The sequence below is a fragment of the Protopterus annectens genome, chromosome 2.part2 (genome assembly GCF_019279795.1).
Source record: "Protopterus annectens isolate FY-2018-M chromosome 2.part2, PAN1.0, whole genome shotgun sequence".
Classification (NCBI taxonomy): domain Eukaryota; kingdom Metazoa; phylum Chordata; order Ceratodontiformes; family Protopteridae; genus Protopterus; species Protopterus annectens.
Window position 1 is genome coordinate 589,131,903 of NC_056730.1, and position 144,179 is coordinate 589,276,081.

Sequence of the window (144,179 nt, forward strand, 5' to 3'; positions counted from 1 at the left end):
GTATTAAAACTGTAATATGAAAGCAACTTTATATAACAATGCATCAAGAAAAATACATGCATAGCCCCATTAGAATGGATTGGCTTTAAGAAAACTCATGTAGCAATAAAGGACTCTCATTTCAGTTAGAAAAGAAGACAGCAGCATGCCATGAATTTCAGTGGAGTGCAGTACAGGTCTGTGATTAATAAAAATGTGGATAAATTGCACTCGGCAGCACTAGACTAATTATATATGCAACAATGAAGTGTATTACCCTGTCAAGCAATCATTGCAGCTCCATTGTAATATAGTCACCAGCGCTTCAACCAGTATATGATACTGAGCACTGGTCCTTTCATAGTACTGAAAACTGTAACACGAAGTAGTCAGAAATAACTGCTGTATAGAAGCATGTCTAATACATCAGCTCCCATTCTACTTCATAGTAATGTGACAAAGCCTAAGATAGGAACTATACCCTGCAGAGCAGAGGGTATCATTGCTGTATTTAGTAGCATACTTTGTAGCAAAACAGCTCAAAGTGTCATGGAAAAGCTCACCTGAAGTATGGCATTTAGCACTGGGTGGACCAGATATATGGCCACCCTTATCAGCAACAAAATAGGGTAGAAAAGAGGATTATATGACAATAGGATTGGGAGAGGATGATAAGCAGAGGGAAACACATGAGGAGAACATATAAGAAAATGCAAGGGAGCCGGCAGGGTGGTAAGATTATATTTTGGTGGGAATAGAGTCATTTTTTCACAAAGAGTGAAGGGATGAGAGATATGGGATGCAAGAGAAAGGAAAATAAGTATGGGCTGAGGGTATAAGAGAGTAAAAGACAAACAGACGTGCATGTAACAGTAGAGGAAAACAGGGGTGTTTGTGCACATGCAAGTTTAGAGTGACAAGAGATGGACTTATACATACACATTGTGGGCAAATGGTAATTGGAATGGCTGGACAAAGCACAAGGTATGAGGCATGACACACTACAAAGGGGAGGGGAACACCAGGAATAGAAAAGATAGGATGAGGCAGCAGGGATAGTGCCAGCCCAGCCCTGAGGGAAACCCACACAGAACTATTAGCAGTTAATGGCATCATTAGGTTGATGGAATGGGCTGGGTACTCTCTGGTGACCCAATGGATGGAGTCTTCTGGATGAGTAAATAGGTGATCTGCTCCATGAATTATTCAGTACAGCCAAGGAAGTTATCCAGATGTCTCTCCATTACTGCTTCTTCCAACTGCTGCAGCTGCACTTGGACCACTACAGGAGATGTGGCAGGACTGCTTGCCTGAGTTTGAATATTACTTCTTTCTGGTGAGTTAGAGCTATTGCCACCACCGGAACTAGAATGTCTGCTATTTAGTGAGCTGACATGGAGGTGTCTGGGTATCAACTTCCACTTCCTCTGGACATACAGAATGGCAAACCAAAGGGAAGGATAACATAAATATAATACAGTATAAAATATAATTTATATACTATTATGTTATAAATCATACACCAGTCTTATTTACCCCCTGTATCATCAGTCTTTGCTGCTTCCTGCATCACCTCACCCAGTTTAGCCTCCTCTCATCACAGATGCACTCCTCAGTACAACCATTGTCAGTAACTATATGACCGACAGGTATGCAGTCATGATGAAAAATTTTGCAAAAATAAGTACTTACAGTGTATCCCAGGGTGATGTTGTTGAAGCTCTTCTCCCCACTGGGGCAAGATTTCAGGGTAGAAATAGCTGAGGTAATCATAATGAGGTTTGCACTACTTTGTAGATGACTTAAGGATACATGTATTCCTTGATAGCCTGTCCCAGGGCATACCAGGCATCAGCATTTATAAATGGGCCTTTGTGCATGCATAACAATCTGTCTCTCTGGTTCGTCAGGAAGAAATAATGGAAAATGTGTGTTTCCTTCATGCACCTCATCATAGGAGCCCTTATTCTTAATTCAGCCATGCCTCATGACTTGAAACAATTTAGTGTCACAGTCTAAGGACTGTGGCAAGATGGCTGACACTGGTATATATCACTATATGTGCTTTTGTATCAAAAATAACACAGCTTTGCATAAGGCTAGTGTGTGACACATGGCCATGTAGAAGCCACATAGTTAATTTGTAGTGTGTCACCAGTTCACATCTGCCTTGTGCACAAGCTGCATATTAAAACTCTTGTGCATTAGACCACAATTAGGTGATTTACAGTCATGGGACATGCATGTATTTGGTTGTGTGATGCACAAAAGGGAATAAACATGTAATATTTGTGAACACATCACCACCATTTCTCTCACAGTTTAGCAGGAAAAACATGCAGCCCAATGAACTTTGGAAAGCTGCTTTCTGTTTTGCTTACATCTTAATTTGGCTGGTAAGTTGTATATTTCTCATGTTGACAATTTTCCTTACACATCAGAGGACTGAAAGAACAATATGTTGTTCATGCAAGTACTTTATATGAGGCATAACTGAATGCATTCTAGGTTAGTCTAATTATCACTAGTTGCTGAAGGAAGACTGTTACGACTAACAATGAATGTACTTTAAACATTACCAGTTTTGAAAACAGAGACAAGTTATGACAGGTAGCTCTTACATACTGTATGGGAAGCAGGTGCTCTTTTTTCCAAGAATTCACAAGTGCTTTTTTGTTAGGTGTATAGCATTTTGAACATGGTCTCTCCAGTGGCTATCTTACACAGACATTTAGCCTTGACTGCCATATGGGTAGAAGTACCTTTGGCAGTGTTCTGGACAGCTGTTAATCTGGCTAATAATCTTATTATTGTCTAATAGCTCTGGCATTCACATTCTATCATGTGTCAGTCATATGCAACCTATTTTGCTTAGCCATTTTCAAGGCCAGCTTGCATAAAAAAAACAAATACAGTATGTGAGAGATATAATTACACTATGAAACTGGAATCAATCCTCTCACATAACAACAAACAGGACACCAAACAGGTTGTCAGCACACACACTTCACCTCTCACACATGGCAAAACACCTCAAAACCCAAATGTCTTAGTGATAGGTGACTCAGCAGTGAGACACTCATAGATGTCTACCTCACCAGACTGTAAAAGGTGGATGTCATGGTCAGCTGCCTGTAAAGTGCCAGGATCTGTCAAATCATGCATGCACTTAAGTCACTCAACAACAAGTACTGTTATGACTGTCATAGTCCATGTTGGGTTGAATGACTTGAGACATACCTCTCTGGACTATACGAAGAGAGACATGACTGAACTCTCAGATTATGTGTCCCAGGCAGGTATGTCCCTTGCCCTAAGCAGCATTCTACCTTTACCCAGGATGATACCACAATATAGACAAAAAGTGATAGACTGTAGCAATTGGCTTAGCTTCAGGTGTCAATCCAGGAGGATCAAGTATCTGTCAGCCTGGGTGGACATGGTCGACAGACCACTCTGCTTTGCCAGAGATGGTCTGCAACTATCTCCTCCAGGCTTTTGGATACTGGTAAAGGCTCTTGCTTCCCCCATAGTGCCTTTTTTAGGCAATATCAAAACAACACATTTTCCAAAGTAACAAATTCCACTCAAGACAAACTCAGGGTTATGCTGCTTAATGCTAAGAGCCTAAACTGGAAACTGCACTCCATGGAAGCAATTCTCACCTTGGAAGATGCTGATATTTGTGCAGTCACTGAGACATGGTTCAAGACCACAAAGAGCACCCCAGATGTGCAAGGCTACAATGCCTTCCACACATTCAGACCTAAAACAAGTATGACAAAAACAAAGGTGGAGGTGTATCCATCTTCATTAAATCTAAGTAAACCTTGAGACTGGTTAAACATTATGACTCTATTGAGCTACTCCAGGTCCAACTAACTATAGGCAAAATACTCTACATTATTTTTAAATATAGGTCCCCTAGCACGAGCCAAGAGAAACAGCACCTACCTGGAGTTACTGCAGCTATCATACAGCCAAACACCTTGGTCATGGGAGATTTCAACTATCCTTCCATCAATTGGGTGACATACATGAGCACAAACATGATCACCCAGAGGTTCCTGGACTTTGCCAATACAAATGTCCTGGAACAGATTATGTGCACTCCCACAAGGGGTTCAAATGTCCTAGACTTACTACTCACCAGCATGGGGAGTTACTTCACCCCCCCCCCCATGTGATGCCCAACCTGGTAAATTCGGACCATAAATTAGTCTTGCCTTTAGTCACCATTGGACCTGACATCCCCACAGGAGCAATAAAACTAAAAAACTTTTCCAAAGCTATCTACAGCCTACTAAGTGAGGGTATAAAAACTTTCAAACCCCCTGCAAATACAGTTAACGATGAGTCCTATGCAGAGGTGTACAAAAATGCTCTGTATAAACACCTAAACAATTGTATAGACTCAGCTGTACCTGAATGGATCAAAATCAGTTTCTCCCCAAAAAAAACAAGCCACCTTAGTGGACCTCAAGTATAAATACATTATATAACAAGAGGAAGAAACTGATGTCTAAGAACAAGACAGAGGAGACTCAGCAGTGGAAGAATTCCCTCCACAGCTTGAACAAGCAAATCATGTATCTTGTAAAGTCCTCTAAAGCTAATTTTTTAAGCTACAATATCATCCTAGTTAAGGATAACATAAGGCAATCTTTAGCTATGTCAGAAATCTAAAAGGGAATGCCCAGGTATGTGCCGAACTAGTGCAGGATGGTACTACTCATACTGTACCTCTGGAAATTGCCAACCTGCTAGCTGACAGATTTGGCACAAACTTCACTCCCCTGTCCCCCAGCCCTACCCCAAAGCATCCCTAACACTAGTCTCCTCCCCAACATCTGCAGACAGCAGGTCATATCTGCACTCTTCAAGACAAAGAACACCACCTCAATGGGACCAGATACGATTCCAGGCTGCTTATTTAGCAATCTAAAACAAAGACCTATTGGAACCACTTGCCTCTTTCTTTAACCATAGCCTGAGAAATGGCTTTGTTCCAGCAGACTGGAGAGCAGCAACAGTAATCCCCCTGCACAAAGGGGGCCCATAAACTGACACTGGGAACTACAGACCCATTAGTCTAACCAGCCTGATTTGCAGGGCCATGGAAAGAATCATCATTGAACTTATCAACAAGGACATAAGCGACCTTCAAACTCTTGACCCAACCGAGTTTAGCTTCATTAAGGGTAGATCATGCTTGTCAAACCTGGTAGACTTCTTTGAGAATGTCATCAAAGCCCTGCATGAAGGTAAGGCAGTGAAAACTGACTATCTTGACCTAGCCAAGGCTTTTGACATAATTCCCTACTCAGGTATCATTGAAAAACTCTCTTAGCTAGGGATAAACCCTTACATCACCAGATGGGCACCCAGTTGGCTCACCAACAAAACACACAATGTCAAGGTTGGGGACTCCACCTCTACTAGCAGACCAGTTACCAGTGGCATACCACAAGGATCTTTGTTGGGTCCTTTACTGCTTAGAATCTATTTTTCGGAAGTCCAGGCTAAGGTAGATGGTCTGTGCCTTACCAACTTCACTGCTGATTGCAAATTGGGCACAATCATTAAGTCCCCCCTATAATGTTAACATATTACAGAATGGGCTAACAAAGACAAATGATTGTTACCAAAGCCATGAACTAAAACCAAATGTAAAAAAGTGTGTTATTATCCCCTTTGGCAAAGAGGAATTCCCTGCTAATTACAATATTGACAGCACCACTCCCAAGCACAATCCAGTGGTGTGAGATTTGGGAACTCAGGTTAATAGCAATCTAAACTTCAATCACCATATTTACACAGTTGTAAGGAAAGCCTTCTACATTATGCATCTCATAAGTAAGGGCATCACATCCAGTTCTAAGGATGTTATAACTCTACTGTACTCAACCCTTATTAGACCACTAATGGAGTACAATGCCCCCTTTTACATGTACCTCACCAGACACCTGCAGCAGCTGTAGAGACCACAGAGGTTTCTCACCAGGAAAATTCAAGACCTTCAATCCATGTCTTACGTGGCTAGACTGAAAGCCCTGTCACTGTACTCTGTATCTTATAGGCTGCTGAGAGACAGCTTGTGCCTAGCCTACAGGGGAGTGTCCAACCCTGCCCTAATGGAAATGTTGCACATTTGCAAATCAAATGGGACAAGAGTCACTCACTCTAGGGATCTTAACCTAGCCTGTGACATTAACAGAACATTGACACAAATGTTCTCCAGGAGTGGCTGACACAGACAAACAACTGATTTCAGAGCCATGGACTAAAACTAAATGCCAAGAAATGCATAATAGTATTCTTTGGGAAGTCATCCATCCCTGGTAACTATCATATTGACAACACACCCTTAGAGTTGACCCAGTAGTCAGGGACTTAGGGACACACATAGATAGTAATCTAGCCTTTGATCATCATGTGTCTACAGTGATGAGGAGATCATTCTATGTTGCACAACTTATAAACAAAGGTATGGCATCTAAGTTCAAGGAAGTTATTGTTCTGCTGTATTCTGCATTCATCAGACCTATCATTGAGTAGAATGCCCCCTTTGGTATGTACCTAACCAGACATATCCAACAACTGGAATGTCCAAAGAGGTTCCTCACTAAAAGAATACAGGGCGTAAGTAATATGTCCTATGCAGACTGCCTCAAGGCCCTATCCCCATATTCTGTCTTCTACAGGCTTTTGAGGAGAGTTCAGATGCCACTCTGATGGACCTCCTACATATCTACAAAACAGACAGCATCAGAATTACTCATTCTAAAGACTTAAACCTTGTCTGTGATATAAATAGGACCTGCTTGAGAGATAGAGACTACCCTGTCTGTGGAACAGGCTCCCCATCCATTGTGAAGCAGAGTTCCTCCCTAACCCAATTCAAGTGCAACTTGGACAATTGGATGGGAAACCGGAAATTCGTCCTTGGTTTGGCACCTATGTCTCTAATAGACAGAGGTAACCTGTAAATGGTTCATCTCCCAGGCCCATGTTTACACTTATCAAGGGTATCAGAACTTGTCAGAGATTTGGGATACATTGCTAGGCTTAAAAAGGTCCTTGTGGTCATTAGCCTAATAAACATCTATGAGCCTATGAACACGCTGGAGAGACAGATATATCTCCCAGAGATTGCCGTTCCTTTGGAATAGACTCCCAGTTCACATAAAGCAGAGTGCCTCACCAACCCTATTCAAGTGTAACCTAGACAACTGGATGAGAAACCACAAATTCACCCCAGGGGTGGTGCCCATGTCCCTTATGGACAGGGTTAGCTGGTGCTGATCTTAGACTTGCTCTGCAAGGTCACTTAGAGTAACTTGGGTATAACATGGCTAGGATAATAATGGTAACTCAGGTATAAATGGTTAGGCTTGTAAGGGCTCTAGGGCCATTAGCCTAGTAACCTACTATGAAGCTATGAACATACAAGGATTGCTAGGGCCTACATAGCTCTAAAATGTCCCTGATTTTGGAGAATGCCCCTGATTATAACTAAAATTTTTGCCCAGTTCCTCATGAGTTTTGTCTGATAAATCACTGAATGTTATAGTCAGTAAATAATGCCAGACAGTTTCATACTTATTGTTGCTCAGAAAAATAGATGTTTATACAAAACTTTTTGTTCTATTAACTTTCTAAGTGAATTAGAGTCTTCTTCTTTCGTTTTTTTCCTGGTTAGGGGTCACCACAGTGGATCACCTGTCTGCTCATGATTAGCAGTGGAGTTTTACGGTGTCGAGTTGCCAGCCTGGCACCCAACCTTCCACAGAAGGCACTTACACACATACAGTCACACCTAGGGCCAATTTAAAGTGTCCAATCCACCTACAGCATGTCTTTGGGAGGAAACCGGAGCACCCGAAGGAAACCCACACGACCACAGAGAGGACATGCAGACTCCACACAGAAGGCACCCCAGCCGAGAATCAAACCAGAGAACCTCTTGCTGTGAGGCAGCAACGCTAACCACTGCACCACTGTGGCCGCCCTTCTAAGTGAATTAAAGTAATACTTACAATTCATTCCAGATTTTGGACCTTTGTCTCCCTATTATTTTTAGCTTAATTCTTAAGCAAAAAATTGAGAGCTATACCTGCATAGTGCATAAGGCTGGATCCTGCACAAGGTGACCTAAGCAGCTGTCTAGATCCTAGAGTTAAACGAGGGCCTCATAAACATGAAAAAGTTAAAAAAAATCTCCTACCTACTTTTGTCACCCCTGATAACCTGGGTCAGCTTAGATGTTCCTTTTAACTTATGAAAATTCTAATTTCTGCTATATTATTGGCTTGAATGTAGGGCCAATGCGAAAGAGACTTCCTGTTTCTTGTCACACTCAAAACAGACTAGTTTCAGACAAGCTTGCAGTAGTACATTCTTTTTGGGAAAGTCAGTTATGTTCTGAAAATGCCATGTTTTCTGTGGCTGTGGTAAATAATTGCACTGTGATTGTAAATTGACTCCTATGCCCTCTAGCCAATAAGCAACCACATTTTCCTGATGTGCTTCTCAGCTAAGAGAGGCCAGGTAAATACCTTCTGTCACAAGATGACCGATCCTTGAATTTCTTAATGTAAAAGCACCGCAAATGCAGCTCTCAAGTGCAGACTAAACAATAAACAACTACTAAACAACTAAGTCCCTGGCTAATTCCCCCTTCTGCAAGGAGAATTTGAGGCACACAGAACTACTGTTCAGAAAATGCAAGTGGATGCAGAATTTGCTGTTCTGTTAATCTTTTAAGTGAATTAGCTGCAGTCTACCTCTGTTTCTGATTTTGCCTCACATTTATGCACTATCCCTCTATAACATGTTTTCTGTTAAATCAATGAGGATTACGGTCAGTCAATAGTGCTAGCCATTAGAGTTTCATAGCGTTTCTTGTTCCGAAAATTCATGCTCATGCAATACTTGTTCTGAGTTGTCTGGCACATAAGGCTCGGAGTGGTTAATGAACTGTTTCTTGTGGTTAGAAGTACAAGGCTTCAATCCTTCCCCTCCCGTATCCTACTTTTTGCAAGTCACTTAACCAGACATTGCTCCTGGGTAACCCCTAAAAAGGGAAACTTTGTCCACTTGGTTTACCTGGTTCACAAATACATAAAATAAGAATTAAAAATGTTTAAAATGTATCCCTAGTTTGCCTTTGTATTGAGCAAAGTATTTGAGAGGTATTTTTGTCCATTTATTATTAAATTTGTGGCTTTCTAGCAATTGTTTTTTAACACCTTTATTGAATTATCACTTAAGACATAGGCAATATACATTTATAGTAAAAAAAAATCATATTAACACATTCCCAGTTGCAAACATACATCACATATATTCTTTTGTATAATTATCATCAATCTTAAATTACATAAACTGATAAATTCCTGCCTTCCCTTAAACCTTACTCCTCCTGCAAAACATTATTATGCGTGTATTATTCCCAATTTTTCCAATTTTTCTGTGTAATCTGTTCCTACCCCTTTCTAAAGATCCCACTTTCAGTTCTATTATCTGTTACAGTATTCAATACTTCAAATACAGTTGGTTTAGACTTCGATTTCCATTTTCTAGTAGTAGTTATGCTAAACATAACAAGGACTTACTATATCAAGACAATGCAGATCCTGTACCCCAACTCAAAAAAATAATTTCCTTAGTTGCACCCTTTAGCTCACCCAGTATTTCTGACAGATATTCTGTATGCAATGTTTAAAGTCTGCCAACTGACTACATTCCCAAAATATATGTTCCCCATCATTTTTTCTCCATCTCACCTCCAATATTTGGCATCTACTAGAGGAAACATTATTTGAAGTCTGCTTGGGGTATAAAATGCCTGTACAAACACTTCCAAGCAAACATCTTAAATCTTCTAGACTGTGTTGCTTTTTTTTTTGGTGGGGGAGCCATACATATGACCTCCTGTTATTTCCTTGTGAGTTGCTTACCAGTTTCTCTTCCCAATCTCTTCTTAAACTCCTCTGATTGGTTCTCATAGTTAATTGTGCAATATTTTATATGCCCTTCTAATTATCCCTATTAAAAGCGCATCTGTTCTTGATTCACCTAAAAACTTCACCAGAACAGGACTTTCACTTAGAATTCCCCTAGCTCTTTCACTTTGCCAATATTCTGATATAAATTCCTGGTAGGGAAGGCAGTCTTCAGCCTACAGTTCAAATGTCTTCTTTACCTCTTCCCATTTTATTACCTTTCATTCTCTAGTTATTTACTCCCAATACCTTGGTTACTTGCCAGTTTTCTCCAGTAAATCTCAGCCCTTAATTGCAGTCATCATATTGGCAAAATCTTTCTCCATTCTCATGTTAGCTTAGTTCTTAGAATACTTTTTGCTACTTTATGAATATAATATTATCTCTCCCGCTTTTTAGTTTCTCTAAGTCTTTTTGGTTTCTAATACCATGACAGGAATGGACCCCATTCCTACATCAAAGTACTATTAATGTTCTTGAAATTAGTATTGTTTCAATCTTTGATGTCACCCAGAAGTGCTCTTCGTAGCACTCGCAATGTGTCCAGTAATGACTCCTTCTGCAATTCGTATGGAGTTATATGTATTAGCAACATGTCTAAATACAACTGTAGATTCCTTTTTATAAGACCCATTGCTCCAACTACTATTGGAACTGTCTGGGTATCTTTCCTCCACATTGCTCTCATTTATGCCTGCAAATCCTGATATTTTATGACTTTGTGTCTCTCTGTACGCAAGACACTGTAGTCACTGGGTGTAGCGATTTCAATGATTGATGCTACTTTTGTCTTCTTTTTGTGGACCACTATATCTGGTTTTCTAGAATCTATCTTTTGAACTGTTGGCAAAGGGTGATCTCATGTGATGTAGACTTCATCATTTTCTATGATGCTTTGTGGCTCATGTTTTCAGCATTTTTTCAGCCACTTCAATATCATAATGTGTGCACAATCCCCAGTGCAACAGTCTTGCCACATTATTATGCCTTTCAGTATACAGTCCTTCTGCCATTAGTATGTCACAACCAGCAAACAGGTGTGCAACTGTTTCCAATTCGGTTTTACAGAACCTATATTTGTCTGTTTCTCCCACATGTTCAATGGACTTTGCAAACCAGCATGTACATAGCACACTATCCTGGGCCGCCAATATTAATCTTTAATCTCTTGGTTTGAATTTGCCTCTTCTCAACTATTCCTGTATTCGTTCCTGATCGACATGAGGTTCTTTCAGAAGTTTTCTGTACTTGCAACTATATTTATGCATTTTCCACATTTCATGCCTTCTCATCTGATCCTTCACCTTATATTCTTTCTTTTGTTTTTTGGCACATTAATTTGCTGCCTGATTTTTATCTACTTCTGGTTTAATTTCCATTGCTGCTTGACACTGATATGCTTCTGCTAGAGTAAGTAGAAAAGTAATCTTAGATTTATTCTCCTCATGTTTCAAAACCTTTACTATATTTGGGTCTTATGAGGTCAGCAGATATGCGTGGACTCTCATGACTGCAGATCTATACAAGTAATCAGTTTCAAGGAGGCCCACCCCTCCTTCGGAACAGGGAATATATAATCTTGGTATACACTGATTTTTATAAATCATTTGGTGAGCATGAAGCATCCTTCTTATTTTCCTATCTAATCTATCCAACACGTTTTGGGGCCAGTCAATCACTCGAAAACTGTAAGTTAGGGCAGGAAGAGCAAATTGGTTTATAGCTTGAATTTTGTTTCTAGATGTCAACACTGTTTTCAGGATTAAAGTCTTCTAAAGTGTTCCTTACTTAGTTTTATTCACATTTGTTCCATGTTTTATTGTTGATCCTTCATCAGTTCCCAAATATTTATACACTCCCTCTTGCTCAAGTTTTTTATATCACGTTCTTGTCCCAAACTGATGTTTTCTTGATGCTGCAGTTTTCCTGCTTTAAAGGTTGCTTTTGCACATTTATCAAGACCAAATTACATCCTTATATCATCTGAAAAAAGTTTTGACAACTTGCAGTTGTGCTTTCAGTTCCTCATCTGATGAGCTATATAGTTTTAAATCATCAACAAACAAAAGATAACAAGTCTTTACACTTTGTTGTTTTCTAGGAGCCAAGTTATAACCATGGCCTAAGCTGTTAAATAGACAGCTTAAAGGGTTAAGGGCAAGACAGAATCCCAGCAGTGACAGAGAGTCACCCTGGAATATCCCCCTTTGAATTTTTATCCCTGGAATAATAATCTGTCTTTTATCATGGCTTAATTGCAAAGTTGTCTTCCACTGTTTCATGGTCACTGTAATGTAGTCGATCAGTGTAGGTTATCGTATATATTTTAAGCACTCTTTTATCCATGAATGTGGGATACTATCAAATGCTTTTTTATAGTCAATCCATGCCATACTTAAATTCTTTCCCTTTTTACAGTTCTCCACTATGACTTTATTCAACAACAAATGAACTTTGTTCCATATGACTTTCTTTTATTGCCCTTTTCTTCTACTGCCATAATTGAGTTTTCTTCTAAATGATTTTAAACTCTCTCAGCATCAATTCATGTGTATAGTTTATACATCATCAGAGGGTAAGTTATTGGTCTATAATTTTTAGAGTAACTTGCAGGTTCACTCTTAAGTAGGAGCATTCTTTTCCTGTTGTTAGCCAGGTTTGTGTCTGTTCAGGGTGCGCATATAATAGTTCTTACTCATGGCTAAATCTTCATGTAAAGATGTTAATACGTTTAGCCAAAAGTTAAGTACTGCACCTGGGCCTGGGGTTTTTCAATTAGAGGCTTTTCTTAACTTTGTTTCAATTTCTCTGGCTGTTATTTCATCCCATTTTATATCCTGCACCTTAAAACTTCTTGTTCTTTCTTTTACTTCTATCCATTTAGCATCTTTGTTATGTTCCACAGGATCTTCATAGATGCTTCTCCAAAATGTATCTATTTCTTCTTTTTTTGGCGGTCTTTCAATTCCTTTTACCTTATTTCCCAGTTCTCTATAAAACTTTTTTTGGTCATCAATAAATTGCCCATTTTGTACTTATATATATATATATATATATATATATATATATATATATATATATATATATATATATATATATTTATATATTTTCTGCATATCTTCTTAGTTTTTCCGCCTGTGCTTAGATTTTTAGTTTATTTGTGATAGTGCATGACAGATGATCTATTCTAATACTGTGCATTGCTTATATCACGTCTATCTTTCTTAGTATTTTTGTTGATCTGTTCCCTCTTCTATATTCCTTTAACAGTGACACTTCTTGGCTTAATTGCGTTATAGTTTTCTCTATTCGATACTTCCATGACGGTGTTCGATTTCTCCCCTTCTTTTCCCTCACTATCCTGTGTTCTTGTTGTAGAACTTCATCAGTTATTAATTTAGCTGCACAGTAATATATCCTGTTTACTTCTGTTATATGGATCTATATGGACAGTCCTAATTGCTGTGTTCATTTGTTTTATCAAACTTCTGACTTTTGTAGTTTTATTGACCTTCTGCAGTCTATTTATTTCCTTGATCTTAATATGTCGATCTATGTCTATTAAATCAAGGAACTCTTCTCTTTAACTCATTTTCTTCTAAACTGAGGGCACATTTTTGATTTTCCATTTCCTGTGGATATTCTTTATAAGGTTCTGTAGCATCTTCCTGTGGCACATTCTCTTCAATTTCATCCTGTGCCATCCATTGCTCTACCTTAATGGAACTCACTGGCCTGTCACTCCTCAACATTGACTGCATCAGAGTTTCCACATATTCCTGTTCCTTCCCCCTGCTGTCCAGCTTCAAGTGAACATTTATACTAGTTTCCTGTGGAAGGCTCAAAAATATTTTCATATGGCACCTGACCAATTGCTTCCCATTCCATTGGTTTCCCCTTAATTTTGATATCCATTGCTCTATCCTGTTGTGGTACTTTCTGAATTAGATTTTCTACACTGAATCCTTCACTTTGAAGGTACTCCATAACTCAGTTTCTATTTCTTTAACTTCTCCATTATGAATATCCTTTTCTACGTTTCCTCTTTGTCTTCTTATTTTTTGTATTGTAAAGTTTTCCATGTCAGAATTTCTTTAGCTGTATTTCTCTTCAAATATCTTTGGTGCTGCTCTTTTTGTATTGGTTCATAGGTTCATAGGTTGGTACTAGGCTATCAGCCCTAGGGTCTATACAAGCCTAGCCATAACAATTCCCTGGCTATTTCTTCCCACACTATTTACTTCCCTGGACCCCTGTCTAGCAGGGTGACTGATGTGATCCCTGGGGTGAATTTCCTTTCTCCCATCCAATCATCAAGGTTTCTTTTGAAGAGGGCCAAATTGGTGCTCTGCTTGACATGTATGGGCAGTCTGTTCCAGTGTCTGGGTAGTCTCTGGGTCAAAAACATATCCCTCCAGCATGTTTTGTTTATTTTGATGACAAGGTTTAGATCCCTGGAGTATGTGGCTCTGAGGGAATGGGATTTCTTTAAGTGTAGCATGTCCAACAGCTCTGGGTTTGACATGACGATAGGCGACAGAGTATAGCTGGAGTTTTTTAAGGCGGTCAGCATAGGGCATCTGCTTTAGGCCTGTGATTCTTTTAGTGAGGTATTTCTGTGGCCTTTCCAGTTGTTGCAGATGTCTTGAGAGGTACATACCAAATGGGGTGTTGTATTCTATAATGGGTCTAATGAGGGATGAGTACAGTGGGACAATGACCTCCTTTTTTCTGGATGAAAAGTCCTTAGTGATGAGGTGTGCCACATAGAAGGATTTCCTGACTGTTGTGGTGACGTGTTTATTGAAGGTGAGACTACTGTCCACCTGTGTCCCTAAGTCTCTTATCACACTTTCGGTGTTTAGTGTACTGCCACCTATGTGGTAATTCATGGGTACATGTTTTTTCCCAAAGAGGATAACTATACATTTCTTGGCATTGAGCTTGAGCCCATGGCTCTGGCACCAAGCATCTGTTTCTGTAAGGCCCTTTTGTAGAGTATTGACACCATTCAATAACGGCTCCCAGTTTGCAGTCATCTGCGAACTTTATTAGCCAGAGTCCCTTAGTGTTGGCCTGTACTTCAGAGAAGTAGATGCCAAACAAGAGAGGTCCCAGGACTGAACCCTGAGGTACTCCACTTGCCATTTGTCTGGAGCTGGATTTGGAGTCAGCTACTTTTACAGTGTGGGTTCTGTCAGTAAGCCAGTTGGCAACCCATCGAGTGACGTAGGGATTAATGCCCAGCTTAGTAAGTTTATCTATGATTCCAGAGTGGGGGATGGTGTCAAAGGCATTTGGCAAGGTCCAGATAGGCTGTGTGGACTGCCTTACCCTTGTCCATGGCTCTGGAGACTGATTCGAAGAAGTCAGTCAAGTTCAGGAGACAAGATCGGCCCTTCACAAACCCAAACTGGGTGGGGTCCAGTGTTTTAAGGTTGCCAATGTCTTTGTTTATAAGTTCCATGATAATACGATCCATGGCCTTGCAGATCAGGCTCGTCAGACTGATGGGGTGGTAGTTCCCAGGATCCAAGGTGGATCCCCCCTTGTGGAGTGGGATAACTGTAGCTGTGCACCATTCAGTGGGAATGAAGCCTGAGGGGAGGGTATGATTAAACATGACACTTAGGTGAGGTGCCAGTTCATTTTGTAGTTCATGTAGTACACAGCCTGGGATGTCATCTGGTCCCATGGATGCTGTATTCTTGGCTTTGGAGAGTGCATTTTTTACCTGTGTGGCCATTATTACCGGAATTTGGCAATCTTCCGGTATTGAGATGGGTCATTTAGGGGGTGAGAGGGGGTGAAGTTAGCATTGAATCGATCTGCCAGGATATTGGCAATATCCTTGGGATCACTATATTTAATGCCATTCTGTTGTAGCTCAGAGCAGATCTGAGCATTGCCATTTAGATTTTTGACGTTGATATAGAATGCCTTGTGGTTGTCTTTGGAATCTTTGGCAATTTTATTTTCATAACTAGCTTTGGAGGATTTTATGAGGGATCTCAGCTTCTTACTGAGGCTGGTAAGGGAGTTTTTTGCATCCTGGGATTTTCCTCTTTTCTGCAACAGTTTCTTCCTTTTGTTGTAAAGTTTGTTTATGGCAGGGGACCACCAGATTGGCTTCCTTTTTTTGGAGGAGAGCATCATGTGGTACAATGGGCGCCCATATTTGTGATGACTAAATCCAATATGTTGTCCCCTCTAGTGGGAGAACATACCAGTTGCTCAAGGGCATTTGAATTTATAAATTCTATGAACCGCTGGGCATAGGAGTTAGAACTTTGGTAGTTCGCCCAGTCTATACCAGGGTAGTTGAAATCACCCAAAATTATGGTGTTGGGTAGGACCTTTATATCTTCCAATGCCTCAAGGAATGCTGAGTGAGCATCTTGGGACATGGTGGGCGATCCATAACAGGCTACAACTTGAAATGTGATTTTGCCTGCTGATAGTTGCGCATGGATGATCTCTGGGGCATCATGCTGCGCCACAAACCTGGAGATGTGGGTATCCTTGATGAATATGGATACACCTCCACCCTTTGTACTTTGATTCGGTAACTGAGGCCAGAAGGTATGATATGAATTGTAACCCGGTAGTGCTGGGGTGCTCTCTGGAGCCTTGAACCAGGTTCCCATCACTGCACAAACATCGATTTTCTCCATACTGAGTAGTGCCTTGAGTTTGTGCATTTTGAGGTTGAGACTTCTGGCATTGAGTAGCATTACTGGTAACCAGAAACGATAAGAGCAGGAAGCAGGTGAAACACTTTTATTCGTAAGCGCTTTCGGCTCAGTATTACCAAGCCTTCCTCAGACAAACAGTGATTCAAAGGCTCTCTGCCTTAATATACAATAATGGTTAATATCAATTAAGTAATTAATCAAAATTTAAAAAGACATTTCAATGAATTCATTTAAACTAGTTCTCAACCTAAATTATAATAGTCTTTTATTGAGAAACATAAAGTTATTAAAACATACAAAAATCTTCTCTCAGAAAGTAAAACAAATATTGTAGTGAATTAAATAAAAGTTAATTTACCACTCCTATGTATAATGAAATACATAATAATAGTTAAAATTATTATTGTTATTATTGTTATTAGGTCTCATATTTAAGGGTTCATACATTAAAAATTTGAAGTGCACAATTGATGTTAGTGTAAAAATAAATATAAATATAAAAATATAAAAATATATAAACCTAAATAATAAAACTCAAACAAATTCAGCTACTGTAAGTATAAATTGAATCAATACTCATTACTGATGTTAAATAGACTTCCATTCAAAAATTGTGTTATTACTAATGAATATTTAATGATTAATTATCTATTAAGTGATAATAGCTTTAGTACACACTTAATAGACAAGAATTCATTTAATCCTGGAAACATGTGAGCATTAGTAATAATTTGCCATCTAAGTTCATCAAGCTCTAATTTTAAATGCCAAGGACCTCCTCGAGTACCGATGGTTCTCTGCTGTAGTACCATAAATTTAAATATGTGTGTAGGATTATGTATAATATGCTTGGCAAGAGCATTGTTTGTGTCTTTAGTGTTGATGGCGTAGTAATGCTCGTAAATACGTTGTTTTAGTTTTCTCTCTGTCTTCCCGATGTAGAAAACATTACAGGACTGACAGAGAGCAACGTATATTACTGCCTTAGATTCACAGTTAAACTTAGAATTGAGGTAATATGTGTGACCATTAATAATACAAGAGCGACTAACAAGGATGTGCCTACATTGGGTGCAATGACCACACTTAAACATACCCTTTATATTTGAATGTGTAGTACATATGTCGTTCTTTCTTTCTATTATACTTTTTAAATTGAAACCCTTTCTGTATGTCATTTTGGGTTTGTTTCCTAAAGAGTTTAACAGCTGTTCGTTACTACTAATTAGGAGCCAGTTTTTAAACAAAATCTTCATAATTCCATAGGAGTCAAGGGAATAAGTGTTAATAAAACTGATCTGGTACACCTCGTTATCAGGAACGTCAGAAGGGTTAGCATTATTATAGTTCATGTTAGATGAACGTTCATGACTTAGATTCACATTAAACAAAGGGTTATCTTCGTTGTTAAAAAATTGTATATCTTGGCCCCTATTCAATAATGGTTGAAAAAGACCTTGCTCTCTTTTGTGTTGAACTTCAGTTCTCAACAATGTTACCAAATTTAAGGGATAGCCTCTATTCAAAAACATATTCTCCAATAAGTTACACTCTTGATCAAAGTCACAATCATCAGTAGTCATTCGCGCGGCTCTAACTAATTGTCCCTTAACTACAGCCCGCTTTTGATGTTGGGGATGATTGCTGGTGTAATGTAAGAAAGTGTTTGAATATGTTGGCTTACGATAAATTTTACTTTTAAATTGATGTTTTTCTAAGTCTTTTTCTAACCTAATGTCCAAAAAAATTGATGAAATTTGTTCCTATGTCGTGGGTGAATTGCAAAAAAGTGGTGGACATGGTTATGTTTGTAATAAATTCGGCAATCTCTTCTACGTTCCCTACCCACATACAGAACATGTCGTCCTGATAATGTGTGTACCAAGTAACATTTTTCCTAAAACTTTGGTTGGAATAAAGACAGGAGTACTTCCATTGGGCCATAACTGCGTTTGCAAAACTGCCTCCGCAGGGAGAGCCCATAGCCACTCCTGTCTTTTGTAAATAAAAATGGTCATTAAAAGTCATGTAGTTATTTGTTAAAATGAGGTCTAATAGCGTAACAACTAAATAAATTGTATTGGCATCTGCTTTTGTCCGGACGAGAAATTCAGAAATCATTTCTATGCCCACATTGTGTGGTATGACCGTATAAAGGTCTTTAACGTTTATGGTTAAAAATATACTATCAGGAATAAATTCAAGTTTGTTGATTGCGTCTAGAAAGGCCCACGAGTCACGACAAATTTGTGGCTCTGTTTCTAAAAACGGCTTAAGAACATGGTCAACAAATTTTGCACAACCGTAAGTAATGGAACCCCTTCCGTCAACAATAATCCGAAAGGGTGGATCATCCAAGGATTTATGAATCTTGGGTGTTCCAAAAATGGCGGGGGTAATTGGTGCTAACATGGTCAATCGCAGGGCAATATAAAGAAATGTCAGAGGTTCACAAAGGACTGCTGTTATTACTACAGAGGTATCTGACAGTAATTCCTAAATACAGGGTCAAGGGTGACAGTCAGTAAAAACAATGCCACTGGCTCTCTCACTCCTGGGTGAAGAATTGCTCGGACACTGTGCTTGTACAGGGTGGGTTCTCCACAGCCACAAAGTAGGAGAGATTTCCTGTGAATGATGCCCTCATACATGTTTTTTTCTGTGTTAGAACAGATAGATTCATAAGTGTGCACTGCTTCTGATTTTGTCATACCTACCACAGACCTGCAACTCAGGGATATATAATGATGTCACAGATCACATTTGGCCCTAAGATGCAGGGAATACTAAATATAAATCAATAAATGTTCAAAAATATCCTCCAGGTACAGTCTGCACCAGATCTGGTAAGCTTGTTGTGTGGTATTTGTAAGGATGCTGTCCTGCACAATAGTGACCTCTCTGTGAACACTGAGTAAAGACATCAGCAAATAATGGGTATAGTGAGGGATTTGGTGATACATATCTTTGCAGTGACCATCTCTTAGCACAGAATTGCCAGCCAGTTGTCTGGATACGATAGTTACCTGTGGTTGATATGTACCAGTGCCTTTGCATCCTACACATACAGTAGCACTGTCAGGAGCTAATAGATGTTCTGGTAACCCTCACTGTGGATATGCATGAGGATCTCCATCCAGTTCATGCACTGGCTTCCCATCTCTGTCACAGAATGTCATGAACCCTAGCAGCTCTCAACAGCACAATGGACCCAGGTCCAGATCACATTGTGGCACCCCATCCTTGTCACAGAAGGTCAGAAGACTTGCTACCCCTTATAGTTGAAAAATTTAGGCCACCGCAATCCACACCCTCATGCCTTGTGATGTTTGCCACACCCCAGTAATGCGTGTCCCATGTCTCAGCCATTTTAAGCAATCTTTTGTTATTGTTTCCTACAGTCATTTGTCTAGGTGATGATGTGACCCACAACACCTTCCACCCTGTGTTGTATTCAGATGTTACCTGATGAACAGTGTGAAGATAGTTAAAGGCTGCCAGCCTAGCCAGATATAATTCTGTAGATAATTCTGTCATTTGTAAATATTAATGTAAGCCACAGACTTGTTCTCTTAAATGTGAAAAGACTGCATTGGATATTGAACTGCAAAAATGTAACAACAGTGCACTCTGTTGTAAGAAAGCTAAGTCAAGCATTTTATGACTGTCTTTGATGTCAAAATTTGAAGCCGATATGTCTAGAAGGAGGCATCCTGCCTATTGTTTTAAGACCAGAATTAATGGCTAGAATTTGCATGTATAAATGTCCTTTATTGTTCTGGTTTCTGACGAGGTGTAAAGAATGTAAATGTAGTGTCTGTTAGCCTGGGAACACCAGAGAAGTGTGAAGAATGATGTCATGTGAAGCAGCTCTGTGTTATCAATTTAAAGAGAGAGAATCAGAGCATTTGTCTTAAGAACATCCAACTCAGCACTGCCTGTGTCTAGATGTAAGTAGGATTTTAGAACTGTGTTTTCTCTTAGAAATAGCTAGGAATTAGGAAGATTAGACAAAGTGTTTTTCTGTGATGTCAGAACTTTTCTATGGTATTATTTTAAGTATTTCTCTGTGATCTCTGAACTCTTGACTAGCACTGTGTAGTAAGAAGTATTGTCCTGTGTTTTTATTATTTATTATTAAATATTTTTAAACCTTTCAACTGTGGCTGTTTTGTGTAGAGATAATTTAAGCTCTAGACTATATTGCATATATATAGCGATACTATACCAAGTCAGTCCAAATAAGTCTTGACTGTTTGGTTACACTTACCATTTGGATAATAATATTGCACAGTAATTATTGGGCACCCTTTAATAAGGGTCTTTGAGTATCTGATAAATATTAGCTGGGTGGTTGCAGTGATTTCTATCATATAGTCTGGGTAAAAGGGGCACAGCTGGAGAACCTGTGCCAGCCTTCCCCAGGAGTGTCTGTGTGGTTGTATAAACTCTTATCTCAAAGCGTGTGTGTGTCAGCTACTTGGGCAGGGACATAAAGCACTGGTTGAACAGAGAGGGTTCTGGAGGTTTTAGCTTGCCCACTAGGCTAAGATCTGGACCCTATAGCTGTGCCAGTGGAGAGTCTTACTGGGGACCTGGAGAGAAAGGGAGAAACCAGCCTCAGATTGACTGTAATCTCTGTGTGCTCTTAAGGGAAATTGTACTTTACTGCGTGTGTATTTATTATCCTTTCCCAATATGGATGCCCCTCACTAGTGTTAGTGGTGAGGATTGAGGATCCTTGCTTGCTGGGCCAGTGTATGTTTGTCACAAACAGTATGAGCAGATCGTGCACCAACCTGCATATCCTGATGGTAATACTGCATCTATCATGTTTAACCTGCATAACGCTGTGACTTTATGGTTGTCGTGGCCTGTAGTTGTTGACCAGATGTTGTCACTTTGTCAGCATCACCAAGTACTGTATCCATTTCTGCCTATGTGGAATCTGTCTGCATGTGTATCATCCTCTTCCACCTTCTTGTTCTTTCTTGCTGCTTTCGCTGTTGCTGTCACTGCTGCTGTATTCTCTGGAACTGATCCTAAAGGTTCCATGTTATCGGGCTGGCCTACGTGGTTCCATATGATTATGTTATGTAGCATGGACAAAGAATAACCTACTTGCTTGCTATGTCAGGGGAGAATTTCATTACCAAACTGTATTTATCAATGCAGTGAATCTCACCATGAGTAGCATTGTATGGCGTTTTATACAGTTTTTGGGATTACATGCAGAAAGCATAATCTAGGGTTCCAGGTGGTATTCAGTATAAGTTCGTAGGTAAGTACTAGAGTAGCTGCCCTTCCAGGCCATTTTACGCCTAGCCAATACTCAAAGGTGATATTCAAACCATGTACTTTGCGTCTGTGACTTAAACAGCTTAACCATTATGCCAACCCTCCCCTAGTATCATCTACTGCACACAAAATATTCTGCGGGGTTAGTGATTACATGTACATCTTCTCTACCAGTAAACATCTATTTTCAATAATGTCCATGTGCTCACCAAACAGATGGCCTTGTGGGAAATCCCTTTGCTGGAAGTGGCAATACAGCTGAGGTGTTTGCCAAATATAGGAATAATGGAAACTGTCAGGGTGCTGCATACACAGTGGAGATAAATAATCTGCTCTGCATGAGTGGAACAGTTTCCTGATGATAAAATGAGTCCTTGGTACTGGAAACTGCTGGATAAGAAATGGATAACCAAATAGTAACACATCAAACACTGCTTTCCATGGTGAAGAAATACATTTGACATACCCAAGAAGGGCAAATGTTCTAGATTTTTCTGCAGCATTACACTACTGAGAATTTCCAGATAAGCCCCTCAGGCCAGACAAGAATGTATGAAAGAATGATGTTGGTTATCCATTTGCTCTGCATGAGTGAGACAAATGCTCCTGATTATACTGGAACAATCACAGAGCACTTGAGCCTGACAAGCGACAGGGAGCTGATAGTACCTAATCACAAGCTGATTTCAGTCAGGAAGCAAAATCTTTGCTGGTTAAAGATAAGACAAAGCGTCTTGATTTACACTGTAACTTTTTAGAATTGCAGGTAAGACAGTGGCTGGAGGGGACACATAGTATTACATCAAATGGTGTTTCCATAATGAAGAATCACATTTTTTGTAAATGAGAGGGAAATGTTCTTGATTATTATGTGATAAGACAAAGTGCTAGTATTACCACACGTACACTGAGGTCTGACTGTTGCACATCAAATTTTGACTTTGCCTGAGAGAAAGCATATGTATGTTTCTGTGTGAGTGGGTTAAAGGTTTCTTCTTTTAAAGAAAACTACACAAAGAAAAAATTCTAACAAGCACCGGGAATCACCTAAAGAACACTGGTTGAAGACTATAGCATAACAAATATTTTTCATGTAAGTGATGAAGTAATGGTAATATTCTTAAGACCTTCTAGTACAGACTACTATGCTACATATCAATGTGCACACACGCGTGTATATATATATACACACACACACACACACACACACACACACACACACACACACAAGCTCACTAACATGCATGCAAACACACAAGCTCATGCACATGCATGCAAGCAGATTGAAGCACAAACAGACATAAAGAAGCAGTACAGTGATTTGTTTGCTTATCTGATTCCATTGTAAAGGAAGCTAGTTTGGTAGCTAGATGACTGGATAGATATATAGACAGCTAAATATAAATATAACTATAACTATAGACTAGATATGAATAGACAGATATGCCAGATATGCATGTGTGTGTGTGTGTGTGTGTGTGTGTGTGTGTGTGTGTGTGTGTGTGTGTGTGTGTGTGTGTGTGTGTGTGTGTGTGTGTGTGTGTGTGTGTGTGCGCGCGTGTGTGTGCGTGTATGCGTGTGCGTGTGTGTGTGTGTGTGTGTGTGTGTGTGTGTGTGTGTGTGCACATGCGTGCATGTATGTATGTACTCTCACGCACAAGTGTGTGTGGAAACACTGAGTGGGACAATGCTTCCTACTCTTACAGGGAATATATACACTGCATGAAGAACACTGAATGCATACTGCAATACATCACACATTGATTTGTCCCAGGAGAGAAATAACATAGTTTTGTTTGTGAGTAGAACCAAAGCTTCCAACTTATAAACATTAACACAGTACAAGGGAACATTTGTTGTGTAAAAGTTAACTTTCTGACTTTTTCCTGTGGAGGAATATGGATAATTGTTTTTGTGTTTACTGAAACAATATGACACAGGTGTCCTCATTATTGTACTAAATGTTGCATAGTGCTGGATATTGCCTAACAAGGCAATGGGAAGGAGTCTGGAAAATATTTAAATGCAGTTCTCCTAGGATTGGAATGCGGTATTTGATATTGGATCAATGCAGCACACAACACTGCATTAAATATATAGAATACTGGGAAATAGATGACAAAGTACTGAGGACTGTAATTTTTATCACTGGGACAATACAAACTTAATTTATTTATGGTTTCTTGATTTATTATTATTACTTCTTTAAATGCACAATTTTCTGACAGGAGCTAAAATGTCCCTGAAGAAATGTACTGTTACCACTGCCCATTGTACTGTTACTACTGTCCTGTGTACTGTTACCACTGCCCTGTGTTCTGTTACCACTGCCCTGTGTACTGTTAACACTGCCGTGGAGGAAATATATGCAGACAGTAGATCTTGTGAAGCTATAGGTATTGTGAGCTACTGGCTGCATCACCTGATATCAACAATATACAAAATGTGGGGCACACAAGTGACAGTCAAATGAATTGTGAAAAACCTGCTGCTCTGCCCCATATTACTAAAGCTATTGCAGTGTCAGAGTTATTGCACCATTAAATAGGGTAAATGGGCTTATAACAGGGTAAGACAACCTCATGTTAGGGCAGGTGCATGGACAGCAGCATTTTCTGAATGCTTCATATGAAACCAGGGCACCTACAGAACATGACGTTCCCTTGTGTTTTAGCTACAGGTTATAGGTAGTAGTTACACAACCCATATGATATAGAAGATATTGGTATAGAAACAGATGGACTAAGGCACTGAACTGCTAATGAGCTGCTTTCTGTACTTAAAGGTACTGGATTGGCTTCCTTTAACCTTCATTTTCCTGTTGAGTGACTCTTGAGTATGTCACTCAACAAGACAATTATCCCAGATCCCTCTGACAAGTGGGACTTTTGTCCAGTTGGCTTACTCAGTTAACAAATGAATACAAAAGTGGAGAGAGCTCAAGAATACTGAAACAGTTTCCTTACGTAGGAATGGTTCATTACATACCAAACCTGAAGTCGCACAGAACATTCTTCAGCCGATACTGACAGCTAGTTAGAATCCTTTTTACTCACAGGTAACTTTGTTATTAATTTCAGATTCTGTCACCACTGAAATGTTTGAGGATCATTTGATAGGGATGGAGTGGATGTAGTGAAATCATTAAAATCATTAATCTGTGCTGCTAGTTGTTCTTCATATGAGATCAGCAGTGAAAACTCATCAGTAGCTAAGTATTTAACTTAAAATTTTCCAATTTACTTATCTTAGCATTCACAGTCAAACATGCTTTTCATATAGATTCTGACACAGCCTGCACTTTTGGTCAGTGGGTCATCCAGTCTTCTGAACGGCGACCACTACATCTGAGTATGTAGCAGCACATTGTGAATTGGGGCTTCAGTATTTTATCCGTTTATATCCAAAAGGTGTCTGGAGATCCATGGAAGTCAAATAATTATTGTGTAATGAAATAAACTTCTGGGGGTTACAAAAGCTGTTTTTTTTTTTCTTTAGGAGAGGGAGATCAGGATTCACCCAAACCCTTTGGCAAATCTAATGTTTATTATCTAGGTCTTCTGACATCCGCGGTGGTGGTGCTGCAATAGTGTTGTCGCCTCACAGTAAGACGCTGTCTGGTTCGATTCTCAGCTAGAGTGTCTTCTGTGTGGAGACATGTGTGAATGGGCATACCTTCGTTGAAGGTTGTGTGTCAGGGCTGGCAACTCGGCACGTAAAAATCAACTGCCAATCATTAGCGGACCGGAGTTCCGCTGTGGTAACCCCTAACCAGGCAAAGCCGAAAGACACAACAACATTATTTAGGTCTTCTGACAGTCACAGCTTGTCTGTTCTAGCATGGGATTGTTATTAAACTTTAAAATACTATTCAGTTTACTAAAGTTGATATAGAATTTAACACTTCAACAGTTTTAGGAATTAGAACTATTACATTTCTGCATTCACTCAGTGAATCATCTATTACACTTAATTTGAGCAGCTTTTCATCCTCTTAATAATTGTTTCTGTGACTCTCGCACTCTGTAAGGTCTCAATCTAACCATTACACCAGTTGGTTTAGTTCTCCAGGCATTCATGAGAGAATTCCTTTTTTTTCTTAATAGGAATTATCTTATTTCCTTTTGTATACATTTAACAAGGCTTCCTGTAACTGTACTTGAGGTAAAGATTCTCTGGTCTCTCTTGTAGGAATTTCAGCTTGCAGTCTAACTACAGAACTTTCTACTTCTCTCCATAGCTTTAGTACTTCAACATGAGGGATTTACTCTCTTTCTCTTTCCTGGTTGCCTAACCTATTAGTTTATTGCATTTAGCGTTTCAGTCACCCAGAGGTTAGTAATGCAAATACTTGGTCCTGTGGGTTAAAATTCTCTGTGTGGGGCATTCTTAATATACACTCATTGTTACATCTCCTGGACTTTCTGTGTACACTCATTTACTATGGGCAGGAACTACTGTAAACTTACATAATGTTCTATCAGGATTTTAAATGGCCTATCTTTGCTCTTCTCAATATCAAAAAGGCTCCTGGGATGCCTGCCATATAACAGTTGACATGGAGTAAACCCAGCAGAATTTAGTAGTCCCGCCTTTTTTGCAAACAGCAAGTAGGGTAACATACTGGTTCCATTTCTTACCATCTGCATCAATTACTTTTAGTACCACAGACTTTAAGTGTTATTGAACCTTCCTACTAAACCATCAGTCTACAGATAATATACTGATATTTTAATTGTTTAACTTTAAAGCACTGACACAGCTGACATATTACCCTTGCCATAAAAGACATGCTTTAGTCAGTAAGCATCTCTTTAGGAACTCAAACAGACTGTAACAATACCAGTTGTCCGGCAATACCCATTGCAGCAGCCTTGCATAGAGTATAGCTTATGGAAATTTTGTAGCATGGTCTCTTATAATGTATGGACACCTACTACTAGATTTTGCAAGTGGCCCCACAATGTCCATAGCAAAGCACTCAAATGGTGCTTCTATTACATGCATTAGGATAAATGGACTCTTAAATCCAGGATGGGGTGCAGTTTTATAACATTCTAAACAAAAGCAAAGAATGCTCTATTTTTTCATTATAATTGGTTAATAAAATCTGGCAAACATTCCTGTCTCTTAGATTTCTCTATATCCATGTGACTGCCTAACATGTGACTGTGGGCTAATTTCATTACTATTGTCCATTAAGGATTTGGCACTAACAACCGATATCATATTCCCTCTGTCTTTACTTACTCTGTACAAGAGATCATTTGTAACTCAAAACAGAGGTAAGAAGTAATAAGAATGTATTGTTCCCCTCTCTTCCCCAATAACCTTAATTACAATTTCAAATGCTCTATTGTTTTCCCACTGTGCTTTTTTCCAAGTTTATGTAGCTGTAAGTTAATTAGTTCAGGGTTACTTTCTTCACTAGGCGGTCTTGTGGTTAAATATATAGCTTCATCTCCTAAACAGACTGGCACTGGAACTTTGCCTATGTAATCATCTATGGAACATCTTGATAAAATTCTGCATCAAATGTAGTTTTTCTGTACAAACCATTTGAGGGGTCCCTTTTTCTTTAGCTTTCTGTTCTGCTAAGATAGAGATGAGTTTAAAACCCTTTACCTTCCTATCTACCTCACCTTTAGTACTTACTGCTATTTTTTTTTTTTTTTGCTCCAGGGTCCTCAGTTAGATGTTCTTTTTCTTTTATTTTTGCCCTCTTTGCTTCTGTACTAACACTTATTGTAAATCTCTGTGTATACATAGGTCTTGCACTGATTTTTACTTTAGAGTTTCTATCAGTTCATCTTTAATTCCTGCGCTGACATCTCTTACAGTGCTGGGATTCTTTCATTCCTTTGTTGATCACCTCTCATCCCAATTCTTATGCTGGATAGCTAAATCAAGCTATTGCTTTATCTGTTTTATATCAGCCTATCACACTGTGCCTGTGGATGCTTCATCCTCCCACATATTCCACAATGCCTTAAAATGTAAGAAAACATTTCCTATTATGATATCATGAGCCACATCAAGCCAGGAACCACAGCTACAGGATGCAAAAGTTTCCTAGACCTGTCTGGATTTCTACATGTGTGAGGGGATATTCCTTTGTATCTCCCCATAAGCATATATCACCTCTACCTTTTGCTTGTTATTAATCTTATACTTACACAAACACACACATAGGAATGCTTAAACTTTTCTCCCTTCCCAGAATATATTACTTTTCACTAGCTTTGTTATTATTCAGTGGCATTGTACTGACTCAATAATCCTAACATCAGTCATATCACATCCCATATGAACATTTCATTTAAAGCATGGCTATCAGTTTTTACATGTTTAATACTGATGTTTGCAAATTTAGTGGAACCAAATCTGATTATAGAACCCTTCGCTCCAGAACTGAAACAATTAAATTAATGAATTGTTCCTTTTTGTTTCACAGAAGAATGTTGATTACTTTATTGCAACTTTAGATTTAGAAGCAGACAGATCAGTTTTAAATAATGTGTCATTGGGTAATAAGCCTTCAACTAAAGTTACTAACTCATCAGAGATCTTGGATCACTTTGCAACATCTTGTTTCTCATACAAATAGGTAATGTTCTTTTAAACCTGTCCACTACTAGAATTGCCCTTGTACTATTACTATGAAGATCTCACAACAGCTTTATAATATGCTTTAAATCATGCATCTATGCCATTACTGGTTTTTCAGCATTAACAATATAGCTGTAAACTTTTGTTGCTTGCACTTCAGAAGTCATCACAGCCCTAACTAATTTCATAATCTTTTCCCTCAATGCCCTCCATAAAAGTTTCCAAAGCTTCCCCTATCAGACGATAAGAGGGAATTTTAGTTAACTTTGACTTGTCCCAGCTCTCCTGCATGTCATGACTTTCAAAGGTCAAAAAGTATGACTCTATGTCATTCTCCTTACTTATTTTTTTAATAGAAGGTACATTTCTAGAGGTAGCAATTAAAATGAACAGTCTCACTAACAGTTGCTGCAAGTGCACCAGCTTCTGATTGGTCTCCACCTTAGACTTTACTAAGGCTTTTAGTAAATCTTCCATTGTTGTGAGCAAATAGCAATACATCAGGAAGGTAAGGTCAGTAAGTACATGCCAAACAACATCACCAAAACATCTCTGGCTTAGAAAACCTTCATGAAAATTCTGTTCAAATAATCCATGCACTTGGCAGCAGAAGCATAGTGAGGAATAGTATTTTGGCAGGCCCTTAGCAAAACTGCCTACATTCTCCATCAGTGTATGTCCTTTAAATATACTGAAGGCCAAAATATATCAAAGCTGGGGGTTGTTTGTAGAATAACATGAATACATAAATTGAAAGTATAGTTCTTTTGGCTTTTTTTCAACCAATTCCACAAGTTATTTACAATACATACAGTATATTTTATGTACAGCCACAATCCTTAGAGGCATTTCCCCATAGAGGTTCACTCCCACACAGTTCTTTCAGAAACAGGAGGTCAAAAAATTATACCAGCTCTAGGCCTTTTGGCCTTCCTTTCATCTCTACCAAAAAACATCTTCACCAGAACCTGTATTGGGCCACATGCATGAAAGGTCCCAACCGGACCATCCACCACTAGAAAACCCAAATCTTTAGTAAGATGCCCTGTTCTGACCCAAGATTAACCTCCATATCCTCCTATTTGGCTACTTCTTTAACTTTTCACATGCAAGATTTCACGCTTGTTGAAAAATTCTTTACTTTACCATCAGACAAATTGAGTTGGTCTCCTTAATAAAAAAACCCAGTCATAAATTATCTCTAAAGACAAAAAAACATTTCACTGGGTGCACAGCAAAGGGATGAGTACCCTTAAATGAGTTACTTCTCTAACTAAAAATCAGACTCAATTTCACTCACTGTATGCCAGTGAAAAGAAGTTGATTAAGCATACTGACCTATGAAATATGGGAAATGCAGACAATAACAGGACTGGTGGATATGTCTGGTTCATTAGTGTCTATGTGGGAAAGTGTAGTACAATGGACATAATAGCACAAAGAATGCCTTTTTGCCTGGACACTGACACACACAATAGCCCAGAACATGAATAACCTATTTTAAGTCTAATCACAATGGAACATTTAATCCATTTGCTGGCTTTTTTTTCTTGGAAGGATGATGTGGCATTTACAACTTATTTCTACTACATCTGCAAAATTGTACTCCATCTACAGAACTTAATTTTGTTCTGGGAAGCACCAAACCTGGTGAGCATCTCTGAACTCCTTTGCTCAAGAATTCTTGTCTTGGCCAAGTTATAAGAAGTGGCATAATCCCAAAGATGATTCAAATCCTGAACCAGATGTTGTTGTCTACTGCAACACTAAAATGAATGAGGGCGATAAAGGTAAACAAGCATAAACTTAAAACCTTTTACCATATCCAAAGGTAAAGAAGAGATACTAACTTACTTTTGCATCTGATAGATAAAGCTGTGCTCAAATAATTACTGTTCTATGCAATAAATATGAACATACTGTCACTGACAATACATAGTGAAGTTGGTTGAGCAGACAGCAGAACTTTAGCAGTGCAGATGGATTTCAAGGATTCAGTGTAGACAGAAACCTTTGATTTTTGTGAATATTAGCAAAGCTCAGACCAATAGTTAAGGGAGAGAACCCAACAAAACGTTGTTATGGTTTGTCTGTCAAGGCTCATGTGTATCAGTCAGGAGAGGCTCATGTAGGAAAAGTAGTAAGGAAACAGAATGAATGTGAAAATCTCTGCTACTGCCAAGATTCCACTGCAATCCTGTGGACTGAGACATCAAACCATGAATATTACATTTTCCACTCTGGAATAAATGAATGACTGAATATGTGTATGAATGTGTAAAGTGTATGCATACACGTTATTATGTTCCTGATCAATGGGTGTGAGAAATAAGGATATCTGGTACAAGCTATCAGTAATTTCATTCACTTTAACCTTATGTTCATCATCAAACCACCCCAAGCAATCAAAACCCCTGCTCTAACACTGTACCTTGATCCTTTTAAAAATGCGCACACATACACACACACACAAACACACACACACACACACACACACACACACACACACACACACACACACACACACACACACACACACACACACACACACACACAAAACACTCCATGAACTGTATGTGGCAAAAATAATTACTAGTTGGTGTGGTTTGGTCACGAGGCCGAAGCCCGAGTGGCTAAACAAAGACAACTGTGGGTAGATCCAGCATTACCCACACCCAGAAGTGGGTTATTGCTATTATACAATGACATTATTTAAGAAAAAAAATAATCACTTTTCTTAAATGATGGCATTGTATAATGCCTCCTTGCTGCCCTTCTGCACCTGTCTGCTATTCTGAGGCAGTTCTGATGTACTGCGCATGCATATGCTTACGCAGTACATCAGAGCTGTGGGCAAAAGCAACGGAGAAAGCAAGATCTCCTTTGCTTTTTACAAACTGTCTCACTATGTTAAAGGGGTTTAACATAGCAAGACAGCTTTAAAAAAGCAACGGAGAATCTCTGTTGCTTATTTTAAAGCTATCTCGCTATGTTAAACCCATTTAACATAGCGAGACACCTGTAAAAAAAGTAACGGAGATAGGAAGATCTCCGTTACTTCTTTTTAACATAGCGAGACAGTATGTAAAAAGCAACGGAGATCTTGTGTTCTCCATTGCTGTAAAAAGAGTTATACTAATGGAAAAAGTCCGGGCGACTAGACCTTTTTCCATTACTATAACTCTGATTTACAATGTGCATGCTGACCAATCAGCGTGCACATTTTGGAATATTAATGGGGGGGTTGTTGTATAATATATGATAAGACATACTGAGTGAGTCTCGGTGGCAGGAAGTCCTGTACAGTGGTTAGTTTGGGTTAAAAGAGACAATGTGTTCTGAACTGGTTTATTAGATGAAGACTCTACACTTTGTAGAGATATTTGATGCTACATTTAACTGAAGAAGAGCCTAATGTGTTTTGGTGGCAGTGTTTGCAACTCAGTGATATATTTACCCAGGAAGTGCTATTTCAAAAGGCTCAATGGTCTATCGATAGTATGTAGTTGAGTCAGGAGGGTATCCAGCTTAGACAAAAGCTAAGGAACACTAAGATGTCAGTGCAGACAGAGTGTACAAAATTCCACTGCCCTTTTTCAGTTTCTGAAAAACAAACAGAAATATTTGCACGCTATCCAATATTAGAATACAGTTGGTATTTTATTTCCACATAATATCAGAACGTCCCCTGATTAAGGCCTCCTGGACTGAGATGTTTCATAATATTGCCTGAGTGTCTAGACAATATATTCCAATGATACATACTGCTGCATATTGGATATTATAAGACAAAGCACAAGAAAATAAAGTTAATGAGCACTGCATCAGACCAGCAGTGACATAGCCTTTGCAAATATATATATATATATTTTTTACATTCAGGAACTATTTCCTGAAGGCTGGACATATTACTAATGGCTATCAAGGAAAGGTGCACTGCTTTTCTCAGACTTGAATATAACATTCCTTTTATTCCAACAGACATCCCAAAATATCTTCCTTACAATTCACTGATAATAATATTTTCAGAATTATTACTTTTTCTCCCCAAAGAGAGAGCATCATCCCTCTATGCTTCTAGAGTAAAATTGTTCACTATAAAGCAAAGTGTCACTTTACTGCTGGCCATTCTTATCTATAAAGTAATCAGTTTAAACTCATTCCATTATTTGCTGGCAGAATAACTAAGTGCATTCCCACGTACAATTATACATCTTAACCTGCACCCCTTCCTTGCAGAATATACATAATAAATTACATCACGCAGACCTTCACTTATACCTTTACAATCATGACAACCCCTTGGAAAATGTGAGATTCATCTCCTTCTAACATAAATTCAGACTCACCCTCAAGGGACTCACCCAGGGAATTGTTATGGCTGGGCTTCTATAGGCCCTAGGGTCGATAGCCTAGTACCAACCTATGAACCTATTTAAGAAAAGTTTCTATAAATGCTTTCTCAAAGCATCATCACCCCAGCATATATGTAATTAATCCTCTGTTTCTAACAATATGTATTATTCCTTGCATACGCCTCTGCAGGTCTCGTCACTACTCAAAACATTATACCAACCCCTCTCCATTACTTCTCCTCACAGAAATAATTTATTATAAACCCAGTACCCAGATTCCCAATCCCCTCTCTTCTGCATCTCACTCACTCTCTTCCCTATCAACTTCTTTAACTTCCCCTCTTTCACCATTTACATGTTCAATCCAGCCTCATATTCATATTTTATTATTTTACTCCTTCTCCCAACCACATGAAGAATGAGTAATCTAGACTGCTCTTAATCTTGATAATCATGTTTTGATAACAAAATTTTGCTGTTTGGGACTTAGTTCGTGTTTATTTATGTTTTGATAACAATATCATGTTCTGACTGAGTGTGCTTCTCAGCTGATAAGTATATTTTTGGCACTTTTTAACTGTTCAGAGTTGAATAAAACAATAACTGAATTCAGTTCAGAATACAGTTTGAATAAAATTGCATTTATTTAAACTGTATTTGCTCTAATATTGCTATACACGTAAGTGTTCTAGCTTGCATTGCACTTGAATTATTTTTAGTGCTGTTTTAGCTGCCTTTCTGTAAAAAAAAATTCTAACTTTGTTTCCTGCCTTTCCTGTGACTAGTCTAGTCCAGATACAGATTTGCTGTAATCCAGGACTTTGTAAGCTTCTGAGCCCCCCCCCCCAAGCCTTTCTCTGTTGGAGGGAAGCCTTCTAGCTTATCAGTGGGAGCGGTAAGCACTAGGTAGCCTATCTACCACAAAAGGAGTGGTTTCTGGCCCAGAAATTGTAGTTATTGGCCGTTTGGGCAGTTTTTCCATCTCTCTCAACTTTTCTGGTTTAAAAGCCCACATCTGAGCTTGTTTCCCATTTTTCCTGCAACTAGTCAGGTCCAGATACAGATTTGCTGTATCCAAGACTGTTTGCAAGCTTCTGAGCCCCCAAGCCTTTCTGTGTTGGAGGGAAGCCTTCTAGCTTATCAATGAGAGTGGTAAGCACAAGGTAGCCTATCTACCACAAGAGCAGTAGTTTCTGGCCCAGAAATTGTAGTTTACTGGCTGTGTGGACAGTTTTTTCCATCTCTTTCAACTTTCTGATTTAAAAGCCCGCATTTGCACTTGTTTCCCCCCTTTCCTGTAACTAGTCTAGTCCAGATACAGATTTGCTGTATCCAGGACTGTTTGTAAGCTTTTGAGCCCGCCAAGCCTTTCTGTGTTGGAGGGAAGCCTTCTAGCTTATCGGTGAGAGTGGTAAGCACTAGGTACCCTATCTACCACAAGGAGTGGTTTCCGACCCAGAAATTGTGGTTTATTGACAGTTTGGGCAGTTTTTTCCATCTCTTTCAACTTTCTGGTTTAAAAGCCTGAGTTTGTGCTTGTTTTCTGCCTTTCCTGTAACTAGTCTAGTTCAGATAAAGGTTTGCTGTATCCTGGACTGTATGTAAGCTTCTGAGCTCCCAAGCCTTTCTGTATTGGAAGGAAGCTTTCAAGCTTATCAGTGGGAGTGGTTTGCACTAGGTAGCCTATCTACCATAAGAGGAGTGGTTTCTGGCCCAGAAATTGTAGTTTATTGGTCCTTTGGGCAGTTTTTTTATCTCTCTCAACTTTCTGGTTTAAAAGCCTGCATTTGCACTTGTTTCCCACCTTTCCTTTAACTAGTCTAGTCCAGATACAGGGTTGCTGTATCCAGGACTGTTTTTAAGCATCTGAGCAGTGCCAAAGTCTGCTTTTCAATATTTCCCTTAGACCTACTAGTTTTCTCCTCTCCTACACTTTTACTAGCTTATTAATCTAGCACTTTACCAAACTTCTTGTAGCAATTATTTGTAGCACACAAAAGTGCTACCAACACTAAATGTTCTACAAGGAAACAGATCCAGTACTTATTATTAATGCCCACCCCTCCAGGCATGTCTAAAGGTCAGTTCCCTGTGCTTTCTCCTATTAACCTGGTGATCTTTGGCATCCTGAGGCAATGTAGCAACTGCCTCATGTACACCGACAACCCTCTCATCTTACCTCCCAACACTTAGACTTGTGAGATATGTACTTATATATCCAAATTGGAAGCCACGCACTCTAAAGCCAAGACTAGAATAGCTGGTCAAGAGGAGAAGGTCAACACTTGCACCACACCAGCACTGCCTTCACATAAATACACAAATCACACACCCACGTTCGCGGAGGCTCTCAATAAAAATCTACCCAAACAACAGAGACCTCCAAGGCAGAATCCCACTCGACCACCACAACACAACACTAATCATGAGACACATAACTCTCCTAAACAGTGTGCCACTCAAACAAAGCCCCTAAGGCAAAACAGCATGCCCAACACACTAGTCATAGGTGACTCAATAGTGAGGCACATTGATGTCCCATTCACTAGGTTGAATAAGGAGAAAGTAACAGTCAGCTGCCTGTCTGGTGCCAGGATCCACCACATAACGCATGCACTCAGATCCCTCAACAACAGGTACAAATATGACTCAGTCATTGTAAATGTTGGTGTGAATGACCTGAGACATACCTCCTTGGACTACATGAAAAGAGACATGGAGGAGGTCTTGAATTATGTAGCCCAGGTGGGTATGACTCTAGCCCTGAGCAGCATCCTACCATCACCCAGAATGATACCACAGTACAAGCAGAAATTGAATGATTTCAACAATTTATTCTATTTATTTATTTATTTGAAGTTTGTTTGCCAGGATGGTTCATTGGACCAAAAGAGCCCATTTTCAATGGAGTCCTAGGGAGAAAAGTTCCATAGATACAATGTATAAAATAACAGGTTGTTACAGTAAAAGAAGATTAGATGAAAACAAAGTATTTGATGATACAATCTAGAAGATGAAAAACAGAAATTATATAACCATTAGTAAAAGTTTACAAATATATAGTCCCTATCATTGCTAAAATGGATGTTGTCTATTACAACAATAAGTAGGTATTTACAAGTCAAGTACAGCTATAATGAGCTATTTACAAATCTATATGTTTCCGCAGAGGAAATATGAAAAGTGGGGGATATACAGGTTAAATGAGGTAAGGGAGAGATGAGTTAGGAGAAGAAGAGAGAAACAGGAAATGGGGAAGTAGATAGTTGAGTTAGGATAAAAGGAGAAAGGGAGAGGGGGTGGGGAGTAAGGTAGCTACTGGGGACGTTATGCAGGATGGGAACATGAACATTCCCAGAGAGATGTTAGGTGTGAGTGGAGCAGAGTATTAAAGGTGGAGGGGCTGCTAGTGAGACAGATGTGAGGCGGGAGTGAGTTCCAGAGATGTGCTAAAAAAGAAAGTAGAAGTTTGCTGCTGTATGGGCAGGTTTGTGAAGTTCAGTCAGATTCTGGGTTTTGGTTCTTAGGAGTCTGTTGGGTAGGTGCTTTGTAGAGGTTGAGGCAAGGGAGGGGCAGAGAGAGGGACTGAAGATGAGTTTGTGAGCATGAATTAGTTGAGTGTAGATAAAATGGTTGCCAGCTCTAGCCAATTTAGTTTGTGGAGGGCAATACAGTGATGAGTGGAAGATCTGTGGCCAGTGGTGAATTTGGCGATTTTGTTGTAGCAGGAAGAGAGTTTTGTTGTGATAGAAGATTGTAGGTTGGTTAGGAGTGGAGAACCATAAAGGAGAGAAGGGAAGAGATATGTGGTAGAGAGAAGGAATCTAGTAGAGGGAGTGAGGTAGCGAGTGTGGAGGTAGAACATACCAAGTTTTTAGTGTGTTTTTTTAATATTTGTATGTGGGTATCAGATTTAAGCTGATCGTCAATGAGGACTCCTAACAGTTTTGCATTGGATACTATTTTGAGGGGAGTGTTATTCTGACTGGTGATGGAGAATTAATTTTTTGTCGATAATTGTGGTTTTAGAAGGGGTGAATATCATGAGTTAGTTTTTTGATGCATTGAGTGCCAGGTGGTTATCTAACATCCATTGTTCAGTGGATGAGAAGGCATCCTGTGTTAATTTTATGAGGGTGGAAGTGGAGTTAGCAGAACAGATAATTGTTGAATCTTCTGGGTATTGGATGATTTTTGCATTAGGGATGGTGCGGTGGAAGTTGTTTATGAAAATATAAACAATAGGGGATCTAATATGGAACCCTGGGGTACACCAGTGGGGGTGTTCAGGAATGGGGAAATGGCTTTCTTCCATTTGACTGCTTATTGCCTATTTGAAAGGTAACTGGTAACTAGTTGATAGAAGAGGGGAATAGATTTAGATTAGAGAGTTTGGTTAGGAGAAGGTTATGAGAGATGGTATCAAAGGCCTTAGAAAGGTCTAGAAGGAGGGTAGATATAATACAGCCCGAGTCACGGGCTTTGTTCACAGTTTCAAGGAAGGAGAGTAGCGCAGTAGTAGTGCTGTGACCAGGCCTGAATCCATGTTGTGTGGAGGTTAGCAGGTGGTTGTCAATAAGGTAGGGTAAGAGTTGTAGGTGGATACACTTTTCAAGTAGTTTAGAGATGGGAGATAAAATGGCAATAGGCCTGAAATTGGGGATGTTATTGTTGTTTTCCCTTTTGTGGAGGGGAATAATAAAGGCTTTTTTTCCAGAGCTGGGGTCCATGACCTTCTTGGATTGACCAGTTTATAAGAATACAGATGGGGAAGGTAATGACTTCTGCAGCTGTCTTTAAAAAGCTGGAAGGAATACTGTCAGGGCATTGGAGCATGGTTTTAAGTTCTGAAGGAGTTTTTTATAGTTGATACAGGGATGGGTTTCAGAGAGAAAAGAGAAAGCTGGGAGGTGGAAGTACTCAAGAAGGAGGAGATAGTGGAAGGTGTAGCTGAGTAAGTAGGGTTATTTGTGAAGGATGATGCTAGTTTGGTTATAGAGTCAATCAAGAAGCTGTTAAATTGGGAGGCAAAATCGATATCTGAAGCATTATGATCGGGGCAAGGATTTTCCTTTCTACCTGGGTTAAAGAGGGTGGTGATACTATCCCAGAATTTTTTAGGGTTAGTCTCATGGTTGTTTTGGAGTGTGGTATAATAGGATTTACGATCTGAAGTGATGACCTTTTTAACTCTGTTGCGGAGTATTTTGTATTCATTTAGGGTGGGTAGGGTTTTATTTTTATGGTGACGTTTCAAGGCTTTATCACGAAGATGCATGACAGCTAAGGTATCTTTACTTAACCAGGGAATAGTGTTGCTTTTAGTTCAAGTTTTCAAGGGGACAAAGGTATCTAAAAGGTTTAGAAATGTATTAAAGTAGGTGACGGCATCTTATAGGGGGGAGAGTTTTTAGAGGGCTCCAGTTGAATTGTTTCAGTAAGTCAGAGAAGGTGTTGGGGTTGAAGTGTGTTAAGGAGTGTATAGAGATGGTGGTATGAGACAGATGTAGGGAGAAAGAGTGACGATGAGAGAAAATGGGAAAATGATCATTAAGGGAGTCAGGGAGGGTACCACTACTGGAGATCAGATGTGGGTGAGATACCAGAATACAAGCCAAGGGTGCTTCCAGAAGAGTAGTCCTTGGATAATCTGGTTGTGGAGTTCATAAGCTGATGGAAGTTGTAGACGTTTATGTTTAGGGAGATAGTGAGGGATTGAATAGAGGTCCAGTTAATATTCATGTCACCTAAGATTATAGTCTCATTGGTTATGTTGGTAGTGAACCAAGAGAGAATATCCTCAAGGACAGGGGTATTGTCGCCAGAAGGGATATAGAGGGAGGCTATGCATATGAATTTATGCCTGTTTAACTGGAGTAGGGCCAGAATTAATTCAGCATTGGTGAACTGAGGGATGGGCTTAGTGTATGGAGTAACTGAAAGGGAGGAAGAATACAGGAGAGCAACGCCACCACCTTTTTTATGGGTTCTGTCTTTTCTAATGATACTGTAGTTGGGGGATTTTATTTCACAGTCTTTTTATGGAGGGTTTTAACTATGTTTCAGAGATGGACAATATGTCAGTGAAAAAATTACATGGAGCTTACTTGCTTACTGCTTGGTGTGATGGATTTGAAGTGTTCTTAAGACACTCAGTCTTGCTGGCTGGATTCTGCTAAAATTCAAAGTCTGGTTATATTTGCATTCACAGTCTGTTGCATACAGAAACTTGCAGAATATACACTGATGAGAGAATATACTTTGCAGCACTTGTCTTTAAGAGCAGTAACCAATAACTTTTATAATAAATCAAACTGGACAAACGTTGCAGCTTAAAATACTGTTCCAACTTTACTTCTCATATAGTACAGATAATGTGAGAGATATAACATTTACCTTAGGACAAATGAGTCCCTACCATACCTCTAACACAACTGGATTTATACAGCTCTTTATATACAGTTTTAGTCCTTGGTATTCTATTTTGGAGAATTGCTTATCCTGTAGAAACAATAACAATGTCTTGTAAGAGACCAGCTTTTCTGACAGTGTGAATATCCTGTAACAGTGTCCTGATGTCCATGTAGAAAAACATATTTTTGAGGAAACACATTGTCCTGTATTCTGTTTGGATCTGTGTATAGGAACATATGTTTTTGTGCCAGTACTGATAAGCATGTCCTGTTTTCCATGCAGAAAAACATATTTTTGAGAAAACACATTGTCAGAGATCAGCTTTTCTGACAGTGTGAACATCCTGTATTTTATCTGGATCTTTGTATAAAAACATCTGTTCTTGTGCCATATCCTGTTTTTCATGCAGAAAAACATATTTATGAGAAAACACATTGTCACAGTGTCATAAACATATCCTGTTGTTTTAGGAAACATATTGTGTCCATCCTGTTATTTTAGGAAACATATTGTGTCCATTTTTTTATATGCAGAAAAGCATGTCAGTGTTCTTTAAAAGCAGATTTTGCATTTTTGCTCTTGCATACATCCTGTTTTTAAGTCTGTAAGGGAAAAATATCCATTCAGCAGATTCCTTTTCCAAGCCATGGTCATTTAGTATGACTTCTGATCACATATTACTAAACTCTGTTTCTGCGTTTAAGCAAGCCTTTTCTTTCAGCATATTTACAACATAATTAATTTCAGACTAATATTAATAAAATCTAACAATTCCCTCTGTTTTTAAACATACTCAAAACATTTTATATAGAAAACACAAGAAACAAACCTTTAGTTTGATACAACAAATCAAAATGCAATTTTACATAGTTAATACAATGATATTAAAGTATTACTACCAAAACTGAATGTATTTAACAACTTTTTCTTTTGCAGACCATTCTGTGAAAATATTTTATCAGTTATGAGCTGTGTCTGCTTTAGTTTAACTTGATCAATTTATTCTTTGCAATCATAGAATTTCATTTATGACTTAGAACTGTTTCATTAACTCTTTGCAACTGTTGAATTAACTATAAGAGATTAGAACCATGTGCTTCTGCAAGCATTTATACACTTCTGAAAATATACAATTTCAATGTCATTTTAACCATAACATTGTGGTCATGTCTTTGAACTGCCCATTAACATCTTGGTAAAGTACTGAACTGGGCTTAGATAATAAATATTTGAAAGCAATTATTTTACTGGAGTAAAACCAGTGATATTACAACTTGACAAATTACTTTTGAACTTATTACAATGTATCCTGTACAGTATGTATTTACACAGACTGTTTGCTATTTATGCATTTCAATTTACTAGGTATACTGGACCCACTTTTTTAAAACATGTTTTTTCACACATATTTATTACTAGACATTCATTTAATTTGTACTGAATTCTTCTGCATTTGTACATACAAAGACTATCATTTGTACTGAATTCTTCTGCATTTGTACATACAATGACTATAAAGTACATTTAGTCTAATCTTACAAATTTAATAACATTAATATTAAGCAAAATCTTGGAAAATGTTTGTTTCTTTAGAAATATCTAGTGGAACTGATACCAAATCCATATGTCCTGTTATTTTAAACTACATACTCAGCAATTAAAAATATTAATGCATTTTTATACCAACATTGTTTTGCCAAAAACATATTAAAAATAGTGACCAATCTTGTTTTAGAAACATTTATGTATTTTGCATATCTTTATTCTCTCTTGTATAGCTGTAATCAATTTTAAGCCATGTCTTGTTTTTTAAACCATCTCTTATATAGCTTTACAGTTTAACAGGTTGTAAATACAATTTAATACTAAACAATACAATGATAACCATTATGATAGCTATTAACAACTTGTAAAATATCTTATCCTGTCAGGTTTAATCCAGTTTACCAGTATTTCTAATACACTAATACCTGTTTTTCCCCATAAAAGAGTATTGTCAAGAAGGAATGAGATATTTTTTTCCGCTAGCTTTATTTTAAACCCTTGTTGTTTATTTTTTCTGTAGCTTTATTTCAGACCCTTGTTGTTTATTTTTTCTGTAGCTTTATTTCAGACCCTTGTTGTTTATTTTTTCTGTAGCTTTATTTCAGACCCTTGTGCAGTACTGCTTATACAGTCAGTGTAAAACTGAGAAAGTGCCCCTCCCCCTGTAGTACTTCAGCACTGTTTACCTGCCCTATGCTGTGAGAATAGAATGTATGTCAGTCCAACACTTTGGTTATACATTTATTTTATTAGGTTACTAAATAAAGCTTTCACTGTATATTACCTCTAGTAGGTATTTACACCCTCCTGCACAATTGATTTGAACTGTATGTATACTATAGCCCATTTGCTGGCTGTACTTGATGCAACTGGGTTTTTTTTGTCCTTTTAACATTTACTTGCAAACAGATTATAAGTGACATCTATGCACAATTGTGACATTTTATGACAATTATTAAATAGTGTTGCTTGTAAACATTTTAACAAGTATGTTTTAATAACAATGATGCTTTAGAAAAACTCAAGCTACTTGCCTGGCAATCAGTCTTGTTGTTTATCTTATCTTTCCAGCATTTCCTGTAACTATTCATTCAGTCTAGGAAGGTCTGAGCTCACATTTCATACTCTATAAACTATAGTTAATTCTTTTAGCATTTTTCCTTTAATGTGATTGTGATTTGCATAACTATGCATTTATACTACATTACAATTAGCGTACATGGATTTCAGTATTTTTTTATTTTTTTATTTAACTATTTAACTGTCCCGCCATTAATTTTACAAAAACTGTTTGAATAATACCATCTGTGATTTTATTTATTTTTAAAATTCAGAACTTTAACTGTTTGGTGTTACTATACAATTATAACATATGTTTATTTATATTTGCTGTTGTCTACCTTTTGCTTTTGTGCATTGTAAACAAATGTACTCTAGATGAAAAGAACACACATGCATGTCTGTCTTGTATATGTATATCTTTATACAAGCATGTCATGTCTTGTGACTTTGAATTTTTACTCATCTATTTTTATTTAATTTTATACACTAGAACAGTTTTGTTTACCTTTTGACTATGCTAATGAATGGCATTCATATGCTTTACTTTACTGTAGTACTGATTGCTTTAACTGAATGAAAGTAAAACATTCAAAAATGATTTGTCCATGTTATGATAAACCTATAGTACTAATATGTGTATATGCCCCTAATGTTAATCAGCATCATTTCATAGCTTCAATCTATTCCATTTTACAGTCATACAATAATTGCTGTATAGTGTTGGGAGGTGACTGGAACTCTTATCAAGATCCTAAATTAGACAAGTTGGGTGCTTCTTCAGCGTTCAATAAACAGGCAATGGTATCATTGAAAGAATTGAAAATGGATTTCAAACTCTATGACCCTTTTAAACACATACACTCACAAGGGAAAGCAGAGAATTTTACTTATTATTCAACCTGCCATAAAATGTGGTCGAGAATTGACTTTTTCTTAATTTCAGAGGTGTTGATCTCAGCTGACCCTAGTGTTTCTAATCAAGTCAGACACCTCTCAGACCATTCAAAGATAACTTTAACCTTAAACAGTAGTAATATGGATACTAAGAGGCTTCGAGGGTATAATTGGTCCTTGAACCCATATTTACTAACCAAGGAAGATATATTAATGGAAGTCAAGGAGATACTTAAACAGTCATTAAATAATATTTCCCAAAATAGACACCCAATAGATATAGAATGGGCTACAACTAAAACGCAGCTAAGAGGACTATTTATACAAAAAGCTACATATTATAAAAAATTACAAAAGAAGACTCAATTGGATTTAGAAACTAAAATTCAATTACTGGACCAAGATTTGATGAGGAACTATAATGAACAGACAGAAACTGAGCTATTAAGATGTCAACAAGAACTATTTTTACTTCATAATAGAAATTTGTCACTTTATGAACAAAGAAATTTAGTTAAATATGCAAATCATATTCAAACCCCCTCGAAAGCATTAGCTCATTATTAACCAGATGAAATCAACACGATTAATTACTGAAATACACTATAACAATACTACATATACTGACAAGGCAGATATCATGAAGACCTTTGAAAAAATTTTTAATCAGATTTATGGTGAGAAGCAGACACTCTTGCAAGATAAAGACAGAAAAGATTTTTTACAGAGAATCACTTTCCCTAATATTGACAAGGAATTTCATAGAGATTTAATCAAACCAATTACAGTTGAGGAGGTGTCCGTAACAATCAAGAAACTGAAGCCTCACAAAGCCCCAGGCCCAGATGGTTTGACCTCAGAATTCTACAAATCTTTTAGTGAGATTTTGAGCAGTGTATTGTCACAGACTTTTAATTATATCACTCTAAATAGAATTAATGATCCTCATTTTAATGCCTCAAGGACAGTTCTGATATTAAAAGAGAAAGGTGATTCCAAAAATCCTGATAATTACAGGCCTATATCACTTTTGAATATGGACATGAAAATCATGACATCCATTCTGGCAGTAGGCTGAAAAAGGTAATAAACCCAATAATATCAGAGGAACAGGCGGGTTTATGGATGGGAGGCAGACCACGGATAATACCTTAACGCTCCATACCTTAATCTCTTATGAAATATAAAACCTGAATTTGTATGCCCTAATTATTGATGCTCAGAAAGCATTTGATAGGGTTAATTTGGATTATTTATTTGATACATTACCTTATTTTAATATACCGCAGGAGTTTATCTCAATGTTAAGGATACTATATAGAAATGCATACACAAATTTATTTATAAATCACGAATGCTCGAATAGGATAAAAATCATAAATGGTACCGACAAGGCTGCCCATTATCTCCCATCTTATTTAATCTTTACTTGGAGCCTTTATTTTTACACCTTAAGCAACATGTTTTTTTATAATTCTCCTGTACTGTATGGAATAAAGGTTAGGATGGCTGCCTATGCAGATGATTTAAACATATATTGTACCACACCTGTTTCCGATACTGAAAAAATATTAGCTGCAATAGAAATCTTTGAGAGAATTTCCAATTACAAGCTAAATTTTAAAAAATCTAAAATATTCTCATTAAAGACACCCACACCTTTTTCAATGCTACCATTAATAGGACAAGTATTGACGGAAGAAAAGATAAAATATCTGGGAATTGTCTTCTCAACTGAAAATAGAGATTTTTTTATTAACAATGTAAAGTCAACTACAGATCAAATAACATTGGATCTTGAAAGATGGAGTAGATTGAAGTTACCGATGATGGCAAGAGCAGCTATCATAAGAATGAATGTTCTTCCTAGAATGTTATATATTTTTAGAGCTGCACAACTCAGAATTACCAAAACATTCTTCAAACAGCTTCATATAAGATTGGGAAGATTTCTTTGGGAACCTAGGAAGACGAGAATTTCATATGAAAAATTGATGGCTCCAAAAAATAAGGGGGGGCTGGAATTACCGGATTTCGAAATGTACTATTTAGTGATTCAGGCCAATAGGATTTTAAAGACATCTTACTTCAATAGTGATAATAGAAAATGGACACCCAAAACGGTGCTCTTAACGTACAAGCATATAAATGAAGTGGGAGTCAACGCTAAAGCATTACCCTTTTTAAATAATTGGACAATGAGTAAATATAAGCTAATGGAGCACATCAAAAGTTATGTAACGGCAATTCAAACTCTTTTCACTTCCTTAAATTTACTAAAATATATGATGGTTTTCCAACCGTTTTATAGGAACCCAAATTTAACAATTGGTGGTCAATTGATTGATCTAAAGAAATTCCCTTTAATCATGGAGTTAACTGTACTCGATTTATATCCTTTTCTAGGAGTACCAGTACAGGATATTTTAAAGAAATAGAACTCCCTATTTCCTATTTAATTATAGTAAGACAGCTAAAAGACTTGGTTATAAACTATTTTAACAACTTTGAAATGAAAGGGGAAGATTTAATAATTCTCGTAATCTATGGGAAGCTGTTGCAGGATAGAAAATATATAACCGCAGCATATAAATTGATAAAAGAGAGGAAGTATAATAATTATATTCTTTTATCGAGTTACTGGAGAGAGAAATTGATATTCCCAGATGACAATAAGATATTGGAGGCATTTAAATTAACATTAAAGTCTGTATCCCTTCAGAAATTGGTATTTACACAGCTGATGATATTTAACAATGCATACTATACTCGTCTCACTTTGCACAAATTTGATGCGAAGAATTCACCCATATGCCCACATTGCTTTGATCAGACAGCAGATTTGCTTCACATGTTCTGGAGTTGTAAGTGCATTTATAAATTGTGGAATTCATTAAAATTGCAGTTACAAAAAATGGGTTACCAAAATTCAACACTCTCTTGGGAGTTTATGATTCTTCATATTCCCCCGGAGAATCTAGATAAATCAAAAATGATTGTAATTATGAATATTTGCCTATTAATGAAATTATATATAGCCACAAACTGGTTGAACCCAGCCCAGACATCGTGGGAAAATTTCAGATTGTTGGCAATAAAACACATCTTAGCGCATAAACTGTTAATTAGTGATCACAAGAAAAATATCAACAACATAAAAATCTGTGAGCAAATTTTTAATATTATTTTGGCTTAAGAGGTTACTATCCACTTTTTCTCGGGAACCAGAATATAGTCTAAATCAACCTTCGATTAGATATTAAAGGTACAGAAAAGACAGATTGTTGGCTTGGATTTGTTAATGTTGGATTTTTTTTTTTATTATTATTATTTTCCTTTTGATTGTGAGTGCTGTACCTTTGATCAATACATGAGGTTGATATATATGTGAAATTAACCAATGGAAGCATTTTGTATATATTGTATATAATGTGTGAATTTGTAATATGGTTGTGAAAAATAATAAAAAATGATTATTGAAAAAAAAAAATGATTTGTCCAGACATCAGATCCTACCATCCTACCATGTATGTTTAACCATTTTCAAAACATAAACATATTATAAAATATATTTCTTTTGCACAGATTAGCTGTGTATACAGGAAGTTCCCGGTCTCTGTCAGTTCAGCTAATTTATTTCCTTTATCCTGCAACTGCTGTTGAATTTCCAGTAATGTTGCATGGTCCTTCTGACATTGTTTAGTAAGCTGTTCTGCTGAATTTGAAACTCCTATGCACTTTTGAAAAGATGTATGTATAACTTGTCTAAGCTTCCTGAACTCATTATGTCTGTCTTTTAGAAGTTTACTACATTCCTTTGTAACAAAATGTATTAGGGGTTCTATCAGTAACTGATTTGACTCACATGTGGTGACAGGACATAACTGTTCAACATCAGAATGTAATGGAAACACTTTACCCTTAGTTAATTCTTCAGATCTGTCTTTACAGTCTATTTTTTAGCAATATGATGCAATATTATTTTATGGCATAATACACAAAATGCATTTTTTGTTGAAGCACACACTAAACATTTGTCATTTTTCACATGGTTTTCTTTGAGATACCAGTCAAATATTGTAAGACATTTGCATAATGCCTTACTATCAACCTGCCCTAATAAGGTTTTACATTTACTAATGTGCTGTGTATACCAACATAGCAATTTACTAAAGTTTGGTTTACTCCTGCATGAATTATAAATAATATCCATACTGTCTAATATACACAACTGTCTATGAATAAACTATCTTAAGAATATACAAACTGTTAACATCATCCACACTAAATATGTGACACAGAAAAAAGTCTTACCAGTTAGCAAGAAAACAGGTGATCAGGCTGCTATTGCAGATGGCTAGAAATTGTTCAGAGTCACTTGAGAAGCTGGTGAAGCACAACAGGCAGCGGACTACTGTGCTAGTGGACATTCACATTTTCTTGAAGAATTTATGGCACTGCAAATTTCTTGAACTAGTCTCACTCCGGATTGTAGACGTCTAAAAAACTTTACTACTGCAAGCTGCATAAACTGGAATACTTCTGTTTAGGATTTACACATACGTACAAATGTTAGTTACTGCAATTTGACTGAAGTGACCCTCTGCAGGGCTTACCTTCACTCCTCCTGTGTTTGAATGCAGATTGTAGGTTCAAATGCAGGCTAGCTTGCAATTAGAAAAATTATATGGCTCTTACTTGCTTACATGGATTTGAAGTGTTCTTAAGACATTCAGTCTTGCTGGCTGGATTCTGCTAAAATTCAAAGTCTGGTTATATTTGCATTCACAGTCTGTTGCATACAGAAACTTGCAGAATATACACTGATGAGAGAATATACTTTGCAGCACTTGTCTTTAAGAGCAGTAACCAATAACTTTTATAATAAATCAAACTGGACAAATGTTGCAGCTTAAAATACTGTTCCAACTTTACTTCTCATATAGTACAGATGATGTGAGAGATATAACATTTACCTTAGGACAAATGAGTCCCTACCATACCTCTAACATAACTGGATTTATACAGCTCTTTATATACAGTTTTAGTCCTTGGTATTCTATTTTGGAGAATTGCTTATCCTGTAGAAACAATAACAATGTCTTGTAAGAGACCAGCTTTTCTGACAGTGTGAATATCCTGTAACAGTGTCCTGATGTCCATGAAGAAAAACATATTTTTGAGGAAACACATTCTCCTGTATTCTATTTGGATCTGTGTATAGGAACATATGTTCTTGTGCCAATGCTGATAAGCATATCCTGTTTTCCATGCAGAAAAACATATTTTTGAGAAAACACATTGTCAGAGATCAGCTTTTCTGACAGTGTGAACATCCTGTATTTTATTTGGATCTTTGTATAAAAACATCTGTTCTTGTGCCATATCCTGTTTTTCATGCAGAAAAACATATTTTTGAGAAAACACATTGTCACAGTGTCATAAACATATCCTGTTGTTTTAGGAAACATATTGTGTCCATCCTGTTATTTTAGGAAACATATTGTGTCCATTTTTTATATGCAGAAAAGCATGTCAGTGTTCTTTAAAAGCAGATTTTGCATTTTTGCTCTTGCATACATCCTGTTTTTAAGTCTGCAAGGGAAAAATGTCCATTCAGCAGATTCCTTTTCCAAGCCATGGTCATTTAGTATGACTGCTGATCACATATTACAAAACTCTGTTTCTGCATTTAAGCAAGCCTTTTCTTTCAGCATATTTACAACATAATTAATTTCAGACTAATATTAATAAAATCTAACAGTCAGGTTGGCTATTGAGAAGCCAGGCATGAAGGTTGGGGATTTTGTTACAATTGGCTAAGTTTCTGGTGTCATTCTAAGGGGATCCAGTGTCTGCCTGCCTGGGATGACATGATTGACAGACCTCGATGCTTTGCCAGAGATAGCCTGCATCTGTCACCCCTGAGCTTCTGGATACTGGCCAAGGCTCTTGCCACCTCGATAGTGCCTTTTTTTAGGCGGGGTTCCAAAGACCAAATTATCACTGTAAAAGCTACAAACAAATGCAATCTGAGGGTCGTGCTGCTCAAAGCTAGAAGTCTAAATCTCAAAATGCACTCACTTGAAGCACTCTTTAAAATGGAGAACATCGACATTTATTTTGTAACAGAGACCTGATTCAAGGCAGCAAAAAGCACCCCTACACTACCAGGCTATAACTCTTTCCACACCTTTCGCCCCAGAACTTGGACAAAAGCTCCAAAAGCAGTGGTGTTTCCATATTCATAAAGGATGCGCACACCATCAGACTGGTAGCCCAACATAATGCATCAGAGATACTTCAGGTGCAGCTAACATTGGGTAAGACAGCAATTCAGTTTGTAGCCTGCTATAGGTCCCTAACCATGTCCCAAGACTCACACTCCATGTTCCTTAGCACCCTGGAGAATATTAGAGTCCAACCTAACACTCTCATAATAGGCAACTTCAGCTACCCCTCCATTAACTGGGAAAACTACTCATGTACCAATGCACTTGCCCAACGTTTCCTGGAGTTCATTAATTCCAATGCCCTGGAACAGATTGTTCTTATCCCCACTAGAGGTAGCAACATCCTTGACCTGGTCATTACTAACATGGGCAACCGTGGCTCTACACCAATACTCAGCTCCTCCCTGGTTAGATCCGACCACAAACTAATCACCTTGGAAATCCACATCCCTCCCAGCCCTCCACCCCATTCCCCGCGCAGGTAACCACTATGAAAAACTTCTCCAATGCTAACTTTAGGCTCGAAAAACAGAGGTGGCTAACTTCACGGCACCCATGCAAATGGAGAATAGTTGCATGACTGCCAAATCATACACCAATGAACTGTAGAAACACGTACACAAAAGCATGGATCTTGCCATACCCAATAGAACCAAGATGCTCTCCTCCAAAAAAAGGAAGCCAATCTGGTGGTCCCCTGCCATAAACAAACTCTACAAGAGAAGGAGGAAACTGATGCAGAATAAGGTGAAGTCCCAAGACTGGAAAAACTCCCTTATCAGCCTCAACAAAAAGTTGAGATCCCTCATCAAATCCTCTAAAGCTAGCTATGAAAACAGAATTGCAGCAGATAGTAAAGACAACCACAAGGCCTTCTATAGTTATGTAAAGAATCTCCACGACAATACCCAAGTTTGCTCTGAGCTACTGCACAATGGTACCTCCTATACCAAGCCAACAGATATTGCCAATATAGCAGCCAACAGATTCAGTGCCAACTTTACCCCTCTCTCCCCCCAAAGGACCAATCACAATACCAGTAGATTGCCAGGCACCCAGTATTACTGCTGCACAGGTTAAAACAGCACTGTCCAAGGCCAAGAATACAGCTTCTATTGGACCTGACAATATACCTGGCTGTATTCTACATGAACTTCAGAGTGAACTGGCACCTCACCTGTGTGCCATGTTCAATCACAGCCTCACCTCAGGCTTTGTCCCTGCCGAATGGTACACTGCTACAGTCATCTCTCTTCACAAAGGAGGAGCAACTACAGACCCTGGAAACTCCCACCCCCATTAGCCTGACGAGTCTGATATGCAAAGCTATGGGACGCATCATCATTGACCTAATAAACAAGGATATAGGAAATCTCTAAACTCTGGATCCCACACAGTTTGGTTTTGTGAAGGGTAGATCATCCCTGCTCAACTTGGTCGACTTCTTTGAGTCAGTCACCAGAGCTGTGGATGAAGGCAAGGTGGTTCATACACCCTACCTTGACCTGGCCAAGGCCTTTGATAACATTCCCCACTCAGGAATCAGAAAAACTCACCAAGCTAGGCATCAACCCATTTATCACTAGGTGGGTTGCAAACTGGCTCACAGATAGAACCCACAGTGAAAGTAGCTGACTCCAAGTCAGACTGCTGACTAGTCATGAGTGGAGTCCCACAGGGTTCGGTCCTGGGTCCTCTCCTGTTTGGTATCTACTTCTTTGAAGTCCAGACTAACACAAAGGGACTCTGGCTGACAAAGTTTGCAGATGATTGCAAGTTGGGAGCTATTATTAACTCCCCAAGTGATGTTGACATCCTACAGAATGGCCTCAATGAGACCAACGACTGGTATCAAAACCATGCCCTTAAACTCAATGCCAAAAAATGTGTCAACATCCCCTTTGTGAAAAACCCAGTTCCCATGAATTACCACATTGATGGTAGTCCACTGAACACAGAAGGCATTATAAGAGATCTGGGAACACAGGTTGACAGCAACCTCTCTTTTGATCACCACATTTTCACTGTGGTCAGAAAGTCCTTCTATGTGGCACATCTCATTACTACGAGTTTTGCATCCAGGAAGAAAGAGGTCATTGTCTCCCTCTACTCTTCCCCTCATTAGGCCAATCATCGAGTACAATGTCCCATTTGACATGTACCTCACTAGACACCTGCAACAACTGGAGAGGCTGCAAAAGTACATCACAAAGAGGATCCTAGGCCTTAAACACTTGTCCTATTTGGACAGACTCAAAAAACTCTAACTATTCTCTGTCTCATATCACCTACTTAGAGGTGATCTCTGCTTGTCTTACAAAGCCATGTCTGACCCAGCTCTGTTAGAAATGCTACATCTAAAGAAGTCCCAATCCCTTCACACCACACACTCCAGAGACCTCAACCTCATTACCACAATCAACAGGACGTACTGGAGGGACAGGTTCATAACCCAGAGACAGCCCATGCTATGGAATAGACTTCCCATACATGTCAAGCAAAGCACCTTGCTGACCCTCTTCAAGAGAAATCTTGATGAGTGGATGGGAAATAGAAAATTCACCCCGGGGATAACTCCAGTGGCTCTACTTAACAGAGGCAGTGGGAACTAAGGTTGGGTGGCCCGATGCCAGGGTAATCCTATGGCCAGGCTTGTAAAGGCCCCAGGGCCATTAGCCTATTACACACCTATGACCCTATATCACTCACTATTACTGCCAACATCACCTCATACCATAATAATATTAGCTGCAACTTAATAACTTGATCACTCACCAACCCAACCCCCCCAAAACAAGACTAAACACTCATACCTGCCTCACCAATAATCATCAAACCTCCTCACATACTGTTAGCCCCACTCAGCTTCCACTGGTATAAGACCAAAAACTGCTTTTCCTTTCAATGTCACCTATGCATGACCAAATACTTACAAGTTATTGTCCATACTGCATCACAGCTGCTAATCAGCGGTGATATCCACCCACATCCTGGCCCAGCAATCATTCCCAAAACCTCTCCATTCCATCTCACATCTACAGTAAACTCCCAGAGGAATACAACAGACCTACTAATACTTAATATTAACATAAGAAGCATAGTCAACAAAATAGAGGAACTGCATGCAACCCTGTCCCTATACTCCTTTGATATATTCCTCTTCACAGAGACCTGGCTCAAGCCACATATTAATGACAATGAGTTACTTCTCCAAGTGTATAATCTACTCAGGAAAGACAAGACAACCAAAAGGGGTGGTGGTATCACCATATTATACAAAAGCAACCTTACAATAGACATTATGAACATAAATCAATCTACACTTAATAACACAGAAACCCTATTCACCAATGTAAAACTCAAAGCTCAAAAACAAATGATCACAATTGGTGCATATATTCCTTCCAGTAACAACACTGACACACTAGAAACAATTCTCCACTGGTCATCCCAAGCCCTCCCCCAAGAAACACTCATACTAGGCAACTTTAATATCAGCTCGTCCACATGTATCTCTCCCCTCCCCACCACTTACATAAATCCATATGGCTTTACTCAACTAATCCATGCCGCTACCAGGACTGAAAAATCATCCAGGTAAGAATCTATTTTAGACTGGATTCTCACCAATCAGCCTACTCAACCCTACATCTGCCTGACAGTCTCAGCGACCACCAACCTACTTTCGCCCTAAGGCACCACATTAAACCCATAAAACCTCCTCTCTACAACAAATACGCTAAACAAAAAATTCAAATCCCAGGACCTCATAACTCCTTTAAATCACTGTAATTGGTCACCCCTCTTAAAACACCCCTTAGACAAAGCAGTGGATTACTTCAACTCTGTTTTCCTAAACATACTCGGCCAGCTTGCCCCTACTAGAACAATAAGAACAAAATCCAACTACACTCCCAGGCTTACCAAAAATATCCAGCAACTGCTAAAACAGAGAGATAAGACATGGGAAGCATGGCAGCAAAACAAAACCAGACAAAATAGGCAAAACTACCTTGAGCTAAGAAACAGGTCCAAAAAACAAATAAGAACTGACAAGCGAAACCACTACTCTGAAGTTCAGACTAAACACAGAACAAACCCTCAAAAATTTTGGGCAGCCATCAATAAAATACTACAGCCGGGGAAAAACACTATCCCTCTCCCTAATATTTAGATCCCCACTAGCAACACCACAACTCAGTTCAATGAATACTTCACCAACTCCATTCAAAATCTCACTAATAACAGCTCTCCTACAACTCAAAAAAACCCCCAAACACCAACCATTGATCAAAATGGTTGCTCTCTACAACCAGTCCCAACCAATACAATACATAAATATCTGACAAAAGTAAAATCCACTACCTTTGCAGCTGATAGACTCCCAGGTGAATACCTCAAGACTGCAGCCAAAGCAATCTCAAATCCTGTTTCCATACTAATAAACAGGTCAATAGACTGCCAAGATATTCCATCCCTCTGGAAAATCTCTCATATAATACCAATACACAAAGGTGGCAATTCAACTGAGTTAACAAACTACCATCCAATTGCCATATTATCCCCCTATTAAAAATCCTTGAGAAATGCATTCACTCCCAAATACCAAACTACTTACTAACAATCTCCTGGCTGAAAGGCAACACAAATTCTGCCCAAACCATAGTACCACTATGACCCTTATCAGTTTCTCCAATACCGTAAAACAACAATGGAACAAAGGTAATATTGTCTCTACCATATTCTTGGACCTCTCCGAAGACTTTGACATGGTTTCCAATTCCAAACTACTAACCATACTCTTAGAACTCAAACTCCACAACTCCACACTATCATGGTTCAAAGATTATCTCTCAAATGGTCAGAATGCTGTAAAATGGGAAAACATCCTATCCCCCCTTCTCCCTGTAAACTTAGGTGTTCCACAGGGCTCCATCCTTGGACCCCTTCTCTTCACCATATTCACCAACAACCTACACAAAGCTACCCTCCATGCCAACCTGGTCCAATATGCTGATGATTCTACCCTAATATACTCTGTCCCATCACTCTAACAATTACAACAAATCACCCAAGAATCTTTTTCAGCAATAGAAAAATGGCTATCTAACTCACAACCAATACTCAACCCTCCAGAAACCCAGCTAATGTTATTCTATTGCTCTACAACTACTGACCCAATTCCATTATTTAAAATAACATCCTCTAACAATACCCCTATCATACTGGTTGCCCAAACTAAACTATTAGGACTAATCATAGATCACAATATGAAATTCGACAAACATGTAGCTCAACCATCACAAAAGTTCATAAAAAAACGAGGTACCCTCTATAGATGCAAAAATGACCTAACCTGTGAAAGTAAAGTCACCATTGTGAGAACCTACCTACTCTCCACACTACTGTATGCCTCCCCAGTACTAATCAATTTAAACAAAGGTGACTTAAATAAACTATTTGCTATAACAAAATAGCAAAATTCGCAACTGACTCATCCTATAGATCCCACCATTGCCAATCCCTTAAAAAACTATCCTGGCAAGAATTACCAAACCTATTAACTTTTAACCAACTTACAATAGCCCACCAAATCCTCTATCACCACCAACACCCCCCCCCCAGCCCTACAGGAACTACTACACCATATACTGGCAATCACCCACTACAAAGTACCAACAAAGTACTGGTTGATATTACTAAAAGCAAATATATCTCTGGGGACTCTCTCTATGCTGCTGCTGCTGTTGCAAAAACATGGAATATACTTCCTCTAGATATCCAATCACTAGAAAACACACATGACTTTAAGAGCCTTCTTAAGTCACACCTATCCAACTCATGGACTTGCTCCTGCACTAGCCCTGGGTAATTACTACCAATCCTCATACTCACACCTACTCTCTCTCATGTAAGTTATCTAATTCAGTACTTCTAGCCTCCTGAAAGCAGACAGAATGCATATTAGTATTATTAGTACTACATACGTTTACAGTTTACAGGGCATGCATACTAATGCATCCATTTTATATATATTCACCACTGAATGCAGAGAATTGATTATATTTACTAGAAGTATAAACTAGTGAAGAGTCTTGACACTATTTTTAATACATGTATACTGTTAACTATTTGCATAAATTCATGTAACTACAAAAATGTAGTGCAAATATTGCCATCATTGTTATCTTGTATTGTCTGTATTACTCTGTGCTTTATTATTGTGTGGTACTGTAAATGTCACCTCTACTTACTGTCTATTTTATTACTGCATTTTATTACTGTATGGAGCTTTTCTCCCTGGGCATCGACTGAACAGCCCAGTTGGACTTTTTACCGGTAAACAAATGTAAACTAAATAAAAATAAATAAATAAACCGTGTAGTATTACATATTAAAGTATTCTCTATGATAAATGCCTTAGGATGTCCATTCATAAGTATTTTACTACAAATGTCTTTTTCAAAATGCCTTTTTTGTTCAGTGTTATTTATCTATTACAAACAACTTCCAACTTCTCTGTTAGTTCTGTTTCCTTGTTAGTTCTGTTTTATTTACACCTCGGGCTGAACCTGAAAAAAGGTCTATCGGGATTGATGAGACAAGTACACCGTAAACACAATATTTCCTTTCCCTAGAGTATATTTTCTTCCCCACAGAATGTTTTCCTTACTTCTGAATATTTCTACCCCATTATGTGATATTTTCATCATTGTCACCTCCTCAGTGCACAAAGCTGAATGAAGTCTCATGTTTCCTTTACGAAATTGCCTCCCTTACTTTTATGTCTTTGTGCTTATCACGATTAACTGTTTCTTGCCAATGAAAACACACAAAGCAATGTACCCTAAGTAATTTTTTTATTTTATACTCACTGAAATGATAAAACTGTTCAACTTAAAAAAAAAAATCATAGCTTTTTATGGTTTACCATCAAAGCTGCATTCTTTCTCTCTACTTGATCTATAAACCTATTGAAATTTTTGTAGTCTGAATATGCTGACTCAGGGAAGGGAATTGATAGGAAGATGGGACCTGAAACTCACAACATTTTACTTAAAATAAAAAATACACCCCCGGATTCACTAATCTTCTTTGCAGGGACTAGTGTAGTCCTGCACGGAAGCAGCCGTTTAGGAGGAGGATGGCAGCGTGCCATGCATATTAATGAAGGTGCGCTATCTGAACCCCTAATCCTACACAGAGTGTGTACGAGTGCAGGAGGCATGTCTGAGAAAAGAGCTCTCAGAATAAACATGCCCCTGCAAAGTAGAACAGCAGAAAGTGTACATAAATGAGCGAGACCGCTCATAGGTATCCGCATATCCCCATCAACAGTCCCCCATGTGTACAACAGCAACAGGACATCAAAATAAAAAGAAGTAACCCCCTTATTCATTTTTAAAACCCCGTTTACAGCTAACCGTAGGTGCGTGGGTGTGCCCATCACTTAGCTATGGCTAAAGCAGCTTAAAAGGCTGAAGAGGATAAAAAGGAAGATATATATACAAATGAAGTAGCACAGCAATAGTGTAGTGGTTAGAGCATCCGCCTAACGAGCAGCATTCCAGCATGTTCGAGTCCCACTGCAGTACATACCATTTTCCATGTGAAACCTGTATACGAACATTTATTTACATTTTTTTGCTGTACAACCTACTAAATAACATTTAAATGTGAAATAGAGTACTGCATTAAATGCACATGTGAAGAGTCAGTACCATAATGAATAAGTCAGCAGTAAGCAGGCATAAGCACAGATGAGCAGTAGTAAGCATATGTAAGTACCAGTAATCGTATGCAAGTGTGTTTGCGCAGGGTGAAGCACCGTCAACACAGATTAAGCAAAGGAGAAGCTAACTGGGTGTAAGACACTGTGACCAAAAGCAAGCAGTGCTTACCTCTGAGCAAACCTGCTTACAACCACTTGGAAGTGCCTTAAGCTCACTGTATCCAATGGCCGGTGTTCTGCCCAGCAACAAAACAAACAACTTCTGCAAGTCCAGAACCCAGGACCATGCACACCATACATGAAACGATCTACCACTAAGCCATGCCAGATATGCAGAAAGTGTATGTTGTCAGAAACATAACCCCAGCCCAGTCATGCAACAGTACAGAGAATGTATACCAACAGCTAGATGGACGTGTGCATGCAAATATATCACTATCTAAATGGATACAACATATCTATACATGTAGTCACATATATATATATACATATATATAAATATCCAGAGATATATACATATATATATATATATATATATATATATATATATATATATATATATATATATATATGGTTCCCATTCAGAAGCCTGAAACATCATAAGCCTGAAAATCAAAACCCTGAAACCAAAAGCCTGAAAATTCAGAATCCTGAAAACTCAAAATCCTGAAAGCCCAAAATCCTGAAAGACCAAAATCCTGAAACTCAAAATCCTGAAAACACAAAATAGACATACTGATGTCATTGTGGCTTTGCTATTGTTAGCCCTGTGGTGTTAGGTCATGCGTTGGGGTCAGGTAAGTGTGTGGTTGGTTTTATTTTAGGGTTAGGGCGGTTTAAGTGAGTTAGGGTTAGGGCGTAGGTTAGGCATGTATGCAATAGTGACAAATATTGGGGTTAGGGGCGGTTTAAGTGAGTTAGGTTTAGGGCTGGTCAGGTGAGTGTGCGATAGTGACGGACCTTAGAGTTAGGGTTAGGGTCAGGGTCAGTTGGTAGATATTAGTGTCTTTATAGTGACATATTAGCATTATTTGTGTTTTCAGGATTTTGAGTTTCAGGATTTTGGTCTTTCAGGATTTTGGGCTTTCAGGATTTTGAGTTTTCAGGATTCTGAATTTTCAGGCTTTTGGTTTCAGGATTTTGATTTTCAGGCTTATGATGTTTCAGGCTTCTGAATGGGAACCATATATATATATATATATATATATACACAAATATATGAACAGATATACATGCAAATGCTGACAACTAAACATATATATGTCAACATCTATATGTCCATATATACGCATCAAGTGACATATGTACGCAGATATATGTCTCTGTAGTTATATTCCAACATAGTTAGAAATATGTAAGCAAATACATATACCCACAGAGGTATATATGGCCAGACATATGAAGATACCAATGGCAGATGAACAGAAACATGTATGTCCACATGCACCATCAATGGGCCTGAGAGGCCCCAAACAATAGACATCACGTATGGATTTGCATACCTCCCCGCCCAGCCAAACACATCCACCCTGCAAGACACTACCAAGCTCATAATATTGTATGTCTGTCATTGAACTAGGGAATTAAATTAGCCCTCTGTCATGTGTCACATATCGACATCACATACCCCTGTCCCCCACCCACTAGGCGGGCCGAGCAGTACAGGCCCATCCAACCTAGGCCATCCCCAACCCATACATGCATAACCCACAGTTCTGCTTCCACCCACCCACAGCACATACGCAACCACCATCCCTACCCTGGTTACCGGCCCGTAGCTACCACACCACCACACATTGCCCACCCACCTCCCTCGGGACCAATCCCGTCTGATGTTCCAACCCAAGTATCCCAGGTGTGGCACACACCGTAGACCATGCACATAGCTAGGGGTACCTAAGTAACCCTGGGTGTAGATGAAGGTCGAATACCCAATGTGTGGGTTGTCCCACATGGGATGAATGTATTCCTAGTACTAACAATAGATGTCACGTGTGACTCTGTGTACACTAACGGATTTAGTCATAGGTACCGCAAAGCATACGTGGCACACAAGGTTGGCCGGTATGCACATGAAACACAGTATCCAGCAATACCCGTCAACATTACAGGATATGTAGCTAAATATTTAGAGGTATATGTGGTTGTATAAATACCTATAACTATATAGATATATACCTCCCCTTCTCTGTAGTACAAATGTATACATACATAGATAGACATATAAATAAATACACACATATACATATAGACATATGCAGACACCCATACATTCACATGCCATTTTATATATATATATATATATATATATATATATATATATATATACAGCAATATATGCAGACATACACACACACACACACACACACATATATATATATATATATATATATATATATATATATATATATATATATATATCTGTGTGTGTGTGTGTACAGCAATATATGCAGACATACACATATATATATATATGTATTATATATATGTGTGTGTAGATATACACAGATATATAGCTATGATAAGATACAGCACGTAAGAATGACATATGTTCACAGGCCATGCCAATGGAGGTGAGAGGCTCAAGCAACACTCGTGTAACACGTAGCATGATCCCCCCCCAGCCAAACAGGGGATACATAAAAACAACCCCGCAAACAATGTAAACAATCCACTGCTCCCCAGACCACAGGCAGGATACCACCAGGGGGCAGGGACACAGTGGACCCGAGAAGTCTAATCTTGGAACAGAGACAGGAACATCCCTTGTGGGACACCCCAAAAATTGTCTTGTGATAGGAGGAAGCCCGTGCAATGACCTATCAAGGCGGGGCGTTTACATACCCGGACTACAAGGGTGGGAAAGCCTGAAGACCCATGGGTCGAGACAACGTACAAGATGGGTCCTGTGAAGTGGAGAGTGGGCAGTGTGCAGTGGTGTGTTTAGACCCGACCTGCACCCAGAGTAAGGATGAGTGCTGTAGAGGAGGTGCGGGTGGGGGAACTATGGGTATGTAATTATGGGTCTAGGTGTGCAGGTGTTTGCTGGAGTGGGTCTCTTTGGACCGCCCCAGCAATGTAAGCAATAGTGTTCATTGGGCAGAGCCACCACCCAACGAGCAGTCACTCCCACTATGAGTCCCACTGCAGCACAGTCTAATTTACATGTCAAAGAACAGTATAACCAGATGTAGATGGAAATATGTAGAGGTATGTGTGTGTGTATATATACCCATAACTACATGCAGATATACCTCTCACTCTCTGTAGTACAAATGTATACATACATAGACAGATATATATATAAATACCCACGTATAGATATATACATATGCAGACACCCATACATCCATATGTCATTTTATATATATATATATATATATATATATATATATATATATATATACATATATATATATATATATATATATATATATATATATATATATATATATATATATATATATATATATATATATATATATATATATATATATATATATATACACGTAGATATATATATATATATATATATATATATGTGTGTGTGTGTGTGTGTGTGTGTAAATATACACATATATATAGCTAGGATATGATACAGCAGTTAAGAATTACATATGTTCACAGGTCATGCCAATGGAGGTGAGGGTTCAATCAACAAATGTGTAACATGTAGCATCAACCCCCCCCCCACCCAGTTAGACAGGTGAAACATACAAACATACAATAAAAGTATACAAACCACTGGTACCCAGATTACAGGCAGGATACAACCAGTGGGAGAGACCCGCCAAGTCTAGTCTTGAAACAAAGACAAGAATGTCCCTTGTGGGACAACCCAAAAATTCTGTGCATATTTGGGTTTCCTGCCATTACACATATGTCTAATGGTAGGGCATGCATGTACCCGGACTACAAGGTTGGGGAAGCCTGATGATCCATGGGGCAAGACAACATACGTGATGGGTCCCAAGAAGTGGGGAGTTGGTAGTATGTACTGGTGTGGCCAGCCCCGACCTGCACCCGGAGTAAGGAAAAGTGCCAAAGAGGAGATGTGTGTGGAGAACTATGGGTATGTAATTATGGGCCTAGGCGTGCAGGTGTTGGCTGGAGCAGTTCTATGTGGACCGCCCCAAGCATGTAAGCAATAGTGTACATTGGGCAGACCCAACACCTAATGAGCAGCCACACCCAGTATGAGTCCCACAGCAGCAATGTCTAATTTACAGGGCAATGGCCGGAATAACCAGATGTGTCATTGCAAACCCACTAAATGGCATCAAAGAACACACGGTCGCAACACCCCACTGTAGGCGTGTAAGCCAAAATGTTTGGCATCACAAGGTATTATTGCTGTCCCCACCCCCACCCAGGGGTGTGAGTGTCCAGACCTACCCCCAAATGCAGGGTATATACACAGCTGTTGCTGTAGAAGAAATTACTAGTTGTGGACCTTCCCGTCAACTGTCCTGCACATCCCTGGACATGTCCACTACTATCAGCCCCTCTGTGTGGCCCAATAACACCACTTACCTATCGACCCCTGTTGCATTCACAGTAATGTTCACAATCACAAGTAGGTGACACCCTCCACACAACTATATTGGTAGAATCTGGAACCCCCAAACCAGGTGTATTACCGCAGCTGTCCCAGACTACACATGTAAATAACACATGAAGGGAAAACCCAAGCACACATGGATCACCACCTGCTCACCACCAGGCAAAGTCCACCACCCCCCAACACTCAATACCCCTACACCAACTACTGACACTGACATCTCCTATCCTGCCTCGCATACATATCCCAGCACCCTGCAAACCTGCACTACTGCTCCCACACCAATCAGTCGAACGGCCTACTATAAAGTTAAGATGTCCCCCACTCCACCTACCCACCTAGGAAGGAGAGGAATGAAAAACGGGGCACGGCATGGGAGTGTGTGTCATCCTCAAAAGCGGGAGATGAGGCTGGTCTGGTGTGCACGTAAACCACTGCTTCTCAAAACCCTGGCAGGATGCTACCAGTGGAAGAAACAGTGTAGACCAGCAAAGTGTACTCGTGACACAACAACAGGTCCATCCCTGCTGGGACGCACCAGACTTTATGGGTCACAATGATGTTCCCACCAGTATCAGAGGTGGATAAAGGGAAGGCTCAAATGTATGTGGACTAAACGGTCAAAGAGCCTGCAGAACATTGCATTGAGACAGTAATATGGAGGAGTACCGAGACGTGTAAAGAGGGAAATGTGTGTAGGTGTGGTATGGCAGGGCTAGCAACTGCAGAATGGATGGATGCTGGGTACATGGAGCTTGGGTGCCTGGGAAAGGGAGCATGGGTATGACATTAAGGTAAAAATATGCAAATTACGCAGAACTGCAATACTGTAGTGGTCAGAGCATCTGCCTACTTCGAATGCATTCTCGGTTCGAGTCCCATTGTATCACATTTTATTTTCTCTGTGAAATCGGTATAACAACATCGTTTTGCTGTATAACCTACTAAATTACATTTACAGTTGCACAGGAGTACTGAATTACACATAGCCCACTCACTATTCAAAGGACATGAGACATCACACAGATATGTATACAAAGACAACCTTTAATGGTGCATTTTACAGTAATATATGCCATTACCGACAGCCAATAGATCTGCACGTATTTAATCAGCGAGGAATGTAAGGCCACACAGAAAAGTAGATGCAGACAGTGCAGATATACAACATACAATGCTGTCCAGGCCAGGCCCATCAGTTCATACAACTGTGGACAAAGGATTAGCCATCAAGATAGGTAACAATAAACAATAACAGATGTAGTTCAGCAGACGCCAGTCATACCCCGTAGTCAAGGTCTAGGGGGACACTTCTTGCTGTGATAATGTCTATTTATCTGTCACATGTATGGACCCTGACCAACAAATGCCATGGGAGTCCACGATATGACTGGGATGATAGCAGGAATGCTATCAGTATATTATGATAGGCCAATACCAAACAAGCCCTAACCATATCACAGCAGGACAAAGCCAGCCATATATGTGGAGGACAGAGGCGGGAACACAGGGCCATACACGTAATATTGCTGTTACACACCCTGCATATTGCTGGTGTTACAGGATTCATTGCAACATACCATTATGCAGGAATAACACATCAGGAACACAACTGGAAGTAGCCATGTACTGATAGCATGCAACAGACAGATTGCTGGGGATATATCTAGGACAAGCCCTGTGTGTTGCACAGGCAAAAGCAAACAGACAATCCACTGGCCATCACGTGGCTAGGCCCACTGTTGAGAGCTATGCAGACAGACTGCATTCCATCATAAACTACTATGTACATGCAAACACTGTAAGACCAACAATGTACAAAGCACATAACAACACTACTCACTCTGTCTGTAGATCTGGAACTTCTTAAGATTATGTAGTTGTCCTGTGTCTGCAAGCCCCACTGTAATATGTACTGCAACCTGCCATCTGTAACACTGCTGCCCACATACAGGAAGGGCGTCCTCCATACTTGGAAGGTGAAGGGACAACACCCACATGAGTAAGCAATTTATAGTACTTGGTTGCCATGACGATGGTTAACAGAATCACTACACAGCAGGCTGCACACAGTCAGTAACTATTGCACACTGATTGGTGCAGAGCCCATCACCTGATCATGTGCATCACCTACAAAAGCCATGCTGAAATCCATTCAAACCATCTCATTCACTCTATTGGAGAGGGAGAAAGAGAGAGAAAAAAAAACAGAAAAGGAAAACTAAAACATACCTATAAAACGGAGTGGGGAACAAATTACAACAGGCCACAACTGGGAAGGCATAACTGTATGTAATTTAATGTAGTATGAGGTATAGATTATTAGGATGTATGATGTAGAATGTTTGATATGTGCCATCTGTAGTTGTCCCTATAATGATGTCCCACTGAGCAACTGCTCTGGACAATACTGTCTGTCCCTGTAAGCAGTGGGACATACCCACCAACTGTGCAGATCAGCAATGAATGACAAAGATGTCAGCCATAATATCTGTGTATGTTATGTTAGTGTGGGCAATAGCTTTTGGTGGATGTACTGCTATCAGGATAGACACATGGGTGTTAGAGCACACCACTTGCAGGACAGTCATGTGAATATGTAATGTAGCATGCATAAATGCCATAGGTGTGTAATAGGCATACCAGCACTCTCACACCATAGTTACCACCCTAATGTTAGGCTGTGTACACATGTGGCACCTGTCTGTGTTGCAGCAAGGCAGAACAGTGCAGCTGTGAATGAAAGACAGTGACTGAATGAAGACCAGATGTCTGTATGCACTCCACATATCTGTGTGATATGGAATGTGACGTGTATGTGTACAGATACAGACACTCATGTAGACATAGATATATCCACAACATACAAAATATATCTACACATATATGTACATAGGTGTATATTTATACACATACATATAGTGGCACTTACAATGGCATTCAGTTGAAATAGTCTGTAACAGGCCAGCAAAGATAAGTGTCCCCGCAAGGAGCATGGGTACAAACACATAGCACAAAGGGTGGTACATACACATAGCAAAAAGCTTGGTACAATACAACATATATCCCAATGGTAGGTAAGCAGCTGACATACCAATTGCAGTCTGTGAACGTGATGCTGTATCTGATATAGTGGGGGGAGAATATATGTGTATTAAGAACTATGGTAACCCTGCTGTATGGGTGGCTGTGACCTGTTTCATCCTTATGTCTTCCAGGAATCATGTCACATAGTTGCCTTCCCACTTACAGTGCTGCTGAAATACCTATCATCATCGACCAACTGGTACAGCACTACATACTACATTTTGGCCGGACAGCCTATGACCAGCAGGAGAGAACCACCCTATGGAATGAGCTAGTCTACAGGGTCAATGATGTTGGACTGCATAACCGCAGCTATGAGCAGGTCCAGCATCATTGCACCAACCTGCTTCACCATATACGTCGGCATGCAGCTGCCGTAAAGGGGGACCACCTTGCAATGGGGGGGCAACCCGCCCATCCACCCCTCACCCGTTTGGAGGAGCTTCTCAGCAGCCTAGTGGCACCTGTCTGCCCACAACATCAACACCTGGCAGGGCACATCTTGTAGTTGGGTGTCAATGACACCCACTGAGGAGCATACAGATAAGGCCCCAGGGCACATCGGTACACCACTCGTGTACATGCATCTGCATCTGTACAGGTACAGCATGCAAAACTGAGATGTCATATACTTTGTCTGCTGCTGTGTAGTAGTAATAAACTGTTGTGTATAAGCTGTAATATTGTGTAATTCTACTGTTGATGTAACGTAATGCTGCACTCACCTGTTATGAATGCCACAGCTGTGGCCACTGACATCAGCTTTCTTGCCCTCCTATGTAGGTCCCTCCAGGATACAACCATGGCAGCAGCCTGTAGCCAGTGAGTATGGTTCGTGTTCATGCATGATGATAAACTGGGCATGTAATAGCTATAGGCTATCCCCCATGCACATGTCTAACACACCTACCCATACTGCATGCTGTACATGTTCACTTTTTTTGCTGAGAAATGCACTGCATCACAGTAGAGACCATGCTGGGGTATTGGAAGGGTACAACAGACACATGCAAGATAACTAACATCCCATCAATGTGTAATATGTCCACAGGGATGTGACATGTGGCAGGACACACGTCCTTCAGTAGGGACATGTGTGGCTCAACACCACCATGGCTGCGGCTGCACACACGCAGGTTAAGTAAACAATGCAGATGTAACCCTGACCCCACAGCACTCATGACAGCAGTGTGTGCACTCCAAGGGATGTGCACATGAGTAGACCTTGCAACCATGCTGAGGTCTGAGACATGTGTAGGGCACCCCTCACAGCCATGGTAAGGTTCGTTGGTTGTCAGTGTAATAATCATGCATTAGTCATACATGCACTGCTGATGTTGTGATCTGTAACGCAGACATCAGGCATCCACAACTGATAGCTGTTCACATATCATCCCAGGTATGTGTTACTACAACACACAGGGGCTGTGATCATTGGAGCTGACATAACCGACACAGTACTACAGATGCATCAATGGTTTCTACACCTGCAAGGTATGGTGCACAGTACAAGTCAGAGTGTGGAACAGGCCACAGTAACACTTTGTACATGGGTGCAGTGTTAACATGGGGAGGGGCCATCACCTACCAACAAAGCCCATGCCTCACACACATGTATACTGCCACTAGCATGATGTCACTATAGTTGCACTGCATGCTGTTGAACTCCATGTGTAATGCATGTTGACAGAAAGCTAATGGGAGGACTGTGCATAAAAATATTGTGCAACTCAACATGTAGGAGTGTGGGGTATGTGTGTGTGACTCGGTTGTGTTTGTAAGTACAATCTAGTGGAGTGTGGATAATGCATGTCAGGTGTGTGTGTGTGTGTGTGTGTGTGTGTGTGTGTGTGTGTGTGTGTGTGTGTGTGTGTCTGTGTCCATGTATGCACAGGCGATAGTGGAATTTACCACATGGAGGTACTTCCCCTTGGGATTGAGCTGTACATGGAGTGAGACATGGGACACCAGGACAACCTGTCAGGTATGTGAACACAGGACAGCTGATAGCATAACAAGGTCTGTAGCATGGAGCATGCATTTGGAGGTGCAGTACATAACAGGTATACACATCATATTGCCAGCAGCAGATAGGTAACTGGCTACACACATATGCAGCACTACAAATACAATGGGGAATTACCACAGCACATCAGTGAGTGTATCCAGGTGGTACTGTCATCCACATGATGGGTCGCTTGTGCAGCAGATGTGGCATAGACTGAGCAAGACTGTAGTATGAGGTTCTGGTGTGTGACATATGTAGTGAATGTAGCAGCCACAACCATATAGGGGCCTTGTACACCATTACTGCCCATGCACAGGCTAATACAGGGTGACAGCAGTGAGGCCATGTACAACCTACTCCACCCATTTCAGGGAGGTGATGGAGTAACAGGTCAGGTGTGGTACCACATGTGTAGGCATGGAGAGGTATGATATGTTAATGGGCTGTAGTGATGCATGTATATTAGCAAGTGCCATGCAGGAAGGGGAACATATGTAACTGACTGTGGGACTGTCTGCAAACCCAGGGAAGGTGAGGTAGTAAGGTGGCTATCAGTGTGAGTGTGTGTACTGTTATGCACTGCTGTACAGGTCTTAACATGTGTATTTGTTTCCCCCACAGGTGGCGAGGTGGGTCAGGGTCCCTCCTGCACGCATACTGAGGTAGGTGTTCCTACAGACACAGATGATGATGAAGGTACAGGTGAGACACAGGTGGGGTTGTCAGAGGCTGACACTGCGCCAGCATGTGTCATCACCCTCCTAGCCACCCCAAGCCTGCACACAGTTACAGTGCCCCTACAAACCCCATCACATATGGCCATAGCAGAGGGACAGTTGGTGCTTGGTGGCAATGGCCAGGAAAGTGTGGTGTCCATGGCAACTGTGTCGGGTCACAGTTGGCATAGCCGGATGCCCGTAAGGCCACCACATCAGCAGATGTATTGTGGTGCTCGTGGGAGGACCGCAGGTCATCCTGCCCCTGGCAGAGGCACTACAACTGGTACCACCAGGAGCATGGTTCTGGCCATAATGGAGGCACAGGCACATATAGGAATGCACTCCAGACAGGTCCTGAGGCTGCAGAGGTCTTCTTTTGCATCTGTAAGTGGCAACCTCCATGAACTCGCTGTTGCCTTCTGTGAACATACTGAGGTCATGGATAGATGGTGGGGTGAGATGGTTGGCCTCCTTAACCGTGGTATGTCTGTGCTAGAACATGTGGTGGGAGTGGTGTGACACCCGCGTGAATGTAGGTCAGAGACACCAGCAGCTGGCAGTCAATGTGGAAGTGCCAGGATGCACAGCCACTCTCATAGTGGCAGTTCCAGCCCCAGCACACCACAGGGCTGCTGTCCACACCACACCACAGCAGGCCATATGCATGTGGCCCTGGCTAGGCCGAGGCGGGACATGGTTACAATGGACATATGTCATCCTCAGGGGAGAGTAGCACCTCAAGGTCTGTACCTGCATGTGTCCATGGAACCCCTGGCAGGCACAGTCAGCATGTCTGTGGCCGGAGGCCCTGAACTGCACACCCTGCCAGGTATGGTCTGCAGCTGTCCAACATTACCTGTGTGGGGCAGCCACATGGCGGAACTGTGTGCATGCATACCCACACACTATGCAACCACACCTAGGGTGACCCCATACTGGTACACACCACATCACCATGCCCCAATCAAGGAACCACACCCCTCACCCACTCACATGGTGACACATGTTTGGACCACCCTCGGCCTCTGGCACACCTGCAACACACCCTGTGCATATGATGATACCTGTGCCACATCCCTGTCATCCATAATATCGATGCAGGGACAGGCTAACATGGTTCTGATGCACACGGGGACTGTAATGGGGTGCCGCAATGTACTGCAGTGTAGAATGTAGTCAGGGGTAATGTGTATTGCATACATGTCAGGTAGTGTAGCCATGCAGCTAGGATGACATTCACACAACCTGTGCATATGATGATACCTGTGCCACATCCCTGTCATCCATAATGATGATGCAGGGACAGGCTAACATGATTCTGATGCACACAGTGACTGTGATAGAGTGCCACAATGTACTACAGTGTAGATTGTAGTCAGGGGTAATGTGTACCACATACATGTCAGGTAGTGTAGCCATGCAGCTAGGATGCATCTCAGCCATTGGTAACACCAGTTGATATCCCCATACTGTCATCCATTTGTGCTGTAGGCATACATGTGTAAGCAGGAGGATGGTCCGCAGTCATATTCCGCATGAGTATGTCAGTGTGGTGACATCATGGCTGTGACATATGTGGTGCACAGTTGGCTGTGCTAACATAACTAGTGGCCTGCTGGTACAGGTATAATCTGCACCCTTATGTCAACCCATCCACATACACAAACATCCTGACTTGGCGACACTGTGTCTAGACCCCAACCCGGGTATGTAGTGCTACTGAACTGTGTGGCTGTCATTCCACATACGACACCATCTGTAGGGTGAGGTGTGTACCAGGTCACATGCTCCATGCAGACCATCCACAGATATGTACAATATAGTAATGGGGGATGTAATTTTGTATATGGTGAATATATAGTGTGTCATACCATCATATACACATTGACCGACACATAACGGGTAGACACTAATCTTAGACACCTGGTTGTATAGTTGCTAACTAACTAGTCCATGTGTCCAATGTGTTACAGGTAGGCTGCACACAGCACATGTGTAACTGGGCCATATTCTGTTATCTGTTACCTGTGTGGGCGATGGTGACACTGGCCACCTGAGAGTGGTACATGGGCCATATACCAGGAGTACCATGTGAGAGTGTACACAGCACCCACATCCCCCACTGGATATTGTACACACTAAAACCCATCTAGATACTCTGACATACCCACTATCACACAGTGGCCACGATGCAAAAACAACCCATTGCATATCACAACAGTGGTACCACAGGTTATGCATGTAATGCACATGCCACAGGCATAGTAGGGTGTTGCATTGCATTGCCACACCTATAGGCAACAACAATATCCATACTACTGTGTGGCAATGTGTATTGTAATAGGAGTATGTGGACTCGGACCGGTGTACCCTACAGATATACACACATGCACATATATACACACGTGGCAGACCTCAATGGGATTCCCATGCCTTCTGACCCATTGGTGCAACACTGTTGTGCTGGTACTGCAAGGCACATGTAGCTGTTAGGGAGTGGGGAGTAACAGGCTACATGTTATGTTAATGGGGTTGAGAGGCACCACACACTATACGAGTCATGCGAATAGGTATCCCCCCCAGCCAAACACATCTGCCCTGCAATACACTACCAAGTGTTGGTGATCCCATAACCAGGGCCAGTGGCAACATGGGCACACAATGTTACCTGTACTACATCCCACCTGTATGATGTCAGGCTGTTATTGGTAACCTATCATGCAGTACGTTCTGGCTCCCATGGAGAATGTAGTATGTGGATGCCATCAACATTACCAGGCGTCAGATACACAGACACAGATATACAGATACAGGTATACATATACATAATTATATATATATATATATATATATATATATATATATATATATATATATATATATATATACATGTGACTACACATACACACACAGCTATATGTACAGTACAAAACATAAGTGGTAGGTGTACACAATATGGAATGGCCACTATGCATACAGTTGACCTCTGAACAACTGGACACTGTATGTGTCACCCATAAAAATGACAATCACTGCCTTTAACATACACCCACAGAGAGGTCATAGGTGTAACAACACCCACAGGTTATCTGACATGGTAACCTGTCATCGTGTACTATTACAGTTCTACATGCCATGCCATATAGCTGTTCAGATACTGACAACTATAGCAACAGAGTGATGCTACAGTGGACCAGTTACACTCATACAGTAGCCTAGAAAGGTTTACCGCTGTTGCTGTCCAGGCCAAGCCATTCACATTGTACAATAGGAAAGACACACTGGGCCACAGGATACCTAACAATCAACAGTATGTACTTCAGTTGTGTAGTTCAGCAGCCTCTATCTACACATTGTACAAACACAGTAGGTGGTATAGATGTCTTATGACCACATGGATTGTAACTGCTACATAACCTGGCATAACTGACACCATCACATGCACACCAACACACAGAACAGTTTGTATGGCAGGGGGCAGTAGTCCTGCAGTACCCAGATCCATGACAGTAATGTGTATATAGGTGAGGTATATGGTACTGTAAATCCAGATACATTAAGGCAGCTCAGCCCTGATAAACCCACATTTTGTAGCCACCTAGGTCTTTTCTGGTGCTCCCTCCTAGACTCAATTATACAGGGCCATATACCACTGTTACATACACTGGGCTCTGCAGTACATGAGGGCACACATGTATTGTGTAGGTGGCACCCATACATATATGGCCCCAGCCCCACCATATATGTGGGGGTTACAATGGCAGTGGACTAATGGCAGACATGGCAGTGTGTTATACTCCCAGCCCACTATTGATCAACCACCGATAACATGACATATGTGCACAGCTTGGTATGTAGGTGATGGACAGAGGTTGGAATACAGGCACATATGTGGACAACTATTGCCATACACTACACAAGGTGCAGGTGTTACAGGATAGTCTGTAACAGACCCTTAGTCAGGGAATTGCTGGTATGGATGGCCATGGATGTAGCCATGTACCGGTAACATGCAACACACACACTGCCAGTGTATTATTTGACACAAGACCTGTGTGGTGGACAGACAAGACATGATAGGCACAGCTCTGGCTGGCATGAGAGTAGCCCCACAGTTATGTGCTATGCAGACGGACTGCATTCCATGGCAAACTAGTATGTACACCCACGCTCTGTAACACCAGTACTGTACAAAGCATAACACAACTCCACTCGCAGGCTGTCTGTACTTCCTGATCCTCCTACAAATATGTGGCTGCCCTGAGTGTGCCAGTTCTCCTGTATGGGTAACAGTGGTACTATTCCTGCCATAGAACTCTTTAATAATACCTTTCTCCCCTACACATCTATACCAAAAGCTCACCCTTTTATGTCTTATGATAAGTAGATACAGAAAGTGCCTCTTACCTACCCAAAGCTTGTAGAACACAGTCTCACTGTATAACTGATTGCTTCTCAGCCTCTCTCAGCTCTGACCTGCTCCGTTTGCCCTGCGGGCTCACTCCGCTCCCCTACCCTACCCCCAATTCCCACCCACCCCCAGTGGTCTAAACTTATACTTCTTTAACCACACCCTCTCTCCCATCCAACCAATCCCATACACCAACCTTTAAACAAAATTAGCCACACCCCTACTTTTTATCTATCAGTTACAATAAGCCACTCCTTAGAGTAATTTACCATATCCCTTTTCTTTTATCTAATAAGTATTAGTTCCCTCCTCTCTACACTCTCTTTATCCAATACCTCCTTTTTTTTCTTAATTTCAGACCCAACTCCTTAAACTTCTTATATATAATCTCAACAAGATGTCTTTAGTAGTAAAAACTAATATAACTAAGTTGATACTCATAGCTATACTTTCAACTGTCCTCACCTCTGCCTACCTCCTCACCCCCTTTAAAAAACTGCACTATTACCATTTTAACTAGTCTCTAAAACAAACAGCAATGCACACTCCTATACTCTCTAATAGTCAGACTAATATCACTTCCATTTCCAGCTATCTACTACCTAAAGACCATAGACTCTCCCACATTAAATACAATAAACTTGCAGTAAAGAATGTGAAATATCAAACTAACTGTGTATATAATTCTGCAATAAAACTAAATAATCCCTCCTTAAAAGACAGTGACATCCACCCTAACCCTGGCCCTACCAATCCTGCTACCCTAGTAACCCACCCTAAACTCCCTAACTCTTTCCCAATAGGACATCTGAATATCCACAGTATTAATAACAAAGTAGCCCATCTCCATGCCCTTCTAGATATTCACTGCTTTGACATCTTCTGCCTGACAGAAACTTGGTTAAAACCAGGGACTAAAGACAATGAAATCATTCCCCAAGGATATAATATATTGAGACAAGACCGGATAAAATGTAAGGGTAGGAGAGTAGCAGTTCTATTTAAAGATGGACTTCAGATCTCCACTTTACCATACAACCCACCTCAGGATAATAAGGCAGAAGTCCGTATCATCAGATTTCAAATCAACCCAAACAAATCTTTATATATCATCTGTATCTACCTACCGCCCGGTAATAATATCAGTACAATAGAGGATATTCTAAGCTGGGTGTCCTCAACTTACCCCCAAGAAACAATAATACTAGGTGATTTTAATACTGACTGGAAAGGTGTCAATGCTGATAATCCTACCTCCCATATCAACCTTCACGGCTTTAGTCAAACTATCACCTCCACAACCAGAATCAACAAACCAAACAAAAAAGAGAGCACCTTAGACTGGATACTTATGAATAGACAGAAACAAGCTTACAAGATAGGAACTGTGCCAGACGATGTAAGTGATCATACTTTGACCTACATCATAAGGCAAAAAAATGATATTTCAACCCCCCCCCCCGCATATAGGATTGTACGTACCAACAAACACTTTAACCTAAAATTATTCCAAAATGAACTTAGTGCCTGTGACTGGAACCCTTTAAAAACTCTACCACTTGAAGAGGCTAAATAACTAAACTCTAAATTCTTATCTATCCTTGATAAGCACACACCCAAACAGTCTATCAGAATGAAATCCAAACCAGCCCCCTGGCTTTCTAAAGAAACCAGACAGAAAATTTTGCTTAGGAACATGTCTTGGGCTAAGTAGAGAGCTAAAAAAATCTCTGATCAACAAAATTTTAGGCAGTTGAGAAATAGTACAAAAAAGGCAATACTTACAGACAAAGAGAACTCCTACTGTAAACTACAACAAACTCACCAAAACAATCCCCAGAAGTTCTGGTCTAGTATCAATAAACTCCTTTTCCCAGGGCACTCTCATACACCTACCCCACTTGAGGCCGATCCAAATACCCCCATCAAACTGCCAATGCCTTCAATACTTTCTTCACAGAGACCATACAATCACTAGCCAATCAACTAATCCCAGACAACTGAAGCCTTCCCACCACCATACCTGGTACTCTACCAACATTCCATCTGAAACCCATTTCTACCACTCTCATCTACAAATTCATCCAAAAACTTAAGCCTTGTACTCCTTCTGCTGACCAGCTACCATCTGAATACCTGCAAAAAGCAGCCAAAGTAATTGCCTACCCTATATCCATCCTCATAAATAGAACCATTAAGGAGGGAACCATTCCAGAAATCTGGAAAATCTCCCATATTATCCCCCAACACAAAGGTGGTAACTCAAATGATTACTCTAACTACCGGCCAATAGCTCTTTTATCACCCTTAGCAAAAATTATGGAAAAATGCATTCACCAACAACTATTAAACCATTTATCTCAACATAACATAATAGCAAACTGCCAGCATGGCTTTAGGCCATCACATAGTACCACAACTGCCCTATTATCCTTTACAGATGCCATCAATAGAAATCGCAATAAAAACAACCTCTCATCTGCACTCTTTATTGACCTCTCAAAAGCTTTTGACATGGTAAACCATGCCCTTCTTATCAACATTCTTGAATCCCTTTCCCTTGACTCTCAGGCTGTTAAATGGTTCAGGTCCTACCTTAGCAATAGGCAACAGGCAGTTCTCTGGGAAAATAATATATCATCCCTTCTGACAGTCACCCTTGGAGTCCCTCAGGGCTCTATTCTAGGACCATTTCTTTTTTCACTATTTATCAATGACCTCCATGTAGCAATTCCTGAAGCCACCTGCATTCAATATGCAGATGATTCTACTCTAGTATGCTCAGCAAACTCCCCATCAGAACTACATTCTCTAACTCAGAATGTATTTAACATAGTAGAAACATGGTTCACAAAATATTGCCTCCTTCTCAATGCTAAAAAACTAAGCTCCTTCTCTTTACACCCACCAGTAAGTCCTCCCCCATAGATTTCTCAGTCATTTCCAATAATGGCACTATTATATTCCCCGACTCTACCACTAAATTGTTAGGAATTACTATTGACAATAACCTTACTTTTGATAGCCATATAAATAACACCATAAAAACTGTCAACAGAAAAATCAGCTTCTTATACAGAATCAAACCTTTCCTAACTCTGATAGCCAGAACCAAAATTGCTCACTCCCATTTAATCTCAACTCTTCTGTATGCCTCACCCATATATACTAACCTAAAGAAAAATAATCTTATCAAACTAACAAATTTTTATAATAACATCGCCAGATTTGCCACTGGCAATCCCTTTAGAACTCACCACTCTCTGAATCTAATGCAGCTAGGCTGGCTTGAACTTCAAAACCATCTGATAGTCTCCCAACTCACCATTGCCCACAAGATAATTTACCTAACAGCACTCCTATACTCTCCAATCTCATAATCCCCTACAAAAATCTAAATTCCCTACGCTCTTCTAGCAAACTTCTTGCTAGCATAAGCAAGTCTAACAACATGGCTGGAGATTCTCTGTTTTCCAACACAGTGGGAAAAACTGGAACCTACTGCCCAATGAACTAACTTTACTTTCTTCCTTGCCTCCCTTTAAACAAAACCTCAAAAGACACCTCAAAACACAGTGGTTATGCCCCTGCAGCAACTCTGAATAATCTGCTTTCACTACTGATATTTCCTCTTCCCACTAAATTTACCAAAACTTTAATGCTCACTCCTTGAAAGCAGGACTGTAACTGGTGAACTCAAATCAACATACTGGTGTAATCTATCCTGTTTGATGTACTCAAATTCCTCATAAATCATACTGTATAATAATTTATCCTATACTTATTGTCACTTTTCCTAGTGTAAATACCTACTCTATTTTATTATTACTTGTATTTTTTTATTGAAATCCTTTAATTTACTATGTAACAACATTAATTTTAATTTCTATTTGCTACTACTGGAGCTTTTCTCCCCAGGCCTCTACTGAAAATGGAAATATATCCAGTTAGACTAGCCCAGTTAGCAAATGTAAAATAAAATAAATAAATTTTTTTAGAATTTAGAATCTTTTAGAATAACAGACACTGAGCTTTCAATCACAGGTTCAGTTCCCAAACTCAAAACGCTGCTGTCCTGCACTGCTGTTGGGCCAACACTGCAGACCACAAACCAAACAACTGGTTTGAAGCTGAAGTGCTTAAACTTAAGGGCCTTAGAATAACAATTACAATTTAACAAGCAGTAATAACAATAAATAAATAAATCAGCAGAATAAATTTTTACAGAGCAGAAGAAAAGTAGGCAGAAATAAGGTAAAGTAGGAAGAAACAGAAATACAGTAAGGCAGATGAAGTGCAATTTTTGGAACTGGTAGATTACGGCGATTAAAGGGGGTAGGGAATGCTTGCGAGTGCTCTCTGTACTGCAGAGGAGATGGGACTGGTAGGAGCATCCAAAAAATAAAAATATGATCTACTGTACTCAGTTTGAGAGAGCAGTGATGAGATGAGATGGAAGAGCAAGGAAAACAGCAAAGATTTACAGCAGGGCACCCACCTAAAGCCACAAAAGAAATGGAGGGCACAACAAGAAATGGAGGGGGAGAACCACAAACACACAGACAAAATATACACTGACTCAATATCTTATCCTTATAAATCCAAAAATCTATTATATTTCACATGATTTGATTTATTTCTAAATTTTTTAAAAAAAATAATTGTAAAATTAAATTACATTTGAATAATAATTGTTCTCTGTGTTTTGTTGTTTTTTTTTTATTGTCATTCTTTATTTTTTTTTTTATGAACTATAAACAGTTTACAATCATTATGCTTTTTGTTTGTGTTTCAATTAATCTCAAATTTTGGTGATTGTTATGTTATTCTCCTGAACTTTAAATATCTCTCCCCAGTTGAGTACAGAAAATGTGGCCTATAGCGAAAATAAACATATAAATAAATAAATAAATAAATGGGGTATTGCTACATGCTGTCAGTAGCACTGCTGCCCACACACAAGATGGATGCCCATCACACAGGACATGTAATGGGGCATGCACACATGATGTGGGGATCAATAATGGGTGGTTGCCATGACAGTGTTAAATGGGGTGTAGTGCACATGTGTAATCGTATATCTGGCTATCTGGATATGTAAATGTACATACTGTATGTACTGTCATTCCAAAGACATGCATCTGGAGCATTTCTCCCTGGGCCTCCGCTGAAAACAGGCTCTGTGGAACCTAGTCGGACTTTCCTGGTCAACAAATGTTAAATAAAATAAATAAATAAATATTCCCACCATAGTTCCTGGACATGAAGTGTAGGCCAACCCCAGCCCATATTTTCCCAATGTCGTAGTTGCAGGGGATGTCAGGTATCTCTAGCAGGTATACTAGTAGGCTATTGCTACTGTCATTGGGACTGTCTTCACAGACATGATGTGTGTGGCACATCACATCTGCTCATAACATGTGTGCCATTGGTTACTGAACTACATCCAAAGGACACCAGTGTATAGTACTGCTGCTAGCATGTAATGCCACTGTGGACTGCAGCAGAGATATTGGCCAATATATGTGGGGGTCTGACACCATCTGTACATTTCAGAGGTATACACATACGCCCTTAGTGCAACACATGTGTACCGTGCCTGACAATATGGATGTATATGGCCATGTAGATGGGTATAACACATGATGACAAGTATATTATGTCCACCATAGGTCATGCATTCACACACTCCTGCCTGGTCTGTAACGGTATCACCACTGGTACAGGGGTGCCACAGCCACATACTACACAATAGGTATTGACATGCATCTGCACTGCATCCCACTGCCGTGTCTGACATACATGAGTGTTAGGGGAGGTCCAGTAGCAGGACATCTGGCTAGTATCTGCACATGACATCCCACTGGGTAGGTACACTCAGCTGCTAGGCATGTCACAATGCATTGTGCAGGATGCAGGCAGACTAGCTCAACAGTGGCCTACACCTCCCAAGGAGGAATGCACATGTACCTGCATATACAGCAGGCTCCACAGGCATTTCACAGCACAGGGTAGGTTACACCTATGTGACAGTGCATATCCACAACTAATGTGAACACAGCCACAGCCACATATGGTTAGCTAGCATGGTATGACAGTATATGGACTATGTGTTCGACACCATCTTTATATGTGCCACTCACAGACTGCCCTACATATACTGGCCTGCTACACAGTTTGGTCTGGTGGCTATCTGTAATATGGGACACGTGTTTATGGCCCTACAAACATGTACGCCATTACAGTACCATACAGTGGGGCAGCATGTAACATCTGAAAGTAGGGGAACTAGAACAATGTCATCTACCACAGTCTGTACACAGGCTAAGGTACATATCAACACTAAACACACTGTCGACATTCACCATAGGTACACAGACCTCAGTACTGTACGAACATCCTCAGAATGTTCAGGTAATGCAATGTAATGTAACCCCTACTGTACATAACATGTGTAGCAGTCAGATATATCAGTGGCCTGTTCTCAGATATGATGCCACAAAGTATGGTGTACAGCACATATGCACCACTGCATGCACGACATATGTACAAAGGTTGACAGAGGTGTGGCTGGGAGCACATACACAGGGAAAATATTGACATGTTGCTGTGATGACCACATACATTAACTGTTGTTACAGGGTTGTTGCAACATATGTCCTTTGAGGGATATGACGTCTGTGACTACCACAGCTTTCTCCATCTACTGATCCTCACACTACCTTCAGCAGTCGACAGCTAGATGCTTCGTGGGTGACACATGCAACCACAGACACAACACTGCCCAGGCTGCAGATGACCCTGATGATGGAGATTCCCCATAAACATGGAACTGACATGGCAGGCATTGTAAAATGTACATCAGCCATATCCACACAAACACTGTGAAAGCAACATTACTCCAAATGCAGTATAACAGCACTTACAGGCTGTAGTCAGATCAGGCACATCCACCTCCCATTTGATGCAATGCTTCCACAGTGTATGTTGTTAGAGGTACACCGCAATCCATATGGGATGCTGTTTGGCACACAACAGATCTAGTTCCTGTTCATAGTGGGTGACAAGGGCAAACACCACCATGATGTTCCTGGGTATTGGAGTGTGTTTCCATACAATTGGCGATGGGGATTTTATCACAGTTGTTTCACATGCAATCAGCTGGGGGGGGCTGTGATTCATGCAGAGGCCATCAGCTGATCATGAACATTACTTACATTACACATGCTGCTGCCTAGGTCTCCACATCCACCTGAGAGGGTGTGGGGGACACAGACAGAGGCTAATATGTGTCAGAGAGGGGTGGGAGGGTAAAACTGAGTCATACTTGTGTCACACACCTAGCAGCACAGGGTATCAAACCCCTGACAACTATGTAGTGCTAGCACAACAATTATTGGATGTGTCACATGGGTTAACTGTTGTGGAGCACTCAGAACATATATGTGATGGTGTGTGACATCTGCAACAGGGATACAGCAGCTGCATGGTAGGTGACATACACATGCCTGTTGGCATGAACAGGTGCCAGTGTCAACACAGCCACACTCTCCCAAGGACACACACACAATGACACAAGTGACAGGGCCAGGTGTACAACTCATCGGTTGTGGGATTGCCACATCACATCACTGTGCAGGTATCCCAAGCACCACACAGGTCATACGGGGGTTGTACGGGCGAAGGGTATGAGAAGGTGTCTGTCATCAGACAGCATGCTGCACTATGCCCATGGGGGTTGTAGGGAGTGTGGATGTGAACATCTGCAACATGCAACACACACACAAACACACAGGGTGCCACTACTGACATGCATGTGTGTGTGTCTGCACAGGTGTGTGGTGGTGACTGCGCCATATGGCTGTCCACGGCTAGGCAATAGGTGTACCTCGGCATCAGGCCACATGATGATGGTCTGCATTGTGGCTCAGGGATGTAGTGTCTGCATTTGCCCACACAGGCGGGTATTGTATCTCCCATCTGGTCACCTGGGTGACTACTGTGTGTGGGCAATGCTGTGCATCGTTTGCCATGTCTGTGTTCCTTCGTCCATGACATGGACTGTGTCTGGGATGTGCACACCTCCCACATGCATGTACAGTGACATGTGGAACTGTACCTGGGGTGTTTCGCCCATGTTGTGAACACCGATTACCATCAGATGTGCCAGTCCTGCCCACCTGTGGAGGAGCTGGTAATGGCCAGCAGCTTTACCCTGCACCTACATGGTGTGCATGCTATCAGCATTCCTTGGTGTCAGTGGCATCTGTCCATACGGACATGTTGTCAGGCATGGTATGTCCATTGTGGGTCACATGTGATGGCACCACAGGTGGCGCAGTTGTCCATTGGGCAACATGGGGAGGTGCACTGTCGGCACGTATGTGTGTATATTGGACAGATGGATTGAGTGTCATGCCCTCTGTGGCCCACCACTGTCACTCCATAGTTACTATCAGTGGCCAATGTGCAGTGTACTACTCACATATTGGCTGTTACCTAGGCATGTGTGTGTGTATGACACATGGGGTGACAGAGTGTGCTCTGGGTAATGCTGGGGTTGCTAACTGTGATTGCCTGGCCTTGATGTCACATGTCTGAGTATGGCTCTGCACCCCAGCCTCTCAGCCATATCACATGTGTTATCCCTGTACAGTGGACATTGTAATATATAGTATGGCCACCATATAAGAAAAATGCAAAACCCGCTCCACATTGGGCACAGGTGTCACACAGTCACAACCACTTCTACACAGGATATGGGTTACAAACACACACTCACTCACACACACAAACACACACGCATCATGTTTGGGAGTAGAACCCCTACCTAACCAGTGTATGACACTACAGCACTACGCAGTTATAGTACACGCCATGGATATTACTGGGGTAGTCCTTGCCCAAAAGAGTATTTCACACTGACTGACATCAGCAGGATTGCCAAAGTAGGGCTTTGAAATGACTGTGAGAGACTAGCCTAAAATGCATTGCTCCCTACACAGACAGTGACACACACCATACATCCAGAACTGCCATGTGTGGGGATGGAACCAGACCATGTGTCTAATTCACAATACAACAGTACACAGTTACAGTATGTGCTACGGAGATTACTGAGCTACAGCTCTCCCTGGGGAGTATTTCTAGGTGGGTGACATCAGCAGCCTTGCCAAAGGTGGGTATGTGAAGTGTACTGGGTGTGAGTAACCTGAAAGCATTGCTCTCTACACAGTCAGACATGCACACATACACACACAGTTGGCAGATCAGGGGTTAGAACTCCCACCTAACTCCTTAATCACACTATGGCCATATGATGTTATGGGACATGCTACGGAAATTACTTGGCTACGATCGTCCCAGAGGTGTATTTCAAGTTGCGTGACATCAGCAGCCTTGCCAAAGGAGGGTATTCAACTTATAAGGGGTGTGAGTAGCCTAAAAAGCATTGCTCTCTACACAGTCAGTGACAGACAGACACACACACATATGCACACACAGACTCACACACGCACAGTTGCCACGTCTGGGGTTTGACTTCCTACCTAACTACATTCTTACACTACAACAGTACGCAGTTACAGCATGCGCTATGGAGATTACTTGGCTACAGCTCTCCCAGGGGAGTATTTCTAGGTGGGTGACACCAGCAGCCTTGCCAAAGATGGGTATGTGAAGTGTACGGGGTGTGAGTAACCTAAAAGCATTGCTCTCTACACAGTCAGACATGCACACATACATACACAGTTGGTAGGTCAGGGGCTAGAACTCCCACCTAACTCCTTAATCACACTATGGCCATATGATGTTACGGGACATGCTATGGAGATTACTCGGCTACGATCATCCTAGAGGTGTATTTCAATTTGCGTGACATCAGCAGACTTGCCAAAGGAGGGTATTCATCTTGTAAGGGGTGTGAGTATCCTAAAAAGCATTGCTCTCTACACAGTCAGTGACAGACAGGCATGCACACATATGCAAGCACAGACTCACACATGCACAGTTACCACATCTGGGGTTTGACCTCCTACCTAATTACATTTGCACATTATAGCAGTACACAGTTACAGCATGCGCTAGGGAGATTACTGGGCTACAGCTCTCCCAGGGGAGTATTTCTAGGTGGGTGACATCAGCAGCCTTGCCAAAGTTGGGTATGTGAAATGTACGGGGTGTGAGTAACCTAAAAGCATTGCTCTCTACACAGTCAGTGAGAGACAGACACACACATGAACAGTGACACACACTCACACAGTTGCCATGTCTGGGGTTAGAACTCCTACCTAACTAGTCTATCACACTACAGCAGTATGCAGTTATGGGATGCGTCACAGAGATTACTGGCCTACAACACTCCTAAAGGTGTATTTCACATTGAATAACCTCAGCAGGCTTGTCAGGGTACCGCTATGGGGTGGCCAGTGTGTGCATATACACCATTCATCTAGGGGTGACATGCCACAGGCAGCCACACATGGGGTCATATGGCACAGGTGCGTGTTTAGGGCAACTAGCTGACTATGTCCCTGCACAGCCTTGACAATGGCACAGTTGGCACATGGACTACATAGTCTGTGGTGCTGACTGATACTGGTCGCTAGTAACTGCAGTGTGTGACCTCTGCAACTGATGTGTTTGGGGCCCTTTGGCTGTGTGCTCAGTGGGACAGGTGTGGATGGCTCCTTGTCATGGTCACCATCTTCCACACATCTATATCCATCTACCTTTGGTGTATTATGGTGTGTTGTCCTTAAATATATGTCTGTATTCCTATCCACTGTGTGTGCACGGCATGACTGGTGCATACTGACATGTGTCTGCAGTAACTATTGCAACCGCTGGATATGTCTGGTCCACTGGTATTTGCATACATGGCCTTCATGTGTTTGTGTGTGAGCATGCCCAGTATGACATTTCAGTATGTTGATGACTGACATTGCGTTCATTTCTCTGTGTGTGAGCATGCCTAGTAAGGCCATCTGTTATGCATGTGTGGAGCATGTCCAGTGGTTTGTACTGCACAGCTGACCTTTGTGTTGTACACCAACAGGTAGCATGCTGTGTCTGCAGGGTATCCACTGATCATTTGGCATTGACTGTTGCAACATGTCTGCATAGCAGGGGGGTACACCTGACTATTTCTATTTTTCTACACAGGATTTGGGGGGGCACACCTGACTGTTACTGTATTTCTATGTGAGGTGGGGGGCACACCTGACAGTTGTACACATTTGGTAGGACTGTACTGGTATGTCCTGTAGTCCGATTCTGTCAGTAGTCTTACCCATCATGCTGGCTACGCCATACTTCTGTTCTTATCTTTTGATTGCATACACATTCATTTCTGACTTCCTAGCTGTCACAACTGACATCCCACTTCTTGGTCTGCTGTGGTCTGTCCGTGTAGGCCTGGGTGGGGGTCACCCACACCTCTCATTCAAAGGCCATAGTACGGCATTTGTTTGTGTTTGTCTACACCTGTCCTGCTGGATGTGACTGTTGTTAGGTATGTGACCCCTCCTGACCGGCATGTTTGAGTCAATTATCCTGTGGGTGTCCCAGTATTGCGGGTGGTGCTGCAGGGCTGCCTATGTTGGATGCATGTAGTACACTGCCTATGCATGGTTAAGCACAGGTAGTGTAATGTTTGGCATCTCTTTTACTGTATGTGAGAGTCATAGAGAGGTGCTATTCCCTGGGTCCCTCCCGTGTCTGTGTATGTGCTATGCATTGCCTCTTTGCCAGGACCAGGACATACTGAGCACGCCTCCTTCTGCCTACTGGGGCAGGCTCAGGTTGTCCTCCTCTGAGTCACTCTGTGCCTGTGCAAGCCTTGGCATTGGTGGAGGGCTATATGGCCCTGCCCCTTGCTGCTCCTGCTGCAGCTGTTTCCGCAGGATCATATTGTGTAGCATGGCACATACAAGAACAATTTGGGTACATGTAGTTGGTGAGTACTGCAAGGCTCCACCGGATGTGTCCAGGCACTGGAACCATGACTTGAGCATCCCAAACACATGCTCAATTATGATTCTTGTTTGTGCGTGTGCCTCATTATACAGTTCTTCTTCAGGTGTGTGTGCATTTCTGATGGATGTCATCAGCCATGGCTCCAGTTCGTATCCAGTATCCCCCACTAGGTGACCATGTGGGATGTCCCCATTGTCAAATTTCTGGTACAGCTGAGTCAGATGCCAGATGTGGGAATCATGATAACATCCAGGGCAGCCAGCACACACATTCAGTATTATTCCCTGGGCATCGCACAACCTGACAGTTGATGGAGGGGAAGCCCTTGTGGTTGATGTAAACCCTACCCAGTTCACCGGGTAGTGCTTTGATGCATATGTGCTTGCAGTCTATTGCACCCACTACCTCAGGGTATTCCACTATTTGGTGGAAGAGATGCATACTGTTGTCCAACGCCTCACGGGTGAGGGGGAAATATACATGCTCAACTGCTCACCGACATGTGCTGCCATGGCATCCAGGAACTGCTGGAGTACCCTGGATGCTGATGCTGGATGCTGATGCCTGTGAGATCCCCATCATATCCCCAGTTGGCCTTTGGAAAGTACCTGTAGCTCGTATTCTTAGGCCTACACATACCTTCATTTCCACTGGGATGGGTTCCCCTCTTTTAGTTCTGTGTGTCAGGTGTGGCCTGTACAGCTCAACAATCTGCTGTAGGAGGTCCCTGTCCACCCTATAGCGCTCCACTATCTCCAGCTCATGTAGCCCTTGGTAGGTCACCCAGGGTCTGCACACTCTTCTCTGTCTTCTCACTGTGGGTTGGTAGGCAGCATTCCCATCCTCGCCACCCTCAGCCTCTTCCACAAGTTGTATGATAACTATTGCAGCCCCTAACATTTTGCTGTTGTGAGGGTTAAAATTTCCCCACTTGTTTACACCGGTGGTGTAGGGTATGGGAAAAACCGGAGGGGTAGGTGTTAGCATAGTTTATAGTGGTGTTCTGGACTGGGCTGGTCTGCTGCCTGTGTAATTGGCTGCATCTGATCCGTTTCACCTGGCAGTGAACCTAGTACCCCTTGATTAACTTCCTACTGCTGCTTTCCCTTCCCATTGCCCTTCTGATTCATCCCGGGTGCGCACCGCGCAATCGGTGTACTGCAATGTGCACACTGCTACTATTTCCTGGGTTCACTTCCTTTATCTTCCTGTAGGTCCCGTTGTGCAGTGCGCACACCTGGTTACACTTTGTCATATGTGCTGGGTAGGTTTAGATACACCTCCTGGCTTTGCTGTGCTAAGCTGGATGCACACCCAAGCCACAGGACTCCAATCCACTGACAGTATGCCTGACACTCCCACACATGATGTCACCTGCGTTCTAGTCTTGCACTCAGCTATTCATACTCATACACTGTTGGGACCTGCCTCACATGCTGGGGAAAACCGGGATTCACTATCATTCCCCTCATTTGCATAGAATTGCCTGCTAATGTATAGTTACATGTGTCACACTGTGCCTCCTCCCTTAGCAACCACTACTGACTGGCCAGGTTGTCTTGCCTGCCATTGACTTGCATGGCAGAATACTGATTTTAGTTAGACTGTTTATTTTAGGTTTATTTTCTTATTTCCCTGCCGGTCCCATTTGCGCTCCTCTGCCCTATGCTTCAAAGGCAGTGATCGGCGGACATATAATAAAAGTTGTATTTTGTATATTTGGCATTATTTGCAATGCCATTGGCCTTCTACGTGGCCATTGGCATGCTTCCTCCATGATATGCAGCCTTTATTTGGAGCTGTCATAGCTCCGTTTTGGAGTTTGCAGCACCGTACTCTGTTACTAACAGACTACATTTCTGCATATTACGCTAGTCCTGCACACCCTGATTCCTGCTTCCTGGATAGCAGATTTACCTCATTTGCATGGTTTTCACCTGCAAATGGGCTGGGGATGTGCAGCACTAGTGCTACAGCGCTCCTGCACGTCAGGTGTGCACGTACGTGGATCACTCAGCCGCCATATTGGCAAAATTTCATCTTATACTAATCATTTAGCTTAATTTGCCAAAACAATTGTTTCTATTACCATATAGTATATTGAATAACTTAAAATTTGGCACAGTCACACCAAATTATTTAACTGTTTAATGTGGGTACTATATCTTTTAATGGGTCCACTTTGTAATTTCAAAATTCCACAACATCGAAGCTCTAAATATCAAAGCTCAAAACATTGAAGTTGTGGAATCTTAAAACCTGTCAATGGAGATTGCTGTACAGTGCGGAACAGGAACTTTGCCATTCTCTTCACTGTAGTGCGCCCCACATGGGGTGCAGGGGGTCTTGCCCCCTTTTTTGATGTTTTATTGTTTTACATTTTTTTTTTTTTCATTTTGAGATTTCACAACATTGATGCTCTGTGCTTCAGTATTTAGAGCTTCAAAGTTGTGGAATTTTAAAATTACAAAGTGGACCCCTTTTTAATACATTTATTTACATCCAGAGGATCTGTACATATTCAATGCTTGTCTTGCTTCATTACTGCCATCATGCTATTAACCCATTTATTCAGTTATAATTGCTAACAATTTTATTTCTTATTCAGTTCTGCATCTAAGAGTTGTTGAGACTCTTCTGGGTGCATGAATAACTGGTATGTATTCAAATGAAATCTTCATAGGAAGTTCAAGTTACTGAGGCTTATGACCATTACCTCTTGCCAGTTCCCATCTTAGACTGTACCTCCCTGTCAAAGAGGACTAGGCCAGTTAAATCCAGGTGAATTTTTGAATATCTGTTCAACTATCCAGGTCCCATTTATAGGTTCATAGATTAGTACTAAGCTGACTGCCCTTGCAAACTACTTTAAGCCTAGATAATTATCCCATGCAAGAATTAAACCCCATATTTTGTGCTTGTAAGGCAAGCACCTTAACCATTATGCCAACCTTCCACCCCTTAAACTGGCAGTGGTGGGATTCGAACTCACGCCTTCAGAGAGACTGGAGGCTAAATCTTGCCTCTTAGACTGCACAGCCATGCTACCTCCTAAAATATTTGATGGAAGATAGTGTATCACACTGCTTTATCTGCAGAGGAGTTTATTCCAGAGGTGCAGAAGAATCAGAGTAATGAATCTATCCCTCAACTTTGTCTTACTGATGTGCTGAAGCAGGTTAATTCCTGTGTTCTGGCATTTATGGGGCTATTTGAAGGTATTTGTGAAGGTATAAGAGATCCTGTATTACTGAGCCACTGGTTGCTTGAAAGATAAGGAAACAGGTGTCTCCTGAGAAGCCTATATGATATAAGAAAGAGGGACAGTTCATTCTTTTTTTTTCTGGTAGCTTAGGGATTTTAACTGTGATCCTTTTTGTTAGGAACCTCTGGGGACTCTCCAACTGTTTGATATGTCTGGTGAAGTATGTACCAAAGGGGAGTTGTATTCTATAATTAGTCTGATAAGGGCTGAATATAAAGAGACAATAACCTCTTTAGATCTGAATGATATTCTCTTTACAATTATCTGTGCCAAGCAGAAGAATTTCCTGACAACCATAGCTGCATGGTTAGGAAATTATCATTCCAGATTCATAGGTTTCTGCCTATTTCTTTAATTTTGAATTGAAGTATTGTTAATGCTATATTTTGGGGGGTGGTTTATCTGACAGATGCAACAATGTTGCACTTTTAGCATATAATTTAAGCCAGTTTTCAATACATCATGTATTAAAAAGTATAAGTTACTGCTGGATGGCTTTTGTGTCAGAAGGGGAATTTGACAATGACTACCAGTTTGTATCATCTGCAAACTTGGTTAGCCATAGGTCTTGTATTTTAGTCTGTAGGTCAAATAGTTAAACACTCAAAAAAAAACGTCCTGAACACTGAGCCTTGTAAGACACCCCAGGTCACCTTCATGTTCTCAGACACTGCCCCTAGCAGCTGCACTGTGTAGGTTTCTGTATTTTAACCAATTTACTATCCATCTTATCATATAGAGATCTGTTTGTAATGCATTTAGTTTATTAATTATTCTAGCACGGTGGATGGTGTCAAACGTCTTGGCCAAATCAAGGTGGGCTATGTGTACATTGTGACCACTGTCAATAGTTTGTTTCAACTTTTCATCAATGATTACCAGGTTCATTAGAAAGAATGCTACTACTACTGCTACTACTAATATCTGATAACAAGTATGCTCACTGGACACACAGTCCAGTTTCAGGGGTGACCCAAAAGTGAAGTCTGGTTAAATGACTTGATCAGAGTCACACAAAAGACAAATGAGGGCTGAGGTAATCAAATTAAATTGATGTGCATGTAGCTTGAAGAGATTTTTAATGCCAGGGTTAATGAATTCTGTTACAATGGGTCCCATGGCCTTACAAATGAGACTTATCAGGCTGAAAGGCCCTTTGTTTCTGGGGGTCGTTAGTATGTCTACCTTTATAGAGTGGCATCACCAGTGTTGTATGCCATACATCCAGGACTGAGCCTGTACCCAGGCTCAGGTTAAATAGCTTATGGAGAGGCTCTGTCAGGGTATGTTTAGCACACAAAACAGCCCAGTATGCTTTCTAGCCCCATGGATGGAGTGATCTTAGTCTTGGACAACGCTTTCAGTACATGTTCTTTAGTGATGATGAGGAGGTTTAGAAATACAGGGATCATACGGCTTTAAGTAGTTAATTCAGGAGAGAAATTTGCACTAACTTTATTTGTTAGTATTTTGGCAATATCCATGGAGACTGAATAGTTGTTATAATTTAGTTTAAGTTTTGTACATTGCTGAGTTCGGCTTCCTAGTTTTCTAACATAACTAAAGCAGCATTTGTAATTGTCCTTGGTTTCAGATACCAACCTGTGTTCATGACCTGCTTTAGCATATCTGATAGTTTTTTATAAATTCTTAGTCAAATTCCTAATATTTTCCTTGATTTGGAGGTCTTTAGATCTGTTAATCTGCTAATGAGATTTTTTTTTCTTTTATTGTAGATTTTATTTATGTTGGTGGACCACCAGGGTAATTTATTGTTAACTCTCCCATTTCATTTGAATCTGGATGGGGCTGCCAGTTCTATAAATTTACTTACATGGGCAAAAAACTCTTTTATGAGTCTGTATAAGTGCTGTTGACAGGAAGTGATACTGTTATAAGTGAGTTTTGAGACTTCATCATAGAATTTGAGGAGGTTAATACTTGAAGTCTTTGAATTCTGATATATTGGTTTCCGAGGGGGTTAGACAGTTTAAGGGGAGAGTATACTAGCTTGTGGTCTAACATAAATGGAGAGAGAGTTAGAGCTCTGCATGATGATACTACATTTGTAAATACCAGATCAAGAATATTTTGTCCTCTAGTTGGGTCAGTCACAATCTGGTCAGTTGAGGTTTTATTTATTTGATCTAAATACTTCTGAGCTTATCCTATGTTAGAGGTATAGATACTCCAATCAATTGATTGAAGTAATCTTTCTCCTTTTGTTAAATCATAACATTTTCAAATTGTTGGATAAATAAACTTCCCTTATATTCTTTTCACGTAGTTTCTTAAAGAGAGAACATGCAGGATGCAAGGGTGGGTTATAAATACTCTTTCTATGGATGGACTTAGCAGATACAGTATTGGACTTAAAAGTGTTTGTTAGGAAGCTTAATTTTGCTATTTTGTTTCAAAATGATGGTATGTTATATAATACAGATTGCTTCTTAAGTAAATTACTAATGATAGATCTGTCAGGATAATGAAGCCCGATAATGGGAGTGGATTAGTGATAATGGATTCCCTAGATTATATTGTTCGGATGAACCATTTCTTACTGGATACTGACCAATACCCACAAGTAACTAGAAATGAAATTATCATTGTTTACAGAGGTATAGATCTGGGTTCATATTACATTATCGAATCGTAATTTTTTTCAAAAACGGAAACATCGAATCTAAGTTGTCAAATCTGTAGAACAACAAACTCTCAAAATATCGAATTTTACAAATTCGAACTACAATAGTTGGCCCACTAAAATAATACCTAAATGTGACTAATCCAACTATTCAAGTTCACTCAAATGAAATGTGAGAATGTCAGCATGCCACACTAAAAAAGTAAATAAATTCATATTCCTTGTGTGTGATGTAAACACATTCCAAAAACAAAGAATCACAAGTGTTAAGCAACATGGTACAACACAACAGCACTAAATAAATAATATAATGAGTAAACTAACTACAAAACATGATGCGTTAAAGCGGATTCAGCAAGCTACACCTTCAAAAGCAGTGCTATAGCACTTACAAACTCTAATGCTGTATAGTCTGATGTTTTAGTGACAACTACTTGCATTCTGTTCTATCTATCCATACTTTTCTTTCTTTTAGATGACTGAGGATATCCCGACTTCATTTGCATTCTTATCTCATTAACCCTATTCTGTTCTCTTACTAAAATTTCAAGAACATCTGGTATGTCACATATGCAGCTTCCTAACAAGGAACGTATATGCCTGTGCCATCCTTGTACAAACTTTTGAGTCCTTGGTAGTGACAGCGTTCCACAAATTCACAGGGAATATTGGCGGAAACCTAGTAAGTGCAGTATTTTTGGTCTGCTGTTTTCTAGGATGTTCTAGAACAAAAACATCTGAAAAGTATGATAACAACTCTTTGCCTTCAGGTGGAAACCATTCACAAAGTTTATGAAAAATGGCAATTACTTCATCTTCATTTAAAAATGATAGTGCCACTAGTTTTCTAACCAACAATTGGAATGTTGCACTTTTACTGTAAAGGCTTGCCAATCCATTAACTTTACGTCATACAGCCTGACCAAATAGAAACAGGCAGCCCTTGCTACTCACTGCATGAAAGTTATGTCTGACACTCTTAATAGCTGCCATTTCACAATCAGTTACAATATACTGTACAACAGCTTCATAACCGACTGATGACAATAGCTCAAATACACATTCCCATAAGTAGTTATAAGCCTTGAATGCCTTCTTTGTCATTAAAGAGTACACTAAAGGCAAACTTTTCATTGATTCTGGAAATGAAACTAAGCCATGCATGGTATATAATTGTCTACAAAGATGTCCACTAGTTAAAAATATACCATCCATGAACTAGATGTTTGTTGAACACAAATCATGGAGATTTTCTTTAGATGTAAATACTAATACATGTGTATTAGTATGAATATACTTAAGACAGAAGTGGTGAACTTCATGACACCCATGCAGATGGACAATACAGTTACAACTACTGAATCCTACACAATTGCACTTTATAAGCACTTACATGAGTGCATGGATCATGCTATCCCAAACAGAACCAAGATGCTATCCTCCAAAAAAAGGAAGCCAATCTGCTGGTCCCCTGCCATAAACAAACTGTACAACAGAAGGAAGAAACTCTTGCAAAAGAGAGTAAAATCCCATGAGTGGAGGAGCTCCCTGGTCAGCCTCAGTAAGAAGCTGCGATCCCTGATAAAATCCTCCAAAGCTAGTTATGAAAACAAAATCGCCACTGATTCTAAAGACAACCACAAAGCATTCTATAGCTATGTCAAGAATCTCAATGGCAGCACTCAGATCTGCTCTGAGTTACAGCACAATGGCACTAAATATACAGACCCAACTGATATTGCCAACATACTGGCAGATAGGTTCAGTGCTAACTTTACCCCCCTCACACCCCCTAAGGAGCCCATCTCTATACCGGAAGAATGCAAAGTTCCTGTAATCATGGCTGCAAAGGTAAAAACCACACTCTCCAAAGCCAAGAACACAGCATCCATGGGACCAGACAACATCCCAGGCTGCATTCTACATGAACTACAGAACGAACTGGCACCCCACCTAAGTACCGTGTTCAATCATAGCCTCACCTCAGGCTTTGTGCCTGCTGAATGGTGCACAGCAACGGTTATCCCACTCCACAAGGGGGGAACCACCACGGTCCCTGGGAACTACCGCCCCATTAGCCTGACAAGCCTGGTCTGCAAGGCCATGGAACGTATATCATCATGGAACTTATAAACAAAGACATTGGTAATCTCCAAACCCTGGATCCCACCCAATTCGGGTTTGTAAATGCAGATCATGTCTCCTAAACCTGATAGACTTCTTTGAAGCAGTCACCAAAGCCGTAGACAAGGGTAAGGTGGTTCACACAGCCTATCTAGATCTTGCCAAGGCTTTCAACACCATCCCCCACTCTGGAATTATAGATAAACTCACTAAACTAGGTATAAATCCCTATGTCACAAGATGGGTTGCCAACTGGCTCACTGACAAAACTCACACTATGAAAGTAGAAGACTCCAAATCTGACTTCAGACCAGTGACAAGTGGAGTATCACAGGGTTCAGTCCTGGTCCTCTCCTCTTTGGTATCTACTTCTCTGAAGTACAGGCTAACACAGAAGGTCTTTGGCTAACGAAGTTCGCAGATGACTGCAAACTAGGAGCCATAATCGAAACTCATAACGATGTGGACATCCTACAAAAGGGCCTCACTGAGACAGATGCCTGGTGTCAAAGCCATGGCCTCAAGCTCAATGTGAAAAAGTGCATTGTCATCCCCTTTGGTAAAAACTCTGTACCCATGAACTACAACATAGGCAGTAGTATACTTAACACCGAAAGTGTGATAAGAGACCTTGGGACACAGGTGGACAGTAGTCTCTCCTTTGATAATCACATTGCCACAGTAGTCAGGAAATCCTTCTACTTGGCACACCTCATTGCAAAAGGTTTCTCATCCAGAAAAAAAGAGGTCATTGTTCCCCTCTACTCATCACTCATTAGACCCATTATAGAGTGCGACGCCCCTTTTGGTATGTATCTCACAAGACATCTACAACAACTGGAAAGGCCGCAGAAATACCACACAAAGAGGATTACCGGCCTCAAACAGATGCCCTACGCAGACCATCTCAAAAAACTCCAGCTTTACTCCGTCACATATTGCATACTCAGAGGTGAACTCTGCCTAACATACAAAGCTATGTCAAACCCAGAGCTGTTGGACATGCTCCACTTAAAGAAATCCCAATCCCTCCGAGCTACACGCTCTAGGGACTTAAACCTTGTCACCACAATAAACAGAACATGCCGGAGGGATAGATTCCTGTCCCAGAGACTTCCCATACTCTGGAATAAACTACGTATCTATATCAAACAAAGCTCCTCATTAGCACTCTTCAAGAAAAATCTTGATGAATGGATGGGAAATAGGAAATTCGCCCCGGGGATCACCTCTGTGGCTCTGCTCGACAGTGGCACAGGAAAATAATTTTCTTGGGTGGCAAAAGCCAGGGTACCTTTTTGGCTGGGCTTGTATAGGCCCTAGGGCCGATACCCTAGTACCTATCTATGAACCTATGAATATCCACCATTCATTTCTGAATGAATGTACCCTCTTTAAGACTATATTTTGTAGTGTCTACTGCAGGTAATGTTGTCTGTACAGGAGCATAAGTTAGTAGTTTCTTACATCTTACCCTATTTACTTGTTGAAGCATTGATCGTGTTGAGAGTAAACTGGGAATGTTTTCAACAGATGTACTGGCCACAACATCATCGATAAACAATGCTGGTGTACTTCTAGTTAGTCGAGCACTTTCTTTTAGATCATGACAAACTCTATATTTCTCTACATATGTAACATCAGAAACATGCTGGTCTTTGGGCTTTTCCCAGTTAGGGGTCGCCACTGCAGAACTTCGGTCCGCTAATGATTGGCAGTGGATTTTTATGGTGCTGAGTTGCCGGCCTGATGCTCAACCTTCAAAGAAGGCACACCAGTTCATGCACACACCTACCTGCATGTCTTTCAAACATCCCCCCCTAAAGGAGAGATGTCTATACCAAATGATTGTAGCCCCCCAAACATCTCTAATGCCCAGGTGAGAACTGCTCTCTCCAAGGCAAAGAACACAGCATCCATGGGACCTGATGGTGTCCCCGGCTGTGTGCTCCATGAACTCAATGAGGAATTAAACCCACAGTTAGGACAGCTGTTTAATCTTAGTCTCACCTCCGGATCGTGCCAGGAGTGGTGCACACGACTGTGGTCCCACTCCACAAAGGCGGTGCCTCCACCGACCCTGGAAATTACCGTCCCATTAGCTTGACAAGCCTTATCTGCAAAGCCATGGGGAGGATCATAATGGATCTCATAAATAAAGACATAGGGAACTTGCAGACTTTGGATCAAACCCAGTTTGGCTTTGTCAAAGGCAGATCATGCCTTTTAAACTTGGTTGACTTTTTCGAAACAGTCACCAAGGCCATTGACAAGGGAAAGGCAGTCCATACAGCCTACCTAGACCTGGCAAAGGCTTTTGATACAATACCTCACTCGGGTATCATTGAAAAACTCATCAACTTAAATGTAAACCCATACATTACAAGATGGGTTGCAAACTGGCTGAGTGACAGAACCCACAGGGTCAGAGTTGCTGGCGCCATGTCAGACTCAAAGCCTGTCACAAGTGGTGTCCCACAGGGCTCAGTCCTGGGCCCACTCTTGTTTGGCATCTACTTTTCTGAAGTACAAGCAAACACAGGAGGGTTATGGCTGACAAAGTTTGCAGATGACTGCAAACTGGGCCGTAGTTGAAAACACATCCGACACAGATATCCTTCAGAAGGGTCTCACAGAAACGGATAACTGGTGCCAGAGCCATGGCCTAAAGTTAAATGCCAAGAAATGCATAGTCATACCCTTCGGGAAAAATAAGGTTACCCCTAGCTACCATATAGGTGGCAATCCCTGAACACAGAAGAAGTTATTAGGGACCTGGGAACCCAGGTTGACAGTAGCCTTTCATTCGACACTCATATTGCTAAAGTAGTTAGGAAGACCTTCTACATTGCCCACCTTATCATGAAGGGATTCACATCTAGATCAAGGGAAGTCATAGTCTCCCTATACTCATCACTCATCAGACCAATGATCGAGTACAATGCCCCATTCGGAATGTATCTGACCCGACACTTGCAGCAGCTGGAGAGGCCACAAAAGTTCCTCACCAAAAGGATAAAGGGTCTCAAAAATCTGTCTTATGCTGCCCGACTGAAAGAACTCCAGTTATATTCAGTTGCTTACCGCTTGCTCAGAGGTGACCTATGCCTGACATACAAGGCCATGTCAAACCCAGATTTGATGAACATGCTTCATCTCAAAAAATCTAGATCCCTCAGAGCCACAAGGGCGGGAGACTTAAACCTCGACACGGTTATTAATAAGACATGCTGGAGGGATAGATTCATCACCCAAAGACTCCCTATGCTGTGGAACAAAATCCCGGTTTATGTGAGGCAGAGCACCTCGCTGGCCTTGTTCAAGAGGAATCTTGACCAATGGATGGGAGATCGCAGATACACCCCAGGGGTTACCTCAGTGTCACTGCTCGACAGAGGCACAGCAAAATAATGGGCATAGTTTCTCCAAACTAAAGGGGTGGCGTAAGCCACAAAACTATGGGCTAGGCTTATAAATGCCCTCGGGCAGATAGCCTAGTATGAACCTATGAACCTATGAACCTATGAACTTGACCACGAGGAGGACATGTAAACTCCACACAGAAGGAACTCCAGCCAAGAATCGAACAGGAGACCTTCTTGCTGTGAGGCGACAATGCTAACTGCTGCACCACTGCAGCCTACACATAAGCAATCTATATCATTTTAAGTATTTCTTATTTATATATTTACTCATCTTTGTTTACCGGAAAAGTCTGACTGGGTAATACTCATTTCCAGAGGAGGCCCACAGAGAGAAGCTGCATTTGTTTACACTGCATTATAGTTAGCACCAGTTAAACACAGAGTAGTTACATTTCTATGCAGTGGTACAGTGGTTAGCATTGTCACTTCACAGCAAGAGGTTCTCAGTTTGATTCTCAGCTGGGGTGCCTTCTGTGCAGAGTCTGCATGTCTTCCTTGTGTTCACATGGGTTTCCTCCAAGTGCTCTGGTCTCCACCTGTATTCCAAAGACATGCATCTGAATAATTTCTCCCTGGGCCTCCAGTGAAAATGGGCTCTGTCCCAGTTGGACTTTCCTGGTAAGCAAATGTTAAAATAAATAAATAAATATTTACATTTATACACATACAGTAGTTACATTTATACGCACTAAGATTTTACAAAGGTAGAAGTTACTAAAGAGAAAGCCCACGTGTAACTTAGTGGCTTGTACAGGTAGCAGTTATGTATAAAAATTGTTTTGCCATTTCAGTGAGAGGTTGAGAGTATTCTGTTTAAGGAGAGTATTGTACAGTGAGCACAAAGTCTTGATCTGGTAATAAGCATGTGCAGGACCAGGACTGGTTAAGATGTTGTTTAAGCAGTGGTTTAAATCTACTGAGTTTCATGGAGAGCTTCATTTGTGTGGGGATACTATTCCAGAGTTTGGCGACATATTGAGAGCAGCCAGACAGTCTCCTGCAACATTATTTGACTGATGAGTAGTAAAAACTTGTTACTAGAGTAGAGGTTCCTTGCTGGATAGTAGGGCAGTAATATGTTTTTTACTGCAGGGCATTTTTCTGGATGATGAATGAGTTTGTCTGCTGTAGTTAGTAGTGAATATGTTAGGTAGCTGTGCAGTTCAAGTCAGTTTAATTGCTTTAAGTTATGACAATGGTGGGTCCTATGATGGAGATTTGTAGCAAATTTAGCTATTTTATTATAGCAGGAAGTGAGTTTCTTTCTTTGAGTACTATTTAAATTTGTTAGGATAGGAGGGGCATATAAGAGAGTTGGAGGTAAGAAGGTGGTGGCCAGAGTTTATCTTGCAATGTCTGTATGGAATACATCGATCCTATAAAGGCAGCCTAGTTTCTGGTGTGTAGATTTAATGGTGTGCAATATATGCTGGTCATATTTGAGAGTGTCATCTATTATAACTCCTAGAAGTTTACATTGAGTTACAGTTTCAATGACAGTATTATTTGCTGACTTTATGGTGACAGATTGCTTTTGATTTTGGCAACTTTTTGAAGTAAAAAGCATTAACTTAAGGTTTCTTGAGGTTGAGTACGCTGGTGTGAAACAGATTTTAAAAGAAGCTTTCCATCTACAACCTTTTCAGTAATTGCCCTACCCTTACATTTCTGAAGAAGCTTTAACCTGCAACACCAATAACACTTTTTTTGATAGCATTCTCTAAAGTTATACAGGTAACCATCAATATGTAGCATTTGAGTATTCTTTTGAGAGGTTACTGTATCATATACGGAACCTACTTTGCCTGGAGCTAGAGGTGAAATGTCAGCCATACTAGCAGTTCATAAGCAGTTTAATGCATGTACAGTAATGTCCACTATATATATATATATATATATATATATATATATATATATATATATATACATTACTTTTACGTTACAGTAATTGATGTGTTTAAATGTTGCTTACTTACTATTAACTTAAGATTTTAATGAGAATTTAGCAGTACTGCTATTTTAATGTAAAAATATATTATTTATTTACATTATATTGTTTCTCCATTAATATTCATGACATAGCTGTGAATCACTAGCATAGTGACATTCTACTTTGTTAACTTGGAGTGGGCTAACTAAAACTTTTCGAATATATTTCATTCGAAATTTACACTGTTTGGAGATTTAAACTTTCGCTATTTATGGTTTGATGTTATCGGTTTCGATAAAATGGTGATTCGATAACGTAATATGAACCCATAGATCTAACTTTATATGACTTGCTCATTAATGGTGAGATTTTCAATGAGTTGTATAAATATCTCAAAGTTGAAAATCAACAAATTTCTACAATTTTTGGAATTCTCAAAATTCACACATGTGAGGTTGACCCACCATTTAGATTAATTGTATTGGCTGCTGGTTCAAAAACAGAGCCTTTAACAAAATTTCTTGATAGAAAGCTTAGGTAGGTCTGTCAATAGGTGCCTTACTTGTTAAAGGATTCATGGAATTTTTTTTAGAAATCATATATGATATAGATAATGACAGTGATTTGATTTTTGAATTTATTGATATTAAAAATTTGATTTCTGTTATCATACAAGATGAAATTAGTTATTTTTTTGGATACTATTATGGGTTTCAATGACCTTCTTATAACTGACCTTAAACTTATTGAGATGTTTATTGATATTATTCTCAGGAATAATTTTATATATTGCAAAAGGGAATATTATTTAGTGGTGTAGTTATGGGGGCAGCTTGTGCCCCCATTTTTGCCAACTTGGTCTTGATTGTGCTTTTTCAGACAAATGGGTTCCTGTATGACATTTTTATTCACTGGAAAGGGAGTCTTTCTGAAGTGAATAATTTTATTGATTGTATCAACCAGACTACCACTTTATTGAGATTCACTTTTTCCAGTGCAGGCAATGGCATTAACTTTTAGATGTATATCTGTAGAAGGATTTTATGAATAATTGTTTTCAATCAAGAATTCATCATAAACCTAATTTTATAGATTCTTATCTGCATTTTGACAGCTGCCATCCCTTTGTCCAAAGGAAAAGTTTGGTAAAGGGGCAGTTTTAAAGGACATCACGTATGAGCTCTGATGCTATTGTTTTTAAGGCTGAAGTAAACAAGATTAAGGGTATGCTTCAGGAGAGGGGATACCCAAATTATTTATTGTAAGAGGTTGTGGATGAAATTTTTTCAAAAAAGATTCCACTTACCAACCTATTTTAGTGTATGGTAAAACTAACGCGAAGGTAGGTAATGAGTCATTGAATATTAAAGAAATTAGTAATTTCTATAGATCCTTTATTACTAGGTACACACTATACTCAGAGTGGTTAACAAATATCATTGAAAAACATTGAGGTGTATTTGAAGCCTTTAATATACCAAACAATATTTTAGGTTTGAAACTGAGAATTATTTAAAAAAGGGGGGAACTGATATAAAAGATAGACCTGAGAAAGTTATTTTAACTCAAGTGTGTGACTTAAATGGTCTTGGGTGGACTAGAAAATGCAGCATGTGTTCATAATGTCCATTTATAAATACTGGAACGACTGGCAATGTAAAAGCCATAAGTAAAGTCCAAAAATATTCGGTTAATTTTAACTGTGCCACAATCAAAATACTATATTTGGCTTACTGTGCCAGTTGTGAACTTTTTATATAGGAAAGACTGAGAGGGGTTTGAGGACATGTATCAATCAGCATTATTAAAGTATCTATAGGAAAGATCTAAATAATGTTTTATGTAAACATGCTTTAATATGTTCAAATTTTAAATGTTTTTTATTTCTTATACTGGAAAAAATCATTGTGGATGAAAGAGGTGGTGACTGGTGGAGGTTCAGGAAATAAAACGGTAGATTAAGCCTGATGCTTGCAAACCTCTGGGTTTGAATGATAATATGAATACTGTCAGTCTTTTAAAAGCAAGGTCAGATATTTTATAGAGGGAAGCTCCAGCAGAATCTGGATGCCTTTTCTAAGGGTTTGTTCAGCAAGATTAATCTTATGGTATTTTTATGATGTTTTTACATCTGTTTTTTATCTTATGTTTGAATTTCAAATGAACTAGAGGATAGTTATTGATGGTCTAACAACAGGAGTATAATTTATATTTAGCATTATGAAATGTGTGCCTAATCATTTGTTATACACCTTTAAGAGCAGTGAAGGGTGATAATTTGATTGTATGGGGATGGTATGGTCTTTTCATTTTAAAATGGCTTTGATGTATTCTTCTAAGTAAATGAGATGAAAGCGCTAAACGTGACAAACTTTGAACTGTGTATCATTTGTTTTCCTATTTTTTGGTGGACAATTTAGTTTTTTTTAGTTTTTGGTTACACACACACACACACACACACACACACACACACACACACACACACACACACACACACACACACACACACACACACATCAAAGATGACGTGTTTTCCATTCAACAACAGCTTTAGATGAGCTGTTATCACTAAGTCACATAACATGGAGACCCACTTCCTGATGACTTCCTCTTAAATTCTCGACAACTGTGCCATTATTATGTATTCATGTACATGTGCATCCTGTACTATTTGGTCTGTTGAAGACCACTTCCTTGTGATATGCTGATACTGTGTTTTATTGTGATCCTCTGTTAAAACTACAAATAAATAAAGTAGTTTGGTTGACTAATTTGTCAGAGTGTGCAGTTGCCAGATACTTACAAACTTCATTTTATCATATTAAAAAAAACATGACTTTAGGAAGATGCAGACTGCATCAAGCTAGTCAATTATTACTTGACTTTTAAAAGCTGGGCGAAAGGAACACTATGAGAGCCGGCAAAAGTAAAATAAAAGCCGTTTAATGTAAGCGCTTTCAGCAAGGACCTTGCCTCACCTTCTTCAGACAAAAAGTAAAACAGTAAAACAATCAAACAGGTTCTCTTTACACTCAATTAAGCTTGTTAAACCCATTAGCGTAATTGAGAAACAACATATCAAAGACTAAGCAGTCAATACTATTCCGTGCATAATACATTGTTTCAAAAACACAAACGTTACAAACCTAGTCATAAATAATTTAAAACATTTTTTTAAAAATGTTGTTGTAAAAAAGAAAAAGCATCAAAATAATTCCTAATACAAAGAAGTCAAATCCAATAAATGGGAACACACAGTTCCTAATGTGCCTGTCTAGTTGTCCAAGGGTTCGGATAGGCGGCATTCAAACATATATACAAGTACCCTAATAAATATGTGTTTGTGTAAAAAATCAAATTCTTATTATAATGTAAATGTTGAACTCATGCTATTTTATGCTTAAGTAAATACATGTTAAATACATTCTGTTACACAAATAAATAAATTGCCTAATGATAAATGTAATAAATAAAACAAAATGATAAATACATTAGTTAATCAATGAATGTATAATGAATTCATATAATATCATGAATATATTTACCCAGTTGAGTTTAAAGGAAGTGTATCAGGCTAATCACCTTTTTAATGAAAGAAGCTTCAAAATGCATTTAATAGATAAACTCTCGTTGAGGCCTGGGAAAGTTTGTGCCCTTGTCTTAATCTGCCATGTAAGCTCATCTATATCTAAATACACTTGCCAGGGTCCCCCTCTGATGTCAAGATGTGTTGCAATATGACAAATTTAAAACAGTGGCCGGGATGCTCTAAAATGTGCTTGGCCAATGCATTGTTGGTATCTTTTTTGCCTATGGCATAATGATGTTTGTAAATTCGTTGTTTAATTTTCCTTTCAGTTTTGCCAATATAAAAGGCACTGCATTGGTTACACAAAGCTGTGTAAATCACACCTTTTGTGTCACAATTGTACCTGTAATTGATTTTATATGTCCTATTATTAATACAGAATTGGTTACCAACCATTATGTGTCTACATTGGGGACAAGCACCACACTTAAACATTCCATTAATTCTATTTGGACGCAGTTTCTTCTTCTCTAAAAGAGCCTTTAAATTTTGGCCTCATCTATAAGTGATTTTAGGCCTCGCTCCCAAGGCCTTAAACAACGTTTCATCTCCATTGATGATATCCCATTTCTTATATAAAGCATCCCTAATGAGATAATGATCTAAAGAATATGTACATAAAAAGCTAGTCTGAAAGGCTCGAACTTTATCAACTGCAGAGGCTACTTCCTGCTCACACAGATTTATTTGATTGGATGGGTTCTCCATTTGAAATTCACTTTGACCCATTAATAAGGGTATAAAATGCCCCACACTTCTTTTATACATCACCTCATTTTTGATATTAATAACCAAGTTAAAGGGATAACCCCTGTTCATAAACGTATTTTGAAGTTGCTCACATTCAAGGTTGAAGTCTATATCATCTGAAATCATTCGAGCCGCCCTAACCATTTGGCCCTTGACAACGGCCCTCTTCTGATGGTAGGGATGGTTGCTTGAAAAATGCAAAAATGTATTCGAGTATGTCAGTTTTCTATATATTACACTTTTATATCTACCTTTGGCTCTATCATTGATTAACTGAATGTCAAGATAGTTGATAGACATCTCACCTATGTTGTAAGTAAACTCCAGAAAGTTGGTAGTCTGAGTGATATTGTTTATGAAAGTTGGTATGAGGGATGTCTCCCCCTTCCAGATACAAAACATGTCATCCTGGTACCTTGTGTACCAGGAGACGTTGTTTTGGAACAATGGGTCTTTAAACAATGAATTATGTTCCCAAAGGGCCATGATGGCGTTAGCAAAGCTTCCGCCACAGGGGGACCCCATGGCAACTCCAGATTTCTGCAAATAGAATTTCCCCTCAAAAACTATAAAGTTGTTAGTCAAGACTATCTCTAAAAGTGTCTCAACTAAATAAATGGTGTTTTCCTCCACTTTCTTAATAAGCAAGAAATCTCTAATCCACTCTATACCCACCTGTTGAGGAATAACGGTATAAAGGTCCTTGATGTCAGTTGTTAGGAAACACCCATTTGGCTGATATTCCAACTTATTAATGTTCTTGAGGAACCCCCACGAATCCTTACAAATCTGTGGCTTGCTTTCAATTAGTGGTTTTAGCACACTATCAATATATTTGGTGCAACCATACGTGATTGAACCACGGCCATCAACTATGGGTCTGAAAGGGGGTGCGGTTAAGGTTTTGTGAATTTTAGGAGTGCCAAATAAGGCTGGTGTTTTCGGTGCTATCATTGATAAGTACTGGTACAAGTCAATGTCAATGAGGTCTTCTAAAAACAGGTCGTCTAACATGGACCTAATCTTTTTATATGTTACATTGACCTCATTCAGAGTGACTTGAGTATACGCAGCTATATCAAGATGTTTAACCATACTTCGAACATATGTGTCATGGTCCATAAACACTAGACCTCCCCCCTTATCTGGCTTCATGACCCTTATGTTACAGTCGTTTAACAAATTAAGACATTCATATTCTAATGTACTCATATTACTCTTAACCACTTTATTCTGATAGATGTTCCTGTCTCTAATAGCTCTAAAATCCATTTCGCACATTTTTTCAAAAACATTCAGACCTGAGTGTAAAGGTGGATTAAATAAGCTTGAGACTCTTAGCATGCTAACCATGCTGGAATCACTGCCCATTAATAAGTTAAGATTAAGCTTATGGACAAAGAGTTTCAAATCAATAATAGTTTTGGCTATGTCCATTTTCTTCCCAGGGACAAAGGTTAACCCTTTAGATAAAAAGTCAACCATTTCTTGGTGGACGCCTAAAATGGTGTAATTATAGATGTTGAAGTCCCCTTCCGAACTTGTGTGTATGCAGGGCATCAGACCAAAGTCACTACTGAAAACTATCTCCTCCATTGTCTCCTTTTGTTCCTTGTTTGAGGCTGGTTCCGGTTGGGTTGCCGGTTGTTTTGTCGGCCGTTGGAATTTGGCCGAAAACCCTGCTGGTTCGAACCCTCCATCCTATCAATATTATTGTTAGGGTGTCTACTTTGGTTGTTATTACCCACAGCGTTATTGTCACTGTTGTTAGTATTGTTGTTATTAAGCCTCTCACTTCGTCTTAGTGGCTGGTTTTCACCATGGTCATTTGGAGGGTTCCCATGGGGTAAATTAGGAACATCTAGCTCCTCATTTACATAACTGTTGGTACCAAAATTTACAATGGGCCCACTTGGTACATTCAAAGGAGGCTTAGGATAAGCTCGATTATTAGAATAATCATTAATGTCCCTAGCTATTTTTTTCTTTTTAGTAATCAGCATTTTATTCATTGATGCCTCGATACTTGTATAAATTCTACAATATTCATATTTATATCTAGGAAAGTCGTTGTGGGTTTTAATAACATGTTCCAGAATTTCTAATTCAGCTTTAAGAGTACCAATGTCTGCTGTATAAAAGTTAATAAGAGACTGCAAAAATTCATACCCTTGACAGTCAAACAATTCAATTAATTCCCGATGAAATACAGAGTTGTCCACTAAACCTGCTGGATAACGCCATTGCCGTAAACCTTTAGGTATGATCTTTCTCTGGATACAATCCTGCAAGTATGAAACTTTGAGCTGCAGCTTTCTACATTTATAGAGATTCATATCAAAATCGTTTATGTTTTTGAGCAAAATATTTTCAGTTTGTTCATCCAAATCATCGGATGGACAATTCTGCACATTAAGTGCACTAAAAAAATTGTTATTGTTCAAAAATGTTGCCATAGAAGGTATAATACCTTCTTGGTTAGATGGAAGATTAGCTGAATCACCTTCCGCTCTCTCCTGGTTGCCAAAGGTTGGATGTAGGTTGTTTGTTGGTATATTGCCAACGCTAGCACCACCTGTGACACCGCCTGTAGCACCACCTGTAGCGCTACTACTCGCCTCTCCGGGTTTTGCAACATTCATACCACTGCCGCTAGTATCCCCCAATCTTTGTTGTGAGAAACTTGCCTCTTTCAGTTTTTTAGCACAAGAGGCATCCACCTTTTGGGTTAAGGAATCCACCCGCCCTAGGAGAACCTGCACTAGGGTGGTCAGGTTACCAATAGCATTCTCTTGGTTCCCTTGAATGCTTTCATCCTGGGAAAACAATGACTGTGTTGCCGCTCCATTTCCGTTCGCCATCCTGAATCAAACCACAAACATAAGACAACGAAAACCAAACGTTTAAAAGCTGGGTGAAAGGAACACTATGAGAGCCGGCAAAAGTAAAATAAAAGTCGTTTAATGTAAGCGCTTTCGGCAAGGACCTTGCCTCACCTTCTTCAGACAAAAAGTCAAACAGTAAAACAATCAATCTTTATACTCAATTAAGCTCGTTAAACCCATTAGCGTAATTGAGAAACAACATATCAAAGACTAAGCAGTCAATACTATTCCATGCGTAATACATTGTTTCAAAAACACAAACGTTACAAACCTAGTCATAAATAATTAAAAAAATGTTTTTTTAAATGTTGCTACACTTCCTTTAAACTCAACTGGGTAAATATATTCATGATATTATATGAATTCATTATACATTCATTGATTAATTAATGTATTTATCATTTTGTTTTATTTATTACATTTATCATTAGGTAATTTATTTATTTGTGTAACAGAATGTATTTAACATGTATTTACTTAAGCATAAAATAGCACGAGTTCAACATTTACATTATAATAAGAATTTGATTTTTTACACAAACACATATTTATTAGGGTACTTGTATATATGTTTGAATGCCGCCTATCCGAACCCTTGGACAACTAGACAGGCACATTAGGAACTGTGCGTTCCCGTTTATTGGATTTGACTTGTTTGTATTAGAAATTATTTTGATGCTTTTTCTTTTTTACAACAACATTTTTAAATTATTTATGACTAGGTTTGTAACGTTTGTGTTTTTGAAACAATGTATTACGCACGGAATAGTACTGACTGCTTAGTCTTTGATATGTTGTTTTTCAATTACGCTAATGGGTTTAACGAGCTTAATTGAGTATAAAGAGAACCTGTTTGATTGTTTTACTGTTTTACTTTTTGTCTGAAGAAGGTGAGACAAGGTCCTTGCCGAAAGCGCTTACATTAAACGGCTTTTATTTTACTTTTGCTGACTCTCATAGTGTTCCTTTCGCCCAACTTTTAACCGTTTGGTTTTCGTTGTCTTGTGTTTGTGGTGTAATTATTACTTGACTAGTAGGTGTTGAACTGGAAAAAAAATGGACATAGGCTTTTTTTTCTCTCAGTAACCTCAAGAATTGTAAGCCCTGTGTTCAGTGTATTGCTAAAATGTTTATCATGGAAGATGTAAAGAAAACAAACAAAAAAAAAACTAGTAAAGTCTAACCATAGAATCTTGCAGAATCTATAAAAAATATAGCAAAGTCTGTTGGTGGTGCAATGATGGGGTGGCAAAGGTTTTGTCTACACTATTAGTGACTCTGATTTGGGAATAAGTCAGAACTACAAGAAAGGTAGTCTGGGTATAGACATTCATTAGTACCCCTATCCTGGGGGTATAGAATTCATCATTGTTCACATGGTCTTAATGGAGACCAATGTCTTTGTAAATACATCTTCAGCTTCAGGGAGGAGGGAGTGACAGACTTTACGTACATACCATACAGAATGTACACCATTCGTGCCAGCTGCTAGAACATGTCACTGTCTCTGCTAGTGCTTGTGTCCAGCTTCTGCTGGATGCTTGCTCCAAGCCCCTATCTGCTTCACCCTCATGGAGATTTTAATCCCTGACCCTCCTCAGATAAGGAGTTTGAATACCTACTTTGTGAAGGGATATTTCTGGGATAACTGTTAAGGAGTAAGGAGGCAAGGTGAAAGATAGCAGAAATTGAGAAAGAAGCAGTAATCAGATGAAGAGCAGTGAGGCTATCATAAAAGGGGAGTAGTGTTTGTCTTTATTTTCCATGGAATCCATAGTTCTGGTATGAAAAATAAGCTGTGATGGCTGCAGTTAGGAAAAAGGTTGTCCTTACCTTATCTTCATTCATGATTTCATCTCTCTTTCTACCTAAAACATGACTTTGTTTATACCTGAGAGATGTTGCAGTAAAATCAAGATCAAAAAGGTCATCTAATTCTAAACTTAACCACAAAGTATGTTGAGGCAGCTTCAGTCTGGCTGGCAGGATATGTCTGTACCTGAATGCAAGATACTGGAATGTTCTTCATGGATATTTCAGAAAGAGATCATGGAGCAGAAGGACTGCATTTACAAAGTCGATTGCACAAGTGCTGAAAGAGAGTACCACTAAACAGATGTTTATAAATAGAATTAATGGCTATCCTAGTTAATACTATTGGCATACAGATGTTGTAAACGTCTCATATGAGGTTGTTATACTGCAGCACAATCAAGCAACAAAAACGTATGCAAATGCATTCATGAACAGAACACAGTAAATCTGTGACACAGTCTTATATCACCACGGACTGACTATCCACCCTACTGCAGAAAGAAAACTGTTGCAGTATAACTGCTTCCAAGGTTCTGAACAGTAATCAGGTAGAGTAAGTGCTGTGTTTTTCCTTTATTGTCTGTCTCTGCTCCAAGAACAGGTTGTGACTGACAAATATATTAATTTGTATCATCTCACTTATTTATTTTTATTTTTATTTTTATTTAGTTTGCTTACTGGAGTAGCACACTGATCACAACAGATCATTTGCATTCACAGCCCAGCCTGGGTGAAGAAATTGACAAAAATAAAACAGCAAATCCACAAACATAGAGTAATCACAGAAGGTCGATAATCTCATAGACAATTGAAACAATATTTAAGTATTATTAACAGAGTAGAAAAAGAAATGTGCATTACTTTTAGTAATAAATATAAGATGGAATTGGCTGGTGAGAACAGTCAGTCAAAGTAGAAGTGATGCAGGTAAGGAGGGAGTTAGGTGGAGATGTGTCCTGTGAAAAAGCACCTGCGGTCAGATGTTGGATAGAGGTGTCTTTTAAGTTGTGCTCTTACACTTACTCATGCATGCAAATTAAATGATTAAGTGAAAATTCAAATTGTGTCATAAAGAGACTGATACCAATGGGTTGTGAAAAGGAAAAGATGAAAAGCTGAGATGATGTTGTATAAGGGTACGATACTCATCAGTGCATTCATTTTCCAGAAATTGCTGCATGCTGTTTAAGTAATCGGGGAGCTAAAGCTCGTCCAAGAAAACAACAGGAGTATGGCAAAGAATCAGTGTAGGGTGGGATACTGTTCTAACAAAGAATGCAGACAAGCACAAAGGCAAACACACACACACACACACACACACACACACACACACACACACACACACACACACACACACACACACACACACAAGTATATATGCCTGCAGGTAGTTAACAGAACCACCGGTTCATCCACTGAAATGTTTTTGTGATGTGGGATAAAATGAGAGATCCAGCAAAAATAATTTAGACCCAAGGTGGGCATGCAGACTCCACAAAGAAAGCATCCCAAATGGGAATTGAACCAGAGAACCAAGCACTCTGAAATAGAAACATTAACTGCTGCACCACTATGTTGACTGATGCAGCATTCCCTGGATGGAAAATGGAAAATTAGATGTCAGAATGCTACTATATTTAGTGCAGGTATTATCAAGATGAATGATTTTGATAACTGAGAGAGCTCTAACATAAAAGGTTTATGAGGCCTAAGAAATTAATGACTTCAAACATGATGTGCAACATTGGAACAGAGTCAAATGTTGATAAGAAACAGACTTATGGAAGATTGGCAATGAATGCCTACATCATGCCATTCAGCTGTCCTTGATTTTACAGAATGTCCCTGTTCCTACCTAATTTTATTCTGCCTCTAGTAATTTTTTTGTATTATCCAATAAATTACTGAGGAGTACTGTCAGCCAGTAATGACAGAGATTAAAGTTTCATACTTCTTATTGTTAAGAAAATGTATATTGATGCAAACATGTTGCTCTTTGAACTTTTTAAGTGAATTAGAATAATAGTTAAAACTGTCTCTGATTTTGAGCCTTTATTTCCCCATGTTTTTTTTTGACTTTGTCTCTGATTCTAGAGCAAAGAATTTAATAACTATGGGCTACACTTCTTTAATTGTAAATATCTGAAAATACTGTAGAACAAAGATAGCAGAATGGCAATTTAAAATGTCAACTGCCAGTGCAGAGAGTAGTGTTGGGTTTGAAGGTAAGGGAGAAAAAGCAATGGTAATACAGTGGAAATGTCTGAACCATTTAATCTGACTCTGGGTGGACTGTATTGAAAGTAACTCAATAAAGATTGAATTTTACATGATTAAAGTAGAGGCAAGTACAGGTTAACATGTGTACTTGAAAATTAATACATTATTTGATATGTGCATTTGATCCACTCTCTGCTTCCACTGTGGATTAATTCTGTTGAGGTTGGGGGAGCAAAATGAATATAAGCAGTAGCTAGTAGATATTTAACATAGTATATCCTAATAAGTAATATAAATACAGGTAGACAAACAAACAAAAATACATACATATTAAAAAGCCCCTATTGATTTTGAACAATGCAGGGTACTACTGTGTTGTTATCTGTTTCATTCATTTACTAGGAAAAGTGGACATGAATCACTGCAGACCAGGACAGCCCTTTGTGTGTAGTGAATAGCATAGTGTTAACCTTTCTGACATGGCGATTTTATTGCTATGACCTTTACTTACAAGCTGGCTTAAGTCTGCCAGGAATTGCAAATATCCCCAAATACCAGTTTATTTATTCTACTGCTTCATGAGGAAAAGCTTAAAGAGCCCTAAAACGCACTGGACACCTGCTAAATAAGTAAAAGTCCATGACATGTCCTTTAATACTTCATGTCATCCAATAAATGGTACCATTTGTTCAATACTATTAAAACAGTTACATCAATGTGCTACCTTTCCAAGTGCATTACATTTACTCTGGTGACTTCTCTATAAGCATAAAATTATAGTCCCCTGTTCTGCTTCCAATAGGTACTGTCACAGATGTCACATGCAGTACAATTACATCACACAGATGTCACATGCAGCACAATTACACCACACAGATGTCACATGCAGTACAATTACATCAGTTGTAATGAAGCAATCATCACTGAGAGACAAGTACTGATGCTAATCAAAGACCCCTTAATAATACAGCGGGTGCACGGAATGCAATTTGTGACCACATAGTTAGCTCACTGAGGGATTTCAAAGTGATAAAGATAAGCTTAGTAGCGATACTGGAGTGGTCATCTGAACACTTAGAAATATGAACTAGGACAGCTCTGTAGTTACAACCAGCATATCAGACATTATTTTTATAGTATACGCAGGAATAGCTGTCAAACTCAACAACAACAAAAAAAAACATGCATTTTAAACATTTTAACTGTTGCTGTAAAGAAAAAAAGTGTTGTATTTAAAAGAGACATTATTCTGCAAATGTTTTAGGAGTGTAATGAGTTGGCAGATTTTAAAAATTCCATACAGAGTAATCTGTCAGAAATATTGGGTGAGCAAATGGGTGTAACTAAGGAAATTATTATTTTGAACTGAGACATAGGTTCTGAATTGCCTCGACATAGTAAACCTTGTTAAGTTTAATTCTTGTGGCTGCCAAAAAAGTAATTACTAGAAAATAGAAATCAAACTCCAAACCAGTTGTATTTGAAATACTGAATATTTTAACAGAGATAAAAGAACTAGATGTGTGTTTTTTAAAAAAAAGGACAGAACAAATTACATAGAAATACATAAAATTTGTGAGAACAATACATGCAGAATAATGCTCAAGAGGAAGAGTGATGTTTAATGGCGGGCAGGATTTGAGCAATGTATGTAATGCTGGACTGATGATAGTTATAAAAAGCATGGTGAACTGTTCTTGTATCTCTTTTCCAAAGTTCACCAAACATCCCTAGTGATCATAAAAAGCCATAACTGCATGTTTGCCATTTAAAACAATTGTGTTTGGTACAACCACGTGTACCAAACCCTTATCTTCCCATCTGTTATGGCCCAGATGACTGTACTGGTGATTTAGCAGCTGCAGCATGAACAGGTAGTGCCACCTGTAGAATTTGTGGAAAACAGTTCACTGGCAACCTAATGACTGTAGGTTTGTCTGGCATTTCTGTTCACTGATTCCTCAAGGACCCATTGGTTACAGGTCTCTCCAGTCCTTAATCATTTTTATCTGGTCATCGTATGTATCTATTTCCCTTAAGAGAAAGCATTTACCCTTCTAAGAGCATCCACCTTTCATTAATACTCAGTGATCTAGTATATTTTCAGGGCTGGGGAAGCAAAGTGTAACTTTTTTGGATGCTGACTGAATGTCCATGTGTTATAGGGTCAAACAGAACATTATCTGAGTTTATCATGCCCAGGAGAGACCTTGTATGCCTAAAATAAATACATTTATTAAGTATTGTGAGTATGCTATCTTAGTTGACCAGTTTGAAATGATTGAGTTTCTGTTGAATATGTCTAACTTGACTATTTTTGGAAAAAGTAAACTCATTTAGTCCTGCCCCAGTGGTTGCTTCCTTGTAATCCCACTCTCTTTACTGATGTACCAATAAAGGTGTGATGGTATAAGAAGGATAAAAGCACAATGGTATAATAATACAATCTAATGGGCAGTAATTGATATCTAACTATATATTTAATTCCAATATGTAGACTGTGATGGGATTTAACTTCACCTGCTCTGACTTTGACATGAATCACAGACAAGCTAACAATCCATAGCAGAAGTAAATAAATCCTATCATAAACCATATTTCTGCATGGATTGTTGTTAAATCGTATAGTGAGATTATTAATTTCGGAAAGATCACATACCAACAGAGCTAAGTAATACCTATTTAAAAGTTACTTTACCTTAGCTATCCATTTAAAACAATAGTTCAGGTTGCTTACCTAGATTTACAGCAGCACACTGCAGTTACTGGAACCATAGTTTGAGCAAAGTGTCATCTAGACAATTTATCCTAATGCTTTAATGAATTTCAAAAAGTAGCAAGTTGTATAAGGTAATGACGGCTAAATATGCACAGTATCATTTCAACATTTTTGTGGAGAGACTTTTTTAAAAATTTGTTTAGGTATGTAATTATAAATCACAGTGACATTATGACCAAGTCTTTCTTCCTTCATATGCCTAACTTCATTTAGTCATTAGTCTGCACACATTTACTTCCTGAAACCTTTATTCATGCCTCCTCCACTCCACCCCTTTGGTTACTTCTATGGTAAATACTTTGCTATGTTTATTTTTATGCTCCCCTTCCCTGCAGTTGACCATCAGCTGACACCAGCTCCTGCCCTCTTTTGCTAGGTCTACTAGACCCACCGTACACATGAACGGAATGGTGAGATAATTGAAGACAGTGGTGCAATTTCAAATTGCTGTGCGGCAATGTGCATATGTTCCTCCTCCTGACCAAGTGCTATACTGTTTACAGCATGGAGCTCACTCAGCTCTTAAGGCAGGTGTTGCAGCAATCCTAGTCAGCCTTCCCCCTCCAACCACAGGATGGGCAAGTGATTAATAGCCACTCACTCTCATCCTCTACCGCCTCCTATCCCTCCAGTACCAGTCATACCCGAGTCATCTGGGGCACACTCTCCTACACAGTCATATTTATATGCTTCTATGTTGTCTTTAAATGTATGTTATGATTTTAAGTTTACTTTTTTGACAATTTATTTGTGCATACAGTATTCATGTGTTCTAAATTTTGATAATATCTTGCATTATTTTCTTCCGTTCATCTGTTCTTTTTTTGCCAAGTCTGAGCCTGAAAATGGTCTATTGCAATGGGAACTCTACTCCAGTTAACAACTATAAATAAATAAAAGACATGGTGGTGCAGCAGTTAGCGTTGCCGCCTCACAGCAAGAGGTTCTCCGGTTCGATCCTCGGCTGGGGTGCCTTATGTGCGGAGTCTGCATGTCCTCTCTGTGGTCGCGTGGGTTTCCTCCCACATCCCAAAGACATGCTGTAGGTGGATTGGATACACTAAATTGGCCCTAGGTGTGAGTACGTGCATGTGTGTGCCTTCTGTGGAAGGTTGGGCGCCGGGCTGGCAACTCGACACTGTAAAACTCCACTGCCAATCATGAGTGGACAGTGATCCGCTGTGGCAACCCCTAACTGGGAAAAAGCCGGAAGAAGAAGTAACGTCCCTAAGATGTCATTCACAGTATTTACAGTTTAGATGTTAATGACACAAATTAGTAGGGCTATACTGCAAATGTGTGTAACTGGATGAAAACACATTTTCGGTGATGCAGAGGTCCAACAGTTAACATTGTCGCCTCACAACAACAGGTTCTCTGGTTCAATTCTTGGCTGGGGTGCCTTCTGTGTGGAGTCTGCATGTCATCCTTACATTCACATGGGTTTCGTTCCACATTTCCAAAGACATGCATCTGGAGCATTTTCCCCCGGCCCACCACTGAAAATAGGCTCTGTCTTAGTCAAACTTTCCTGGTCAACAAATGTTAACTAAAAAACATTTTTGTTGTTGTTTATGATGTTTGGGTGTCGTTAAAAACTTCAGCCATAAAACAATTGCAGGTAAACATACAGTGCATAGTTACCACAATTAAAATGCATAATGGTTTTTGCAAACAAAGAACAATAATATAAAATAGACAAAAAGTTTTTTAAAATTATATTAGATATTTTGACAGGAAATTAAGGAATAGCATTCTTCAACTTTTAAACCAATTAACTGAATAAGAATGTTGCACAAAGTCATGTGCTGCATTTTCCCATATGCCAGGTTAAGTTATCAGAAAAGTCTTTAATGGGCAAGTTACATCAATAAGTGAAAAATAAAGTTGTTTTATGGCAAAGACATTATTCAACTGAAGCAGACTGTACTGGAAGAAATAATAAAACTGTAAGGGAATTACATTTAAGGTGAGTAAGATTATGCTACAAAATGGCAAATTCATTCAGAAATATCTCTCAACTGTCCAGAATTTTGCAGAATATCCAAATTTTTGCCTCATAGTTTGGGCCTGCTCCTCATACAATTTGTGGTTTGCTGGAGAATCATTGAGAACTGAAGTCACTAAATGATGACAGATATTAAATGCACATTAATACAAAACATGTCACTATAGCTACCTTTTGATTTTGTAAAAGCAATTCATAAACTCTGTCCCTGATTTTGGTCCTTTGTTCCTCAAATTATTTTTGGCGTTGTCTAGAATTCTTGTGCTAAAAGGCTGAAAAGTATGCATTTAGGTGATACCACAATTACAGATATTGCAGTAAATCTGTCTGCTCTTTTAAATGCCTGCACTAGTCTCTGTTGCAAAGAAGGTGAAACTCCATTTAAGAGATGTGCAGAGTACAAACTGGATAACAATGAATATAATTTTTTGTAGCTAACCTACTACTACCAGTGAAGAAAGTATTGACTTTATATCACCTGCCATGCTTCCGTTTTTAGTAGCAGCATTATACACATACTGAGCAAATGTCAATTGATTAAACAACAATAAAGCCAAGGAATTTGTAGATGTGACTTCTTCATTGTTAAATCTGATGCACTGATGGTGTCTGACACATTAACACATTGAGTGGTGAGCTTGAATGTTTGGCATTGTTTAAAAGAGTCATCTGGAAAGCAGATCGCATTGACTTATCTTTGATAGTGTTAAAGCACAATCTCAAAGCACTAAGACCAGACTGCAGAAAGTGAAGTAAACTTGTAGTTTGGTGTTAACAAGCACCTGGGAATGGCTAGTTAGGAGGACTGTGGAATTGTCAGCATACTAGATAAGCTTTGTGAGCATTCACTATATTGTTCATATGGATTGTGAGGATGAATGATGGAAGCACTGAGCTTGGTGAGCTAAGAAATTCATAGGATGGACAAAGTGGCATTCCATCTCACGCCATGTGTGTTACTGCAAAAACGGTTCAAGAAACATTTAGTGGTACTGACTGTGATGCCACGACTGAGTAACATCTGTATTAATCTCGGATGACAAACAGCATCAAAGGATTTGAAAAGATCAAGAAGAATCTTACTAACAAATTTACTGTTGTTGAGCTGGCAGCATGTGCATTCTACATTTCCAACAGCACAGAGCCCATACCATAGCACGGCCTAAACCTCTGCTGAATATTAAACATGACACTGGAGTTTATTTATTCTGTAATAGTGGATGGTGCACATGCTCCCTAAGTATTTTTGAAAGTAGTAAAAGTAAGGCAAGTGACTATTGATTATTCAATGGTGCTAAAAGGCCACCTTTATGCAGTGGAAGTGTGAATGCCTATTTTCAGATGAATGAGATATGTCCTGCCTTCATGAACATGTTAATTATTATAGAAGCAGGCTAGGAAATAAGTCTAACTAGTATCATTAGACTTTCACAGGAAAGACTGATCAAAGCTTGAGACCTAAGTTTAAGCTTTTTTTTCTGTTGATTAACTTGTGCACCAGGTTTACAGGGACTGCATGGAGGGTAAAAACAGTACAGCAAGGGTGGGAAGGAGCACTAAACTTGCCCTTGTGATCATTTAACATCTTTTTTGAAAAGAGTCACTGAAGTTGTTGACAAAAGGCTTTGCTATCTCATTGTCATGAAGATGAAGAAAGGTAGAAGGTGTCTTGCAGTGAACAGGATGAAGGTGCTAATCAATTATTTTCCAGATTTTTTTAATTAAGTGTACAGTGACATTATTGGTCAACGCAGATTGCTTTTTTCCTGTTTAGAATGACATCCTTTACTTGGTCATGTAAGACCTTGAATTTGACATGATGCAATACTGCCTTTGTTTTGTGGTAGACTGACCACAAATGATGCTTTTAGACATTATACTTTGATTCCAATGTATTCCATAACTAGTGTATAGATCTGGTAAGCCACTTCAGCAATGAAAGAACACAGAAGGCCGGTGGTAATCTCCAAAAAGTTTATGTAAGCGCTTTCGTTGAACAAGTAATCCAATTTCTTCAGACATAGGACAACAGTTAAACATTCAATTTAAAAAGAAATGACATCAGCAATAATGATAGCAGGAAATGACATCAGCAATAATGACATCATAAAGAATACCATACTTATAAAAAAATAAACATAAATAAAAATATAACACAAGCAAGCAGCAGAGACAACCACGAACTCCAAATAATGCCAGTATCCACTATTTGTAAAAAACAAAGTTCATTTATTGTGCACAACAGCAAGCGCTTTCATTATCCGCTTCATCAGACCATAAACACACAAAAACCACAAAGCCTGCTTATAAAATATAAAATAACTAATCAATTCACTCAATTAATTAAACACTTGCTTCTTAAAGCCACAGTAATAAAAGCAATGACATAGTATATAGAATACGTTTCATCTGGTGTTCCTTCTACTAAACACTGATAAGATATTAATATCAATGAAGTTCATACACTATAATAATAAGATATATTAAAAAATAAGATTGTGTTGCTGCTACAAGGAATCACCCTGTGGTTTTAAATCCTTCTACTACTGCAACCATTTCTGACTTACCATCTTTGCCTCCTGGACAAGTCTCTACACTTATAATCATGCTTCAATTGTATCTCCAGTCAGTAATGGACAAACATTTGGTAATGCAGTATTGCCTTTCCTTATTAACTGTTTGAGTCAACCAATGAGCTTGCTCAATGTTACTGGAACACATGCTTCTACTGACAATGGTTTATCTGCACAGCTTAATATTTTTGACAACTTAAAAACTTTCGATGTCACGCTATATAAATTTAAAAACTACAGCTTGAAATACTGTATCTCGAGGAATGTATTTCAAGACATCAGATCCCCAAAGGACTACGCCAATGGAGATTTCCTATGGGGGTGATCCATGATTCCCCTTTCCATCAAGAACTTTTAAACCTTTTTGATTCACAGGGATGTAAATTTTTGCAACTATTAGTCAGGAATTATAAATCCGAGACTGATGTTTTAAAAGCAGAATTAATTGAGTTGGAATCTGTTATAACAGGGGATACAGACTTTGGTAGATATAGATTTCACTACCAACGCATGTATTCCAGCATTTACAGTGCCTTAGTAAAAGTGAAGGGCACTAAAATCAAGAAATTAGAAAGAGATTGCTTAGATTATCTTAATAGAAGGGCATATCCACTTCCTTCTAGTTCTATAGACTCTACGAGCACTAATAATTCTTTGAACACCCCTTACAGCCCTTTGGTTGCTCCTGGGACGGGAAACAACATGAATATTCATGAGAACGCCGTCCCTGACATACAGTAGTGAATGGCTTCATGAGCGTTCTGTTAATGCTGGAAATGAAGGCTCTTTTGACAACAGTGGAAATCAGGGTTTTCAGAATCCTGTGAGACAGGATACTCAGTTTACAAATACTCACCATGTAACCAACAGACGACAGAAGAGGAACAACAGGAGGAGGAGGTAGTGCATTGTGTAGATACTTCCACTACTAATTCCAATGCAGTTTTGAACAATGCATTACCAGGACCACAGATTGCAATGAATTCTTCAGGTGACTTTAAAATATATAATTTCTCTTTCTATATTCCTTCTCATCAGCTTATTGACTTTTCCGCTAAGGGACTTAACATTCGTGCCATCTAGAAGAGCTGATTTGGAAGGTACCTTAGTTGATTTAAAAACCTTCACTCATAAATTGAATTTAATGTTGTTATTAGGCAATAATGAGCCTGTACTACAGAATTTCCGTGTGCCTAGTGTAATTAATCCTGTCTTGCTCAACATTATTGCTATGTTTGAAAAAGTTTGTGAGTTGGACATCAGCTATGCTTTATATTGCAATAATCGAATGCCTGCAGATGTTAATGCTACCACTGATCAGATTTATGCTTTAAATGAACTTAAGAATGCTGATGTTAGGATCTTAAAGCCTGATAAGGGGAGGTGGTCTTGTTTTTATGAATCAAGATGACTATGTTAATAAGATCTTGCATATACTGAATTTTTACGCTTATTTTGAATGTTCACTGATTGAGTATAATGGGGCATGTCAGCGTGTTAGATCTCATATTAATGATTTATTCACTGATTCTAGGGTAGATATAAGTATTTTTAACTATCTGAACATTCTTTCTCCCATCATTACAACTATATTTGGACTTCCTAAGCTCCACAAAAGTGAAGTCAATCCACCATTGCGCCCTATTGTTAATGAGAGAAATTGTTTAACATATGGCTGTGCAAAATATGTTGACAGTCTTTTGCAGAAATATTTGAAAACTGTACCTCAAATATGTCGCGACTCCTGGGATTTCCTGAAATGTTTGAACTCCCTGAGCTTTGTAGCTGACTACAATTTCCTAACTATAGATGTTTGGGATTTGTATACTGTGATACCACAAACTTTGGGCACCGTTTGGGTCGTGGAGTTTTTATTGATAAAGGGCTCCCCGGGAGATGAGATAGATTTAACTGAGTATCTACTTGACATTGTCCTCTCAATTAACTTCTTTTTTAATGATTGTTACTATTTGCAAAAATCAGGGGTAGCGATGGGTTCCCCTTTTGGAGGGAGTTTTGCGAATCATGTGATGGCCTTTTGGGAGGAGGAATATTTGTTCAAATGTAATAGCTTTAAACAACATGTTGTCTGGTACACGAGATTTTTGGACGACATTTTCTATCATCTTTAAAGGTGATAAAAACCAAGCTATGATGTTTGTGGAAGAAATTTCCAGTTTAACTGATTTCTTGAACTTCACCTTTGAATTTGGTGCTGATTCTATCTCTTATTTGGACATTTTTCTTGTTAAGGATTATGTGAATTTGAGATATGTAGCCAGAGTTTTTTGGAAGGCTACACACTCAAATAAATTTTTACGTTTCGAGAGTAACCACCCCTTTTATCAGAAAATAGGCGGTGGTTAAGGGGCAGTTAGTGAGGGCAGTCAGAATGGTCACCCTCAATGATGATTTTTTTGTTGGAATGTGAACATTTGAGAAAGATGTTTTCAGCTACGTCCTACCCTGTTGATCTTTTAAGCACCATTATTGGTGAGGTAGTTGTTAAGAGGCAGTCTGGTTGGTTTAAACCTTTGTTGGATGGAGAATCAATTACCACTGACAACACTCATATACATGCCCCTGATGAGATCACTACACCTTTTGACAACAGTATGAATTATACACTGAAATTTAGCACACCTTATTAGCTAGATGCTGGACGATTAACAAATATACTCACTAAGAACTGGTGTTTACTAACTGAAGATGTTTCAGTCAGGAAGAGGTTGTCTGGTGGCCCCAGTATGATATTCAGACATGGCCTTAATCTGAAGAATTTATTAGAAAACACTAATGTTTATCACAGTGCCAGATGTGGTATGTTCAAATGTGGGTGCTGTAGAAGTTGCCATCTTATAATGGTCTCAAATAGTTTCTGCATTTCTGACACCATTCATTATCTGAAAGGCAGATTTAATTGTGAAAGTGTTGGGTTGTCTGCATCGCCTTATGCCAATACTGTGCTGCATTTTATATTGGTAAGACTGAGAGACATCTTAAGGAGAGAATTTATGAACACCAATACAGTATTGGCAGGCATAATGGCAACAATGCTTTGGCTAGACATATCATGGAACATGAGGGTCACTCCTTTGAATACATGGCTATTGAGCAGGTAACAAAAAACAAGAGAAGTGGCCCATGACAATTAATTTTAGAAAGTAAAGAATTGTATTGGTAGTTGAAACTTAATGCTTCTGCCTATCCAGGTCTCAATGAGTATTGCTCTTTGAAGTGTATTTTAAAGTTAAAAGCACTTCAAAGATGAATAAGTTTTGTTTGGGAGGCATTATTTTGCAATTGGTGTATATAAACTATTCTTGTTTAATATTATAGCTTTATTCATAGTAGTATTGTATAAACAACATATTTTTATTTATATTTATTTTTTTATAAGTATGGGATTGTTTATGATGTCATTATTGCTGATGTCATTTCCTGCTGACATTATTGCTGATGTCATTTCCTTTTGGAATATTTTAAATTGAATGTTTAACTGTTGTCCTGTGTCTGAAGAAGTTGTATTACTTGTTCAACGAAAGGGCTTACATAAACTTTTTGGAGATTACCACCGGTTTTGTGTGTTCTTTCATCAGTTCATTGGTTTTGTTTACTTCAGCAATGAAGACAGTTTTTTTTATGGTAATAAGGAAAAAGTGTTGAAACAAGTTACCACTTCATAGAAGGTGGCCATTATTAAGACTGATCAGTCAATGATGTAAAGATAAATTAAAGGTAAGTGAATCAAAACTGCACATATTTCTAGAACAAAATATCTTTGCACAGTAGTAACTTCACTGTGATTCCACACCACAAACATTGGTAAATGGTCATTAATGGCATCTGTTATAATACTATGGAACATTATGGTTTTTGGATTCATGATGAGACTCTTGTCAAGTTTGCATTCCCAGCCTGAGGGTTTATTCATTTCAGGCTGTGAATGAAATAAATTAGCTGATTCTAAAAATGTGTTAAATGACCAGACGCAGGGCTGGATAGATGCCAGTCTGTATCAAAATTACTCTTAATAGTGAAATCAGACTTGATGCATCAAAAGAGCAAGTGAAGGCCCTCTTTGACTATAAACTCATCCTCTCATAGATGAATGCATGAACATGCCACTGATAACAGCTTGGGTTTGCTAATTTTGGCATTCATCTATACTTTGTGTCGCTCTCTCTCTCTCTCTCTCTCCCTTCTGCCCCCCCCCCCCTTAAAGTTCAGTATTGAATAGGAAACAGCTAAGATTACTCTGTAAAAAAATAACCACTCCATCAATATTTTTATGGACTCTGACCATTCTGAGGATATTGTAGTCAGGAGGAGGAATAAAAACATCCATATTGTTTAGGTTAATCATGTTGCTGAGGCTGATAAAACACCATATCATTTGGTTTTAAAGAGGTTTCTGAGGTTGGTAATGATAATACCAGCTATGTGGTAGATGTGTTTTGTCTGACATGGTGTTGACAATAATATGGGCTATCATCTTTAATTGGAGCAGTTAGAATATCCTTGCACAATAGTCCTAGACTGAGATGAACATCAGCAAAGATTAAGGCTGAGACAAAGCATGGTAACTGATGAGTGAAAGAGCATTTTTTACTCTGGAATAACATACTTATTTAAAATGCAAATGTATGAAAAGGCACTTTCACACTCTTGCTTTTATACTAACATATTTTTTATACTTTGGTTACTGACCATTCAGTGTTCTGTGCTGCAAGCATGCACTTTTCAGTTTTAGACTATAATGCATAGCAACAAGTTCAGATGAAGCTAACTTGGTCTTTCAGAAGTGATTAATAGTAGAATGCCTTGATTTCCTTGTGGTTAAAAATATATTAACCCATTCAAGGAGGACCTGTATTCATGGCTAATAAGTAATATAGGACAAAATATGATTAAATGTTGTTTATATCTGGCTGTTATTTTTTAAACTGTCTTGACTGTATTGGAGGTGCAAACAAACACTATTGTCTCTGTAATAATAAAGCAATTTTGGTTTTAGAGACCGTGTTTGACTGTAAATATTTTAAAGAAAGTGTTATTCTTTCTGGTTAACTGCCAGTTTTATTCTAGCTTCTTAATTTTAGCATAGCGGAGAAAAGAAGATTGCTGCTTCAAAGTGTGTGCAAGCAGTCCCAGAGCCATGGGGCCTTTCCATAACATGGTAATATCCAGGCAAAGTCTGACAGTTTACCACATAGTGGCACGAATAATAATTAAACCATCATATGTAACTGCCTATTTTGGAATGGTCCTGTTGTTCATTGCGTATGTAACAAAAGTAGATCAAGGACATGAAAAGATGGATGGTTGTAGTTACATACCTTAAGTTTATGTATGAAAAGAAATAGAAAGTAATTAACATCATTAACATATTTTTAAGACATACTTTGAAAAAAGACACAGTGGTAGGTTATTCAGCTAAGCATAATGCTTTCTAAAACAGGTTGCCAATGCAGTTACAAAATGCACATTTGCTTCAGTAATGAATTGCATGCATATTTAAGCTTATTTTAAAAGTATTCAGTGTATATAACTTCACAGCTATGGAACAAAGAGACAGCACGTGTAAGCCTTGCTGTGACATAGTATTTGACTATTTCTAACCTGCAATGTTTCCTCCTCTCTCATTATTTTCCTTTTAAACTTATTATTACACTTTTTTCACATATAAGTCTTGATACAACCCCTCTATAGATGGCCTACTGGTTAAGTTATAAAATGGTATACAACCTTTGATGAGTAGAAATGTTTCTTGATGCCCCTGCATAATTTCCTTCCTGTCTGAAGTTGTGCAGTCTCCTCCTTTGTCCCTCTTACTGTTCCACAGCTGAAGTACTTCTCATGTTGATTGCTGTTTCCTATCCCCGCCTCACCGGGTAAGTGAAAAAACAATAAGAGTAGTGGTATTTCACCGGCAGCCGAGGCCTCCCACTTATTCTACACCTCTCATGCCTCTTCACAGTGCCAGACTAGAGTCAAGCTCAGCAGGGTCTTCTTTCCCTGCTGATTCTGCCAAGCCCATTCCCATGGCTGTGGTTTCACTAGATAGTAGATCGGGACAGTGGGAATCTCATTCATCCAATCATGCGCGTCACTAATTAGATGATGAGCCATTTGGCTGCCTTAAGTGACTCATAGTTACTCCCGCCATTTACCCGCGCTTCAGTGAATTTCTTCACTTTGACATTCAGAGCACTGGCAGAAATCACATCGCGTTAACACCAATCTTGGGCCTTCACAATGCTTTGTTTTAATTAACAGTTGGATTCCCCTGGTCCGCACCAGTTCTGAGTCAGCTGCTAGCTAAGGCTATGTGTTGATATTATTATTTTTCTTACTGCATTTTCAGAGCACACACTGACTGTTTCCAGTCTGCAGTTATAGTCTTCCGTCTGCTATGCCTAAATAATCTTCTGAATTTAGCATTTGCTGAGAATATCCAGGACAGTACTGGTAAAGGCTCACCTTACCACCTGCATCACACTGATGGGTAGCATCATGTTGATCTGTGGTAACTATCTTGATCCCCTATAGAAGAAGAACTGTGGCCAGGTGCATTGTTCCAATGGGGACATTCACGATACTAGAAAATTACAATACAGAACACTGTCAGTGTGGTTGCTGGAATTTGGAATAGCTTAGTTCTGTTTGTTATACTAAGTGCCCATCTTTAACAGTGATGTTCCCATACAGGAGCAGTGCAACCTGAGAAAGGGTTAAATATAGATATGCTCGAGTGATTCAAGACGATAGGTCAGTAGGCAAACTGTGATAAGTCATGCCATCTGTACATTTGTACCCCCATTCCCCAGTCTACATCCTCTGAATGTAGCTGAGGGACTTATACATCCAAAGTGAATGCATGTATTTGTTTTCTATGCAATACCAAAAACTGTTTGCGGCTCCTTAAATCATGGCTCTAAAGGGAATTGCAAATTACCCTGTCATCAGAGGTACTAGGGGAGGCTAGCTACAAAACTTAACAAAAATCTATATTTGTACTAAATATGAAAATCCCAGATGCTAAAGAAAATGCCAAGAACACTTTCTTTAAACTGCAGACTTATTTCCAGCTCCAATAGTACATATAAGGAAAGGACACCATGACCGTGTTCCTGTAAGCATATGAAAAGGGTTACTGCTACAGTGTCCAAAGTAATAAAGAAACAAATCCCTCCAAAATAATTCTATTTACATTATTACCATTTCTAAAAGTCAATCAATAGAGTATAATGGCAAAATAATATGAAGAATTAAAAGGCAATTCCATTTTGAAGATAGGGTTATTGGAGGGCAATTGTTTCAAAATGACTTCAATCCTGCTTTAGTGATGCTATGATACACTTTGTAGATTAGCCATCCTCCTGTCAGGTAAAACTAAATGACACACATCTCATGCAGACATCGTGCTAGCTCAAAATCTGTTTGCACAGAGGGGGAATGAGTGGGGAGCTTTATGAAATACAAGCAGCAGTTGTATCACGGATTAGAGCACATTGCAGAGCTTCTGTTGACAAATACACTGTTAAAATCCTTGTCATTAATTCAGACAAGAGGCTGCCTTTGGCAATGACACTGTTTTTGACATTCCGGGGCAGACAGATGGACACTTGTAGAGGAGAGATTAACGAACACTAAATCCATAGATTGATTGTCCAGTCCATGTAGCTTAGTCATAGGAATTGTAAGTAGAAAAATAAAGGATGGTTTAAAGTAAAAAATCTTTATTGATTCCATATAAGAATGTAGTCTGTGCTCTTCAAGTATAGATGAGATTTTTTTTTTCAAATAAACTTTCAATTTTTGCTACATAAAGTAATTCAAAATTAATTTCACTGATTGTAATGCTATATTTACTACCTAAAAGTCACAACAGTAGAACGAGGTCAGCAGTTTAAGGACAAAAACTGCTCACAATTCATACATGACATAAGAACTACAGTGTCACAATTTTGTTTACGGATTAGGCCATTTGCAAAGTATTGTCTTTAACTACAGTACAGGATGCAGTATAACACAACAAGTTCACGCAGTCCTACACACGTTTTCTCTCGGATACATGCATGTGCTCTCTCTCTCTCTCACACACACACACACACACACACACACACACACACACACACACACACACACACACACACACACACAAATATTTGTCATCTCTAAAGAGGTGGCCCAGACCCTATTCATATGTTTTTAATACTGCAGACACAAAGACAGTTAATCATATTTCTTACTACTTGAATGGAAGAGTGCAGCTTTGCTGATACTCTCCTCTTTTGTAAAGATATATATGCAATATTGTTTTGTGTGTGTGTGTGTGTGTGTGTGTGTGTGTGTGTGTGTGTGTGTGTGTGTGTGTGTGTGTGTGTGTGTCTGTTTGGTTGGGTGGGAGCAGCAGAAGTAGAGTAATAGAAAATAAGTAATGCACATAGGTATTAAAAGTAGCTGGATAGATGGTTAAAAAGAGAGAGACAGGTAGATAGATAGATAGATAGATAGATAGATAGATAGATAGATAGATAGATAGATAGATAGATAGATAGATAGATAGATAGATAGACAGACAGACAGACAGACAGATAGATAGATAGATAGATAGATTAGATAGATATAGGAAGGAATTGAGTCTGTGCTGTAGTCTCAACTTGATAGATATTAATCTCAGGGATGTGGACATTTTTTCTATTTATTGCTGCCTTTACTGTCTTACAAGAATGAACTACTAGTCTTTTATGAAATGGGCTTGGTATAAAGGTTCTCCGACATGTCACAGTGAGCTTATATCAAATAACAGAAAAGTCTTTGAGCCACCCCAAATATCTGAACTCCCCACATAAAATAATCAAATGGTATCAAGTACAACAGCAACAGACTAACCTTAACCCCCCCCCCCATACACACACACACACACACACACACACACACACACACACACACACACACACACACACACACACACATACAGTTACCTGAAATAATCAATATTTGTTTTGATTTGAATTATAAATCACAGTTAATTATTATTATTTCTGCGTTTAGCCTGCTCTGACACAAAAGTAATACAGAAAGTTAAAGTTATAAGTACTCTGTACTTTCAAGCTTGTACAGGTTTCCCTGAAATATCACCAGGGCCTTCACATGGAACAGTTCAAAAGGTAGATGTTAGAAAACCAGATATAGTGGCCCATGAAAAGAAGACAAAATTAGCATTAATCATTGAAATTGCCACACCCAGTGACTACAGTGTCTTGCGTACAGGGAGACACAAACTCATAAAATATCAGGATTTGCAGGCAGAAATGGGAGCAATGTGGAAGAAAGATACCCAGACAGTTCCAATAGTAGTAGGAGCAATGTGTCTTATAAAAAAAAAATCTACAATCAGATTTAGATATATTACCAATACATGTAACCCCATACAAATTGTACAAGGAGTCATTACTGGGCACATTGCAGGTGCTGCGAAGAGCATTTCTGGCTGACATCAAAGATTGAAACAATACTAATTTCATGAACTTTAATCGTACTTTGACTTAGGAATGAGGTCCATTCCCGTCATGGTATTAGAAACCCAAAAGACTTGGAAAAATTAAAAAAGGATGCCTTTACTATTTTAGAATGATGCACTAGACTTTCTAATTCTTGTTAGAGTTACCACCTTTTTCAAATGCCAAAAGCAGGACATTTTTATGGAAACATAAGAGTTTTGCAGGACAAAACATACCCACAGCCAGTGCAAAAGATTGGATTTCACATTTTTATGAAGTTTCACTTGCAAATGTTGAGCTGTTTCTGATCTTTATGTTAAGGTGTTTCAAATTGAAAATAATTGTTTTATCTAACTTTTTGAGGAAATGCATTTGTCCTGAAATTTCAGGACATTTGTAGTTTTTCATGTTTTTTTAGGACCTGTCCAAATAGGGACTGCCCAGCATAATGAGAAAAAAAAATGTTTGTGCTGAACACTGCCTGATTGACAACAGTTAAATGGTTTTATTACTGAAAGCCACTTTCAGCAAACAAATGGCTTTGCCCTTTATCCACTGTTGGGCCACATTAGAAGTGTTATATATATAAGTTGGGGGGTGAAGGAATCCTACCACATAGGGGTTTCACGGGGCTTGCCCCCTTGCAAAAAAAATAAAGAAAGAAAGTTCTGTTCACTGAAAGTGGTTTGCAGCCATTTTTTTTTTTTGCTGTTTTGTATGTGGGACAAAAGCGATCAATAATCATGACTCCAAAAGGGTTAGGAGACAATGCTAATATATCACTATTGTAGTAGCCTAAGCTTTATGAGTTATTAACTATCAAGGATATAACAAACAGCCAACATTCAAAGCTTCAGAGCATCTTCCATACATCCTAAACACTGAAGGTATTGAGGATAGCCATATGAAGTCAGTGGTTAGGGCTTCAAACCTTCAGAACTGTCTTGACTTTAAATGTCTGATGGTCAGCTAGCCTTTCTCCAAGGCTGGGAGGATACGTAACCTCCAGGGGAAATTTTTCACTTTAACTATTTTTCTGAGAAAAAAAATTACTTTTTCTTACAGAAAAGTTTATATCTAAGCAAGAAAATGTATTTTTAGTGGCTGTCATTAAAAAAAATCTTAAAAAAATAAATTTTTCTGTTAACTTTACCTGATGGGAAAACTTTTTTAAATCACTTTTTGCATAAAATTATGTAATTTTTGTATAGAAAATATAGCTTGGTCTAGTGGTTTTGGGGATTGTAACTAAAATCTTTACCTGAAAATAGCAAAATTCTTGTCAGAAGATTGAGTGAGTCTTCCAGGCTCTGGTACGCACCTATCAGGTACTTTTTCTCAGCTAAATCATGTAGCAGGCTTCAGGCTTTTGGTTATTCTTTCCCCCATGTGCAAGAAGAAGAGATTTCATGGGAGTGTTTAGAAATCGGCCATCTTCCTCACGGCCTTAGCCTTTGATGAGTGACTCTGCTGTGGCAAGTCAGAAACCTCAGACCACTCATCATCTTCTCTGTATTCCACTGTCAGTGCTCCTCAAGAAGCTGTTGAGGAGCAAGAGTCGGGCATGTCTGCTGTGGCCATTGGATTGTCATCAGGCAAGGGAGAACCACTCTTGTCAGTCCCTGAGTATGGATCAGACAATGCTTTATGGCAAAGCTGACCTAGAGTGCCTGATTCACAGGAAGAGCCCAATCCTTGGGTCAGTCATTTTATAGGGATTGTCCTAGAAAAAAAAAACAGAAAGTTGAACATATTTCATTTGCTATTTTACAGAAGATGGATAGGAAAGACTGTCTGAATTTTACTAAGGGCTTATTTCAAACCTATAATTATTTAAGCTCTAATTCTTCACTGAGTTTTAAAAGAAAGAAATTTCATTTTGTCTGGTATTGACTCTCATTTAGAAGAGCAGGTATTTGATGGGTAACTGCTTGCTACATTTGAAGCAGTTAGATCGCTACAGTTTTTTTTTTTTTTTTTTTTTGTAATTGCTCCTCAGTTGTGGATGGGTGGGGGTGGTAGGTAGAAAAAAACTACAGGACCTGGTTGGCTGCTTGTCTCCTCAGGTGCACCAGCTAGCAGATTGCAGACCTTTTTTTTTTTTTTTTTCTTTTTTTCTCTTGCACTTCAGTAATGTTGCTGAAGGGCACCATATAGAGGAATTATTTGGATGTTGCATGTGCCAGCTCTGCCGCAGGAATAGATCACTTTGGCAGTATGGATGCCCTCTCTCAATCTTTCTTTTTCTGCACATTTTATGCCAGGGTGTGGATATTTTTAATTACCTTAGTTTATATCATATACGTAACAGTCAGGGCTCTAGCCACCCTTCTCTAAGATAAGAAGGCTCTGAAGGTTTGCTGGGCACCCTAATCACTGACTTTATATGGCTCTTCTTGAGCCCTTGTTAGGTCATGTGCAGGGCTCCCTGAAGTTTTGGATGTTGGCAGGTTGCCACATCCTTGATAGCGTATAACCTAGATTTTGAGCCACTGAACAATGATTTATTTAAACTTCTGCTGTTATGGTAAGTTAACTGACACAACTGTACTTTCTTGTTTAACCACTATAACTTTATTATTAATGTACAATTAATGTAGAGATATGCTGAACTGCATTTTGGCAACACATATTTATTTTGTGTTTTATTATTTGGTTGATTATTGTCAAGTATACTACTGACTGCTGTCCAGTTTTAGTTAAGCTGGTTTAGTAATCATAAACAATCTCAAAAAAAGGCATTTCATGCCATGATTTCTATTGTATTATTTGTGAGTATTTTTCACTCTCCACAGAAATAATCAGAAAACTCCAGCACCCTGAGCATTCAAACTACTTAACATGTACAATCAATACAATTTTGTCTGTTTACTGTGGCATGTGCAGTTAGATGTAATTTGTACTTAAGGCACAAGGCATTGATATAACTGCTGGCAGGCACAGTACATGAAGACATACAGGTACCAGTATAAAGAAAGGTAAAGCAAGTGAATGTATACCTGTAACAGAGCTAGAGATATTTAGATATACAGATAGATAGACTGATAGATTAGACAGAGATAGGTAAATAGGTAGACCCTGCCATTACACAGCTGTTCAAAGGGGATCCAGTATCTGTCTGCCTGAGACGACATGATCGAAAGACTATGATGCTTTGCCAGAGATGGTCTGCACCTGTTGCCCCTGGGATTCATGTTACTGGCTAAGGCTCTTGCCACCCCTATAGTGCCTTTTTTAGGCAAAGTTCAAAGGACAAAACCACCACCATAACAGGTACAAGCATGCAAAATCTGAAGGTAATGCTACTCAATGCTAGAAGTCTAAACCTCAAAATGCAGTCTCTCGAGGCACTCCTAAAAATGGAGAACATCGATATCTGTGCAGTAACTGAGACCTGGTTCAAGGCTTCAGAGAGCACCCCTGCAATACCAGGCTACAACTCTTACCACACTTTTTGGCTACCAAACCAGAATCAAAACACTAAAGGTGGAGGAGTGTCCATATTCACCAAGGATATTCACACCACCAGGTTAGTTGCCCAACACAATGCGTCTGAAATTCTCCAGGTGCAACTAACACTAGGTAAGACTGCAATCCAATTTGTAGCTTGCTACAGATCCCCCACCATGCCCCAGGATTCTCCCTATACCTTTCTAAGCATAATGGAAAATATTAATATACAATCAAACACCTTAATACTGGGTGATTTCAACTACCCTACTATTAACTGGGAAAACTACTCGTGCACCAACACCTTTGCCTAACGGTTCTTGAAATTCATAAATTCCAGTGCCCTGGATCAGCTAATCCATAGTCCCACCAGGGGCTCCAATATCCTAGACTTGGTCATTGCCATCATGGGAAATTGATGCTCCACACCTATGGTCACCTCCTTGTTGGTCAGGCCAGACCATAAGCTAATCACCCTTAACATCCACATCCCATCCCCACCCCCCAGTAAGGAAACCTCCATAAAAAACTTCTCCAAGGCCAACTTCATGCTACTCAAGTCAGAAGTTACAAACTTCATGACACCCATGCAGACGGGAACTGAAAGTTCGACTGCTGAGTCCTACACTAAAGCACTGTATGAGCACATCCACTCATGCATGAATCGTGCCATCCCAAATAGAACCAAGATGCTCTCCTCCAAAAAAATGAAGCCAATCTGGTGGTCCCCTGCCATAAACAAACTTTACAACAAAAGGAAAAAAAACTGTTGCAGAAAAGAGGAAAATCCCAGGATGCAAAAAACTCCCTTACCAGCCTCAGTAAGAAGCTGAGATCCCTCATAAAATCCTCCAAAGCTAGTTACGAAAATAAAATTGCCAAAGATTCCAAAGACAACCACAAGGCATTCTATAACTATGTTAAGAAGAATCTAAATGGCAATACTCAGATCTGCTCTGAGCTACAACAGAATGACATTAAATATACTGATCCCAAGGATATTGCCAATATCCTAGCAAATCGATTCAGTGCCAACTTCACCCCCCTCTCACCCCCTAAATGGCCCATCTCAATACTGGAAGATTGCCAAATTCTGGTAATAACGGCCACACAGGTAAAAAATGCACTCTCCAAAGCTAAGAATACAGCATCCATGGGACCAGATGACATCCCGGGTTGTGTACTACATGAACTACAAAATGAAATGGCACATCACCTAAGTGTCATGTTTAATCATACCCTCACCACAGGCTTCATGCCCACTGAGTGGCACACAGTTACAGTTATCCCACTCCACAAGGGGGGATCCACCTTGGATCCAGAGAACTACCGCCCCATCAGTCTGACGAGCCTGATCTGCAAGGCCATGGAACATATTATCATGGAACTTATAAACAAAGACATTGGCAACCATAAAACACTGGACCCCACCCAGTTTGGGTTTGTGAAGAGCCGATCTTGTCTTCTGAACCTTATTGACTTCTTTGAATCAGTCTACAGAGCTGTGGATGAGGGTAAGGCAGTCCACACAGCCTATCTGGACCTCGCCAAGGTCTTTGACACCATCCACCACTCTGGAATCATAGATAAACTTACTAAGCTGGGCATTAATCCCTATGTCACTCGATGGGTTGCCAACTGGCTTACTGAAAGAATCCACACTGTCAAAGTAGCTGACTCCAAATCCAGCTCCAGACAAGTGACAAGTGGAGTACCTCAGGGTTCAGTCCTGGGCCCTCTCTTGTTTGGCATCTACTTCTCTGAAGTACAGGCCAACACTTAGGAACTCTGGCTAACAAAGTTTGCAGATGAATGCAAACTGGGAGCCATTTTTGAATCCCCAAATGATGTGGATACTTTACAAAAGGGCCTTAGAGAAACAGATGCTTGGTGCCAGAGCCATGGGCTCAAGCTCAATGCCAAGAAATGTATAGTTATCCCCTTTGGGAAAAACATGTACCCATGAATTATCACATAAGTGGCAGTACACTAAACACCGAAAGTGTGATAAGAGACTTAGGGACACAGGTGGACAGTGGTCTCCCCTTCAATAACCACATCGCCACAACAGTCAGGAAATCCTTCTATGTGGTACACCTCATCACTAAGGGCTTTTCATCCAGAAAAAAGGAGGTCCCACTGTACTCATCCCTCATTAGACCCATTATAGAATACAATGCCCCATTTGGTATGTACCTCTCAAGACATCTGCAACAACTGGAAAGGCCACAGAAATACCTCACTAAAAGAATCACAGGCCTAAAGCGGATGCCCTATGCTGACTGCCTTAAAAAACTCTAGCTATACTCTGTTGCATATCGTCTACTCCGAGGTGATCTCTGCTTAACATACAAGGCCATGTCAAACCCAGAGCTGCTGGACATGCTACACTTAAAGAAATCCCAATCCCTCAGAGCCACATGCTCCAGGGATCTAAATCTTGTCATCACAATAAACAAAACATGCTGGAGGGATAGGTTCCTGACCCAGAGACTCCCCAGACTCTGGAATAAACTGCCCATACATGTCAAGCAGAGCGCCTCTTTGGCCCTCTTCAAAGGAAACCTTGATGATTGGATGGGAGAAAGGAAATTCACCCCGGGGATCACTTCAGTCACCCTGCTAGACAGAAGTCCAGGGAAGTAAATAGTGTGGGAAGAAATAGCCAGGGAATTTTTATGGCTAGACTTGTATAGGCCCTAGGGCTGACCTAGTACCAACATATGAACCTATGAACCTATGTTGTGTAGTAAAAGGACCAGTGTGAGTCTAACATCCCACAGCACAGTACATTAGGGGACTGGAATGTAGCAGGATATTGATGTCACCCACAGAATAAAAGGTTCTAATTATATGTAAATGTGTACTGGTGCGCAGAAATGAGAAATGGGCTAATTGCACAGGCTACGCCTGTATACAAGACATGTGACCTAGTGTGCAGTGGTGTACAGCTAGCTCTCTACGACTATATAATGCAGCACTCACATAAGCGCACATGCTTATGCACACTCATACACACTCGCATATTTGCATGCATACACAAATGCTTATATACATGACTTCAGAAGCAATGTGAAAGCTTTATAGGTAAAACTTGTCTGTTTATTTTTTTCCACCACATTCGGGTTTATTTATAGTTTCATACATGTCTTAACTAAGGGGAAATATTTGGTGCTGGAATGTTTTTTTTTTTCTGGTTTATTTTCTATGTACTATTGTTAGGACATTCTTGTCCCTTTCAGCTGGCCTTAAATGTTTTTAAAGAGTTCTTGAATCTGGTAAGTGTTGGTCACTCCCCTCAGCCAATCAAGTAACAGATTCCAAAGATAAGGACCCTTGATGATCAAAAGCTGAAATCCCAGAATACCCCCAGGTTCATACGTTCATAGGTAAGTACTAGGCTAGCTGCCCTTGCAGGACATTTTAAGCCTAGACAATTTCCCTTTTTGTGCTCAAAATAACATATCCCATTTGGTTATAGATTGGGTTCGTGCCATAAATAATTTGAGTGGACCATGCATGGGATAAAGCATTTAGTAGCTGCAGTTGCCCATTAGTAGTACGGGAGGCAATCCTGGTGTAAATTTTCCAGTTCCCATCCACAGATCTAAGTTGCACTTGAATATGGACAGATATGAACTTTGTTTTATGTAAATGAGGAGTATTTTCCAGTGCAGCTGTATCCTCAATAATATATACCTGTCCCTCTAAAATGTTCTGTTGGTGTTGCAGAACAAGTTTAGATCCCCAGACTGAGTATTTTTTATGCCATTTGAGTTGTTGTGCAGTAAATCCACCTGTATTGGGTCAGAGGATGTCTTCTATGCCAGGCACAGGTCACCTCTTAGCATTCTGTATGATACAAGTATAGTGACAGAGCTTTGAGTCAGTCTATGTTTAGGCCTTGTATCATTTTAGTAAGGTGTCTATGTGGTCATTCCAGCTGTTGCATGTGTTAAGGACAGATACATGCTAAAGGGGGCATTATATTCAATGATTGGCCTAAAAAAGGACTGAGTAAAGGGGGACAATAACATCCCTAGATCTAGGCAAAATCATTTTGTTTATTAGCTGTGCAGCATAGAAGGGCTGTCTTACAACAATGGACAAATGCTGGTTAAAAGTTAGGTCTCAAATCCTGAACAACTGGGTAATCTCTTAGGGGCATATTGTCAATGAGGTAGTTCCCTGTGAAAGATGACTTCTCTAAGGAGACAGTAATGCATTTTCTGGCATTTAGTTTCATTCCATGATTTTGGTACAAAGTATTTAATTGGGACAAACCTTCATGCAGGATGGTTAAGTCATATGGGGATTCATTGACTGTTCCTAGCTTGCAGTCATCTGCAAACTTAATTGGCCAGAGCCCTTTCATCAGATAGAATGGCTAACAATCCCTGAGAGTTTATGAGCAGGGAGCCACGCAACCAGTACCAGGTCCAACATGTTAATGGATATGTGAAGAATGGCTAACTAGAGTAACAAATGAACTTTATGCATAATCTGCTAGAAGCAGTCAATGAAGACTGCACGGTACTGGTGAAATGTGATGATACCTGGAAACCACAATAAATAACAAGCCTACAGAGTTTTGCACCAGTTGCAGGTAGTCAAACGTTGTGCCAGAAAGCCACCCCTAACCTACCATGTAGGAAGCATTGCAGAAATTTAGCCAGGAAAATATAAATGCATGTAATACAGTGGGGGGAACTGAGAGATGGTTAAGAAGTTTAATAAGGATGATTTTCTAAAATGTAAACAAGAGAAGTTAGCGATTCCTAAGCTCCTATTCTATTACAAGATGGTAAGCAAGAAGTGAATGCGTGTGTCATGAGGGCATAGAAAAAGGAGAGTGAGAGAGAGACTGAGAGAGAACAAGAGTGAAAGACAAAAATTTACCAGATAACTGCATGATAATGATTGTTGGAAACACTGTCCCAAGAGCCCTAAGTCCAAAAGAACAAAATCAAGAAACAAAAGATCCAACTCTGCACAAATAATATCTGGTATGAAGGAAAACAAAAAGATGAAAGCAATGCTGTGAAGAAAGCGGTATGAAAAGATTAAAGATAATTTCAGGTAACGGAAAGTGCTTACTGAAAAGACTGAAAATGCTAATAAAATGTGGAAGAAACATTGCAGGAAAAAGTGTACTGAAACAGATCATGAAGTGCACCATGAAGTTATGAAAACTGAATCAATAATCAGACAGAAGAGTTGTTTTTTTCAGAAATGGATATGGTGATTGAAAAATATATTCATAGACTGTTATATCACACAAACACAAAACAGAAAAAGACTGTATCCATCAAAATCTGTGAACCGGACAAAACAGCATGGGCAAATGTCAGTATAAACTCCTATAATCCTATATACAGCAGATACTGTTTAAAATGTATTGAATGATGAGTGTTCAGGATTCATAAGTAATAAACCCAGACATATTCACATCTGCTCATGCAATAATAGCAATTCTAATAATAACCATACTTTTATATGTTTGAGAAAATGATGTCAAGAAATTAATCTCAAGAGTGAAGAATAAAGAACAGCATGCTCTATGTACTACCATTTACAATGATAAACAAAGAAACATGTAGGAGATACACAGGAATGAAAGCTATAACATACTTAGTGCTACCAGATGTCTCTTTGTAGGAAATAGCAATGTAGTTGTACCAATATAGTACAAGCCACAGAAAAAAGGAGCTATGAGCAGAAAGTGTTTTACATCTTTGCAAGCTGTGAAACATTTAGCACTTCCTGGCAGACAGAGGCCTGAAGAGAGTATATTGTTGATCCCATAACAGCTATAAAAGCTGTAACTCACTTCATGTTGTCACACACAAAACAACTTGACATTCCAGAGTATCTTACAGCTTTTAAAGCTGTTTTAGATTCTTGCCACTATTCTATGGTGGCTGTTATTATGATCTAACATGAGACAAGAGCTTAAAAACTAAAGGCACTTAACAAGGCTTTGTTAAACACCTTTCTTACATTATAAAAATACTTAACACAGTTGTCCATTTTCCCATTTCAGAGAGTTCCATGACTACAAGATATTTGTAGTGTCCTAATACCAAAGACTACAAGAAATGGGTTAAGAATGATAATGGACTTCAATTCAGGCAATTCTGTAAAAGTCAGGAAATAATATACAGAAAGATGCTTCTTTTTGGCAACATGTCAAAGGAATTGCCGCAACAACAACTTTGATGTTTAGTCATGAATTTACCACCACTACATGAAACAATGGACATGTCTGACATGTGCATAAGAAAATTACACTGAACAAAATTTTAAAATATAGGAAGACTGTTGCATGTTAACTGAATTTACAGAGTAAGAGACTTAAATGTCAAAATTATATATTCCATTGCATGTATGTCATTCTTCATGAAAATGGGGATACTGTTTTATAAACTGGCTATTCAATGGTTGCAATAACATTTCAATCAAAAATGCCCGTGTCAGTTATTTAGAAGTGCAGGGATGCAGCTGGCGATGATCCACTGCTTTCATCGTGGTCTGACATTCAGACACAATTGTTACATAAAAGACATCTTTATGCTGCCACTGTAAGTCTGATGTTTTCTCCTGAATTAGCTTGAGATATGTTTGAAATTATTAGGTCTGAAATGCTGACAAGTGAAGCTGAAAATCCTGGAAGTACAGTGCATCAGGACTTATAAAGACAAAAGTGCCCGGGTTGTGCCTTAAAATTGTCCTTGTACCAATGTACTACTGGGTTACCAAATGTGAAAAATAACCAAATAGATGTATAAAACGTACTGACATAAGGTGAGCCATTGGTAAATTTATTGTTTCTGTTCTCTACAGTAAAACTGAGATTGTTTCTTGAAATAAAGATTCCAAATTTGTCATTTTGACCTTCACACTTAGCATGGCCAATTTCACAGCTGCACTTTTTGGTACTACTACCCTGTGCAATTTTTATGTTCTTTTACATATAAAGTTTGCAGTTTTTCTTTGTAAACAAAGCTGAAGTGATTTTTTCAGTACCCCATACATGACATCTCCTAAATGCAGGAAAAACAGTGATGAGAAGCAAATATACAGAATTATACCATGATCCCCCCAAAACGTGCACGCTGATTGGCCAGCGTGCCCGTTGTAAATCGAGTTATACTAATGGAAAAAGGTCCGGTCCCCCGGACTTTTTTCCATTAGTATAACTCTACTGTCTCGCTATGTTAAATGGGTTTAACATAGCGAGACAGCTTTAAAATAAGCAACGGAGATCTCCGTTGCTTATTTTAAAGCTGTCTCGCCATGTTAAACCCATTTAACATAGCGAACAGTTAAAAAGCAGCGGAGAAAGCAAGATCTCCGTTGCTTTTAGTCTCTATGTTAAATGAGTTTAACATAGCGAGACAGTTTTAAAATAAGCAACGGAGATGTCCGTTGCTTATTTTAAAACTGTCTCGCTATGTTAAACTCATTTAACATACCGAGACACTAAAAAAAAAGCAACGGAGATCTTGCTTTCTCCGTTTTGCCAACTCTGATGTACTGCGCAGGCGCGCAGTACATCAGAACTGCCGCGGATGCCAGGCATCTGCGGAAGGGCAGTAAACAGGCATTATACTATGCCATTATTTAAGAAAAGGAATAGTTTCTTTTCTTAAATAATGTCATGGTATAATAGCAATAACCCACGCCTGGGTGTGGGTAATGCTAAATTACCCACGGTTGGCTTTGTTTGGTCCTCGGGCCTCGGGACCAAACCACGCCAACCGTGGGTAAATTTAGCATTACCCACACCCAGGCGTGGGTTATTGCTATATTGTTCACCTCTCTGAACAGGCACAAGTCATGTTTGTGTCTCTCATACTGTTCCCACACAATAATGCTTCCACTATGAGTGGACAAAGTTAAACCCTTCGAGGACTGCAATCCCCAAACTGCACCCCCCTCCACTAAAAAAAAAAACAGCTGAAAAAACACTTTTTTAGTGTTTAATTATTTATTTTTTTGAAGAGGGAAGCCCCCTACACCCTTCGATGTGAAGTGTTAGCCCCTCACACTCCCTGAACTTATATATACCAACTCAATGGTTACGCCAACTCAAAGAAGAGGGAAATTTTGCTAAAAGAGCACCTTTGCTGGCACAGCTCACCTGCAGTGATTTTATGTGAAGCAGGTCTGATCCTCAGTGGAGTGAATTTTGAGCAAATTAATTAAATTTTCATCCGTGTGTAGGTTACCCCACAGCAGCACAGCTTTTTTTCAAAATGCATGGGCTAATGTTGTTTACCCATACATTCATGATGATTGGGAACTGGCATACTACTGATTTAGGGGTAGTAATAGTACACTTATTGTCATATTAAGCATTTCTGCAAATGAGCACCTTGAAAACATAAATGACTGAAGCAGACTGTGACTACCCTCCACTGGACAAGTAATCAAAGAGCCTCAATCCTCGCCACTGGCAACAGTGGGGGATGTTCACTGAGAGTTTAACATGTACACACACAGTATTTCCAGATGCAGCTCTCTGTATCAAGTGCAATTTCCCTTAAGAGTACACAGAGACCACAGTCAGTCCAGGGCTGGTTTCTCTCTCTTCCTCCAGATCCCCAGTAAGGCTCCCCACTGGCACAGCTATAGAATTGACATCTCAGCTGAGTGACGAAGCCAAGAACTCCAGCACCCTCTTTGTCCAACCAGTGCTTCATGATCCTGCTCAAGTAGCTGACACACTCACTCTTTGACGTTTGATTTACACACAAACATACCTGAGAAAGGCTGGCACAGGTTTACTAGCTATACCCCTTCTGACTAGACTATACAGTAGTTTCCAGTGCCACCAGTCACTCCTTATCAGCTACTTTAAGGGCCTTAACAAAGGGTGTCCAATCTTACTGTGTAATATTAATACTAATACAAATGGTAGTTTGACCAAGAACAAGGCTCTTAGGAGTGGCCCACACAGTGTCACCAAATAAATATGCAAGTACTCTCAAAATTTAAATATCTCTACACAGATCAGCCACAATGAAAGGTTTAAATATGAAATAAATCTATACCCAGAACAGCCAACTACTGTAGAAAAAATATGTATGCAACCACAACTGTTCTTGGTAACAGCACAAATATGCACAGGCACTAGCTGAATAAATTATAAATCCACTTTAATCGATAAAATCCAATGGTTTAGCGCTTTCATCTACGCACTGATAGACTTCTTCAGAACAAATTCACATGTGCTTGCAATAGTTTAAATAAATCCAAGCATCCAATCCGTTTCCTTCATGAATTAACATTCAATTAAAGAAATAATCATTTAAAGTGCACCGTGCTTTATACTGACGAGTCAATGCAATTTCATGTCATTCAAAATAAAGTAATATGTTAACAATGCTATATAAAATATGTGTGCTTACTAAAATATAATTCGTGTACAAACCATACACAATCATAATATTTAAAATAATAAATTAAAATTCAGTGAACTAATGGTTCATAAAATAATGTATACTACATATATATATATATATATATATATATATATATATATATATATATATATATCATAATAATGTAAAATTTCATAAGGCATTAAAAATATGTCTTTTGGTCAAATTTTAATGTATATGATTATCCAAAATAGGTTTGATAGAAATATTTTCATTTAAACCGGGATAAATGGAGGCATTCAATTTTATCTGCCACTTAACTTCTCTTTCTCCTAATTTTTTCTTAATACTGCCTCCCCTCGGACTAGAATGTCTAATCTCCAGTATACCAAAAAGAAATTTGTCGCAACTATCATTTCCTTTTAAATGTTTCCATAAGGCATTCTTTACATCTCCTCTTTTTATACAATAATAATGATCGTATATCCTATTCCTAAGGCACCTGTCCGTTTTCCCTACATAAAAGCAGGAACATTTCGTGCACTTAGCTAGGTATACTATATGGGAAGTTCTACAATTGCCTTTTTGGAAGACTATTTCAGTTCTATTAATATCTTCCAACACCATCTTTTTAACATTTGTAATGTAGTTGCACTGATTGCATGTCCCACATTTGTTTGTACCCATCTGTGCATCCTTACTATTTGCATTCTTAGTCTTATTTTCAAATTCATTTTTCAAATTAAACCCATTCCTGAATACAAATGAAGATCGTGTTCCAACAGTGTTATATATACTATTGTCAATTCTCAAAATATTCCAATTTCTTTCCACTATTTTCTTAATATCTTGTATGTAAGGTGCATACTGTAAAACACATGCCCCAGTATAATTAGTACCCATTGTCCTACTATTGTTCTCTACTGTCTTAGAGTCATCTTGGATGGCGGCCCCTAAGATCGATTTGTATCTAGTTCCTCTATTGTTAACTACGTAATCCTTTAATTCGTTGATCATACTCACGGGGTATCCCCTAGTTCTAAACATGTTGCCAATGAAATCTAATTCAGTAATCAGATCCGCATAGTCAGATGTCATCCTAGCTGCTCTTATGAATTGCCCTTTTATAATACTTCTTTTTTGTGAATAGGGATGGCAGCTAGTGTATTGCAAATATGAGTTACTGAAAGTGTTCTTTCTGTATATTTTAGATTTAAACCCTCCATTTCCCATACTAATACAAGTGTCGAGGTATGGTATAGATTCGGATTCTATACTGAAGGTAAAATTCAAAAAATTGCTTCTAGTATTCAAATAGTTCATAAAGTCTCGTAGTTTAGTCTCTCCACCATTCCATATAATGAATACATCGTCCAAAAATTTCGTATACAAATTGATGTAACTATTCCATTCAGTTTCCAAAATATATTCATTTTCCCAATCTAATAGAAATAAGTTAGCAAATATGGGAGCGCAAGCCGCTCCCATAGCTACTCCTTTGTTCTGTCTGTAGTATTCTCCCTCAAAATGTACATAGTTGTGTGTTAACACCACTTCCATAAATTCCATCACTAACAACTTTTTATCCCATTCTAAAGTACTGTATTTATCCATACTATTACTAAATCTCCTCATACCTTCAACCAGGGGAATACTGGAAAAAAAATCTACTACGTCAATAGTGACAAAATAAATACTAGTAGTGTACAGGTCCGGTGTAAGTCTTCTTAAAAAGTCCCATGAATCTACCAATAAATGTCTTATATTTTTGTATAACGGTTTTAACCATTTGTCTACCACAGATCCAAAAGAGAACGTTTTAGACCTATTCCCAGAAATGATGGGATGAAAGGGGGGATCCATCACATTTTTATGTACCTTGGGTATCCCTACAATGGTACTAATAATAGGAAACTCTACTTTTAAATAATTGTACAAATCAGCATCAATCATTTCATCTAACAAAAGTTCCTCTAAAAACATGTCAATTTTATGATAACCTATATTCACTTCATTTATAGAAGAAATTTCGTAATTTCCAGAGTTCAATAAAATACAATTGATTTTGTTGTTGTATTCCATGACGTCATATAGTACAACTCCCCCTCCCTTATCTGGTTTCATAATACGCACGTTGCCATTCATTTTAAGTTGATTAATTAAATTGTATTCGGTATAACTTAAATTGTATTTCATTTTATTGTTTTTACATTTATTTGCATATTCATACATTTCATCTATGACCAACTTTTCAAAAGTGGCCAATGTGTTATTCAAAGGTGGGGTGTATGTACTTGGCTTTCTAAACTCACTCGTCACCCTCCCTTCCTTTCCTTCTAACTGTACATGGAGATTAATTTTTCGTATGTATTTCTTAAAGTCTACAATATATTCTACTATATTGATGGGCTTGTTAGGTACAAATTTCATCCCTTTGGTGAATAACTGAAAATGTTCCTCTTTAATGTCTAGGTGTGTGTAATTAAAAATGTTGTATTCACCTAAACTGTAGTGAACATCATTGTGTTTTATAATATTCAGTCTTTTCTCCATTCTGTTCCCCTTTTGTTTCTCTGTTGATTTTTCCACTGGTCCCCTCTCCAATTGTAATGTGTCTTGCCCTGCCTCATGTCTCCATTTTTCCATATTGTCTTTTCTTCTAAAAAATCAACATCATCTTCTTTACTATTCCATGTATTCAACTGGAGTTTGTCTTTCATTCTATAATTAGAATCCCTATAGGTGTAATTATTCCTTTTTCCACGCTGAGCGTTGTCTTTGTTGTTAACCCACTTATATGCCTCATTATTGTCATATTGCTGTCTGTCCCTATTCATCTTTTTACATTTTCTCTCGTACTGTTTGTCTACTGCCTTTTCCACCCATATGAACTGACTGTTGAATAACATTTCGTATTCCTCATACAACAAATCATTAGTAATCTTAACATTCAGCTCCTCTATTTCAGATAGCAAACAACAAATTTTTCTATCATTACAAGATACTATAAATTTCATAAAACTGAAACCAAAATTGTCAAGCATTTTCATACATTCCACAGTATTCGCTTCATCCATTTCTACGCCTAATGGGTACTTAAAAAATCTAAGCCCTATAGGCACAATATTCGTATCTATACATTGTTTTAAGTATAAATTATCCATTTGCACACTCTTCAAAGTCTTTAGTTTTTTACCAAACAAGATAATAGAGTCTTTTAAAGTTTCATTCTCGTCTAGACTAATGTTCCGCTTCTCGTGTTTCTGTCCTTTGTTAAAATCTTTACAAAAATCAACATTTTGAACTAGAAAATTGCTCAAATTATAGCATTTGTTTCGCTCATCGGAAATAAATGCCTTTTTGTAATGGTACAGTACCTGTGTTGACAGTGTTCGCAGTCATGGCATACGTTTTCTTTGGTACCATCCGTTTAGGTTTAGCACCCAAGGCGTCAAACACAACCTCCGATCCGTTTCCTGTGATGTCTATTTCTTTGTCGTTATTGTCCAGATGACTAGAACCGGATCCATAAGAGGTTCGACCGCCAACTTTGGAATTCACCCCTTCGGTAGTACCTGCCTCCATGAAGCTCCCATCCTTCTGTTGGACATGTGATGATGTCAACAAGCATCTGGTTTTACTACGAGGTTCCGCCTGGCTAAGAAGCTCTATAAGCCTTGTAAGCTCTCCTTTTACTATAGCCATTTCAGATTGCAACTTGTGAATATCGTTCCTTCTAGGTGAAAACAATGATGGTAACTCATCTAATGAATCCATGCTGTCCAAATAACCAAGGTTTAAATATATTTAATAATAAATAATAAAATAACAAGACAATAACACATATATATTCACAGTGACAGAGTTCAAAACCACAGGAAATATTTAAAATAATATTACAGTACAGGCTCACACAAATAAAGAAAACATCTAAACTAAGCTTTACGATATTCCTGACTGTATCTAAGAGTTATTCTCTTCCCTAGAAACTTACTTCATTAGAGCAAGGCAGATGTGGTGAGTGAATCCTGTTATTGTCATATCCAAGACATAATGCAGAATGCTCTATCTCACTAAGAGACTTCTCAAATTAATATCTAAAATATTACTGCTGGGATAGCTTGCAGAATGACATCATTTCTGGTTATCTGACTTCTAGTTCCCAGGCCAAAATGCCAATTGCTAGAAGCTGGCAAGATTTAGCATCTACCTGTAAAAATATACAGACAAGGGCTTTTCCTCAGATCTTTGGCAGATGCTAGAAGTCATAAAACAATTGCATTCCTTCATGCTTCAAAAGTAACAATTAGTTCACTCCAAGGACAATACAGAAATCTTCCTAGTAGAGACTTTGTGTCTCTAGCTGCATTGAAAACTTGACAGATAGCCTCTTTATTGTGTAGCCAGTAAAGTAATTTAATTTCAGACATGTTTCTAAAGTTTGCTGGACTGAGGTTACTCTCCTGTATTCCAGTTTCTACTGTTAAAATATATACATTTAAACAGTCACAACAGTGCATGTACATTTCTGTTCTCTTCCAGTAGGCATACTGTGGTTACATTTCAAACACAGCACTTTGCAAATACCTTTTGAACACACATGTCTGTACAAGCAGTTTGATATACACATGACATACAGTTTGAATACATTTGTAACACAAGCATCTTGTATAAATCATTTTGATATTCACCAATCACATATAATTATTTACAACATTCCTGACAAAGCTGCATCCCATGCATGGCATATTGTGCTATAAATATGCCAAATTAACCTCTAGGTTTTACCATTGTAAGCCATTGTGTTCTGGCTGAAAGGTGAGGAAGAGAATGCATAACTCTAGATAGTGTGATATTAAATGAATGGAAAATCTTTTAGGAAACAGGCTTATACGTTTCATAAGTACATAACCAATACTACATTTCTTTTCTGTAGCACAAGTTAGGGGTATCATAAAGGCAAGGAAGGCATTTAATAAACCCTAAATAATGAACTTGTGGCAATTGATTGATTTAGAGATCAGAACAAATTTTACCAAAAAAAAAAAAAAACAACACAGTTGTGAAACTGGTCGTTTTGATTTTGTCAAAAGCCATGTTCAAAACAAACATGTGAAGGTCTAGTTTTCCAAAATTAAAATTAAAATTGTCAGTATGGAGGTGTCCACATCATCTATGCAGGGAGAGTTGCCCCTTGCATCCCAAACTCTGGTCTCACTACATCTTGGTGCATGGGTAAATTCAAGCAATGTTGACCTTGCCTGGGGAAAGCACATCATGGTTTTGAGAAAATATGTTTCAGCTCATGCTTTGGACCTAATATACTTTACTTTGCTTCCATAATTGTTTTAAAGTTATGTGTTTGCTTTAGAGGTAAAGTAAATTGCAGTTCACTGTCAATTATAGCACTCTATGTTACCCTATAGATGAGACATTAAACTGAGGCTCCATCTGCCTAAGTTGGTGATAGCAGAGGTAGATGTAAAAGATCCTTTGGCACTTGGCAAAAAGAGAGTAGGAGAAGGTCCCTGGTTTCCTGCTCAGATTTCCCATTGTTAGTAAGAATATTACTTTGGTCTCCTGAAAAGAGGCCATTGGCTTGATGGACAAAATTTGTTAATAAAGTGTAAATAAATAAATAAAATCATAACATGACAATGTAGAGAAAACGGAACAAAACATTGGTGGGAAGTGATGCACAAGGAAGGGGTACATCATGATGAGGGTTAGGATAGGTACCAGTTTCTGACCATGCTGCCTGGGCGTTAGACCCAGGAAGACATCAGTCACCACAATAACTGCCATCTCCTGGACCCTGCCTTAGATGTCACACAAGACAGTGACTGGTAACAGTGCAACTCTACAAGCTGCACAAAGACTCTTTACAGGGGGCCAGTCCAGGCCAAGTTGCTGGTCTACAAATTCCCCCATCACCTCTTGCTGGGTGGTGAACTGTGATTTCTGGAAGTACCACTAGAAGGGACTACAGCACTCCACTCCAGTGAACAACCACCAGTGGCCAAAGGAGACACCTCAAACTCTCCCCCACTGCAGGTTGCCCAATGAATAGAGAGATAGTGAGCCAATGAGAAATGAACAAGCATAATGGCAGAGTGAGAACTGCTGCCACTTGGCTGACACTGCATAAAACAGCAACACAAATGGATAGAAACAAAAGCAGTATCAAAAATGTATAACAGAAAGATGGTGAGAGAGAGAAAGAGACAGAGAAAATTATTATC